This window comes from Sylvia atricapilla, chromosome 7 (assembly GCF_009819655.1).
Source record: "Sylvia atricapilla isolate bSylAtr1 chromosome 7, bSylAtr1.pri, whole genome shotgun sequence".
Taxonomy (NCBI): Eukaryota; Metazoa; Chordata; class Aves; order Passeriformes; family Sylviidae; genus Sylvia; species Sylvia atricapilla.
Window position 1 is genome coordinate 4785707 of NC_089146.1, and position 115849 is coordinate 4901555.

At 44.5% G+C, this 115849-nt stretch overlaps 1 protein-coding gene across 13 annotated transcripts; it reads right to left on the minus strand.

Annotated features, from left to right (window-relative positions):
• Positions 1-2687: 2687 nt before the first annotated feature.
• LRRFIP1 (LRR binding FLII interacting protein 1) lies at positions 2688-103609 on the minus strand. 13 transcript variants are annotated; one of them, XM_066322463.1, is made up of 26 exons: positions 103424-103609; positions 59824-59910; positions 53130-53147; positions 49826-49873; positions 48501-48545; positions 47937-47987; positions 44582-44614; positions 43496-43543; positions 40351-40407; positions 37458-37538; positions 36264-36308; positions 35281-35346; positions 32249-32326; positions 25351-25383; positions 24470-24595; positions 23893-23964; positions 21681-21851; positions 20688-20780; positions 20133-20225; positions 18888-18980; positions 18271-18412; positions 8680-8726; positions 7732-7849; positions 7221-7300; positions 6491-6595; positions 2688-5515 (listed from the first exon to the last, which is right to left on the minus strand). In XM_066322463.1, the coding sequence occupies exons 1-26, from the start codon at positions 103511-103513 to the stop codon at positions 5405-5407; spliced, it is 2031 nt and encodes a 676-aa protein (XP_066178560.1). In that variant the 5' UTR covers positions 103514-103609; the 3' UTR covers positions 2688-5404. The 13 variants fall into 13 exon arrangements, with proteins under 13 accessions (XP_066178560.1, XP_066178561.1, XP_066178562.1 ...); XM_066322464.1 differs by lacking the exon at positions 36264-36308; XM_066322465.1 differs by lacking the exon at positions 37458-37538 and having other exon boundaries at positions 103424-103608.
• Between the last annotated feature and the right edge of the window lie 12240 nt (positions 103610-115849).

Sequence of the window (115849 nt, forward strand, 5' to 3'; positions counted from 1 at the left end):
TGGAAGGTGCTCTATGTGAAGCTTGTTTCTTAGGAATATTGTCAGTTCTTCTCTGCCTTCCCTCAGAAGCTTCTAACAAAGAAAGGAATAAATAAAAACATTAGCTATAATTCTCAATTATGTCTGCTTTCCAAACTACTTAAATGACACCTCCCAATTTTAGTCACTGTCTCTGACAGCCCTTCCCCGGGGGGAGTGCACTAAGGATTAATATTCCAATGTTCAAGCCTTCCCCTATCCCGGGTTGCTCCAAGCCCCATCCAACCTGGTCTTGAACACTTCCATGGTTTAATTATACACTTCTACAGTTATTTTTGCCTCAAAAACGTCGTCCTTTTTTACTACATTAACTTTACCTTCACTCTCTAAGCGAAGCTTTGAGCAACTCCGAAGAATTAAAAATCCGAAAGCCGCCACAGCACATCCCAGCCGCTTGTATACAGAAATCACAATATTCTTATCACAGAGAAGTGACTTTCCCGCCTTGAGAACAAGAACCAAAACACCTCCACGCCCCAGATAAGGTACAAACCCCCTCGTGTCCGTGTTAGCGACACAACCCAACGCTGAAGCACAGCCGAGCCCGTCCCCGCCGCAGAGCTGCCTGAGAGCGGGGGTGGCCTGAGGGCAGCCCGGTGCTGCCGCTCGCCCCGGGGGGACCCTCAGGTGGGAGAACGGCGGCTCCCCGCAGCTCCAGGGCGGGCAGAGGCGCGGGCCCCCCGCCGCACGGCCCCGCCGGGCCCCGGCCGCTCCCGCTCCCGCCTCACGGCCCCGCCGGGCCCCGGCCGCTCCCGCTCCCGCCGCACGGCCCCGCCGGGCCCCGGCCGCTCCCGCTCCCGCCGCACGGCCCCGCCGGGCCCCGGCCGCTCCCGCTCCCGCCGCACGGCCCCGCCGGGCCCCGGCCTCTCCCGCTCCCGCTCCCGCTCCCGCCGCACGGCCCCGGCCGCTCCCGCTCCCGCCGCACGCGCCTCACGGCCCCGCCACACGCGCGCAGCGCCCCGACGCCTGATTGGCCGGCGCGCAGCCCGCTCCCGCCGCGTGCGCCTCCTCCCGCCTGAGGCGGAGCCCCGCCGGGTCTCCTCCGGGTCTCCTCCGGGCCGGTGTTGCCATTTCCAGCTGGAATCGGCGCTGCTCTGTCGTCCCAGAGACAGGACCGCTGTATCCCCTCAAAGGCGGAGCCGCCGTGTCCCGTCGGTGTTGCCATATCCCCTCACGGCTCTTTCCTCACGGTCCCTTCTCTGCCCTCATGGATCTTTACGTCCTCTCACGGTTCCTTCTCTGCCCTCACGGACCTCTGTGTCCCCTCACGGTCCCTTCTCTGCCCTGATAGACCTTTGTGTCCCCTCACGGTCCCTTCTCTGCCCTGATAGACCTTTGCGTCCCCTCACGGTCCCTTCTCTGCCCTGATAGACCTTTGTGTCCCCTCACGGTCCCTCCTCTGCCCTCACGGACCTTTGTGTTCCCCTCACGGTCCCTTCTCTGCCCTGATAGACCTTTGTGCCCCCTCGCGGTCCCCTCTCTGCCCTGAGGGACTTTTATTTCCCCTCACGGTCTTTTCTCTGCCGTGACGAACCTTTGTGTCCCCTCACGGTCCCTTCCCTCGCGGCTCTCCCGCCGCCGAGCAGTGGCAGACCAGAGCGCAGCGGGCCCGGAGGGAGCGCAGCAGCTCTCGTACGGCGACTACAGAATCACAGAATATCCTGTGCTGCGAAGGACCCGTAAGGATCATGAAGTCCAGTCCTCGGCCCTGCACAGACACCCCAGCAATCCCACCCCGCGCCTGAGAGCATCGTCCAAACCCTGGCAGCTCCCCGAGCTCTGCTTTGGGGCTGTGACCATTCGCTGGGGAACCTGTTCCGTGCACAGCCACCCTTTGGGGGAAGAACTTTTCCTAATACCTATCTCAAATTTCCCCTGGCACATATCAAAACTTACCTGAAAGTTTTCAGCTTGAAGGAGAGCGTTCCAGGAGCGGAGACAAACCTACCTGCCCACACAGGTACGCATTACTTCTGCAAGGGGCTCTGCTTCTTCCTTTCAACACGTATGTGTAAAGGTCATAATTCAAGTGTGTAAAACATCACCCAGTTAACTAAAATTAACCTTCAGAGACATACAATGGTTTAGAGCATCTAAAGCAAAGACAAGCATTACCCTCCTGCTTAGTCTCTTTCATGTAAGGGACCACTCTGACAACACATCAGGGCAAGAGGACATTTAATACTAAAACCCTGTATTTTTGGTGAACCAAGCTGCCTCTGTTGTGAAGGAGTCTTCATGATGTGAAGGATTCTTCCAGGGAAAGCTACTGTGTGGGTTACCCCTGTTAACCATAAATAAAAGTGGAGAATGAATCCAGTTAGCAACACCATCCAAATTTCTCCTGATGGGGGACTGTCCCTGTCCCCCGTCTCCCCAAATGCACCTGGCCATTAAAACGTCAAAATTTGGAGGTGTATGTGCACTAAAAACGTTGATATTTGGAGGTATATCTCACACCAGTGCCCTAAGTCACACAAACCCTTGAATTTGTACATTTTCCAGGCAGTGTTGCTCAAGTTTTGTGTGATCCTGCAGCAAAGTGTTGAAAAGGAAAATGAGCTCTTACACCCACATCCCCCTGGAAGTCTGTATTTTCCAAGAGAACTTGTAACATCAGCATGGACAGACCACTCCATAAAAGAAACTACCCAAACAAGTGACATTTTATTGGCGAGTTCTGCTCAATAACGAATTTCCTTTTCCACGGTCACATCTCCTAACAGAGCGATCGGGGCGGGGGGGAAAAAAACAACAAGAAAACAAAACCAAAACCATTTTGGGTAACATTCTGTTTGCAAACGATAAAAATCATTTAACATTTAAAAATAAAATAGAGGATAAGAGATTGAAACAGAAGTTCTAGGACAACCCATCCTGCACCCCCTAGGGAGCTTTTCCTCGCCCGGCTGCCGCCACCTCGGCCCCACTCGCAGGGTACTGAGGTGCTCTCGTTTGGAGCTCAAATTAAAGGACTGGGACATGTGCTATTGTCACCATTCAAAGCCCTGTTGTTGTACATTCTTCACAGAAAAACATAGAACAGTTTGCAGTAAACCAACCAGTTCTTTTTTCTTCCCTTATTCTAATGCTAAGTCATACTGAAAGTTAGGGGAGGGGGGGGAAATGTGGCTTCAACATTCACCTACTTTATCACACACAAAGGTTTCTACTAAGAGCATATCCAGGTTGAAATACACATCTGATTTCTGTCATGAGGTTAATGCTTATGGGGTGCGAGATGAAATCTACTTCGAAATGATAAACACATCCCTTTTTGATGAACAAAGTGTTATTTTTTTGCCTTTTGGACCAATGCTTGGTTGCTGGGTTGTTTCTCCTGAACCTTGCCAGGAGAGGCAGCTTTCAGCACTGCCACAAATGAAATGATGACTGGTGGCAATCACACACCTTACCATTGGTAAGATGTTGTAATTTAGCACGTTTGTTTGCGTTCTGAAAACCTCATAGCTCGTTTTTTAGGCCCCCAAGGCTTTGTACACCAGAAATTACACAAGTCAAGCACAGAAAATTGTAAATTGGTATCCACAGCCATTCTGAGGTATTCCACAAGAAACCTGGCTCTGCACCTGAATGTTCCTCTCAAAAACGATTTAAAAAAAAAAAAAAAAAAAGAACCCAAAGCCCTAACTGGAGTGGAAATTTAATTTAAAAAGACTTCTTCCATCCCCCACGTTTCACCACATTTCATCAACAAGAACATACTTAATTTCCCAGGGACACAAAAAAACCCTTCTTCATCCTTTTGCTGGAACAGTAATTGCAGTACTTCACTCCTAAATTTCCTTGTGCACTTGGAGGAGATAAGACGAGGATGTTGTTTTCTAGCCAAAGCAGAGAAACACATCCGGACAGTGGTTTTGGTTTATTTAATTGGTGAAGGTGCTGGAGGAAGACACCAGCGATCCCCTTGCATTGAAAACAGCAGCGGCTCCTACTCTAACCTCCCGCTTGCCAGGAGGAGGCTGGGGAGAGACCTGGATCGCAGGCTCTGAAGACCAAGTTAGTAAGAAATGTGATCTCCTGGGTGTGGATTTGGCTTGGTAGAACCTCTGGAGGCAGTCACTGTGGCTCCCGTGGGACAGGAGGCGCTGCTTCACCGTGAGCAGATCCCGGAGGGACTGGCTTTCCTGTTAGGGCCGAGGTGTCACAGGCAGCTTTATTCCTGGCGTAGCTGCTGCTCTCCTTTGAGTAGTACATTCAGAACGAGTTCTGGTAAACCAGAGCTGTAGTGCCAGTCGTGTGCCATTTTTGCACACGCAAGAATCGCCTGTAACATCTCAACTGGTTACGCTGTTTCTGCGTGAGAAGTGGAAAACCTTCGCAGCGATCTTAGGAGGAAATAACTCGCCACTTCTGCAGCTGTAGAAAACCCATAGGCAGTAATATTTTCTAAAGTGCTTCTTTACTTATCAGTTATTCTGTTAAAAATCAGACTTGTATTTTGTAGCGGCATCATTTCCTAGTAGGCCATGGACCAGTAGATAGTTTCTGATGTAAAAAACCCATTACGTATTTTGCTTAAGCAAATGACACTTGCTTTGATAAATGCACCAAAGAGAGTGATCTAAGTGCAAACCCCACCATTTCTGAAAACACGGCCTTATGCTGGTTTATTAATGCAACCTTACATCCTTTAAAAGTCATTTACTTCAACTCCAAGAACAGGGATTAAATAATACAAATAAAAATTGAAAATTCAATGAAGCTATTGCCTATTTACCCTGAAATAAAAGAGTCTCGCGATCCTACTGGTGCAAAAATCCCTCCAAACACATTTGTTTTATTGGCAAAGTCATTTAAGGTCACTTTTGCTTCCAAGACCATCTTTTTCCACGGTTTCCACTGAAGGAGTTTTGCTTTGTAATGGCTTGTGGTTCCACAGTGATTTGTAAATGAAAAACCTACTATGAATAACTCTACTGTAGTCACTAAATTACAGATACTGCCATGAGAAAAGTCCCAAACTTACAGTGTTTGTTTTAAAATTTTCAGCAAGACACAAAATTCCAGTCAAAGTATTTTCTTTGAGTGCCATTTTAAATGGCAATAAATGGCTGCTGTGCCCTCTGGATGGAGTATTCCATGTGCTTCCTAATGTGTTGTGTACTTCGAATGTCCCCAGAGCTCGGCGTGGAAGGGCTCCCGCGGGCACAGCCACTTGGATCAGCTCCTCCTATGGATGTAGTGCAGCAGGCTTGGATCTGCGCAGGGAGACCCCGGCGGGGAGGCACGGAGCGGGTGTGGGGTGGCCTGGTCTCAGAAGGCAATGACACGAAGCGTCCCGGGCAGCAGGACACACAAGCGGCTGCGGCAGCGTTCCGGTTCCCGTGGGAGGGGGCGGCTATTGCTGGGACAGCAGAGCGCTCCGGTTGGCCTTCATCTTCTCCAGCCGCTTCACCAGGTGCCCATTGCTGACCTCCAGCTCCTCGGTTTTATCCAGTGCTGAACGGAGCTGAAGGAAGGAAGGAAATCACCATTACTTTCACCCTTTCCAAAGGCAAAGCAAGGTTTGTAGTTACCAACTGACCGTATTAACTTGGAACATAAAGCAGTTTAAAATTCCTTTAGCGGAGTTAAACTGCTTTGCAGGCCACACACACAGGTGTTTCAGCACACTGCCAAGAACACAGGGTATTTACAGAATGCTGAACAAAAGAAGGCCAAGTTAAGAAGAAATGCTGTGTCCCAAGTTTGGATTTGGCTTGATAGAAGCGTGTGTCTTGAGGCAGTCAGCATGGGCAGAAGGTTACTCCTGTGGAACAGGATATTCCTAGGCAATCACAAAATTTCCCTCAATCCAGAGGCACAAGGCTCTGGGTGATGTACACCTGTCTCACTGCTCAGCTTTTCCCTTTTGGTTCCTAGAACTGTATCCACAGCTGTGACTCGGAGCCTGAGTTTCCTGTAAAACTCACCACAGGATTGGGGCAGGGAGAGAGAGGTGGACTGCACAGAACAGTATTTATAGACAGCAAAGCAGGAGTATTTAGAACAAGCAAGGAGCTGTACTGAAAAAAAAAATCCAAGAAGCACCTCAGGAGGCAATGAGAGAGAAGCTGATAAAGGTATTCAGGCTCTAAAGTGGCACGGTCAGAGTTTGTGGACAGCCCCACTACCCCAAACAGGCCTGAACAGATTGGAAGAGCAAGGTAAACAGGCTCACAAAGAAAACTCACACCCCTTTGGCAAGTCAGGTTAGGAAGGAACGGTGAAAAGGCAGTGGGAGCTCACAGCCGTGACTGTTACTCCAGTCTGAGGGCTGAAAATTTGGTTGTACATTTAGAAGGAGTAACTAAAGCAATAAAGAAATTGGATGCTTATCCCTTGCTGTGCCAAGAAGGGTGGTTCCTCCCCTCAGGCACCCCAGGGAGGCAAGCTTCCCCCACATGGAGCAGGCTGACCTGGGACAGCTTGCAGGTGGAGTTACCTCTCTCTGCAGTTTGCGTTTCTCTGCCTTCAGTTCATCTTCTACTCGCTCAGCATTTTCAGCAGCAGTTTTGTACCGGGCCACCTGGCCTTCCAGTCGTATTACCTGAGGTGAAGCCAAAGGCTGGGAATTAGAAGCTGCACCAAGAAATCACTCTGAGGCTTCACTCTTCCATCAGTACTTAAGGAATTTCCAGAGAGATGCTAACTCCTCTTTGATAAAATAAAGGCATATTTTCAGGGAAAACAGCAACACCAAGGAAGCCTGGCAACAGTAACTTACTCCTGACCTTTTATACATATCCATATTTAATATGCTTCCAGCAAAAAAACATACAGTCCGTTGACTAAATTTCTCTTAGCAAGAGCATTGCTGATGTACCCTGGACAAGAGCAAACAATCAAAATGGAACAGCTGTGAATAAAATCCATCTTTACCAGATCACATGCTGGGAGCCATTTAAAGCCTGTTGACAGCTAGGCATAAAGAAGTGTTCAGCAGAGTTCATCAGGTACTTTTGTCTTTGACCATCCTTCTTTCAGTACAGAGGAATAATATATTCCTTCTTCCCCATAAATGTCATAAATGTCAAAAGTAGCCCTCGTGCTCCAACATTCCCATTTCTTTTATTAAGGGAAAATCCGAATAAACATAATTTCATTTATCATTTATCAAAATACACTTTGTACTGTCACCATGCCTGAACAAACAGAACAAGCCAAAAACTTACATTCTGCTCCAATGCTGTTATCTCTTGCTCAGACTTTGCTAGTTTAAATTTGAGATCACTGATCTGTCTGTTGGCATCTCCTAAAAGAATTGCAGATTTATCAGGGATGTCAGAACAAGTGTGAACAGTTTCTAACAAGTCTGTTGTGAAATTTCCATGCATCAGGGATCTACGTGGGGCAGCAGGAGAGTAGTTCTCTCAGTAAGTGCCCAGCAGAGAGACACCATTCCCAGTCCTGCCTGATTCCCTGTCAACCACTCTGAAGGCCAAATTAATCTGAACTCACCCCAACTCTGCTGAGGAGCAATAATAGAGATTTCCACCCGCAATCTTAAACAAAGGCTCCTAATTCCCTCGCCTCTGTAGAGGTGTAATGGCTGCTCCCAGGCCAAAGCTCCCTTGGAACTGGAGGCTCATTCTTACTCAGAGCCATGTGCTTATTATTGTACTGATACATTTTCTCACTCACATGCAGGACACAGAATTCTCTTAAAATCAAAATACAGCTCACTTTGGAGGTCAATCATGTGCATATCTGTCCCATTTTCCAGAACTTCATCTTCGGACTGTGCATTTTCCATCTTGCTATTCCTTTGCTTATCTTCCAGTTGTCCCTTTAATTTTTTAATCTGAAGGACAGAAAATAGTTACTAAAATCACTAAGGGAAATTGTGGCTCAAATTCACTCCAGTATTATAAAACAAATTACGTATTTTTAAACCTAAATTCCAAAAGATCTTTTGTTACAAATTAACATCCTAGAAACTCTTGTGGCAAATGACTCATGGTATTTTACATATCAGTGCTTTTGTACAAGTTCAGGACCAAAACAATGAGTGAAACTGGTTTATTAGAAAGGCCATAAATCTTCTGCAGGCACATTCATGTAAAACATTCTTAGAAACTCCCAAAGCTGTGTTTGGTAGCATGCATAGAGGCCAAGGTCACTGAGCACAAATGAAAGCACAGACTGTCCTGCAGGGCAACAGATCAGCTGAAGTTTTTTGAATAAGCTTTATAGACACTATGGAATACCAGGGTACCAGCAATAATTCCTTTAATTGCTCTTTACCCACCTGCAATTCCTCCAACAAACCTTTCCAAATGGCCCATTTACCCACAGACCCAGCAGAGGGGCGGGCTTACTCTCGGAAAGAAAATTTGCTTCCACAATTTCTGAGGCATGCCTGTTTTCCCCTTGGGCTTGGCGATCTGAAGGATTATTATTCAGAAATAAGAGGCACGCCGGGTCATATCTTCCATGTGCCCTGAGTTAACACATAGGAGGGATGTTTTGGAGGAAGAACAGAGTGGCTAGCAAGGCAGCAAGTCCTCAGCAAGAACAACCAGACCACAGCACTGCTGCTCCACACCTTGTGTTTGGTGTTTTCATTTCCTTCATCATTTACTGTTTTCATTTCCTAAATCATTCCCTGTTCTCCCTTTGCCCTGTGATTACCTGGTCGAGCAAGGACTCCCGTTCATCGATGAGCCTTTTCAGCCTGTCTGGAAGAGAAAAGGGAGAGTTCAGCGGTGGCGGATCAGGCGGCGCGTGGGGAGCGCATCTGAGACACGAGCCTGACCCGTTCAGGTTAGTGACTACTGGAGGGGGGAGTGAGGGCACGTACCACAGGACACGAGGCCCAGGCGGGGCTGGGAGGGGGCTGCAGCCAGGGCAGTTATGGCATTCTCACAGAACATGCTTGTCCCGCCAGTAGCAGCAGCCAGCTGCATGCAAAGAGGCTAATCTTCTACGTTAGGTTAGCATGCAAGAACTCTAGGGTCAAGCACAACTGCAACACAAAATCTCACAAATCTTGACAGTTTAACACAATGACAGTACTGTAAACACCTATAATCACAGCTAAGCACATTCTCAGCACTTTAACTCTTCCCTTCTTTAAAATGGCAGTGACATTTTAGTCCAACATTATGACCAGAAAAACATTTGCCCCTCAAATTATTTGTGTTTTGAATGCAGCAGTCTGGTAAAACTCTATTTTCTCTTCAGAGTCAATTCTCCAGGTCAAACATCAAGAGGCTAATGGACAGCCTGCACCCAACTGCTGTGCTACATTTGGACTTGGAAGTGTTACAGATCAGCACATGGGTATGTGCAGCCTTCATTAATAAAGTGCACTCTATAGAATGAGACAGCTGGAAAAAAGAGCTACGAAGTAAGCAACAGAATCACTTCTTTTTTTCCTGCCCCATTATGGGCTGCAATATGTGAAAGTACATTTTCTTACCACCCAAATGATCTCATTAATTAACAAGCTCAGTTTGTTCAGTTACACCTCAGGCAGGAGTACACTGCAACATCACATTCAAATACACTCATTAGGAGAGATCTGTTGACCTCAGCTGGTCTCACTGCAGGTTTGTTCAGCTGGCCTCCTCTGCCAGCAGTGCAGAGCCCAGGCTGTTCAGAGCTCAATTCCACAGCTGAGGTCTGGCCTGCTGATCAAATGATTAAAATCCAAAGGTCACTCAAGAAAAAGATCTTTTTGAAAACTTTAAGAAAGCAAGGTAAATTGCACGTAAGAGCGTGGTGGACTTTTACTGGTAAATTCTGTTGATAGACTCAGATATTTTTAAAAAGCTTTAAAAACATCATTTCTTCTTTGTTGACAACTTTTAAACAGGTCAAAGTCTTGTGGTTCTCCCTTTTGTCTTGTTAGCACATGCACTTGAAGTGAATCAAGAGTCTGTATTGAATCAAACCATGGTGGAAATTGGTTTTCCAATGGAAGTCCCTCTGTACAGCAGACATGTAGACTCCATTAATACAGTATGTCATTCCCCTCCTGGAAATCACCCCCCATATAGTCCCAGAGCATGGAATAAAACCTTTACCTTGGCTTCTGCTGCAATACGCAAATACAGATCTTAGCACCAGTTCAGCACCCCAGTTCAGCAGATCTATGCATTAATTTTGAACCTCCTGAAGTCATATTCTTTTTTATTCTTTTTCATCACTTTGTAACACACCCAACACATGGTTACACCTGAGCACTGATATGAAAAGAAAACAAAAAACATCCAAACCCACTTTTTTGGTAAACACCACCCACAACCAAAATTTCTGAGTATAAACCCCTTCAAAATAACCAAACAATTTCACACATCTATATGGGAAGGAAAGAAAACTTCAAATAGAAATTCTGCAAAAGACAGAAGAAAAACAAAGGCCAATGAAGAAAGCAAGAACAGCAACCAGGTTGGAGATACTCGGACTCAAGAGATTGTGTTGGGATTTACGGGCCAGCAAAGATTGAGGAACAGAGTTCCAAGGATTGGAAAGAGAATGAGGACTGTACAGCAGGAAACCTTCAGGCCACTACAAAATTATCCCAAACTTACTGACTCCAAAAGGGCCAAGTAATGAACTTTGATCCTGAAAATAGTTTAGTTGTGACTTTCATTAACACAACCACTACTGTGAGGTGAAACCTGCCTGCCTGAAGGAAGGACACCTCTTCCAGCTTCCAGTGAGGAAGCACAGAAGCACACTGGCTTCTCCAAAGCCCTTTTTCCTGCAAAAAGGATGCATTTTGGGGTGAACCTTCAAGTTTGGTCTCACCCTCAGTTCTCTCTGCCCTCATTACAGACATCTGTGCACACCATTGGGACATGCAGACAGGAGGGTTTACCAGAGCAGGGAAAAAATTAGTTTGCTCAAATTGCCATTCACATAGAAAAGTTTTCTGCCTGTAGAGATAAAGGTCTCTTGGCTTTCACTTATCTTAAACCCCTACATTAACATAGAAAACTTACTCTGCAGGGTCACCTTAATTTTGCATTTAGGAGAGATTTTTCCACCAAATCTGAGGACCTTGAGATGAGGTGAGCAGGAAAGAACAGTCTATTGAATCAGGACAGGAAGCAGCTAATTAAAATTCTCATCTGTAACAGTCATTATCCTTATTCCACATACAAAGATGCTATAGAGAATAATTAGAGTGCGACATTCACCTCACTTAACTTTGGAAAGGTGATTCCCAGGGTACTCACTGCACCAGTTCATGGCCTTCACACGCCACAGAGTTTAACAGAGGACTGAGGAGGAGATGGGGCCTGTGAGGGAGCAGGACACAGAGGGGTGAGCGTGGTGCTGACACAGCTCCTAAGCCCAGTGCCTGATCTGATCTCATTGCCTTGGCATGGCAGGTGACTCGAGGCACTGCTGACTCAGGTGCTGCTCCAGTGGCACCAAACATTCACAAACCAGCCACAGATCCTCCATGTCTCTTTCCACTTGGAGGGGAGCATGGGATGGGAAGCAGCTGGTTTTACCTGCATCATTTTTACATTATGTGTGGCCCCAGGAAGTAACTAACCCTGACGAAAATGAAAGGGGTAAACTGCTCTTTGAGGATGCAAAGACGTGCCATGAAATCCCAGCCTCAAGCAGCTATTTAGAACAGCCTGCAAGAATCCAGCTGTCAGAAGAAGGTTGGGCAATACTTCTCCAGATCTGTCCATTTATTTTGGATGATGAGAAAGGATGATTTCCTGTCTTCCTCAGAAGAGGAGCACTGCCAGGGACAGTCCACGTTTTGGAAGACACTGTCTTGCAGTACTGATTTTGAGGGGCACAGGGGGATTGTTCTTCTCTATAGTAAAGAAGGTATTGACCAAGACCTTTTCACTATTTATTCCCCTTTTTTATCAAGTAAGTTTCTTGAGATACTGCTTTTGAAAGCATTTCAGGCTAGCTCTGATATGCACAAACCTGGGCTACAGCATTTATGTACCACTAGGTGATGACCAGAAAACCCAGCGAGCATTTGGGGTTATTCTGGAAGAAAAAAGTTTCATCCTTGGGTCACATATTCATTTTCAACATTCCAAGATGGATTTCTGGCACACCAGCTACTCTGCACTGCCTCTCCATGTTCTTGCTCCCAGTTACACTGGGATCAAAGCTGGTAGTGGGACAGGTAAGATTGGAGGTGTTTCTGCTCCTGTGACTTGGCTTTAAAAAGGAATTCTCTTAAAGATGCTGGGTTTTCTGAAGAGAAAAAACTAATTAAAATCAGAAATGAACTCATAAGAAATACAGGATATAATGGCACGTTGCCTAATTTAACTCAGATAGATCCATCCACAGTACAGGTGAAGCCTGGTAAGAACATTTAGTGATCTGTTTAAGTGTATTTAACAATTAAAACCCGTTTCCAACATTAAACCATATATTACTGTTGCGAGTACAGCAGAGCCAAATCTTTAAATAAACACTGCTACGTGCTAATAAGAAATGCTTTTAAGATCTATGACTTTTTGGATTAGCATCTAGTGTAAACCCTTAGGAACAACCGCCAATACTTACAGAAACCATGGTGGATGTGCTGTAAGTTGGAGAGAAGCCACATTAAAGGAGTTACAAGGTTACAGACCTGCTAGAACTCTACAGTTAAGGTGCCATCACATATTCAAGGTGCTCAAACCCCGAGGCTGCCCAGTCCTAGGGAGATGGCTCTTGTAGCTACGTAGCACAAGGCAATACATTGAACAAAAGCTGCAGAAAAACGGTGTTGAGATGATACAGGTTTAAATAACTCCTTGTGCAGGTTTAGAAACAGTGCTCTGGACAGGTATTTTAAAGTATAAAATATGTTTATTTAAATTACATACAGCAGTACATTTTGATACACATCTCCAAATTTTGCAGTCTGTCTGCGCTCTGACAACTTTGTAACATCAACACAAATTCAGCCTTCCATAGCCCACACCCCCCCTCGATCTGCATTCCCTTGGGACATTCACTGCTTAACACTTTAAATGAATATTTATATATGCAAAACATGCCCTCTTCCCAAGCACTAGCAGAGATGCAAAGGAAACACAGCAAGGGAGCCCAAGAGCCTAATTTATGCCAGCAATTCAAAGCAATCCAGCTTTTCCAAAAGACACAGTGGGACTAGTACACAAAACAACAGTCATCTTTGGTCTGATATCCAGCAAGAGTTAAGACATGCAAAGTTATCTTCTTTTCAGAAGGGAAGAGATAAGATTTGTTTCAGAGATAAAAACATTCTTTCAGAATAAGAGTTTGCAAAAAAAATATATATAATGCAGTAAGCAAATGCAATTTTAAACAAAAATCTTCTTGGAAAAATAGATATTTTATATATTCATATCTGGACAGTACTTGATAGCAAACCTAAGCACACATTACAGTGTGTATTGACACTTTCTCTGGAAAAAACAAAAACCCCCATGTGAGACATGGTGTAAAAGGCCTATTGTGGTGCAAAGTGCCTAGATGAAGTAAACATGTATATATTTATTCCTTTCAGCAAACTAAGACCTGCATGTTGCACTTTCTGCAAACTGTGTATTGCTCTTCCAAAGTGCTCAGACTAAGCAGACTCACAGTGATATAACTATATTTTGGAATATGACCATATAAGAAATACACACAAAGTGGAATGAAAAGATGTTTTTTCTTCATATTAAAAAAAAGAAGAGATTGGTTCATAGGCTTTAATCATTCTGAAGGTAGTTTCACCATCAGTGTGGCTGATCTGCTGAGTTCCTTCATGAAGAGTTAATGTAATTGCTGTAGATCGAAGTGCAAGTAAGCATAATGTGCATAAGTTCACAAAGGCCCAACGTACATTCGAGATATTGATCAACTAGGCTAGAATAAAAAAATCCTATAGAAATTCCCCAGGAGCAGCTATCCACACTAGAGGTACTTTAATTGAGTAATAGTTTGAATAGTCAAGCTGTGAAGCTTCCTCATCAGGTGATAACCTTTCAACCTGAGACACACTCATGATGTCTTGTGGCTGGGTACAACAGTGAATAACTTAATACTTGCATCATTACAATATCCAGGCTTTATGCTGAGTTGCCTACAGAGACAAAGCTCCAAAGCTGATGTCTTGTGCAAAGTGCATGTTTGTGTTCTGGGACTGGTCACAGGGAATGGGACTCATGTAGGTTTGAGATTCTGAACTCAGGAGATTGTACAGTCATCTCTGGATCTACCCTTACTCCTTCTACCACCCTGCAGATCCTCCCTGCTTTCAGCCCTCTTAATGAAAGCACTTTCCAAATCCTGTTCCAAAACATCCTGGCCCTGTAATTTTCCCACTTTACTAGAACCTGATACTTTGATTTCATCTTCCTCTGCATCAGCCTCCCCATCAGTTTTCCCTGATGCTCCCCCTTGCAAGCACCCTGTTTCTTCAGGCTCATCTTTTTTATGCTGCAGGACTTCACCTTTGATCAAGGCATCTTTGGTTTCCATTTTGTCTGTTCCCTCTCCAACTTTGTCCCTGTGGGCAGTTTTTCCAACAGCACCATTTGCTCCATCACCCTCCTCTCCCTGTGTATCAGCTTTCTCTCCATCACATTTTTCATTAGATTCTAGTATTTGATTTGACTCTTCATCAAAATCAAATGCATCACCATCATCTTCCAGGCTTTCCTCTGCTTGGTCCTCCAATTTCACTTGTTCACTAATGTTGTCTTCCTGCACAGGTTTCTGTGCCAGGGAATTATTTACACCTTCCTCCAGTTTAACTTGCTCACTAATATTGTCATCCTGCACTGACTTCTGTGCCAGGGAATTATTTCCACCTTCCTCCAATTTAACTTGCACACTAATGTTTTCATCCTGCACAGGTTCCTGTACCAGGGAATTATTTCCACCTTCCTCCAGTTTAACTGGTTCACTAATGTTTTCATCCTGCACAGGTTTCTGTACCAGGGAATTATTTACACCTTCCTCCAATTTAACTTCCACACTAATGTTTTCATCCTGCACAGGTTTCTGTGCCGGGAAATTATTTCCACCTTCCTCCAGTTTAACTTGTCCGCTAATGTCATTCTGCAGAGACTTCTGTGCCAGGGCATTATTTGCACCTTCCTCAGAAGCAAATTTCCCACCAGGGTGGTCTGCAAGCTCTACCTCTTGCTCATTTTCTTTCAGTGTTTCTTTACTGGCTTTGTTTCCAGTAGTTACAGCCACACCTACACTTGACTCCTCTTTAGACTGACCTTCTACTTGTTCAACCACCTTCTGCACTTCACCCTCTTCTAAAGGAACATTTTCCTCTCCTTCTGTACCACCTGCTGTGTCTTCACTGCACTGACTTGTTTGAGCCTCTACTTTTGGATTCAAATCTTCTACCCATTCTGTCCTACTTTCCTGGCTTTCCCCAGCCTCATCCCCTGTTTCCAATTCTGACTCCTTAATTTCATCATCTAAAAGGCTCGGGTCTACATGGGTTTCCTGAGTGGTCGCCTCTCTCACAACCTCTGTTCCTGGCTGTGCGTCCTGCAGCTCACTTCCCTTTCCCTCGGGGATGCAGTCTCCTGCCTCCACAGACACCACACCTTGCTCGCCTGTTTCAGCAGAACCCGGACACTTCTCCAGCTCTTCCATCAATTCTTCCTTCTGTCCATCATTCTCAGCTCTAGCTGTTTCATCTTCAGTTTTACCTTGATTACTTGGTTCTTCTGGGGATGCTGAAGGACTGTCCTCTGAAGAAGCTGGTTGGAGGGATGCCTGGTGTTCTCCACCTTCCTTTTCAAGTGGCTCTCCTGGGACATCCCTTTCACGTGGCTCTGTCCCCTCCAAACCCACACACTCAGTTTCCTTAGGCTGACCCTGAACTGTGTTCCCACCCTCATCTTCTTCTCCAGCTCTGTCACCTGCTGTTTTATCACTTCTTCCATCAGTGCAGTCAACAAACTTTTCCTCCAAGATATTTGCAACCTTGTTTTCAGCACTTTCTTCTGAGTGCTGGAGTTCCTCTGGAGTGGAACTCTCCACATTTCCCTCCTCCCTAAGCAAGCTTACCACTTCTCCCTCGGGTAGCCCTCCCTGGCTAGAAACCAGCTCACTGCTCTCACTCGCACTGTCAGATCCTTCATCCATTTCATTATCACTCAGGGCATGGCTGGTTTTAAGATCCTCTTGTTCCTCCTGGCTGGGTGCAGCTTCTCCCAGCTCCTGCTCTGTACCTGAGTCACAAAAGATTTCCTGAGGAGTCTCAAGAATCTGGTGGCCTTGCAGAGAGCCCAGCTCCAAGTTCTCATTTGTCCTTACACTCAGGTCACGGAGTTCAGCCTCTGTACTCTCAGGCTGCTGGACTGCTGTGCCCCTGGACTCTGTGACCTTTCTCAAGCCACCTGTGTCACTGTCACTGTTGGAAGAAGTGCTCCCTGACACAGGTTCTGTGAGGCTTTGGGCTTGCTCTGCAAACCTACTCTCTGGTACCATCACCGTCCGCAGGGCGTCCCGTTCTTCAACCATTTGTTCTGCCTTTACATTTTCAGCAGCATGCAATGTCTCTACTTCCTCCTCCTCAGACTCCTCTTTGTGTTCCTCACGCTCAGTATTCTGCAAGATTTCTCTTTTCCCCACATCCTCCAAAATCTCATTTTTCATCTCCACTTCATTGGCTTTGCCTAAAAGACCATTGAGAAAGTTGAGGGGGCCACACCACAGCACTTACCTCCCCACTTAAAACCCGAAAGACAGAATAAGAAGAACAGGTTAATAAAAGATCAGCTTTTGCCAATTTTGTGAAGCAAATCAGCGATTGAATTAGTAAGGATCCAGGGGGGTTGATCAGTGAAACTCACCACCACCCTCTCAAAGCAAGAAGTTTCTGGTGCTGGCTTGTGTTTTTGGAAAGGAGGAGATTTATGCTCTTGGCTGTGGGAATGACAGCTTTCACAGAGGAGAACAACTGGTTGAAGCAGTGCAATTTAACAGCAATACTTGCAGATGGACCTCTAAGGACTGTTTTTCCTCAGCAATTTTCTCTACAACTTTAACCCTGAGGCCCCTCTATCCATGCAGGAGTCTGATGCTGTTACAATGGAATCACGAAGGATTATTCAGTGGTATTTTGCTTTTAAAATCTCAGACAAGTATCATCAGTGCACATGACAGACACTGAATGTAAAATCTGATTGGCAAGCAAATGGTTTGGCTGTTGAGCCCTCCCAACACAGATCAAAACTCAGGTAATCTGTGTCCCTTATTTCAGCCACCCAAAGGGGTGGGGACTTCTGTGGTTCTTTGAAAGTTATTTTTGTTGTAACAGTTTTCCTTCAATTTATATTTAAAAGCAACAGATATTAAAACAATAGTGTCTGTTGATAGTTTTGGGGTCTATGCTGTACCTATTCTGAAAAAAAACCCACCAGCATAAGGAGATGTAGAAAACATGTTACATTTAAAAATACACCCTTACCTTGTTTTTTGGTGTTCCACATTGTTTTCACACAGAAACTGAGTGAGGAAAAAGCAGCCAAAAGCTCAAAGCAAGAGAACCTGCACTTGCAACAATGGGCTGCCTGCAGCTATTTATTAATATGTTAATTTTGAACAAAAAAAATCAACAAACCAAAACCATTACTTTCTTTCCTTAGACTAGTACAATAGTTCTCTAATGGCCATTACCACATAAAAGCATAAAGTGGTTTTGCCAACCAGATTTCTCCTTCCTAACACTGTCCACGTCAATTATATCCTTTGAATTTACGTGTCAGTGTAAGAAGTAAAAACACAGAAGTGTAAATTTGAAGTGTTCAGTAGCACAGGAAGAAAGAATTTATCCTTTGGTGTGCTTTGGCAGAGCCCAGCACTGTTGTTCAAGCAGACACAGTTCTCAGAAATATCAATGAACCAACATACAAACTCTTTATAGAAAACTAAAATGCTTTTTGTTTTTTCTGATTATTTAAGGTATATGTGCTGAGAAATACTGAGCAGCAGTAGGATTATCCTGGGATAATATTCCAATTCAGGGTTTAAATGGCAATGTGAACGACTGCTACTTATCTGTAATGTCCTATCTGTGTTCCCATCCTTTGTCACCTTGCAGGGGAAGTGAAGTCTGCCCTGCAGACACACTGGGAGTGATAATCAACACGAAGCAGAGAAATGCACAGGGAGTGACTGGACAAGGAGCATGCTGCGTGGTGTTAATTGTCCCACTAACAACTGCCCGATCCAAGCAAAGGTGGATGAATGAAGGACAGACAGGCAGGAGGGGCTGAGAGGACACACAGCACTTACCTAGCATCCCCTCCCCTCCTGTCTTTAATGCCTGAGTGGTGCCTGGAACAGTTCGGGAAGAATCCAAGTGTCCTTCGTTATCCAGAATGTCTGTTGTCTCCCCGTTGGTGGCTATATCAGAGTCTGGGATTATTCCATGTTTCTGTGGGAAGCAAAGGCAATGCTTTAGAGCCTGCTGCTCGGAAAGGGAAGGACTGTCAAAGTGCTCTTGTCCGAGATACTCTGAATAAACAATTGCTTCAATCATTCCATTAAATACGGCTGGGAGTCAGGAAGGAGAACAGATATTGCAGTTCTCAGTTCAGCCATTCTGACAGAAAGCATGTGATGCTAGCTCTTTTTTTTTTTTTTTTTTTTTTTAAACATAAATCTGCTGCATAAGATGTTCCTCAGAGAAGTGTCTCCTACAAAAACAACTTCTTTATACTCCAGTCTACACTAAGAACTGACAATCAATAGTAGGCAAAAGAACTTTATATAGAAAATCCCTGAAATGGCAATTTATAGGCAACATGAAAATTGAGTTATTGCTACTGAGCTAGACATAAATTTCTGCCTAAACATAGAGGGAAAGGGTCAGCAAATGAATATAAATTTCTTTTATTCCTCTTGCATACCTTCAGTTGCTCCTTCAGCACAACCACTTCGTCTCTAAGGTCATCCCGCTCACTCCTTATGGAATCAAAGAAATCTTTCTGCCTCTCTAGTGCCTGAATTCCCAACACAGACAGAGGGCCAGGAGATGTGAAGAAAGGAAGGGAGACAAGTAAAGGCAGTGAAAAGCAAATGTAGACAAGAATGAGCAGATTTCAGATATTCAGGGGATGGAAGAGGCACAGATGAAAAAGGTCAAGTTTACAGATTTAAGGACTGAGTTTGAATACAGAGAGAGAAATTTCAAATCCAAGAAAGGCACAGCTTCTGCAATAACCAAGAATTCCTGCCAAAGGCATTCAGAGCCAAATTCTTCATTAGGGATCCTTCAAATGAGGGTCCACTTTTTATTCTCATCTGCTAGACAAGCTAATCCATACCCAGAGATTGCTTTAGCATGCACACTGAAGATATCATGCCATTCCCATGTGTTAATGGGAGGGCATGGAAGTAGCCCCGCTGGATTTCAGGAGGCTTTTTAGTTTACATTTTAATTAATTTGAAGGCTCCCATTAAGTCATCCTTAGTCTGGGATGCACCATGTGCAAATGCATATTTTGCTACTGAACTTCCCCCTCCCAGTATTTCTATAAAAGTACCAAGAGAACAATTCAAAAAAATTAGACAATTTTCAGTTTCAGGCTGCTGCAAATTATTGGATATCACAAACATGGGCAAGCTGCCAGATTTCTTTCTTCTACTCTATTCAGGAAGCCTTTCTTCAGTGTTCAGCTGGAAAAGAAAACTAGAGTGGCTTTCCATGTGGCTTTGATAAGAGGTGGTGGAAAGGGATGAGAGGCAAGGGAGGCTTCCATCCCAACAGCCTGTAAATAGCTCCATTACCTCTCTATCCCACTCCAGTTTCTGCTCAGTCTGCAGATTAAATCTGAATAAGCAAAAACTCACTGCTGATGGAATTGCATTATAAATAGCACTTCCTTTCCCCATATGGCAAATGCAAATGGTGCAGCACAGCAAATCAATTACCCTTGGTTTGAAAGCACACCAGCTGCTAGGTTTTCCTTGGATTTTAAGGTACTGGCCACAGACAACACTTGCTATTTGCTACTTCACTGGCATAATCATAGGACAGCCACACCAAGCAAAGGCACGAGGGAGGGTTTTATCCATAGGGTTTTACACAAGCAGGAGCAGGTGGACAATGACAGTGTCACTTTGAACACATGGCAGGAGCTGACAAGTCCTACCCCTATTTTTTTGTCTTTCCACTCTATTGTCTCCTGAAGATCGGAAATTTCCCTGACATAGCTCTGCTGTTTCTGTTGCAGCTGTTGGATTTCCTGAGGGGCAGGAGCAAAACAAGAAGACAGAAAGCAGGTAACAGGTTAACAAGGAAGGCCAAGAACGCAGTGATGTCAAAGAATGAAAAAAAGTAGGTGCCAAAGTAAATGAGTATCCACAATGCACAGTTTCTGACATCCCATCTGAACCTGATCTCCTGAAGGCAATCCTATTATCCACAAGATGACTTAGAACAAGTTACACAGTTCTGTTATCTTCCTCTGCATCTCCACCAACAGCTGTCCAAAATGCAATACTTAGGAAGAATAAGATAATACTTAGGAAAGTACTATTTGCATTAGTCAGCTCTGAACCTGTCTGGCCTGAAACACTTAACATTTCTTCTGGTGAGAAACTTGAATAGGGAATAAAATTCTCCATGCCTCACATTCTCCACTCTACTGCTACTTGGGAATGTACCAATCAAAGAAGCCATTAAAAAAACCCCAAAAGTTACTTACTGCAAGCATTTCTTCTCTCTGCTTCAAAGCCTCTTTGATTTCCATGAACTGAAACTGCAATATGCTATGAGCATGCTTCTCCCTCTCAAATTCCTGTGAATAATGAAATATTCACAAGATTATTATTAATCAAAAATAGCATCCCATCAAAAAGAGGAAAATAAGCCCAAACACAAAGAAAATGCTTACTGCAATGTAATTCTTGAATATCCCTCTAATCACAATCCCACAAGAGTGCAGTTTTTATGGAGTTTGTCCTTTTTCCAAGATGCTATTATTGTACCAAATACAGAAGTGACAGACATCATTTAGCCCATTTCATAAGCTGAGCAGCAGGCTGAAGAGCTTTTACACTCCAGTCCTTCAGATTGCACAGATGAATAGATGGGAATTTAACCCACTCTTCCCACATGGCCATGTACTGAAAGGTAGCTGAGCTTTTAAATAAAAAGAAAAAACCAAACTGTATCTTTCAGGTACTGTGTTTTGAAGTGGGGTGTAGTCAAATGCCCCAAGCTGCAAGAAGGCAGTTCTGAAAACGTAAGCCCCAGTTTTATTATTTAACACCAAATCACTGTCAGCTGCTTAAATTAATGTAAAACTTAATTCAATATTTAACCATGGAACTGCCTGAACTGTCTAAACTTCTTAACTCTCCCACAGGGTTCCTGGAGACACCTTTGTGTGTAAAACTGGTCCAGAAGTCCCTGTGGACAAACCCTATGAATTTACTTTAGAGATGGAATATAAAAGGAGAACTGATAATATCAATATAGCCTTTACCAGCTAGAACATTTCTTCCCTTCTTCAGAGATGGCTTAGGGAAAATTCTCATTTGTATGATCACAAGTACACAACAAATTGGTATTCCACTTAATTAAAACAGCAACTTATTCAAAATATTGAGTCATAATTTAACTGCCTCCTCCCAAAGATCTCTACCCTCCTCCAGATCTCTCCCTGTTATTTCCCATGCCAGAGCTATTTACATACTTTGCTTTTCTCTTCATATTGCCTCCTGGATTCTGCCAGCTGTTCCTCTAACTCTAAGAGTGCATCCTTCAAGGTGTCCACTTGGTACATGAAATTGGTTTTCTCATTGTCCAGCTGAGCATTTGACACCATAGCCTTCTTGTATTTCTCCTCAACTTCAGCCAGAGAGTCCTGCAGAGAATAAAAAACCCCAGTCAAAGTCAGAAATAAAGGAGGATGCTTTGCCAACCATGATCTTTGGGGAGAAAATAAAGCACCGAACCACAAGCTCACTCAGGCTGCCTATGGAAAGCAGCAGGAATCCTGTGCTGGAGGCTTCCCAGCTGTCCCAATGAGGAAAACCTCCCCTGTCCTCACCAGGCTTGTGCTTCCAAGCAATCAGCCTTACCTCAGCACGGATAAAACGCTTCCTGTCCTCTGCTGCTTCAGCTTCTGCCTTCCCAGTTTTGTTCCTTCTCCCTCCTCCCCCTGCCCCTGCACACTGGCAGCTCAAAGCAGCTGCTGAAGATGACAAGCTGGGATTTTTTTTTTAAAGGTAAACTGGCCTTGATTTAAGATCGCTTTGGATGATCTGAGGCCTGAAATTAAGGCAGTTTGACAGTTTCACACTAATTTCTGAGACCCTTGCAGAGTGGGAACCCTTAAATACTGACTCAGGAATTAGAATTCACTGTGAAAGAGAAAGCTGCAGCTTTTGTGACCTGATGTGTGATTTCCCATTAGGTTTCCCGTATCACATCCCTTCTTCACAAATTTACTCTCTAAGATACAGTTCCCAGTATCTTGAAAACCCCTTCTGTCAGCTTGACCTGAATATAAGATATCGAGATATTTATAATAACAAATGATGGTAAAGATTAGCATAATTTTTCATTTATGCAGACAAACTTCACACTACTTGATTTTAATAAAGAAATAAAAGAGTTATATAAACAAAGCAGTGTAAATGTGCAAACAAGAAAGACACACGTGTCAATATTTTAGTTTACAGATCAAACAATTTCTCTTGGAACTTGTGTAATTTTAATTATTTCAACTGAAGTATGGATGAGTTTCATATACTTCCTTTTTCAGCTGTTAACAGAACTAAGGATGATAGTGACAAAGTCTATATTGCTTTAATTGACCTTTCTATTAACAAATGAGATAATTTATCTTTTAGGACCCAAATCTGTCCAGTTCCAAATGCTTAACTATGTTTAGGGGCACTTTCCAGGTCCAGATGAGAAATACCAAGCACAGGAAAGCCACCAGGTTTTGGAAAGCTCAGAAAGGAGCTGGAAAGGAAGTATATGCAAGGAAGAAGTTAAGGAAGTTCTGCTCCACTCTTTCAACATGCCACGTTTTGGTTTCTTAGCATCAAACAGTGCAGCTTAGGTCCAAATCACCCCAAAAGGCACTCTAAGGGACAGGGATTGAAAAAAAAAATGTAGCGTGATTATTTTGCTCTATTTGCTATTCAGTGACCAGGAAAAAACCCAAAAATTTTACCAAAAGAGGGCCTAACTACTCTTTCCATTGAAAATTCACTCAAGATGGCAACACCTTCATCTGTCAGCACTGAGCTGATGATACAATCAGCAATTAATACTGGCAAATGTTGAATTTATCTATTTGCCTTTTCCAAAAAGCCACAGCTCATGTCACTGCTCACTTAGGAGTGGGTGGTACACGGATGTGGAAGTTGGTTGATGCCCCAAAATGTATTTATGGCTTCATGGAAGCTGTAAGAGCTTCAGCATTCCTTCTTTGTGTATCAGGCTTTGATACATGGAGTTTTGTTGCAAGAATTGTTTAAGGGTATCCTCTGTCGTCTGAAGACGAAACCAAAATGACACCTCACATGGCCTTATAAAAACAAAAACATACAAGGTTCTAAACTCATATTTGTTTTTAGTACTTTATGAGATGAGTTCTAGTTCATCTCCCAGTACTGGAAGGTTTCCTGGATTAGGAAATGATATAAAAAAAAACCAAAACAAAACCAAAATCATTTTAATTTGCTAGCAAAACAATGACCTCCTCAAACCAGCAAAGACAACGTGCAGTAGCAACCAGCAGCCTCTCAGTGAACACTTGGAAACATTTATCACCACAACCCACCCAGTCAGAACAGTTCATGGGACAGCTCCCAGCCTCTGCAGGAGAACAGCATGCAAGGGCAGCCCTGGGGCACACACTGGGGCCAGGGTTAATGCTCACACACCAGTACCTTCAGTTCTTTCAGCCCCTGCATGTATTTGCCTTCTACATCCTGAATCTGGTCCTTTAACTCATAGATGTCCTGAGGGAGATGGCGAGAAAGGTCAGTGATGCCACGGACACTGATGGGCAGAATGCAGCTGGGAGGGACAAGCAGTGCTCAAAGTGCTCCTTCCAACACAGGTTAAGGGCTCTGGCCCTAAGCTGAGGCCTTGCCAGATTTCTTAGTCAGGAGTTTGTGCTAATTCTGCTTTTCTTGGCTGGAGAAAATAGAATCTTCATTGTTAAGGATGAGGTGCACACCTAGGTTCAAAGGCCTGACAATCCCAGCCCTCCTCTGTCCCTTTCACTGATGATCACCTTCTGTCCCAGGCTCTCTCCTCTGCTCTCCAGGAGTGCTCTGTGTTATCCTCACCCTCCTGGCATTCCCTGTTCCAGCATGGGAGGTGCCTTTTGCAACCAGTCCCATCTGAGAGACATCTCTAGCACAGCTTCTCCTCCACAGCACCCAAATCACTGCCACGACTGCCAGCTCCTTCCTGGGAAAGACTACTCTGTCATTTACGCTGGGTTTAAGTGTTCCTCACCTTGATTTCCCTGATGGAGGCCTCTGTGTCAGCTGAGATGGACGTGTCCCCACTGCCTCTCCGTGAGGAAGTCCCACCCAGAGAAGCCAAGGTAGCTGCTGATAAACTTGAGACAGTTCGTGCTCCCTACAAACACACACAGAAATACTGCTGAGAACTTTCTTCTCCAGATAAATTATGGGTTTGTGGCTTTCTTCTCTTTTTTTATTTTTTAATACACACATCACACCAATCCTCGCATTCCCTAAATTATGCACATTTGGTTAAAATCAAACTAAGAAGCAAAAAATCAAAATCAAGGTTTAACAAGGGAAACTAATAAGAAAAGTCTGATCAGAAGTATTAAATAATACTGCAATAGGAGCTTGGGTAATTTAGCTTCTAACCACTAATTCTTGTTTGGAGAAAAGTCTTTAGGGGCTAGTATCAGCCTGCATTTTTAAAACTTGTGATGATACATTCTGTGGAAGCTTTGGAAGCTCCTCTCCTTTATGGATATTTATTTACTCTGCAGCAGTAAGAGCTGTTTGACTGTACTCAGGGTTAATGTAGTAGACTCCTCTTTTATTATGATGATTTATTTATTTTTACATAAATAACTTAGGTCTTATAACTAAGATCTAATAAACATACAGAGTTTGTGTGGCTTAACCTAAAGCAGCCTCAGCCAACTGCTGTTGAAGGTCAGCTACTTAACATCGAGTAAGCAGGGGCTGAAAAGCTCATCTGCAAAAATGCTGCAGCAGAAAGCACCAGAAATTCAAATTTTTGCCTCACAATGGATTTTATAGGAGATTTCTGTACACTCATGGCAAGCTCTACCCATCAAAAAGAATGAACAAAAGCACTGTTGTCAGAATAATTGATAAAATTCTTCTTACCTTCTCAAAGTCTTTTTCTGGCCTTTCCTCAATCTGTGAAAGAGAGATTGAGAAGGAATTATTAATAGAATCAATAAAGGGTTAGAGAAAGCAGTAATACACCAGAAATGCCACCACATCCTCCCCATCCCAAAAAGCAAGGTACCAAGTTAGACTTGAAATCTAAAGCTTCAAACCTGGGGTTAATACTCCCCTCTCAAGACAAACAGGGACTGCAACTTCAAGCAAAGATCCTAGACTACAAAACTGACCCTCAAGTCAAATATCAGTCCAAAGTCTAAATAAATGGCTCTTTTAGGGTTTCAGTACTTCATTGCAATTTACTAATTTACAAGAGAGATCCTGTACTAAAGCTAGCTTAGAAGAACCCGAACAGTGAGAAAGCAGCATTTAGGAGGACAGAAAATTACCATGGATGCAGCTGAAGGGTTTAAAAGTTAACAGAAGTTCTCCATCTAAAATGGAATTAAGTATAAAAAGGATTGAATGAAATGAAAAACTCAGGAGAGCGCAACAAAACCTGAATTCTTCTTGGAACACTCAGCACAGTCAAGATGGTTTCCCAAAAGACTCCTAGAAAATTAATGTCTTCCCCAGACCAAGAAGAGCCTAATTGCCAAAGGGAATAGTGTTTTTAAAACTACTGGGAAAACAATCAGGATAGACCTGATTCAGGAATCATAATTGAGATTAACTGATGATTTCCATTGAAAACACACTCAAAATCTACATCTCTTTCTAATCAGTACACATTTGACACAGTTGTTTGGAGGTTTTTTGGGGGGATAATCTCACTCATTATTCTTCATATTACCCATGTTACCCTATTTTAAAAAAATCTCAGAACTGTGAGGTACCAGTTACAAATCAGCTTTTCACACTGACATCTCATAGCTAAAATTGCCTATGAATTAGCCTTAAGAAAACTGAAGTCTGAGGCTTCAAAGTAAAATAAGCCAGACTTAAAGCACTAGATCTAAACATGCAAAGACACTGAATACATAAAACATTTAGGGAAAAAACCCCTCAAATCTCTGAATCTGGAGGCAACAAGAGACAGTCATAAATGAAAGCAGACAGTTTAGCTCAGACCAAATGAACAAGATGGACTGAACTGTGCAAACAGCTTTTTATTTTCATGCCAGACAGCTCCAAGTGCTGGATTTGGCAGCCTTCTAGCTCAACCAAACACTGTGTTGTTGTTTATCAAGACAGCTGTGGCAGTGTCAATAATGGCATGTGACAAAAGATTTGTGTGTCCACACACATCTACCTCTAGAAATCTGTGTACAGCCTTTGCAAAATCTATCTGACAGGGCACAACTCAAAATATTTCTTTTCCTTCAGCCATTTGCACAATGGCCTCTGTTTTCTGGAACAAAAGGCAATCTCAGTTTTTAGCAAAATAAAGAAGGGAGCAAATACTGATATTGTTTTAATGATGCACCACATGAGTCAAATAAAAGCTTCCCTTTACAAAGGGGAATGTTGAAGACAATGTGAGAGACGTGACTACAGTGAGTGTTTCTACCCAGAGCACTCATAACCACACCTGTGAAGCCTGCTACACCTTTATTGCAAAACTGTCTTAAATAATAACTCTGATGGGGCATAATCTCTAATAATGAAAGCGATTAAGTAACATTTAAAATTGAGCTGGTTAAGGAAACAAACCAGATTTCATCTTCCCTAGTGATGCCCTTGCACACATCCACTTGATGCCATGAATGCCACAGTCAGAGCAGTTTCTCCTCAAAACCAATCCCTAGCAATTTATTTAAATATTAACACTTAAAAACTCAATTAACTTCAAGAAAAGCCTGTTCCTCATACCAAAATAACATCCTTACATTACATAGATGCCTCCTGCTACACGACACTTTTCTAAGCAAAAAGCCAGTCTGAAACAAGCAGCATTTAATTTCATGGTTACACAGCAGTGATACACCAAAATCTGTCCAGTAGAAAGAGAGAAACCTATTTTAGATTAATATTTTTTACAGCTTTCATCGTGCTCATGTTCAGATTAATGTATTCACAGTATCCTTTAAAAAGATAAATTTTTCCTAAAGGAATCAGCCACCAGAGGGACCTCCAGGTTTCCAGCTTTTCCCTCCCAAGCCCTCTGGCAGTTGATTCAGCAATAAATGAAACAAAGGTCAGGAGAGAAATGTTTATCATTATTCGAAGTTGTACAGAATTCTTGCCCAAAACACTTAGCTTCTGTATTAGCATTCAATCAAGAACACTGCAATTATTAAATAGGTTAAAAAAAAACTTCTCCACCTTCACAAGTACTCAGCACAGCCCTTCATAAAAATATCCTGGCTTTGGGACTTTTCCACACACAAACATGAAGGACTGACACAACACTTGCCAGAAAAAGAGATTTAAAGAGAGATTCACCTAATGGCACCTTTAATTTATACAACACTACCATTTTTCATTTGCACAAGGCTATGGGTCTGTTTCTAATCACAGATTATCTTCCTCTTCACCAACAACTGGGGCAATTTGTACTTTAGTGCATAAAAAAAGGCAGGAAAAGGAAGTAATTTTCCGAGGAACTCCAGCACGCACATCTTTGTTTTGGCTGCTCTCTGCAAAATAAGTGCAGTGGGATCAGAGTTCAGCCTCTTCTGACAGCAATTTCAGAATAAATCCAGAGCCACATTACAAAAATGTCAGCAATTATCAGAGCTCACCACAGCCGGAGACATAACTGCATGCGAGCAAAATCACCCCACAAGCCTTTATATGGACAAAGTGCCTGTTTTCCCTGGATTAAAAGGGTTAACCCTGTTAGGGTGAAGCTCCTTGCCACCAGTGGAGTGTCCAGGTCAAAATAAGTCCTTGCAGCACTACCACAGAGCATCCAACCAACCAAACACCTACTGCAAGTACTGAAAATCAGTGAAAGACCAGGAAAGTGAGGCACAGTTTCCAGCTTCCAGGCTCCTGAACAAGGCCAGGGAAGGGAAGGCTGGAACTCTCCTGTCTGTGCCACATCCCATGCTGGGGTACCAGAACTTCAGTGTTTAGTACATGGCTGTCATTGCTCAGCTCCAGATCTTGCATTTAGCTCAACTTCCTCATGAAAGCAAGGAGGGGTTTTTTTTTTGTGACAAATCAAATTAAGATCATTTCCTGCCCTTAAAGTAGCACAGTGCAGCTTGAAATGGAAATACGGCCCACAGCACAGAAAAGTTGTTAGGCTAGAGCTAAACACAGGACAGTATCTACCAAATCTGGAATTAAAAAGAAGAAAAGAGGTACTGCAGTCAGTACAATCCCTCCTACAGCCCCCATCTTACCAGTCTGATCAGCAGGGCTGCGGCAGGCAGTAACAGAGCTCCTGCTGCTTCTCCAAGGAGAGCCACCTTAACTCCAGCAATTAGCAACAAGCCTTTGAAAGTCAGCAGGGGAAAACCGCTGCTGAAGTTTGTCAGGTCTGGAGAGGGTTTGTGAGAAGAATCCTCTCTCAGGAATGAGTGCTATGCCAAACGTCACTGCCTAAACAAACTTATCAGTCCCAGAAATGTAAGTTAGCACTGTAGCAAATCCTCACTCCAGAGGGGCCCAAAGCACATCCAGATTTCCAGAGGCAGGGCTAGGATACAACCTACCCTAAACCTGCAGATAGAGAGAAGGCACAGCTTCATAAGTGCCTCCACCAAAATTAAGTCTGGCGGTGTCTTCATTTTATTTCTGGTGAGAGCACAATAAGCTTCTGCTAGTGATCAAAGGTGTTCACAACTGGCCATTGACCAGGATGCATGGACACACTGGGGAATGAGAGGCTGGAGGTCAGCAGGGATGTGGATCCTGGTCGATGGCCAGCTGGATCTGAGTCAGCAGTGCCCTGGAGCCAGGAGGGACATCCCTGTCCTGAGGGATCAGGCCAGCACAGCCAGCCAGGCCAGGGAGGGGATTGTCCTGCTCTGCTCTGGGCTGGGGCAGCCTCACCTCCAGTGCTGGGGGCAGTTTGGGGTTCCTCAATATAAAAATGATATAAAGCTGTTAGAGAGTGTCCAAAGGAGGGACAGGAAGATGGGGAAGGGTCTGGAGAGGCCACACAAGGAGCAGCTGAGGGCATTTGGTTTGTTCAGCTGCTGCAGAGGAGAGACTGAGGGCAGAGCTCAGGAGAGTCTGAGGGCAGAGCTCCCATCTCTGCTCTCTGTGACAGGGACAGCACCCAGGGAATGGCTGGGGCTGTGTCAGAGCAGGGGTCAGGCTGCAGATCAGGAAAAGGTTCTTTGCCCAGAGGGTGCTGGGCACTGCCCAGGCTCCCCAGGGAATGGACACAGCCCCAAGGCTGCCAGAGCTCCAGTGGGGTTTGGACAGTGCTGCCAGGGATGCCCAGGGTGGGATTGCTGGGCTGTCTGTGCAGGGCCAGGGGCTGGATTCAATAATACCTGTGGGTCCCTTCCAGCTCAGGATGCTCTACAGCTCTGTGTGTGCTTGGGCTGAACTCTGGCTGCTTGTGCTGCTGCCTGAGCCTCTACAAGAAGGGAGAGAACCAGGATGAACCATCCTCAGCGTAGCAAAACCTGCCCTCTCCTCTTGTTTTGCCTGCCTTGCCTTAGAGAGCCTTCAGACAAGCACTACTGCATCCTGAGTCTGTTTCAGATTTAGAAATAATTGCTTTTCACTAGTAGTTTCTAAATTTAGAAAGAAAAATATCAAAACTCCTGCAATAATAAAACTCCTGCATATTAAAAGTCCAGCTCTGCCAAAACATGCTGAGAGCTCAGGCCTATCTGTACAGAATTATCTGATGTTTGCTCTCAGTAGTCTTAAGATCTGTAATTTATGTGAGGTTGGGTTAATATTAAACAACATATTTGCATATCTGCAGTAACTGCAAGGACAGCAGATAATTACCAGTGGGGATAACATGAAAAATGTTAAAGAAAAATAAACAGCAAACTTTATTCAGATATAGTAAATTTTTAAAATAACTACAAAGATATATTATATATACATATATACATATATGTATATATACATATATACATATATATATATATATATATAAAGATTTAATATTCACACATTGTGTTTAAGTATCTTCCTGCCTTTGACTGTATTACCAACATGGTAACACAAGTGAGAACACAAGCTGGCAAAGCTGTGCACAGCAGGAAAACCACTGCAGGAAAACTACTGCTGCTTTTTGCTCACTGTTCAGTGAACAGTGATAGAAGGGGGAAACATAACTCTGAGAAAATAATTTCAGAGCTGCAGTGACAAGCTGTTGTATACTTTAATTTAGAAAGTACCATGGAATCATCCTCCACTCTCAAGTATCCGATTGAAAACACTACCAGAACACTTTGAAGCATGTCAGTAAAAGTGATCCCTCACTCTGAGCTACAGGAAAAGCAACGTCTGGTTAATACAGGAAAAAGTGTTATAATCACAAGGTGCTGCTGGATTGACCCTGTGCAGCAATAAGAACTTTAAAGATCAGCTGGACTCACTATGACATTAACTCTCTGCTCTTCTTCCAGGGGACAGAGATAAGGGAAGCTCTTCACACCAGGTAATACCCCACTAATTAAACTAAAGAAAGATAATTTAAGGAGTGTCTGCTGTTTCTCTGCAGAGCAGATTCAGCCTGGTGCTGACACAGCAAACCATCTCCAGCCACTTGCGTACCAAGAGGCCAAAGTGTAAGCAGGGAATTTAAAATCAAAAACCTCCCTTGCACCTCCCAGCATCCCGTGATTCCATAAAGCAACTTGCAGGAATGACTCAGTTGGCACACAGAAAACACCTACTGGAAACCCACTGCAGTGTGTGGGTACCCAGTTCTTATTACCCTGACAGAATTGTAATGGAATCCCTGTTTATTCTGGTTAATTTTTGCTTTGGGGGTAATTAAAAATCAGTTTGCAAAGCCATTTAAGATGTATTACTAAGTTATATTCTGCAAGAACTCATAGCTCAGGGACTCAGGTTCCGAGGCTAATTAAAACACTAATTTATTTATAGCTCACCGGCTGCCATACATTACCTGATGAAAATCTCCCTGTTTTTTAATAATTTTAAAAAGTGAGTGTACCCTTGGAACACCAAAACTTCAGGGCATGCAGTTTTCAAACAGCAGACTACAAAACACACTGTGGCAAATTCATGTTGCTTTATTTCAGTTTACTGTAAGCTGCACGTTTCCTCTACAGGACATCCTACTGCACTCAGCAGCTGTCCCCATGCTTGGAAATAAATCAGAAAGATAACCACAGCTGTACACAGCTGCAGAGAGGAACAGCCACAAGGAGAAAGCAAAACGTGCTATTTAAAAAATGAAAGCCAGAAATCTCCTAAAAGCAGGAGATGGACAAACCTTTAGGCTGAAACTTAAGCCTTGTTTCAGCCATAGTTTGTACTGGGTGCTCCTTACCCTTCTAGCACTTTGCCACACTAGAGACTGCAGTGCCTGGCACTCTACAGTCCCACAAAGATGTTCAAATCAACCTCTGGAGAGCCCTGCAGCTTTGCACCAAAATGCTGCTCACTGGAGAGAAACCAAACTGCTTGAATGCTGCAATAAGATTTAGGGTTTCCTGCTCCCCCAAAGGAGACACGGCACTTCCATCAACAACCCAGTCTTTTCCATAATAAACTTGATGTGCTTTACTCTCCATTTAAAGTAAATATAGGATTGTCATGAGAGCCCAAAAAGTGTACTTTCTGTTGTTAAAACATGCATCTGCACAGAAATCACGTCAGTTCTGCAATTTCTCCTCTGGTTTGTCTTAAGCACTGCCCAGAAGGTCAATTAATACCCTGAGGAACTGCCTCACAAGGGACAGTGACCTCTCTGTACGAAAAAGACCTTGAAGAAGAGAGGAATGAAAACAGTGGAGGGGCAAAGAGAAATAGAGGAGCTCACCACTGGACTGGCCCGAGCAGAGCTGGCTCTGGAGGATGCCCGAGATCCCGAACCAAGGTAGCAGCTGTACTCGGAAGGCTGCAGCAGGAAAACCAGGAACAGCAGGCAGAAAAAAGAGAAAGACGTTAGAACTGGGAAGGGAAGCAGAAGAGGATGTAGAACATCACATCTGAAATTAGTTAAAGAGATGGTTACATGCAGCTAGACAAGGGAACAGCAGCAAAAGTCAGAGAATTGTTAATCTGAAAATTAAGGCAAGCAGTAATTCCGCTGGCAGTTCAAGTAGAGTTTTGATTCAATTCTTAGAATACTAATCATTTATTTATATCTCTTCAGGTACCAGTGACAAGTAAACAATTCAGTTTCTCTACAAAAGGCTCCATCCTACTACTTTTCAAGAGCTCTGAGGCTCTGCAGTGAATCACTTGCCCACGTTCCCAACGTTGTGCACATATAAAATGAATTTGTGCTCTGCAGGCCCAAGGAAGGAACACCTTTCTCTGTGGGGATTAAAGCAAAAACTGAGCCCAGCTCAGAGACTGAGTCTCTCTCCTGGTTTTCCAAGACCTGCAGTCCTCATCTCTTGCCAAAGGATGTATTTTAGCTTTTTTTAAAAGGAAACATCTAAGCAGAGATGCAGGACAGGGCTGCCTGGTTGCTGACAAGGACAAAGAACATGTCTATGCTGTTTTATTTCCAGAGGTTTTAATGCAGTGGAAATGGAGCTGAGAAATGGAAGTTTAAAGCATCAGGGAAATAGAACTAGAACTTACTCTGGAAATAATGAGTTTATTTCAGAGGGGACTGGGACTGTTTCTCAGACACAAACACACAGAAATCCGAAGAACTCTCATACTTCGGAGATGCTGTGGGGTATTTTCAAGGTGTTGGGGTGTTTTTAAAGTCACCTGGCCACTACAGGAATTGCTGGACTCTTTAGCTTTACAGAAACAGCCAAGCCTTCACCAAGCCACTTGCAGGGCTGCTCCATCGTCATTAGTCACAGTAACAAAGCAGCACAGCATCACCTGCAAATTAAGCTTGCAGCACTAATAAATGGTGAGAGGGTGAGCTGGAAATAACCCCAGCTAGAGCACAAGCACAGGGTCAGCCACTGACCACAAAACATTCCGTGCAGGGTGCACAGCCCTCAGCAAGCCCAGGGGCAAAGGCAGTGTCCTTGGATGCACCTGCAGGGAGGCGCTGGCACAGGGTGTCCAGAGGAGCTGGGGCTGCCCCATCCCTGGAATGCTCAGGGTTGGACAGGGCTTGGAGCAACCTGGGATAGTGGAAGGTGTCCCTGCCCAGGGCACGGGGTGGGAACAAGGTGGCCTTTAACGTCCCTTCCAGTCCCAGCCATTCTGGGACTTTGTGTCCTACACCAACTTTGTGCACCTGATCTTCATTTTAGAGGTGAAATTATGTGAAATATAAAACTCTGTTGCACACTGTTTACAACGATTGCCAATCACACCATAATTCCTAAATTACAGACAAAAAGCACTGAAGTAAACATACAGATTTTGTTTGGTCACCACAGTGTTTTATGTTTAACAAAATGTCACACATTTCAAATTTAGGATAAATTTGAAATGTGTGACAAGGAAAAAGTTTTAATTACTGATGAGTCCCATATTAATGTTTCCAGGCCCTAATTATTCCACAGTGGCTCCCTGTGCATTGCAGGGATGACTATGGAAGTAAGTGGCTGTGACCAACCAAGGCCACTTTCAGCCTCACTCCCTGCGTTCACCTGCTCTTCCAAAACCATTTTTTTGGGAACAGCCAGCCAAGGTGACACTGTCCCTCCACGTTAAAAGAGCTGCAAGGTTCAGAGGCATTAAAACAACCACAGTTATTGTGACGAGGTTGCTCCTCTGAGGCAAACCCCTCCTGTTTCATGGCTGCAGGAAGCAGGAACTGGAAAGGCTGGGTTACACACAAATACCTGTGGCTCAGGGTGGGATGGAGGGAGGAGGAAGCACCAGTGTTTTAGTGTTCCCTCCACATGCCACTGACAGCCCATAAAAGACTGGCAAACAGGTTTTGGGCTGACAGGTCTGCTGTAAATGATTTCTCACAGCTGTGAATCAGTGGGATGGCAAGATGGCACAGCCCTTGGAGGACTAACAAGTGCTTAGAAAGCATTCTTGAAAGTGCTTCCTCCTCCAAGCTAATAGAAATATTATGTTTAAAGTTAACATCAGTCATCTCTTTTGAGGCTTTTCACTCTTACAGCCTTGGATGGTGGTTATTTGTTTGCTGGGTTTTTTTGGTTGGTTAGGTTTTGCTGTCATCAGTGAAGGGGATGAGAGGCAGAATAAGCAGTGGGCCCACAGAGGAGTACTCAAAACTCTAAAGAGGTTGGCTTTTTTTATTTTTACCCCAGGTGGACACAAGAGCAGCAGATGGACTGCCTGGCCCAAATACCCACAGAGGAGAAGAGGTGAAGGCATTTTCTGTCTTTTAAGCTGTAAAGCGACTCCTGGAGTTTCTCTTTTTTGAAAGGAAACAATTTACACAGTCTTTGCTTATACTGTTGCTCCCCATCCATGACAGAGTCCCCAGGAACATACATTTTGGAAGCACTGTCACATATATGAATGTAAAATACATTTGAATATAACTCCAAGAAACAAAACCAAGCAAGCCATATATTCACAAAAATCATTTACTTCACACTGCTTATGTGGAAGTGATTTTTAAATTCTTGGCTGGTTATTTTTTAAACTTGTATTTTCCTCAGTTTTGACAAGAAGAATTAAGTCTCAGGGAGAGAAAGGACTTCATGCATGGCCTTTCCAAGGTGTTTTATCTGAGAACTGAGCGCGAGGCAGAACTGGATTCCCCATCCCACAGAGGAGTGAGTTCCCATTGATCACTGCTCGTTACTTCATGGAAGCTGGTGGGAATGGTGCTCCCACTCCTGCTGCCTACAGCAGCAGGCCCTGGATGTCACACAGCCCATGTGAAAGGTTCCTCAGCCCGGCAAAGGACAGACACAGAGCAGGGAAATGCAGAAAACCTCTTACAGCACGGGAACTGGGGGCACTATAGCGCCGGCTCCCGCTGTAAACGCTCTCCTCGTACACAGACGCCTACAATTAAAACACAGAGTCAGCACAGGAGTGGCAGCTCAGGCTGCACAGTCACAAATCCACCCGGGACACGTGGCAGCGAGCAGGATGGGCAAGGACAGGGACAGCTCCTGTGAGCAACCAGAAGCAGCATGCAAGGGAAGAGGCAACGCGGCGTGGGGAGCGCCACGGGAGACGTGCAAGGTCTGACACAGCCCCGAGGCCATCACACCCCATCCCATGCATCTCTAACCCTCCTCCCAGGGCTTCACTTCAGCTTTAATTCAACACTTGGACTGCCTTACCCACGGAATGGCTACATCAATTCTTACACTGATCCCCTCTGTTTCACCTTCATTGCTGGTGCTGGCAGTGAGAGGAGGAATTCCCACCTGATGAGCTTCACTTTCCAGGCAGTTCAGTAAATTAATAAAATAGGAGGAAAATGCATGTTTTAAGACTGACTCCAGTTTAGATCAGAGATGTATGGCTCAGGAAGCACATGGAGAGTAGGAAACTCTACCTTTAAGCTTTGAGAAAAAAATTCTGAGAAGCCCATTTTGAACAAGAAGGCAGGAATTTGTCAAAAAAAAATTGTGAACAGAATTTTTGTTGTTAAGCAACCAGCAAGAATTGATGTTGCCTCTCTGTCCTGCTCCTGGAAATACACCAAAGAAGACAACTCTCTCCACATGGACACGACACCCGTGGCAGCATTACAACCCCATGAATACAGTCTCAACAGGAATTAAAGGAAGGATCAGCAAATCCAGGTCTGCACAAACAGCATCACACAAGTGGCATTCAGATGGATGGGACACCGGGGTGTGAGACAAATGCACCCAACAGGAATTACAGACAGAGGGCAGGAGACAACATGTGCATGGCTGGGGGTGAGTGGCTCTGGTGTTGGTGTTCAGAGCATCAGCACAACAAACCCTGTAACTCCTGGCTGGCAGGGCATCGCTGTACAGCAGGGAGGGCTGGGGGAGACAAGCACAACACTTTTTGGTTCAGCAGAGTAAATGAAACAAACAAAAAAAAGGTGCCTACAGCAGAATTAACCCTCTTGGTGAGAGATTAGGATCACTACATGACAACAGAAGGAAAGCCAGTACAGAGAATATTAGTCATCTGCATCATGAAAGCATTAGATCTCAGCTCCCAAAGACTAAGAATACCAAGCAGGCACGTGCATTTCCTACAGGAAGGGAGGACACGACAGTATGCAAAAGCATAATTTAATTTTAGGTTGTTAAGCTGTTATTGTCTCCCACACATTTGTGTACAGGAGCCAGGAAGGGGGTTTCTCCTCACTTCAACCAAAGCCAGAAAAAGAGCTACACAGAAGTGCTTCCATGTACACACTCTAAGTGTTTCACACAGCTGTAAGACCATCTCCTGTGTGTGTTATTATTCACAAATGCACAGAAAACCCGACTAATTCAGGAAAAAGTTAGAAGCGCTTCAGTCAGAGCAGCCTGAAACAAGTGTTAGTAACCCTCCCCTCTGAGACTCAGCAGTTAAACACACCCAGAGCACTCTCTGTGCTGGCAGAACTGGGCGCAAGAGAGGCTCCAGCAGTGACCCCCAGCCCAGGGCTTGAGGCCAGGTCCTGCTGCCAGTGCCCCATCCACACCCCAGGCAGGACCTGGAGCACTGCTGGAGCTCTGCTGGCCCAGCTCTGCCACACACAGGGGACAATCCAACCTCCCAGGGGGGTTTTACAACTTCACTGATGTTCTTCCAGCACTCTGGGAATTGCTTCCCTATAATTTCATGTTGTGCAGACTGGATTGTCTCAAGCTCACCAGACTGGCACGCAGAGGAGTTGCCTCGAACAGAGAACTTCAGGTCATTAAGATTTCCCTTATCTCTCCAGACCAATTGAGGCCAATGGCAGACAAGGAAAGGGAGGAGCAGCAAAGGAAAACGGAGCCTGTGTTCATTTGAAAACAGTTTTCCATTACTCATGCCAATCTTAAAAGGTCTGATTTGTTTTGGCCTTTTTTTAAATTTCACTAAAAAGAGCTACAGAGACTCTTGACAATTGGTCCAAATTGATTCCTAAGTACAAGAGGTTGAATTATCCAAACAAAGTCCAGGCTAGGTGAAGCCAGAGGGCAACAGACCCAATTTCCATTTTGGGAAGAAAGCTGAGATGTGGAAGCATAGCTGTTGCTGGGGAGTCCCAGGTCAGAGTAATATGAAGCCTGCATTGACAAACAGAGCAAAAAAAAAAAAAAAATAAAACCAAAACAACTCCTTGGGAACTCGGCTTCATTCTTTGTTTCTTTTAAATGGGAAGCAAAAAGTCAATTAGGTGATTACAAACTGCAAAGCAGTCAAAGCATCACAGATGCAGAAAAAAGGAGAGAACCCCATTAAAGCTGTGAGGATGTGTGAAAATTATATGACCTTCCAAGCACTGTAAAAATGCACTGGTCAGAGAGCTGGTCAGCTTCCTCCTGAGATGCTGAGGAGTTTGTGTCCTGTTAAGCTGCACCCCCAGGAGAAGGTGAGATCCTGGGAGAAGGAGAGCAAAGCCAGGGACCAAAACTGCTGCTGGCTGTGCCAGATACTGCAGGACTCAGGGGGAGAAAAGTCTTCTCTAAGAAGTGAGAATTTAAATACCTTCTTTAAATGAAATACCTTCTTTCCCTGCTTTCTGCCTTGCATCCAGTCATCCCTGCACTTTTGGTCCACTTAGGGGATGTTAATGAGGAATGGTTGCTCTGAAAGATCTCACACCTTCACCTCCTTTGCTACTCTCCAGAGGTCTCCTTTTACACCTATTCCCTGACGCCTTTCCTCTCCAAACATTTCTCATAAAGGTCTAGAGAAATTCCCTACTTTCAGCAGCCAGCTCCTCACAAACCCTAACTCACCCTTGCTTCACCACTGTGATCCATGGAGGTACTAATTTCCTCACAAAGGAGGGAGATCAGTGGCAAATTAAAGAAATCTGTCTGCTTCCTTCTGCCACTGCAAGCAAACAGATGTTCAGACACAATACCCACAGGTACAGGCTGAGGGCAAATCACTGTCCAACCTCGGAAAAACCCTAACCCTAGAAACAGCCAACCACAAACCAAAACCCCCACAGACAATACCTGTGCAGTAAGACTTTTACTGAAAGGACACCTGAGCTGAACCTTGAGAAATTACTTTCATTCCTGCTTAGGAGTTTGCAATCTGCACATGGACTGTTTAAGCACATGGCATCAATCATATTTCAGGGATCCATCCACCCATGAGACTGCAAGTGCAGTGTCCACGAGGAGATCAGTCCATCCTGTGACTTAAAACTGGACACCTGTTTTGGGAACAGCCATTGCCAGCAGGTCCATTCATCATTCCCCTACCGTCCTGGAGAATTTTCCTCTTTTTCATTTTTCCTTTGTCACTTTGACAATCTTTATGATTCAGCTTGGGCTTTTTGGAGAGAACATTCCTGAAAAGTGAATGTCAGCCAGGCTGGCAACAATTTGGATTGAAGTTTCAGCTATTCTGGGTTGCCCCCAAACTTTCCTCCCCCTCCTAATTAATGATTAATCCAAACAGCAGTGCAACTACAAGGAACTAACGATGTTGCTGTAATCAAGCCTTACTCAGACTAAACCCCCATGCTGCAAATGCTAATTTCAAGATGATTTTGAATTATTTAAATGGAAACCAAACAACCTCTTCTCCCTGGATGACTTTCTTGCAGATATTTTGCTCTCCCTGTGGTCCTCAGAGCACTGGAGTATGTCAGTAAAGAGTAAGAACATCATTTGTCACCAGTGCTACAGAATAAAACTCCTTGAACTCGTCAAAGGGGCCAGCAAGAGTGCCAGCAACAGGACAGGCTGTTTTCTTAGCAGTTCAAGCAACAGTATTTCATTGTCTCTTATCCACATAATGCCAGCCAAATTATATGGCAGCAGCAATTTTAAATGGAAATGTGAAATATCAGGCCCTGTTTCACTGTTTATCCAGGCGCCTGCTTAACTTCATGCCTACAAAGTAACCCCCTGAACTCCCTCTCACGTTCAGCGTGTTATTGCTCAAACACTTGGCTAAATGGAGGCTTTAAAGGAGTTTATTTTTGGCCTAAACACTGAGCTTTAGGCTGCATACCAATAAATTTCTTTAGAAGCCTTGATAGCACAAAAGATAACAGGCTCTGAGCTTTGGTCTGGCTTTGTTAAAATAAAGGGAAAAATAAAAACCAAAGAGCTCCCCCTCTGCCCCCAGGCTGTGCTTGGACAGAGCCTTTAAATCATGTGCACAGTCCCCAGTATTTAACAAAGCAGGGCCAGGAGTTGCCATCATTGACATCATTGACACACAACACTTCTTGTGCTGGAACAGGAGGGAGGGAACACTGTGACCTGCATCCTCACAATGGAGTTAATAATTAAGCTTTTCTGGACTAGAAATAAAAGTCCATCGATGTTAAGTAGTTAAGTGGGAACACTTGCACTGGCTCTTCAGCTCTGCAGGTGTTTCCAGGATATAGTTTATAAAAGAAAAAAAAAAAAGAAAGTCAAAACCCAAAGGCATTTAGTTAAGCAAACTTCAAATAAACAATGTGCATTTGGGGCAATTTCAAAATTCAAAGTCCATTTTAACTATGCAAATGTCAAGGCATGGACTAAATTAGGAGATTCAATACTAAAGCATGGCATGAACACCTTGCAGAGGTTGACAAGCACCTATTCTGTTTCCAACATGTGGAAATCCTCCCTGCCAGTGCTGTCACAATGTAATTTTTACCCAATTTTGTTTACGAGTTAAAGCAGTTCTGGCTTCCGAGACCTTTCTGTACCAATTTCTGAGATTGCTCACTCATGGCCTGATTTTTGATTTTTTATTTCCCAGAGAGCTTCTTGCTGCACCTCCAATGTCTGACAAACTCCAAACCCCACAACATGCAAGACGGGAAAAACCTGCTTCACCGCCAAAAAGAATTTGCTAATTAGCTTTAATCCCATTAAATGGAGTAATAGAATTTTGTAACAATAGAAATAATCTACTAACCCTGCTAGATTTTCTACTCTGGGATGATCCATACACGTCTTCCTCATAACCATTGGTCTGTTACGGAAGGAAAGCAAGAAAAAAAAAAAAAAAAAGGAAAAGACAAAAAAAGGAGAGAAGAAAAATTGATGTAGACCCCGAAGGGAATGTTTAAGCAAATGTTATCACTTATGAAAAGCAAAGGCAGAGACAGAACTTTTCAAAGATACACCAGGAACAGGAGCAGTGCAGGATTAGGTCATGATTTCAAACATGAGGACACGAACATTTGTGCCACTACCTCTGTAACAGCCCAAAATGTCAAGGATACTCCTACTTGCCCTTTTTGATCCCTCCTTTTTTTTTCCCCTCCCCTATTATTACTGGTCTATATTCAAACACTCTGTGAAGAGAATAGGGGACAAAATAGGGACAAAAAGGAGATCACAGACTACAATAAAGGGCATATATCACTATAGCTATTTACACCTCAGGCAGCTAAAAACCTAAAAAGCAGCAAATTGCAATAGGAGAATTAATTCTATTTGAGAAATCCAGCTTAGCAAACATGCAGTGCTGTATAAATTATCTTCTTTTTGATTCTGAGCATCAAAATTAAACCCAGACAGCGGCCATCTGCCACACCCCAGGATTCTGCAGCAGTCTGAGGGTTAGGAAGAGATTTGGGTGGGCTCAGCTGTCCTCCCTGGTGTCAGCAAGAGATTTTTCCTCAAAGGAGGAAAAACAAACAGGCCCAGAAGGACTGTTCCACAAACAAGGTGAGGTGCTTGTAATCCCTATGGTAGCAGGGCTGGGAATAAAACAAAACAATCACAGTGACTCAGTCCTGAGTCTGGGAATGTGGTGGTGAAGAAGAGAGGACAGACCCAAAAGTCTCCTCAATTGATAGCATTAAAAGCTCAGGTTTCCCCAGCGATTCACTGCTCTGGTATCACCTCACAACGAGCCCTGGTTTAACACTGAAAACAAGGAAGCACTCTGTGCATTTGGGGTGGGAATTTAGTGGAAATTTAATTTGAATTTCTATTAAAATTAAGTTTTGAAGTCCACGTTTTAATGGGTTCCCAAAATGAAAATGCACTCAAATCAATCTGAGTCAATTTCCAAGAGAAATATTTATCATCTACTTTACAGCAGCTTCCATGAAAAATTAAACAAATTAACTTAGAAACCAGTTCAGAGCCAAGCTAGGAAAGCTACTTCTGGGAAAAGCTTAGATTCTCTATTGAAATGCAATATTATCACCCCAAATGGAAGGCAAACATCCAAGTTTCTTTTATTCAAGAACTCATTCGAAATACTGCTTTCTCTTGTAGCCTTCTCACACAGCTTGGCTTCTTTCCAGTTTTGCCCGATTGTTTTTGGTTTTTTTTTTTTTTTCCAGGCTCCTTGAATTTCTCCAACACTTCCCTGAAGAATGGTTAAAATGGATCTCCAGCAGCTCGGCCTCGGCATTCCATGCAGACCAATTACCTCCACCACCCCTTTTATTGCTACACTGAGGACCTGTTTGCCTTTTTCAGCTGTGTAATATTGACTAAATGTAACCTCAGATCACTATCTGAACCATCCTATTACTTTGCAATAGCACCTTCATTTTTCCCAGATGCGGTATTCCTCATTTGTTTTTTACTGTTATTCCGTTTTGACAAGCTGCCTCCTGTTTATCATCAGTATTTTCACTAATCCTGTATGAAACTGCCTTCACTCCCTGCACTTAGCCAGCCAGGCAGTACTGATTCCTGGGGAACTGCTTTTCCCTCCTTAAAATACCCAGATGATGCTGTCTTAGATGGGAACAGACCAGCTGAGATCCTTCCCAGCTGTCTTGTTTTCTAACACAGTTATTTTCCAACTGTACATTCCTTTTACAAGAACAAGATCTGGCCCATGGTTTCACTTAATGTCACGTAGAAACACGCCAAGAGCCTTGCAGTCAATTTACAGTAACATCTTTTATGTCCTTAAATAATTACCCTGCTTAGGAGCTCCAGCTGAATCGGCATGATGAATTTGCCACAAGCCCAGGTTAATTGGTTATCACTTTACAGTTCAGTTCCCTTCCAAAGGAATCTGCCTCATTTGCCCTGTGTCCTTCAGATTTCAGCCTGAAGCCCCAGAGCTGGGGCCATTTCCCCTGCCTCTCTGACCCAGCCTCTCCAGAAACCTCTCCAGTGCGTATTTTTGAAGGCAAATGCTCCAGGCAGCTCTCGGGGAGCAGGGTCAGTTTTATCAGACCTCACTGACCTTTGTTCTAGGCTACGTTTACGTGCAAAGCATCTGACCCTCATGAAAACTGGAACAAATAAAACTGCATACTAGAGAGGCTAAAATTACCCAATTTTACTTGTTCTCCCTTCAGTGACCCTGTTTCTCTCTGTATTTTCTTCTTGCTTTTGACAGACAAAGGAAACCATTTCACTGCCATTGTGTCCATTTCTGCTTGTAATGTTTTTTACCTCAGGCTTTCTCTATCCCACATCCAGCTTCCAGCCCTCAGGAAAATTCTCTGCTCATTTCCAGTGTAACAAAGAACCCCAACCCAGCCTCCACCTGCAAAGTGGAGCCTTCCCTCCACAGAAATGTTCCCACTTCGCCCTCTTTTGTGTCCTCTTTGCCTGCCTGGAATTGCTCCTGGTAAGATTCACCTCTGACAGGGGGGTGGAATGAGATGGGCTTTAAATGTATAAATTTATTTGTTTATCTTTAAGTTCGTTTATCTGCTTTGCTTCTCCTGATCCTATCTCACAGAGGGAAAAAGAGAGTCAACACTTAAACCACTACACTAAATCTGGCAAACAGAAACAGGTGAACATGAAACCACTACAGGGCCCTTCTAACCCAAACCATTTGGGATTCTATGATTTTCTCTCAATACTGCCTACTTCTGTGTCACGTTACAGCTCAAGTCAGGTAGCTCCAGTCAGGTTTTGAGTTTTTCCACATGCTCTCAGCGTACAGCACTGAAATAAGAGTTTGGATTATCCCACGTTTTGGAGATGAACTCATTATTCCCTAGCAGGTGCTGATAGTTGCGGTGTATCCTTGACACTGGGCTGGCAGCTCTCACACTTGCACACACTCCTTGTCCTGCCAGGGTGGGTTTGTAGGCAGACCCCTCCCTGAGACAGAGAAAAATACATACTGCTTTGGAGTAGTTCTTCTTTTTGGTCCTCTCACTCTCTAATCCAGCCTGCAGTGGGATTAAGAACGCAGGGTGAGAAGATCAGTGAGTGTGTGCACACCCATCTGGGGCCAGGCATGCACATCCCCATGCAGGAACAGGAGCAGAGCACGGCTCAGGGAGCGCCCAGCAGCGAATCCACCCTCAGAGTCAAGCGCCCAGTTATTAGGGAATATTGTTAAAATGATGTTAAATTTAGCAGCCGTGGTTCCAATCAGTCACACTGGCTGGGTTCTGTCAATTAACAGAGCTCCCAGCTGTCCATCCTGTATCAATACAGCCACGCAAACCCCAATGCGTTTGAACTATTCCGGGATGTAGGTCACGCACAAACAGATGCGCTGCATTCCTAATTGGAAATAGCGCCGGGAATGAAGGAGAGGGAAAAGCAGGAGAATCTATAGAGCTGCACTCCCCAGTTTGCTTCCTGCAGACCACCAGGACACCTCCAGTCCAACACAAGGCAGCAGGAAATGTTTTAAACTGAGCTTTAATCATTATTGCCCCTTTCTGTTCTTTCAGGAGCCAGTTTTATCTCAGTGCTCGTGACAGCAAACACTCGCTATCAAAGCGTTATTATTCATCTGATTCTATATCCTCTAAAGTGAAGGTAACACAAGCTGCAGCTTTGGTAGGTGGTGTGTTTGTCCTGTCACCTTTGCTAGATCTATTTACAGTGAGTTTATGAGAGTTTTATTCCTCTCCAGATTGGTGCTGAAATAAATCCAGACGCATCTGGTCCAACAATGGACAAGCTTTAACACAGAGAGCCGTTTTAGGGGAAATCCAAACCACTCTGCTCTGCCTGTGGTAACTACTGAGCTAAACCTAGCTCAGATCTCTCTAATCATTTGTCACTTCTCATCTGAACTGCGTCAGAGCAGGAGGAGAGGGAAGTGGCACCCTGACTTCACAGACCGCAGACTGCCTCAGGGTCCTTCCAGATCACCCTGATCTCAGAGCAGTTACCACAACTGTGTTAGCTTCTTCTCCATGATTAGTTTTTCAACACACACACACTCTCTGCAACTTGCAGACTATTCTCACCACTGGGTAGGTGCTGGCATATTCCAAATGAGACTGTAAAGGCATGAGAGGAGAGGAAAATCAGAATAAAAAGAAAAATACAAGTTATGTCAATCAAAGGAAATCCACAAAACAAAGAACAAACAAACACAAAAATAGGCAGGGAGATGTAAATCTCAACTAAAGAACTTTGACAATGCAAGATTTCTTGTACAAAGGCACAAGTTTGGAAGGTGGGAGGATACAAAACAAGGATGCACAAATTAATCACAAGTGATTGATAACACAACAATATTTCATGCTGATGGTGTTGGATTAGAGACAGCCAGCTGGGAAGTGGGAGAACCAGGACGAATGAAATAGAAAAGGGACTGAAGAGAAGCTAGAGAGTCTCAACAAACACAGGCTGATGTCATGAGCCTCCCTAGAAAAATCTGCATGATACAAAATTGAGCTTGCAGAACTCCTGAAACAGGAGTGGCAGGAGCTGTTGATGGGTTCAGGATCATCACATCACTGAAGAAGCCTCTCCATGGCAGCTGAGGAGCCACAGATACAGCTCCAGGATCCATACAAACCAGGATTCCCTGGACCCTGTTTGCAGCACAATCACCGCTGTGCAGCTTCAGTCAATTTGTAGCCTGGTCTAATGAATATCTCTGGAGGTTCTGCAGCGTGTAGTGCTGCCTGCTCCGCCAGAAGCATCCAGAAGCTTTCTAAAAGCCGCCTCAGCACATCTCTGGTGCCTGCAGTCCAGGCATCCGCTTCAAAAATATTCCAGGAGAAAAGTCCAGAGTGAAGCCCACACAGATCAGTGGCATGGTGAAGCCCTAGGGAGAAGTGAATGTCTGATATTGCCTCAATTCAGTGAAAACTTCCTGTCCAGAAGCTACAAAAAGAAAGCCCTGGCACCACCAGCCCCTCACAGTGCAAGGAGCCGAGTGCCAAAGACGGAAGATGAATTTTCCAAAAATGGCATCCTGCAACGATGGAAGGACAGGCTTCAAATATCCAAAAAGACAACATCATTCAGAATTCTCCAAGTCATTTCAGAAACCCTTTGTGGACACAAGACAGGTGTTTTTGATGCTGTCTTCAGGCTAAAATAGCTCCAAAGCCAAACTGGACACTAGAACTCAGATAATTTTTTAAGGTTGGTAAAAATTTAGAGGGCTTTTGGCTTTGTTATTTTGAAGACAGATGCAGCAAGAGCCAAACCTTTACAGATTAGCCAGAGATATGGTTGAATTACTAAAAGCATCTCCTGTAAATCCACACTGAGAAAGTGATCAGAGAGGCTGTTTACAAGGGCCTGGAGTGACAAGGAAGGAAAGAATGGCTTCAAGCTGACAAAAAATACGTTTTAATTGGGTATTAGGAAAAAATTCTTCCCTGTGATGGAGGTGAGGCCCTGGCACAGGCTGCCCTGGGAAGCTGTGGCTGCCCCACCCCTGGAAGTGTTCCAGGCCAGGTTGGACAGGGCTTGGAGCAGCCTGGGATAGCGGAAGGTGTCCACATCCCTGGCAGGGGGTGGAACAAGACGAGTTTTAAGATCTTTTCCAACACAACCCATTCTGTGATTCTGTCAATTAACTGTAAATAAAACAACTGGAAGATGCAGAAGGGTAAATTTCAGTTCAGACTCCAAGTATTTACAGGCTTCTACAATCCCAGCGACACAAGAACGAGGGAAGGAAGCTCTGTCAAAACTTTTCCTGTTTTTGTCAAAATGTCAGCGCAATCCACCAAATGCTGTTTTATGGGGACAGGGCCTGTGTAACGTCACTGAGAAACACCAGTGTGGAAGATTTCAGCCAGATCCTTCTGCATTCCTTGCAGGAGTGTGAGGAATTTGGGGCCATCCCACAGAGCAGCTGGATGCTGCTGTTCACCAGGCCAACGCTGGTTATCGCAGCCTGAGACCACTCGGGGAAAAAGGGCAAGAGAAGCTTCTGCAAGGGATAGTGAGGAGGCAGAATGGGGGGCTTCTGCTCTTTAAATCCGTATAAACCGGGGGACTGTGTTGCAAAAACACCTCAGAAAGAATCAGTGGTGGATATCCATGAAGAGAAGATGTTTCAGATGAAGATGTACTGTAAACACAGAGCCGGTGTGTTTGCATCGTGCCATGTTACAGCCAGGGATAAACAACCTATTTCTGTTGTCATCACCTTCTAAATAGATAAAATTGATATTTCAACAGAACTAGAGATTTTTTTTCCCCCCTCCAAGAAACACTTCCATATGTCAACATCTAACCCTAAGTAAAATAAATACTGCTTTTCCCATTCAGCTGTGCAGAGAGGCTTTTCTTCACTGGACCTTTGAGACACCTCCTAGCTCTGAAAAGCACTCAAGTTTGTCAGCTTGAGGAAAAAAGGTTTTAAGAGCATTTTATAAGTAGCAATAAGGATTCCACTAATAAGGGAACAAGGCAGCACTTCATATTTTTAAGCATATTTTGTGCAATTTTACAGTGGTATCGCTGAGCAGGCTCTGCAGCAGCAATTTTTGTTTTAATGGGTCTCTAGATTCTATGTTATAACAGAGTTAAGGTTTATATAAATATGTGTTATCTGGGAAAATACTGTCTCAACATTTTGAGGAAAAACTTGTTTGAATTTTTCCTACAGATGAGTATTCAGTGCTTTGCTAATCTCACTCTCCACAAAACTCAGGCCTGCAGATGGTTTTCAAGTATTTCTAAAGCATTTTTAAGGCGAGTAACCAGTGGTAGGACCTAAGGGAACGGCTGGAGCTGTGTCAGAGGGATTTGGGGTTAGGTATCAGGAACAGGTTCTTCTCCAGAGGGTGCTGGGCACTGCCCACGCTCCCCAGGCAATCGGCACAGCCCTGAGGCTGCCAGAGCTCCAGGAGCCTTTGGACAATTCTGCCATGGATGCACAGGGCGGGACTGTTGGGGTGTCTGTGCAGGGCCAGGGGCTGGATCAGTGATCCTTGTGGGTCCTTCTAGCTCAGGCTGTTCTGTTATTTTATGAGTATTCACCTGCAATTCCAAAGCGCTCAACACTTATTTGCACTGATCAATCACTTCTGGTTTCCTGACCTAATAAACACTGACCCCACTAGCACTTCCCCTTCCCATATTTCCAGTATCAGGAGTGAAAGAGGGGAGCTTACAAGGGGTGCATGCAGATACCAATGTCTTGGCTAAGTCCCTCCTGCAAGAGTGAATAACAGTGACTACAAAGCATCCTGCACAGGGCACACACTGGACAGAACCAGTGATCCACATGTACTTGAAAAAACCCAACATGGAACACGTCAGGGACGATCCCCCCCGGAGTGTGGGGACACAGGGGGACAGTGACACTCGTACACAGACATGCACACAGAGATTGCACAGTTTACCAACCCTCAGGCTTCCACGGCTACCCACTGACATGCGCTCATCTTCATCCGAAGCCTAGCGAGAGAGAGCGTAGAGACAAAAGAACAGTGAAAAGAACACAGGTAACAGGCACTGAGGCAAATGCTGATGGCTTTGATGGGACAGGAGTAAAGGAGAGATGCACAAGCTCAATGTTTTTAAAAAAGAATTGCATTGAAAGTGTAAGCAGAAAGCAAATTAAATCATAACACGCCCAAGAAAACGTCAAGTGTTTTACTGTAGGGTGAAGGAGGAGCTTGCTCAGGTGTTCCCTGCTCTATGCTCTTGGCCCTTTAATGAACATTAAACACTCCAGACAGGTTATTTCCCCATTTTCCACCCCCTTTATTCTTGCATATTTGCAAAAGCTCCCTGGAGTGACTGGGGAGAGGGCAGAGAAGTCAGGAAGTGGCTTTGGGGTTTCCACTTGCCGGGGGTGGCAGGAGCTTGTTTTGGTTCTTTTCTTTTGAGAAGGAAGTGTCTAATACACATCTGTTTTCTTAATCTGAAATATCTGGCTAAAGAAAAAAAACAAAAGTAGGTACTGACCGAGGCATTTCTTCGGGCTCTACGGGAATAACGCTCACTGTCTTCCTACCAAGGCAGCAGAGAGAAAACAGAGGGAGATGTTGAGAGGACAGGCACAGCAACAGAACTTGCCAGAAACACACAGTGAACTCCTGCCACGCTTAGGAGCCAGTAAAGTTAAACCAAACAATGGGAGATGACACCCTGTCAAAGCAGAAGAACCCTTCCTCCCACCTCTGTGACCCCAAGTTTCTTCCCTTCTGCTACACAAATACTGGAAACGCCACTGGATGTTTTACATTTCAACAAGCTGATTTTAACAGATTGATTTGCCAGTGAATCTGGAAACAGCGGTAGAAAACAGAAAAAAAAAAAAAAAAAAAAAAAAAAAAAAAAAAAAAAAAAAGGGTTTCAACATTGTAGTCAACAGATTCTCACAGGTGAGCTGATTTCCAAGCAAGGGAACTGCCAGTAAGGTGGAGGAATGCTCATCCAGCAAGGATCTGAGGAGACTCAGTGTGAGTCTGGGGTGGGTGGGTGGGTGGTCCATGCAAACCAGTATTTACTGATTAATTATCAAAGACCAAGGAATTTGGGGAGTTTGGGAAGTTACCTTCCACACTGGGAGTCGGCTGTTCAGTTTTGCCTTTTCCAGTGTGCACTACTCAGCTCTGCAGGGCAAGGCCACAGCTTTCCTCTGGCATTGCTGGTAACTGGTTTCATAAACTTAGGGTTGAAAGACACTCAAAGCCAGTGACTTTCAGCCCATTATCAACTTCTTTATCTCATATCATGGGTGCTAAAACGGTCAGATGTTGCTAGTGGCCAAGTCTGTAGCTGGTATTCACTGGTTTTAGCCAATTTTATAATCTAGGGCATTGCATTATTGGAAAAAAGTGAGGATTGCCACCACAGCAGTAATAACTCCTCTGAGGGATTCCCCTGGGCCACTAAGTGCTAAGAGAAATGAAACAGCACGAATGAAACCTGCCCACAATTTACCTGAAGGCAGATTTAAGAAGACTCAAATGGTGATGAAACCCGCAAAAAGTAAAATGAGCACAAATACTCCCTGTATCCCAAGGGGCTTTAACAGGTTTTCATCCTAACCTAATCTTCCAGTGATAGTGTGGACAGAGGTCTGTAAAAAGAAACGGCTCTAACCCAGTCCTTGCCAGTTTTACGCTGATCAAAACTCACATTTCAGCTGGAAAAGCAGGACTGTGGGATTGTTTGGAGCAGAATTCACACTCCCAATGCGTGAAAATACCTACTTTGAGGGATCCCAAACTCTAGCAACTACACAGAACTTCAAAAGTTGTTGAGCTATGTTGATCAAGTCCTACCATCCATTGCTCGATGTCTCCCCACTTAGTATCCAGCCCATAATATTTCTACAGACAGAAAAGGGGGAAAAAACAGAATTTAGATGAGAAAAGCAAACACAGAACATTGAGACATGCACTGCCAGGCCTTGGCCAAGCCACACAGCTCCACACGAACGTGCCAGGGAGAGCTTGGCACCGGAGCCCTCTGTAGCACGTGCCTGGGAAGAGCTGCCTGGAAAGGGGAAAAAGGGGAGTTTGGGGATGACCAGGGTGCTTCTTCTCCCTCAGCAGTGCAAAAGCCCCCATGCTGGGGGACAGGAGCAAGGAGAGTAATGAGTCTTGAATTCCTGACCCAGTTAAGTCAAGACTCATTACAAGGGAGGCGAGTGCAGGACACTTCCAGGATGAAAATTGCTGTCAAATCATGTTTCCCGTAAAGGTTTGTCAAACTGGGCAGACAAGTTGGGTACACCTCATCTCTGGGCACCCTGACTTGCTGGATTAGAGCTCCACAGAGCTCCTTTCAGAGCAACAGCCTTTTTGCCTATGTTTGACCCACCTGACAGCAGTGGCAGCACCAACAAGGGTCCAAGAGGATAAGATCCACCAGTGCAGGCCAAGACAACACTGGGAACTTCCCAATGAACTTGTGTTTCCTCCAGGCAGCAAGTTGTTTAAAGATCCACAGGTTTAATAGGACTTTTCTTCCCCCCCCTCCAAACAAGCCTGTCAAATCTGGTCTCAAGAATTTCACATTTATAATGGTGCCCAATAAAATTATTCCAGTGTGAATTAAAATCACTGGCCTAAAGCGCAGCAATAGCCAAATGGAAATCCTGCTTAATTAAGGAAGAATAACACATATTTTAGAGCTTTCTTACAGGCTTGAGGAGGCAAGAGTATCAACAGCCAAAACCTTAGGAAATGATTAAAAGAAAATTCAGAAACCTGTTCTGTATTGCACTCTGGTTTTAGCACTCGCTCAATGGTATTAATGTAATTTTATTTTCACCCTTAAAACCTCATTCACTGTTTATTGATAAACCAAAACAAACAGCTGCACATTCTTCAGTGCTGTATTACTTTATACCCACTTCAGATTCATAACCCATGCACCAGCTTGTTATAAAATTACCTGTTATGCACACCTCAGCCTGAGAATGGCCCCTGAAAATTCCATGAACTCCCAGAGCTGTGTACACGATGGGAACCTACAGATTATATGCTTTGCAGTAAAGCAGGTCAGGTAAAGCCTTATTAGAGGCTTTTTAGCCATTAACAGACTGAGAACATTTTCTAACACTAGACATCAATTTAGAAAACAGAAGCACACTATTAAAATGGAGAATCCTTTTTCACACATAGGAAGGATCCATAAACACACTTGTAATTTTTTCAGGGCTTGCTGCTTCCTTTTCATGCCCTATGTTCTCATCACTGTCTGACACTGGCTTATGAATTCAGCCTTGCAAAAGGCAGATAAGGGAACAGCCCTTACAAGACTTGCTATACCACAGTTTAAGTTCCACTTAGAGGATTTTCCTTCTCCATTTCAAGTTACTCAGCTACGTGCTTAACATCCCCTGAAGAAAAACCTTAATGAATGAGACTGCCCAGAGACTATCTTTAATTTATAATCTTTTAAAGAGCACATGTCATACTGGACTGAACTGGCAGCTTTTGAGGTCTCAAGTATTTTAGCCCCTCACAGCCACTTTTCTCAGTTCTTTCTCTACACTGACTCTTCTGTTCTGCCCCCAGGGGCCTGATTCCAATGGGTTAAAGGAGGAAATGGTGCTTTTCCATTCATTTAGGTTTCAGTTAGAGGCCCTTGCTGGACTCAGGTTCCCTTCTGCCTTGAAAAGTGATATTACAATTAAATAATTAATGACATTAATACCATTGATAGAGAATTCCAGATGCTATTTGCTCACTGCGCGACAGTCAAACTGCCACACTCGCAAACACACCTCGGGATGTTGGGAGGATAACCCACTTATCTCCTCATCCATGTCAGGACACCAACAGTAAACAACCTCCTGGGCTCCCACGGGGCTGCTTTTGCACCAGAAGGTTAAATTAGTCCCCATAAAGAAGATTAATAACGAGCCTGTCGATCCATGGGCAGACGTTGAGTCACTCAGCATGTAGTCAACTCCAGAAATAAAACCAGGAGTGAGAGGGATTTGTTGTCAAATTGATGGGGTCAGGATTAAATACCAGAGCACATGATGTGAGCAGCTCTCTTCATATACATACACACTCAAAAGAGGAGAACAGCACTCCCAAGAAGCACATGCAGGGCTGGGTCATGAAACATGCAGTTAGGGCAGCTGGAGTGCCACAACAAAACCAAGCACACTGTGGTTTAGGAAGACATTCATCACACAGCAAGCAGTAAAAATATCTCAGGAAAAAAAAGAGAAATATTCAAATTTGTATAGCAAATGGCAGGCTTGAAGAAAAATGTACTTTCTCCCTCCCTGTAAATATTCTTTGAAGAGCTATTTCTGTTTCTAGGTGCCACACAGTTCACATGCTGAAAGTGTAGAACGGCCAGACATCACAACACAACCCCCAAAATCTCTGTGGCTACATAGCAAGTGACCTCAGTTAGAGCTACTGTTATCATCCTCTTTGCCATCATCATGGAAAGGGAAATTGGGAGGAGGGAAGAGATCACGACTTTAAACTGAGATGAGAGAGGATTAAACAATATAAAAGCACATTTAATGCTTGGGTGCTGTTGGAAGGAAGGCCATACAGTTTATTTACCCAAGGATTATGAATTCAAACACAGCATCCCCAATGTCCTTCAGTGACTTTGTGCAAATAAAGTCATCTAAAAGTTGTTCTTCCTGCTGGCACCTGTTAAATGCTTGCCCAGCCTGAAACACTTCCAGTGATTTTCCTGGCCTTCAGTATAGGAGCAGAGGTGACACACAGGTGACACAGGGAGCCACCGTACCCTCCTCTGACCCTGCTTTGCCAAGTCACTTTTCTGTTACTGCTTAATCTTTGCCAAACAGGCTGTAGAAAAAAAAAAAAAATCACATTAAGTGCCTGAGCAGATATCTTACATGGGTCATCTTCCCCCACTCCCCTTGACTGTCCACCCCACAAGATTATGGGTGAGGAGGGCAGAATTATATGGAAATTTACAGCCTGCTGAGCGCCTCCCACTCTTCAGAGGATTTCCGAGGTTGGACTTGAGGATCTTGGAGCTCTTTTGCAACCTAAAAGGCTCTGTGATTCTGAAACTGTAGCAAGACTCACAAGGTGTGTAGGCATGCAAACAAGAATGAAAGCGAGCAAGCCCTACCTTCTGGACCTGATAGATCTGGGGGGAAAGGGAGAGGAAAGAAACAAGGAACAAAGCTAGCGTGAATGAGGGATACAAAGCAACGCTCCACAGCTCGTTCTGGAGGGAAAAAAACAGCGTTTATAGAGAAAATACAGCAGAACATGAATACAGAGAAGAGCACAGTGAAGCCCTGTGGATTTAGGCAGGACAAAAGCAGTATGGGCATCATCCACATGCCCGGCTAGACCACAGCATCCCTGTTCCCATTCCCACCAGGCTCTGGGATGCACATGGGACATTTTATCCCTGGGCTTTGTACCAGGCCAGGGCTCAGCCCAGCTGTGAGCCAGGACCTCTCAATTTTCCAGCCTCCCCCCACAACAGGAATGAACGCCCAAATATTCAACCAGGACAAGTCGTGTATCCACCATCACAATAAAAGCAAACAGCATTAACTCCAGACCAACTGTTCCTCTTGGAAGGACAGAATTTGTCCTTGAGAGATGAGGCACAGTTACAAAAGCACCAACCCCACACACCTCTCACCTGTGCACAGCACAGTGCCAGAGTGTGAAAATTCCTTGCACGTATATGGCTGGCCTTAAAGGATCCCTGCAGGTTGCTCTGTCAATTTTTAATGCTTCTGTGGAGCCTCACACTGTTTTCAGGCTTTAATAAATGCCCTGCTGACACTGTTGTTCCATAGTCTTGGAGCACTTTGATAATACACAAAACCCTTACAGCCACTCTACTGCATCTGAATTTTGTGTTCTTGGAGAAGTTGACTGACGAGCTTTGTGCATCCATGTGAAAACAGAAAACAGGGTTTTTCTCACATCTTTCCTGAAACCAGAAATGTTTCTGGGCTCAAAGAAAAATAACCCCAAGGAACCCTTCTCGTTCAAAAACACCTGGCTGGCTGCACAACGCTCTGGTGGCAAGGTAGCCAAGTCTCCCAGATTGTGGGGTATTTGGAGGATCCCTGCCATTCACTGCTCTCAGGGATACCTCATGCGAATCCGGCTCCCAGTGCTGGGAAGCAAAGCTTTTGTCTCTCAATCCCTGCCCTCCTGATCAGGTTCCCCTTCATGAAGGACAACTGCACAACCCAGATTAATGCCTCAGCAGCTTTAATTCCCATTCCAGCAAGCGCAGGAGGGAAAAGTAGGACTCATTTAAACATCAGCATTCCCACAACAAGTGACCACCCTCCTTCCCTTTCCCTAAGAAAGCCACGAAGAGGAAAATGAACCTCACACAATTCCAGTCTCTGGCTTCTCCATGGCACACTCGGCGTGCCTTTCATCCACACACAGGAGCCAAACACCGCAGGTTCAAACGTGGCAATTACCACACAGCTGATTAACCTCAAAGCTTCAACTTTTCCATGCTGCCTTTTTTCACCCGTGCCTCGAGGCAGCTCCATGGAAGCTTTATTTCTCAAAGCCCAGGGCTCCAGGCTTGGCACAGCAGGTATTCCCTGCTGAGTCCAAAGCAAGGCACGCAAGGAGCCTTGTGCCCAGGACCCAAATTGCCAAATGGACAAGACAACAACGGGGCCCTTGTTCAGGCCAGGCACCATGTAGGGAGGTGGGGAGGCCTCGGAGATAAAGCCAAGTGCATCATCTAACTATTCCAGCTTTCTATAAAACCTGGAGTTTTGGAGGAACCCATCAGCCTACAAGCATTACAACAGCTCTGCTCCAAAGCGACTGATCCCTCAGCAGTGCACGAGGGAAAGGTGTCCCTGTCCGTGGCAGGGGGGTTGGAATTAGGGGATTTTTAAGGCCCTTTCCAAAGCCATTTCCACCCCAAGTCATTTTAGGATTCTGTGATGATATTGTCCTCTTTGGAAAGTGTGGTACAAGTGAAAACATACACTTTTAAACAATCACCTCTGTTGCAGATGTGTCCCCCCAAAAAGAGTCAGTACACATCTAGGCAGCCAAATACTTTAAAGAGCAGTTGCTTATATTAGGGAATGACCAAAAAAACCCAAATGTGTTTTGTCCACAGTATGAGCAGCAGACAGCTTTCCTGGTTTCCTCATCAAAGGAGGTTGCCCACAAAAACAAAGATTTTCATAGAAGTAGTTTTAAAACAGGACAAAACAAGCCAGTGCTGCATGGTTAGATGGTGGCAGAAGAACAGTCTGCTAAAAACATCATCCACATCATCCCTCTCCAAATTTTCCTGGGCATCCTCACACTGAGTGTATATGACACAGATTAACCACCACAAACCTTCATTTCTTCCCTGCTTATGTAAGCACCACGTTTCATAGTCACTTTCACCCCTCCCCATTTAAGCCACAAGAATCTGCTTTTCCCTTTTTTTTTTTTTTACTAGAAAGTATTGGTAGCATATTTTATTCCAAAGAAATACAAATCCAGAGGGGTAAAAGCATGTGCAAGTGAAATGAGGAAGCAACTGACGAAACAGCCAAGGCAAGTTTTATGCTGTGCCCTTAAAGCAAGTGCTGCAAGTGAAGGCAGGAGACCAGCACAGTCCACTTGCCTTGAACTAGAAATACAGGCTCATCTGCTGTGTGAACTGGCAGGGAAGAGCCTTATCCCACTGATTAAGGAGTGGGAGGAGATCAGTCTCTTTTCACTTCAGGCACTAATATCAGCTTACACTGTGGTCTCCAAGTGTCAGCCCCTGAAGAGACATTTAAAGCCTTGCCAGCAGAACACACAGAAGGCACTCCTACAGAAAGCATTCTCCACGATTAGCCCAACTGCTGCAGCTTTTACTTGTCTCCAAACTGCTGCTGTTAGATACTGCTAGGGAAAAAAGGCTTTAATGCATTTCAGGTCAAGCTTCTGAGAGAAAAAAATGTACAGAAAAAAAATTCTTCTTCCAATTTCACCTTGTAGCCCCATGAGAATTAACAAATTATTATTCAGAAAAACTGGGCTGCCCACTCCTGACTTGCTCTTCTGCATAAATTAACAATAAATACCTGAGTGCACACAGGAATTTGTCTCAGGATCAAGCACATCTCAACAGTACAAGCAAAAGGGACTGGCCTCAGACCCTGCAGCTGGAAACCAAATGTTTCAAAAGCATGGCAGCATGGTATGGGGTAAACCAGGACTCATCATTGCTCTGATTCCCACCAACAGTGGGAAAACAGAGAAGGAAGAAAATACCACGTATTTCAATTGTCCTTCCAGCTGAGAACAGGCCCTGGCAATGAGAGCTGTCCTGAACTCACAGATGTGTGGAAGCAAACCAGAGAATTTAACCAGACCTCCAGATTAATTATTTACATCTTTGGTGGGTAACAATGACAAAGGAGCTCTGAATGAGAAGTCAGAAGAATTCGAGCTGTTACACTTGTTAGACCTGTGCCTTTCCTAAAGCCTCATCACCAGGAACATATTCTCTAATAAATACATAAACTGATTCACATCTATGTGATTCAAGAGTGATCAACATCCTTATCTTCAGTGGAACTCTCCAGGTCCTGGGCTGATCCCACAGTGTGGGCAGCAGGAAAGGGGGGAATTCTGCCCCTCTGCCCTGCTCAGGTGAGACCCTACCTGCAGAGCTGCCCCAGCCCTGGGGCCCAGCACAGGAAGGACCTGGAGCTGCTGGATAGAGTCCAGAGGAGGCACCAGGATGATCCCAGGGATTGGGCAGCTCTGCTATGGGGAAAGGCTGGGAGAATTGGGAATGTTCCGACAGGAGCCCCATCAAACAGGAAAGATGGTGCAAGACTATTTACAAGCGACTGGAAAGACAGGACAAGGGGGAATGGCTTCCCACTGCCAGAGAGCAGGTTGACACTGGGTATTGGGAAGGAATTTTTCCCTGTGAGGGTGGAGAGGCCTTGGCACAGGTTGCCCAGAGAAGCTGTGGCTGCCCCCTGGATCCCTGCAAGTGTTCAAGACCTGGTTGGACAGAACAACCTTGGCTAGTGGAAGGTGTCCCTGCCCATGGCACGGGGTGGAACAAGTTAAGTTTTAAGGCCCTTTCAACTCAACACATTTTGGGATTCTGTGATCAGGTCACGATTCTTGTGCTCACTTTCTTCTTCAGCTTCAGAAAACACTTTTCATGTACTCAGCTTGTATTTTCCTATGAAACTTGTGCTCATCTTGACCTCCTTAGCTTCCCCTCCCCGGAGAAAAAAAACCCAGTGAAGAAACCAAACCAAAACACCCAAACCACTGGCACAGTTACCCTTCTTTGTGCTGCCTGGCATGAGGTGGTGCCAGGTGATGAGACGTGCCAGGCGATGAGTGCTCTGGAGCACACCTGCAATCCTGCCCCACCGCAGTGCAGTCTTCCACAGGAACATTCCCACATCTCACCCTGCAACTGAGAGCTCTCTGCCAAAACCCCATCTATGCCTGCTGTGCAATTTCTCAATTGTATGCATAGACTCTTCGTGCAAAAGTCACCCAATTACTTTAAAATGAGGGAAATGAAGTGCAAGATTGAGAAATGTCATAAATATGAGGTGGTGGGCAGGAGAGGAGCCAGTTTCCAAATCCAAATCATTAAAACACCCTCTTTCACTGCCATAGTTATAGCCTGTAATGGTAGCACCTGGAAACTTTTAACTCAGACCAACAGTGTAAATATATTTTCAAGTAATCCATGCTCCACAAGAAGCCTGCCAGGGCATGCACACAGCTTAAAGCATGAAAAACTACATGCACACGCAATAAATTCATTTATTGCTTTTTAACTCTCAGAAGGGAGTTAGGGCTCTAAAAAGCCTTCTGAAGTAGTAAAGCAAGCGCTTTAACTTCTGGTTATTTAACATGGCAGCAGTGGAAAAGCGGTGTTCATGTTTCTGAAAAGTTTGCAAAGGGAAATGAAGATGGCAGAGAACCAGGTGTACAGACCCCTGTGTCTGTACCCCAGTGTCACAGCAGGTTCCCCTCCAAGGAAGGGGTATGTGCCAAATATCTTGTGTTGATTGCTGCTTGGGAAATTTCTGTATTTATGTTTTATAATACCTGCAAGACGCTTGTGGCAATGAAAAACTTCCTGCAGCTATCCTTAATATCTCTACCTGGCATCTGGGGGCTAAGATTAATCTATTTCAAAAAGTTACAGAATATCTAAACATGCAAAATATTAAATAAATGTGTCATTTATGCCAGTGAGTTACAAAGCAGATTGTGATGGGTATCTGGCTGAGCTTTCAAGGACTCTGGTATTTCAGAGGGGCATCCTGCCCTACTCAGTTTCTATCCATATAAAGTTTTCACAGGTTTTCGGATGACAAGCTCTTAATTGCAGGAGCTTTAGTTTTCACACCTAAATTTCAGTTTACCGAGACACCCTTTGCAGCATCAGCTTTTAATCTGCAAAGGGGTCATCAGCTCCATTAAGTCACCTGTAAATTAGATGGTGTCAGCTGCCAGGACACCCCTATTTACTCTGCTGCCCAAACAAAACACGTGGGGCCTGTTTAGCAGAGCCCTCCCACGGCTGCTCCCAAGTCCCCCGGCCAGCTGCCAGCACAGCAGTGACAACGCTTCCCACTGTGGGCCAGGTTGCAAGAAACATCCTTCAGAAAGCAGCAACTGCAGCAGGAAACAGCTCCCACCTTCCTCAAGCTCTGTTTTTGCAGCGGGGGAGCTGAGACACATCCAGACCTGCCTCGCCAAAATTTGGGCGTGGGCAAGCTGCCCAAGAGCTTCTCTGCGGGCTGGCTGCTGCAGCCTGCACTGGCACTGCTCTGCTGTCACCTCCTGATCCACATCCTGCTGTCACCTCCTGATTCACTGCTACAAAGCTCAACCAGATCCTGCTCTGAAACCTAAAGCAAATGTAGAACCACTGAATTACAGAATGGCCTGGGTTGGAGAGGACCTTAAGACCATTCCATTCCACCCCCTGACAGGGACACCTTCCACTATCCCAGGCTGCTCCAAGCCCCATCCAGCTCGGCCTTGGACACTTCAGGGATCCGGGGGCAGCCACGGCTTCTATGGACAACCTGTGCCAGGGCATGACCAGTCTCTCAGGGAAGATGTTTTTCCTAATATCCAGTCCAACTCTGCCCTCTGTCAGTGTGAAGCCATTTCCCTTTTTTCCTGCCTCACACTTATTCTTACTGCGTATTCCCAGATCCTGCCCCCAGACTCCCTACTACTTCCTTCTCCTTCAAAACTCTACTGAAAAAACTAAATGTGATTACTGTTGTCCCTCTTGCAGCTGATCTGCTGTTTCACTGAATACACATCACCAAGCACAAGTTTGGAGCACTTCTGGTTCAGTTCACCAGGTAATGCATTGCCAAATGCAGTTTCTACCTTTGCTCCTGCCAGCAGCAGCCCACCCTTCTTACAAACTTGGGGAGAGCACAGCATCAGCCTCATAGCAGGAAGCAGAACAACTTCACAGTGGAGTTATACAAGGGCCAGGAGTCTTCCATATTCATTGGATTCCTAACGAAGTGATAAGAATCCACCACCTCCGACAGACACACAAAGAAGCTGCATACTTCGAAGTTTAACATTAAACAAGAATTACTAACCACCAGGATTTTCTGTGAATAATTATACCGGCTTCACCAAGACAAAATCCTTTCCACGTTCCGTGTTTTTTCCAGGTTTTTCTCTGATCAACATTACTTCCAGGCAGACTACTTCAACAAAATACAAAAGAGCCCTCTGTTCCAGGATCTCTGAACATCTTCCTCCCTGGATACAACCCAGGCACCCCCCTAAAGCCCCGGCCTTACCTCCTTCTGCTGCCTCTCCAGCTCTTTCATCCGGATCTCCCGCGCCTCCGCCCGCGCCGCTCGCTTCGCCGCGAGTCTCGCTTCAGCCTGGGAACGGGAACACAGGGATGGGATGAGATGAAAGCTGGGCAACCCAACGGGGAACACACTCCAGAAGCAGGGCACGGAATGGGGAGGCTTGACTCGGCAAGGCTGTAAACACATCTGTAGGAGTTAATTCCCTATTGCAGGTAATGGCCCTGCCTTCCCTAACTCGTTATCTTAACAGTCAGGTAAAACACCCCCGTGCAGGCACTACCCTCCCTGAGCACTTGTGTTTAAAAGAGCTCTTTAATTATTATTTGTGTGGCTGGAGAGGAAGCAGGGAGATTTACCTAAGAAAGGCAGGTTTTGCTCTTTTTGTTTTGGGTTCTTGGGGTGTTTTTTTTTTTCCTCTTCCCTGCAGCGCGGATTGTTTTTTATTGACAAATTAATTTGACCAACACCAAACACATTATGTGCCATTTTTCCTAACCACTGACACTGTGCACACATACCTGGGCACAGGATTTGGGTAAACACTGGAGTTCAATATGCACAGCTAAGGCTGAAATTATGGAGAGAAAATGCATTAGCTCTGTTATAAATCTCCAAAATTCCATATTCCAGTCCAAACCTCGCTGGCGTGGAATTCAGCCAAGAACGGACCTCTCGAGAGATCTACAGTGCTTCCTCACTTCAGCCCAGATGGAAGTGATGGACTACAGAGTAACATTTTTAATATTCTGCTTCAAATCCCAGGCAAAGCCAGTAGGTCTTACAGAAGAAAGAGTAAAATTAGCTCGGGCTTGGTACAGTACAACCATGAGCAGCTGGTGGGGAAGAATTCAGAACAGCTCAGCAGGGAGCCAAAGGGACCACTCACAGCCAGTCACCCTGGTGTTACACCCAACTCCTCTGCTACTGAAACCTTTTACTGTAAGTACAGCATCCAAATTGACAGGAAAAACTGCCGTAAGATCAAGGTCAAGCACACAGAGGAAACAAAACATCGGTGTTTCCAGTAGCGCTTCTAAACAGAAGGGAAACCACAGAAAAAAAAGAAAGGTGCCATTTGTTTTCCCTTCTCTAAGTGCATTCACCACTCAAGCCCAGGGAAAAGGGTCACAGCCTTCAAAAACACACCAAAAAAAAAACCCCAAACCTCTCCCCCTCCACACATACAAAAAAAAAAAAAAAAAAAAAAGTCCCTTAAAAGGAGTAGGATGGTTGAAACTTGCAGCTAACAGAAAAGGGCCGATGAAAATTAAGCATGAGCTGATGTATGGGAGGCCCAGGAGCCTTCTGATGATGTAGATCTTAAAACCTCAGACTGGAAAAGACCAAGAGGGGATCTCATCAATCCATACAAATATCCCAAAGACAGGTACCAAGAGGGTGGTGCCAGACTCTTCTTAGTGGTGCCCAGAGGCAGGATGAAGAGCAATGGCCCTAAACTAAACCACAAGAAGTTCCACCTCAACATGAGAGAGAACTTCTGTTCATTGAGTGTGGCAGAGCACTGGAACAGCTGCCCAGGGAGGCTGTGGAGTCTCCTCTCTGGAGACATCCCAAACCCAACTGGACATGTTTCAGTGTCACCCGCTCGAGGTGACTGTGACTCCAGAGGTCCTGTCCAACCCCAAATGTTCTGTGATTCTGTGAAGTCTGAAAAATTACTTGTAACAAGAAAACAAGCCTTCTCAGAGAATAAAATTAAAAAAAAGCCTATGGCAGAAAGAGCAAAGGGCTGGTTTTGCACAGAGCTGCTCTTCCTTGAGTTTTTTGCCTGAATTCTGAGATAAGTGGCTCTGCCATGGACAGAAACTCATAGCAGGAGCAGACCCTCCACACCTGCACCCAAACCCATCCCCTCTCATAACCTGAGAGCCAGGTGACAGCAGGCTCCAGGTGCAGGCACCAATCCCCAAACGTGTTTTCAACAACCTGAAGCAGTCAGTCCAAGAAAAGAAAGCCGCAGCCCTGCTGCTGCTGGGCAAAGCCTGGGTGGAATCCCTGGCAGGCAGTGCCGTGATCCACCTGCAGTGTTTGAAATTGCTCATGACACCCACTATCCAAACATGCCCTCAAATGTGTGCTAAAGGCACAAAATCATGGCTCTGGAAACAAGCCTGATATTGACTCGATGTGATCGCTTCGGTTTATTTAACTGAGGTGAGGAATAACACCAGCACAAACTGTTTTTTCCCCTGTGTTAAACAAAGGGCCCTAAAGCCTCCATAAGCAAAACACAGCAAACAGCACAGGCTGTGTGTCCCCAACTTCCCTCCTGACAAAAAAAGGCAGAAACAAGGTTGTTCGGATGTTAACGTGATTGTAGCTTTCATCCTCATGAATTTCAATAAATTTCACATCAGAACTAGATGCCTAGATGTAAAATTCAGATGTAATTCAAATTATACATATTTCCCCTTGTTTTCCTTGTATGATAAGGGCCAAACGATTCACACACTTGATAGCTATGTTGCAAAATTATCTACTCTCCCAGAAGCAAGCACAATGTAATATGAAATGAACCAACTTGAAAAATTAAAAGAAATTAAAATTTAGCCATTTTTTCTCAAGCCTTCCTGAGAACGAGGCTCGCCAGTTTCTAAATTACAGATACCAACTGCAGGAAGTTAAATGAATTTCACTTCGTGCAAAACCACAAGTTTTGTGTGTCATTTCTGGTTTCAGTGCCAATCCATGGTACATCTCCATGTCATTGTATTTCATCTTTGCAGCCCTCCAGCTGCCCATTTAAAGCCAACCTGCAAATCTTGTAAGAATAAAAAACACATTTTCACTCAGCAGGTTTGACTAACAACGGCTTACATCTTAGAACAAGAATACTGTTTATTTATGAACCTTTTCTTTCCATGACCACGTCAACCTTAAGTATCTTTGAATACAAACAACAGAAACGGTATCCTGGGTTCTTGAACTTTAGGCTAAAAACCTGTGGTTAGCATATACTGCTACCCTTGTAAGAAGTCATCAAGCGTTATTCCATCCTGAACACTCATATTTTAAAGGAACTCATTTTTATCACACAGAAACAAATAATTACAGAATTGTTCAGGCTGGCAGGGACCTCATGAGGTCCCTCCAGTTCACCCTCCTGCTCAAAGCTGGGGCAGCACCACATTGCTTAGGACTTGGTCCAGATGACTTTTGAAAACCCCTGAGCTGGGTGGCTCCACAGCCTCTCCAGGCTCCTGTTTCACTGCCTGAGTGTCCTCATGGAAGAAGACTCCACCAAATCATGCCAGAACCTGCTCTTGGCTCCTTAGTGACCCCAACTTCTCTGTCAGAAGGCTGCTGTACCTTAAGGGCTGCATCAAGCACTAAGGAATATTTTCAAACATGTTCTCAAGGATGTCTGAGTGCCATTTAGATGATTACAGTTATTTTCACCATGGTTCCTGACCAAACACCAGCTCGTTTGTGCTGGACAAAGAGGGGTTTGTAAGAAACAAGCCATCCCTCCCTAAGGGGTTTTCAAGCCCACAGCAAAATGAGAGAATGGGGGACAGGAAATATGCAAGGAGGAAAAAAAGCCTTCAGTATGTGAGGCTATCCATGAGTCTTTGGAGGGTGCTCTTCAGCTCAACAAAAATATACCATGCTAGAGTCAGGCCAGCCATCAGATGGTCAACCTGTGGCCTTCATAATCCCATCTCTAGCATGCTTTGGTGGATGGAATTACTTAACTCAGAATGAATTTTCTTTTATATACTCTGTAGGTGGCATTGGTGACCAAGCTGGGCCTGTGAGCCCAGAGGATGTAAATCTACCAGGACAGGGATGAGTCCACACCTCACTGGTACGACATTACCAAAGCCAAAGCAAAGCCTGGTAGCAACTCCAACACCCAACGAATTCTGCAGGAGCGTGGGAGCCAAACAGAGCCTGTTGCACGCAGGTTCTCCTGCGCCAAAGCCCAGCTCAGGTACAGTGGGTGTCCCCCAGCACAGGGCAAGGACACCCAGAACAGCCCCACTGCCACCCTCACCTGCTCAAGCTGCGAACCTTTAGGACACGTGAGAATAAAACCAGGCCAGACGTTCAGACAAACACAGAGGAGTGTCAGATTTACTGTGGGCCTCTTCCTCAGAAGCACGGGTGTGACTGAACTCATGGGAGTTTGTCAGACCACACTCTCTGAGACTCTTGGACTCTGCTCTGTGCTATAAATACCTTGATTTCTTGCACAGCCTGCAAGCAGCAACGCTAACTTTACATTTCTCTCTGTGTGCTGACTAAACCAAAACAGGCTTTGCCTGGCTGACTTTGGTCTTCATCCAGCCCAAGCACTTGGCAGGGCCCAGAGTCGAGTCACCTCTAAGGGTACTAGCAGAGACTGACACTGCAGCCTGCAAGAGACACTGCTGAACATTAGAAAACCACTAAAAAATTCACACACTTCTGAAATTCAGCTTACTAAAAGCTGTTCTTTAGGCTGCCTAAGGCATAAATAACTATTCAAGGGATTAAAGATACAAAAAAAGAAATTAGAAATCACTAAGACAGAAGGAAGTGATCTTAAAATCATCTAAAATTCACTAGTGACTCAGCAAGCAATACAGCCCTCAATCAAAAGTGACAGATCACTGTCAAAAACAGAAGACTAAAATTATGAAGCCTAATTGCATTCATTACAAAGCTTTTGCAACTTCCCTTTTATGAAATATTGCTCATCTGACAAGAAGAACTGGCAGCTTCAGCCTTACTGAGCATGTCATACCAAAAAAACCCAAACCTCAAAAGAGGCTTCTGTGAAGGCCCATTGGCAAAATGAGAGGAGATGGCAACCAGACTGCTGAGATGAACATGGAACTGGGCACCAGCTGAAAAATCATCGCCTTGATTTATAGGACTCACTCAAATACTACAAATATACACACTGGATTCTTGTCCTCTTACTGCAGCTGCTCAGAATGATTTACAGTCACCAAGCCCTGAAACAAATGCACTGGAGAACTGCAAAATGCTCGTTGTTTTTGCCGGCCTTCTTGCTCAGCACTTGACACTCGTGCTTAAGGGTCACTCAGCCTGAAAATAAAAACCCAGCCCTGTGCAGCAGCAAATCTTTACCCTGGCTTAAGGAGTTCAGTATATTTAGATCCAAAGAGGGAAAAATTAAGCAGGTTGTAACTGGAGCACAACTACCTCTGAGGAAAAAAAAAAACCCAAACCAGGTATTGGGTATCAGCTGGAAAGGGTGAGAAGCATCTCCTGCCGCCTGCGGAGTGGGGAGAAGCGGGAGCATGGGACATGCAGCTGCTGTGGAGTGAGCCCTGCACAGCCCCTTCTGAAGCACCACTGGCGGGGACGAGGCCTGGCTGTGCCCATGGCCAGGGGATAAAGCACAATGGTGACGGAAGCCACGGCTTCCTGGCTCCGCGCGCCGCACTGGGGAAGCTGCGCTGTCATTATCGCGGCGATGAGAGAATTATTTAGGTGAGTTGCTAAGGTAGACGCCAGAGAAACACACACACACACACATCCTGAAGGTGTGCACCCTCAGAGCCTGGCCCTCCTGAAATGGCCAGGGCTTCATTGTTCGCCTGGAAGCCGCAAGAAACAGCCAACAAAGACAGGAAGTTATGCTGCTTTTCTGAGCGGTGAAAAATGACTATGTTGACTTGCCACATAGTTACATGTGTAAGAGTTTTCCAGCTATACAAAGCACCCCTCAATTCTAGCTCACTCAAAATTACCTGCTTCTAAGGCTAGTAATCAAAGTCAGTGTCGTTATTTTTTGTGGAGGATTGAAGTGTTAGCTTGCCAGCACCAAACCATACCCGGAAAAGCTCTCTGATCCCACTGCCAGAGAAACCTTAAAACACAACTCTGCCTGACTAAATTACACCTGCTCCCTGTAAGCAACCACTGCTGTGCATTGCTGCAATACTATTCTCAGGCTGATTTAAACCTCCTGCCAACATGCTTAAGACACAGCCAGCCAGTCATTTCTGGGGCCAACATAATTTTTCGTGACGGATGCTGTCCCACTTCAGTATTCTGTATCCCCTTCCTCAAATAATATAGGACTGTTCATTCTGTTGAGCCAAGTCACATTTCATCAGTCAAAAGTCTGATAAGGTTTCTTGCACTCCTACATAATTTAAAGTCGATTTGGACACGCAACACCTGATTTGCAATATTCCTGTAACGCAGCTGACCGACACAGCTACCGGCTAGAACCAGTGCTAACCCATGGCAATGTTTTTCCCATCTCCATTTGAGCAACATGTGACCTACCCCAGGAGCTCACCTGTGAGTGGTGACTGCTTAGCCTCAAAACTAGAGCACCTATAATGACTTCTATGTTTAAGAGGTCAAACCAGCATATTTATCTGACATTTTTTTGCATATGAGTTATAAACACAAACAACACTTTGCACCACTTACTCATATGGCAATGAGCCCGTGAATCACACAGGGTTCGGTCAGTCCACATCCTGCTTTACTCCTCACCTTTCTCTTCAATGCAAATTACTTATCCAGAGGCAGCAGGCTGGTGAACCTTAGCCTACACGTAAACACAAGGATTCCCTTCTAATACCCCCAGCGCCGCGACAGCCTATCCTGAGCTGGTCTGACAGCTCCTCTCTCTCCCCCTCGCAGTGACAGCGCTGAGCCCGAGTGACAGCTCGTGTCGAGGGATGCCCGACCCGCCCGCGGCCATCCGATGGTCCCTCGGGGCTGCCGTGACACTTTACTCAGCAGCCATTCAACAGGTCCCTCTGGCTCCCCCGGAGCAGCTCACAGCTCACGTTTAGGTCGGCGACGGTGCAAAGCCAGCCCGGCGCAAGCCCCCGGGCTGGGCTCACACAGCCACCGCGCGGAGTCGCGGCCGCGCTGCCCGAGCCCCCCGCAGCCCCCCGCAGCCCCCCGGCCTTACCTCCCGCTGGGCAGCCGGGCTGAGGCAGTCGGCGGCCGCGTCCATGGCTCCCGCTGCCGCCGTGTGTCCCGGCGGGGCCCGCCCGGCACGGCACGGCACGGCACGGCCCGGCCCGGGGGCGGAGCGGGGAGCGGGCGGGGAGCGGGAGCTGCGAGCGCGCCGGCTGACAGCACACACCTGCCGCCGCCGGGCATCGCTGCCAAACCCGCACGGCAGCCTCCCGGGAAAGGGCAGCCTCCCAGGAAAGGGCAGCCTCGCCTGCTTTTTGTCCCCGAGGAAGATAACCAGCCCCAGAACATCCCAACGACTCGGCCCGCCTTCCCTCCCTCCGGGCTGCGCATCCACCAGATTAACGCCCAGGGCAGCTGCTTATAAATATATATTCCTGTTCACGCCAAGTGGCCTTTGCATGGCAGAAACAAACCGCCCCAAATTGCTGTTAATTGCTGCAATTATATCGGTGCTGCGGATTGCGTTGTGTAGAGCCGAGCTTAAGACGAGCCGTCCACGCTGGATGGGCTGGTGTTGGTTTTATTCTTTCTGAAATGGCATTACACGCTATGGAATAATGAAAAAAAAAACAACAACAACAACAAAAAAAAAAAAAAAAAAAAAAAAAAAAAAAACCAAAACACCAACCCCTCCTCTCTCCCTCCTACCAAAACAAACAAACAAACAAAAACAAAAAAACCCCACCACGTGTAATTGAAGCCTGACAGTGCTGCAAAAGAGCAATCGGGAATAGTGGCTGGCCAAAAAATAAGGCCATCCTGCGTTTCAAAAGGTGATGAGCTGGATGAGCCGAAGGCACAGAAGGATTAGAGGGCACAAGTGGGTTAAAGTGACACTAAACGGAACGATAGCCCAAGAACAATTGAAGGCATGGTCAGAGCAGGTATCCTGGCTCCACGGAAATCAGTGCCATCTGTTGATTCCACCAGATTTCCCCGAAAGCACCTCTGGATTCCCCTTGACTTCACCCCGACCTCGCACACCCATCTCCTCACAAAAGGCCAGGGAGGAGCCGCGAGGGCCGGCAGAGCTGCGAAGCTTCAAGAGCTCATTTTACCCGCTGCCATTCTCCAGCAGCAGAGCCCTGGGAGAGTCATCCCTTCCTGGCACGGGATTTTCCACGGCAAGCCAGACAGGTCGCTCCTTAGCAACTCAGCCTGCGCCCTCCTTCCCGGTCAGCGAGCCCAGCGAAGCCTCCACCCAGCCACTGAGCTCAGTTTTTCCATGAGCTGCCTGCCCAGGACCAGGAATCTGGTTGCTCAGGCTGGCAGAGCACACGCTGCCATGCTGCTGACAGTATTTCAGCTAATTTGGAAGCGCTGGCACTGTTTTTACATTTGGGGGCAATACTTCAGCCGGGTTCACTGGCAGTGCCTGGACCCAAGCCATGTCCCACTGTCCCTGGGAAGGCCTGTCATGCTTCCTTTAAGTAAGAGGGATTAGGGATGTCTTAACTTGCACCCTGCCCCTGGAAAAAAAACCCTGCTTAAGTCAGGTGGAGCTTTACAATTGTAAAACAGACTGTTTTTTTGTAAATCATAGAATTACAGAATGGTTTGGGTTGGGTCATTCTCTACCCCCTGCCATGGGCCGGGACACCTTCCACCAGACCTGATAGCTCCAAGCCCCATCCAGCCTGGCCTTGGACACTTCCAGGGATCCAGGGGCAGCCACAGCTTCTCTGGGCACCTTGTGCCAGGGCCTCCCCACCCTCACAGGGAAGAATTCCTTCAAAATATCCCATCCAACCCTGAAGACATTCCTCTATGTCCTGTCACTCGCATACACCTTGTCAAAAGTCTCTGTCATTCCTATAACAATTTAAGTACTGAATGGCTGCAATAAAGTCTCCAAAGTCACATCTTTAATTAAACTCCAAAGCCACCAGCTGGGCCTACAAGTTATTTTTAAGCTCTTCACCGGGTAAATGACCCAACTTTGCTTTAACAAAATAAATCTGAAGTGTCTCAAATGCACTCCAGCATCTGCATAAGGAAATTAATAAATACTGTATGCTCCTGTGAAGCATCTATAATTTACACCTTCATTTAACAGACACTCACTTCATCCTCCAGCAGGTCTCTCTTTTGTGAACAGCCCCAAGTCCAAGAGGAGTTATGCCCTAATTCCCAGAAGCTGCTCAGCACTCATTTTTGGGGCAGGTAACAGCATGATTTGGGGCTTCCAGCAATGTTTGGTGCTCAGCTGTGAAGAAGGCACTTCTGGACTATGGCAGCTCACCCCAAGGCAGCCAGGACCAGGCACTGGAGGTAATTCTTCAGGAAAAATACATATTGCCTTGTATGTAGAAGTTTTAACAGAGAAGGGGAGTGATGTTAACTGTGTAAATCTGAAGGATCAGAACAACTCAGCGTGACAAATATCTTCATCTTAGCTTGAAACAGACAGTTTGTTCTGGTTCTTGGTTGACAAGAATTAACCTCCCCTCACATTCACTGGCAAATCTCTACAGGTTTTGCACTGTCACTTGGAAAATACACTGAAAATGTAAGTATTTCCTACACCAGGCATAAATTACCCCCTCACACACACACCTTTTCCTATTTACTTTCCAAGCCAAGATGTTTGGGTTTATTTGGTTTACTTGAGGAAGCACTTCATGCATACCCCGGGATAAATTCAAACAAACAACTGTACTACAGACCTGCTGGGTCGGAACTGAAGGATCAAGAGGTCTTTTTAATGCTAGCAAACTTCCATTTTCCAGCAATGCAGACCTGACAGTGCTCTGAACACACACTTCAGCACTCTATAATTGATTTTATGTAAAAAGAGGCTCGGAATTCCAATCAGGTCCTGACAAATCCCCTCAAAACTGCAGTGCCTATCTCGTCATAGCTCTCTCCTATTCAGAAAAACAGCATCGTCTTCTAAAACTGATATTTATTTGCTTATTCAGCACACAGTTCTTGTGTCCATGCATTTCCCATCTGAAATAGGATGCTGTGGAAGAGTGACATTAATTACAGGACATTTCTAAGCAGGAAGGATGTCCCCAGTGGAAATATGCATTGCACGTACTACAGTGCTAAACTGAGCCTAAGAAAAACAGGTAATGGGAGATTTAGAAGAGGGGAAAAAAGAGCGAGGTGACACTTCCAGATTGGATGACTCTGAGTTGGATATGTCAAAGCAGAAAATAAAAAGGAAGTTTAAAAAGGAATAAAAAGGCACTTAGGACAACAGCTCTGATTCCAATGACACACACTCCTTATCTCCCCGTGGGGAACACACACCTCTCCTTTGCAAACACACACATATAAAATGCATGCCTGCACTCAGAACAATGTAATCCTCAAAAAATGCTGGCCCAAATCCTAAAAATCAGCTTTCCAGAACAGCAATTTACCCATAATAACCAACAACTGAGGAGCTGCGTCAAAAGCAGGAGGGAAAGATCACCCGGTCAGCCTCCAGGTATGTTAATATCACTGATAACTCAAATTCCAAGGAAGCCTGGCCCCCAGCACAGCTCAAACTCAGCTGCTTTTTATTTTGTCTTTCAGGCATGTTGTAGGTAGGTTAAGAGGTATGCAAGTAGGAATAAAGTAGTCAAAACCTTTAGAGACAGGTTTAAAAACTGAAAAAACCTGCACCTCGGAGTACTCTGGCACCAGCTTGGCCCACCTCAATATTAATTCTTCATCAAGGGAGCAGCCACTTCCCAACACTATCCACCACCAACATATATAACTCAGATTATATAATGTATATCTATAAAAATAAAATTCTGTCGGGCATTTCCTGCATTCTCTTCAAGTGCTATCACTTTTGGTGGATTTGCCAGTGTTGGTTTATTGGTTGGACTTGATCTTTCCCAACCTAAATGATTCTGTGATTCTTAGAATTTCGGTAATGTCCATCAGTGTCTTATTCAGTCCTGGCCTTCCAAACAATGGGAACAGATAGAGTCTCGTTTTATGGAAAAAAAACCTTAAAATTACTTTATATTAGAAGAAATATTTGGTTACTCCAGCTTTGATTTTTTTTTTTTTTAATCAGGTTCATAGTGTTGTTCTTTGAATGTTGAAGAAAGCCAATAAAAACCTCTGGAGTGTCGCCCACCCAAAGTCAGAGAGACAAGCAAAGTGATGTCTGTGCCTCATCACTCCATCATCCCTGCCCTCTGAGCCATGCTGGCACGCCTGGAGCCCAGCTGGCCAAGGGAACAAAACCTCCTTGTAGCCCGTCACCAAGGCACTGAGGCAGCCAAGTGCTCCTTAGGAAAACAATGTCCGGTTTTCAGCACCAAAATCCCCTGCCAGGATCAACAGATTATCTTCTGCCCAGCCTGCACAGAGGGGCAGGAGGAGGAAGGAAACTGCTGGATCAGGGACAAGTCAGACTGAGTCATGCTCCAGCAGGGAAGCTGGGAGGCTCTTGGGAAGCCTATGGCACATTTGTCATTCAGCTTCAAAACAGTGATGCCATCAACACTTGGATATTGAATATATTTCAAAGCCTGACTACTTCAGAATTTTGAAATATGGGTGGATGAAAAGTTACGTGATCTTCCTGTTTTAGAAGCTACAGATTCAAGACTGGTTCCCATAATAAAAACTCCTGACCTAGTCTTAAGTTTTTCCATTCCTTTGCTTAATAATGCAAAAAAAGAAAAGATCAAACCAAAGGAAAAAAGGAGTTTTGGTTTGGATCATCTCACAGTGAGACGTATTTGTACAACTCTGAGTGTACAGGTATCTGTGTAAAAACCCACAAAAATGATCCAGCAAGAGCCTTTCACTTGTAGAAAAGAACTTATCTGCTGCTGTATTCACAGCACGAGGCTTTGCCATCTCCCAGGTTCTACTTCCAACCTAATGAGATTAAAGAGTTGGAATTAACCATTTCCACCATGACTGTAAATTTTGTGATTTGGAAGCCCAACAGTAATTTCAGAAAGTAGCGCACAAAAGGGCAGAGGTTCTGCACTTCATCCTACACCCATCAGGCACGTTAGATGGGAAAACACCACCAGTATTTGCAAGCTCTGGGAGTACCATAGGTAAGTCACCAAGCTCTCCCATTCAAATAACAGACAAATCAAATTCACAGTAAAAATCAAGTCCAAAAAGTCAGACTTACAGCTAAACATCATTAGGGCTTCAACTCAAACATTTGACTGCATTCACTAGAGAGAATGAACTAGGTTGGCACCTTAAATGAACAGGGATCACATCCTCTGCACACCAAAGAACCTCATTATCAAACATTTTAGCAAAAAATTGACAGTTCCCTTTGAGGAGTGTCCAATTTTCCCATACAGAGAGGATAATAAAGTATACCTACAGTGGAATTTTGGCCAAAAGAACTATTATGGTGTTCTCATGATCACCCTGACTGCAGCCTGAACCTATTTTCCTGGGTCAGGAAATCCTATCCTGCAATCCTACAAGACTGAAGTTTGGTAGGAGATTAAACGATGTATTTTTTTTTTACGGCAAGTTTTTCTTGCAAGGGCATTCCAAGAATGATTTCCAATTTTGTTTTTAGGGTTTCTCAGAACCCTAAACCAGAGCTCTGTTTTTCTGTTTTCCTTAAATTCCCAAGCACCAGGAGTGGGAACAGGCAGACACTCTGCTCTGACATGCTGAGGGTGCTGCTCTGAGTTATCTGTGTTTAAGGGCTCAGCATTCTCGGTCCTCTTGCTTAACATTTTGAGCCAAAGACTGGGAAGGGGAGGAGGGAATGAGACCCACGACTAATGAAGGAATTTATACATCAGCACTGTCCACTTTGGAGAAACATTTGCTGATGTGCTTGCCAGGAAATCCATCTTGGAGATAGAACTTAGGCATGTGAGCAGAGGCTGGAAAGCCTTGTTGACACAGACCTCTTCCCCCCCACGAAGGAGGAGAATATTTATTCTGCAATGAACAGCCTGTACAGCTCCACAATGCAAGAGACAATTAGGGACTTGCCTCCTACCTCGTAAATTGTTGGAGTCCCAAGGAGCTGCTGCTAAAAATACAACAATAAACAATATTTAGCCTAAACAAAAACTGAGCTCCACCAGGAGCTTGCACGGATTACCAAAGCAAATCCTGCCACGAGGAATCAATCTTAAAGCACCTCTTAAAACTGAAGTGTCTTGTTATCATTTCCATCTTGGCAGTGGCTTAGAGGCATTTATTATCTCAGCAAATGTTTTTGTTGGTAGGGTTTTGTTTTGGTTTGGGTTTTGGGTAGTTTTTTTTTTTTTCATAAGCATTGTAGCTCCGTTCTCCAGCACCACTCTATATATAGAGTGCACCACTTCCACTGCTATTTAGCAATCAATCACTCGTCCTGTTTCAAGTCCAAAAAAGCAAAACAGGGATGAAAGAGCAACTCCAGGATAGGATGTTGGCTTGCAGCTCCTCGGTTAGTATCAACTGACCACATTTACGTCACTTCTTCAATTGGCATTTTCTCCCTAAATAGCTCTCTGGTCAGTAAGTGGTTGGTCCCACCAGAGAATTTGGATACTCCTCGACAGCTGTTACCTCTGAGAACAAATCCATGTGTTTTCTACACCCTGGATAATACTGCAGTCATGTATTTCACATCAAGACTGTTAACTCATGGAAGTAGTTTCGGGGGAGTCCAGTTGACTTTGGAAACAGCTAGATCACTCATACAAATAAATTAATCAATCAGAAATGATGACTAGAAGGAAAAAAAAACCCACCAGAACCCACTGGCAGCATCAGCAAATATGGGCTGGAATTTCACAAGGAAAGGATAAAAATCCTCCCACTGTTGTCTCCTGGAATAGTTATTTGCATGAAGCTGCAGCCAGTGGTTTCTTCTACTTGTTTTACCCAACTTCTTCATAAAAAGAGAGAAGTTTCTCTTTCGCAGTGACCACTTGTAGCTCTCTCTCTGTCTCTTATGGCACCAGCAGCGTGTTGCAGCAACTGTTGTCCTCATTTAAAATTTAAATAAAACTGAACTTCAGAACACCCAAGTAGAATGACTGTATTGCAGAGTGCTGCTAAAAGACCGTATTTCTGTTTGATGGCAGAACTGCCTCTGCAATTAAAGTCACTCAGAGTTCACAAATAAAAGAGTTGAGTTGTATTTCAGACTTTTAGTGTTTGACTTCTCATCAGAAGCAAAGCTCTAACCCGTGTTTCCCACTGGGAACTCGTCCTCAGGCACCAAGCACACAGCAGAAAGTCTCCTAATGAGGGAGCACACGTGCAAAATTAATTCAGCCACTGGTATACATTACTGAAGAGCAAACACATTTGTCTTGACCATAAAGTAAAGCACAACAATCCCATGTGGAACTTGCAATAAAGTGCAATTTCTCATCTGCTTCATTCGCAGCATAAACACAGGTTGGGGAGGGCTCTGGGGCTGGGTGGATGCCAACATCTTTTTGATGCACGGACACAAACAGAGGTGGTAAAAATATTTGAAGTATAAATAAGAAGTGAAATTCAGGAACTGCTACAAGCAATGTAATCTGTGGGCATCACCCTCTGGTCCCCACTGAACTGTAAATTTCATCTGAATAAAAGCTGGCAAATCCTGAACACAGCTCTGCACTTAAAGCACATTAAAATGTAGATACAAACCCCAGCAGCTGCTTAATGCTCACACTGCCAGTCAAAAGAAACCACAAATTCTGAAGTAAAGGTTACTGATGCTGTTCTAGGGATTACCCAGTCTGTGACACAAAGCTTTAAGAAAAGGTATAAATAGAACACTAAATTCTGCTTTTTTTCCTTTTTTTTTTTTTTTTTTTTTTTCTCTCAAATCAAGTGCGCCTGCTTCCAGGTTTAATCTCAGCCAAAATCCCACCTTTGCCTGCATCATAGAAAGAAAAAATACAGTTACAGGGAATTCATTATGTCAAACAACAGCACTGGGTCTCCACAGAAGCACAGACTTTGCATGCATTTAAAATTGATTAATTCTTTTAAAGCCAAGTAAAATGAAGATCAAAACTTTCAGGTAATCCACTGAATACTCTCCAAGGCTGAGATTTAATACCCATAATTGCAGTTCCTGGACAGAAACAGTTCAACATGAGTTAAGTGATGGAAACTGCAGCGCTGAGACAAATCCTATGATTATTGTGAAATGGTGTAATATTAGAAATTAGATCATGTGAACTGCTCTTGTTTCAGTGTCACACTGATGTGGCCCCCTTCCCATTTTGCAAGAGGTCAGGACAATTTGTCTTTTAAACTTCAGTGGGAAATTCCTGGAAGAGTTTCACGCCAAAAACTGGTCAGTGAAGTTGCACAGGTCTTTGTCATCAATTAGGAGCAATGAAGAAATCCACAGCACTTCAGTTTCTTGTCCAGAGAACAGAGATCATATGTCCAGAGCTCATCTGTCTCTCTGGAGGAAAACAAGCATAAGCAGTATTTTGACATCTTCAGGCACAACACATTAGATGTGGAAGGTTTAGGCCAGCAGAACAACTGAGAAATCACAAGGGGGAAGAAAAAGAAAATCTTTCCCCCAGCTATGGCATTTGCATTTATTTGGGATACAGGAGAACACATGGGAGGGGGTTTGGGAGGTTTAATTTTCAGGAGGAAAATTTTAATTAATTTTTACTTTGATTAAATTAATTTAATTTAAATTTTAAACTCACTTAAGAAGGGCAACAATCAGAGGAGTGCAAGTCAGGGGTGCTGACTTCAGGAGAGGAGGTGTAAGTGGTTTCACTGCTGCCAGTACAGCAAGACTTGCCAAGTGTGCTACAGCTGTGGAACTGCCTCATCTCTGCCCTGACAGAAATGTAAACCCTGCTATATATTTACAGCACAACAGGATGAGTTCTTGGAAAAAAAAATTAATTAAATTTAAGAAGTGGATTAAATGCTTTTACAGATTTAGTCCCCTTGACATAAAAGAATGTTCTGGTTTGGAGAGGTACACAGAGTTAAGGTCATTACCCCACCCAGTGTATCAGAGGAGAAGCACTGATTAATGACTCCATCTAAACAGGCCAAAAATGAACTCCAAGCTTGTTCGAACTGGCCTGAACCCCACAAGAGGGAGCAGCAATCAAGCAAATCAAGTAAATCAAGCAAAGCACACTTTTCTGTGCTCCCAAGGGGACATTACTTCCACACACAAAGCTGCACCCATGAATTCTCAATATAAATGTTTAATGATATGGTTATTCAGTCACTGAGGATGTGGATGAAAACTATCACTAGAGGATAAGAGACCACAGCAGAAGGGACAGTCCTCTGTATTCCTACTGAGGAGCTGGGAATTCAGCCTTAAATGATGACCATTACCAGATACATTTCAACCATTTCTGTGAAGAAGCAAACCAACAAAGCTGGCAGAGGAGTTTCGTGTTTAGAAATTTGGAAATTTTAATTAATTTTACTTTTGTGGTTCTTAAATTATTTATAATTTATAATAAATATCTATTATAATATACAGTATATGCTATTGTTAGTAAATATTTAATAATAAATTATACATAATAACTTATTGGTAAATGTTTTTATTTATTAATTTATTGGATTTTAGCATTTTTTAGAATGTTTAGAATTTGTATTAAGTCCTCAGATCCCCCAGATTCTCAAAAATAACCCACAAATCCTAACCAGTTTTATTTTGTAAGTAATTCCTGTTCTGCATCCTCATTCTCTGCTCCATCTCTAATACTTTTGAAGTACCCAAACAAAACTTACAGGGGTTTTTATTTAAATAAAAAAAATATTTAAATAAAATTTAAATTTTATTTTAATTTTTTAATTCTACTTTTACTTTTATTGGTATTTTTTTATTTAAATACCAAGCAGCCTGTCAGAAGGCAATAGATTCCACTTTCAGCATCATTTCAACAGCAGAAAAAAAACCCAGACATGAAGAGGTTTGAAAAGGTTCACAGTATTATTCCTGCAGGCTCCCACAACCTTTTGGCTAAGTGGAAGAACCAGCAGCAATGTGCTGTGCTGACAGATAGTTTTTAAGTAGAAGCACCTCACAGCCCAAAGCAGAAGCTGAGGATTCAACTAAATGCTGTTTTTAAGGGCAGAACCTTAAGTTGTGTCTCCTACCTCCCAGGCTCAGTATTTTGGGATTTATTAAGAATTTATTGCCTTTTCTTAGTTAAGAGTGGGAATTATAAAGAGAGGCCATTTAACTATAAATTACAACAGAGAGAGGAGATTGGTGGGAACTTTTTGACGGAGCAATAGATTGAGACAGAATTTCTTCTTTTTGTACCTCAGGGCAATGTAGGGCTACCAGAGCACAGCTGAGCTTGGTCACTGACACAGGATCCACAGCAGAAACCCATCATTAGTTCTTCTGGCAGCTCCTGGAGGGTGTGCTCGGTTCTCTCCTCATCCCTCTGGTATTTTTTGTTACTGCTCTCCTTTCCCAGGTTGCTCCCTCTGGGACTACCCACAGTGACCTCAACAGCTATTTCATTATATGCACATCCTACTGACTGACAAAGGGAGGAAAGAAGGGATCTGAATTGCAGCCGTGCCTTTGATCATTAAAAAAATGAGGATTTTACATTCATCTGTAAAATCCAACACAGTGCCAGTATCACAGACACAAAAAAACCCCCAAACCACACGTGGCATTTTCGCATGTTCTGGGTTCCTTTGGCAATAGACTTTGCACCCATCAGTTATCCCAAAACAGATTTTAATGAAAGCTCTGACTGCTCCCCTGATTTTTTAAAGCTGTCTGTTATGGATGTAGAAATACTTGGAGCTACAGACAAAACAAAAGGTTTTAGAGGCATGTCTGCCAGAGAACAGAAGATTTATTGTAAATTATTCCAGAATATTAATGTCAAACATTAATCACAACCCAGTATACTTACTAAAGCTAAAGTAGGGTTTTAGGTTATATTAAAAAAACAACCCATAATACATAAGGAACTTAAACAAAGAACTATTTCCATTATCTTCTCAGCCCTGAAAACAATTTCAAGGAGAGCAGCATTTCTGAGAAGACTCACTGCAACTTCTCCCAAGCTTTATTGATGCTCACAGCCATTTCACCTGGCAGTCAGAGAGCACAAAAGTTTAAACCAACTAAAATTTGGAGAGAAGACCTCAAAGCCTTCCACTCAGTGACGCCTTAATAGGTAGCAAATCCCCATGGCTCAACAGCACCAATTAAGCAGGGAAGCAACAGAGCTCCTTGAAACTTGAGATGCTGCCTGAAAGGAAAAAAAAAAAGTCTCCTCGAGGTCACTGAGAATTCCTGGTGACCTTTTGCAAACGCAGATAAACCCATGGGTTTGTCCTCGGTGAACTCCACCTGTGCTTCCCTGGGAGTTCCAGGAGGATCCGGTGCCAGGGCACTTTATACAGTTGAGAAATTCTCCTGTGGTACAAGCAGTGAGCCGAGAAAAATGTACCCTTGCCAAGCCAATTCCAAAAAAATCAATCAGTGCAGGCTCAAGGGCAGGAATGACAAGCTTATTCAGCTGCTCACAGCAAACACCAGGGAGGGAAGCAGCACTACCTGACCGCCTTAAATGACCCTTCAGGAGATGTAAGAATTGTTGCTGATCAAAATGTTACCTAAAAAAAAATCGCGTGAATAAATTGAGGTGGAGCTGCTGACAGCATGCAGCTACAAACTGATGTAACGAAACTGCTTTCCCTGTCTTTTAAATCCTTTTAAATCTTTTGTTAGGAGTGCATTTTAAATACACCACCCCAAATCAGCACATATTACTTAGGGAATAAAATCTGCTAGGGAACCCAAGTGTGTAAATATAGCACGCAGCTTGGATTTGCTCCATCCACATGGAACTGAGGAAGCCTACTTTCACCTCCCAAAAGCATTTAACACTACTTTACATCTAGCCAATGCCGAGGAAGAGACTTGGGAGCTATTTATATACGGAGATAAAGGTGCCAAAAAAAAAGTTTTTAAAAAACCCCTTGAGGTCATCAAGCCTCATTCTATCTAGGAGATGCAATTTTCTGCTATCCAGCCACTTCTTCATACAGTTTCTAGCAGAGAATAAGGTAAAAAAGGGAACTCTTTCTCTGAAAAAACATGTTTAAGTGTAGCCAGAAGCTCAAAGTGCTGAGGATGGGGCAAGCACATAAAAATACATCCAGCTTACACCATGCATTAGCTACCAGCGGGTTTAAGGTGTCCTCTGAATAAAACATGTGGGGCTGCAGATTTCACACCATTACTCAATTAATGAAACTGTCACTTGGATGGGCAGCAATACCACAAAATCAGTCACTGCTCCTCCCATACAGCCGGGGAAAAGGCTGTGGAGCTCTACTGTTGTTAACCTGACAGGGCTTTTGAAATCCTGGCAATGCCAAGGTTATCTGGAAACCACCTTCAGCATTCAGGGGACACTCCCCAGCTGAGTTACTGGCTGGACAAGAGCTGCAGTCAGCAAAGTCTGCTTCACTGAAAGCCTGTTGTAAGGAGCCTGGAAAAGCCATTGGAGTGTGTAACTGCAGCTTATGCAAATCCATGGTGCAGGCCTGGGAAAAGCAAGGCTAAATCCCTTCAAACGGGAGAAGCTCTGCCACAAATCCAGCTGTATACTAGGAATAAACATGATAAACAGCCCAGGTTTTGATAAAAATGCCCTTGTAACTGTTTTGCTGCAAAAACTGCTTGGAAATGCTCATGTTTAAAAAGAGTGCCTATCACATCACACTACACCTGCTAAGATGCTACATCTCATATCCCAGCACGAGGAAAAGTTATACACAAGAACAGGACACAGTGCAATCCATATCAAAGGCCCACTTCGTATCTAGAAATTAGGATGTGAGAGAATATTGCCAAGTGTTATTATTTAAAAAAAAAAAAAAATCCCACTGTATTATTTTTCATCTGAAGAGCAGGATAAAAACTGATCTGCAGGATATTTAAGGGACAGGTAAGTGTAGAGTATCATCTCAAAAAAACTTCACATACAAAGAAACACCTAAAACAGCTCTTTAGCTACGCAAGAAAAACTTCATTTGCCTATTTTTTTGAAGAACTTAGACAATGTACAATTCAGGAGGAACAAGTCACTTCACATTAGGCACATATCAACTTTTGCTTTATAGCAGACTGAAAGCTGAGAGCTGATATTGAAAACTGGGGAAGCAGCAGCCAGGACAGGGCCCCAGCCCAGCCTCTACTCCTCACTGGCCAGTTCTCCCACTCCAGTCTAGGGATAAAAAAATCCCACTGCCTTGAGGGGTGGGAGGGAAGGATGCCCTTGCTCTGACATTTCCAGCAGGAGCAGAGATGTGCAGCAGTGAACACCCCAAAACTCCATCATTAAGGAATGCCTCGGGGATGGATGCAAGCCTTCCATGGCCACTGCAGCTTCTCTGCAGGGCCTGGCAGCCAGCCCAGCCCAGCCCAGCCCAGCCCAGCCCAGCCCAGCCCAGCCCAGCCCAGCCCAGCCCAGCCCAGCCCAGCCCAGCCGCTCTCTCAGCCACTATCCCTCTTTCCAACCCCAGGCACCGAATCCCAGCCTGGAGTCTCCCCGTGAGCACTGATGGGATTTCATTCCCGCATCAGACACAGAACCTGCTGAGCTTATCTTGGGCAGCAGAACAAACCCTGGCTCTGCAGAGTCCTGTCCCAGGCTGGCTTGGGAGGTGCCACTTCCCAGTTCAGAGGAGAGCCTGGCTGCCCAGTGCAAAGGACACAGTGCACACACACTGATTTTACAAGTCCACCTCTCCACTGGCCACTTTTTAACCACTTCTGATCTCTTCTGACTGCTCCTACCAATAAAAACACAACCAGGATGATCAGTTTGAAGAGACTGATACAAAATTGCCCTCAGTTTGTTTTCACCAGGTATCGCCTTTGGAGATAAATTATACACTTGACTGTAACAGAACGTGGTTGCAGCTAGGTTGCAATATTTACTCTTAGCAAATAAAGATTTTTCATCTCTTATTTATAAAATATCCTCTTAAATGTTGATGCTTTGGTGACATTTAGCTGAGATCACAACTTCCCTGTCTAAATATTTGACTATATAAGGATTCTAGCTGTGATGGGCAACACAGGTATACCACTGATACCATCCCAGGGTCAGCAGTACCTGATTTGTCTGCCCAATACCATCACCCACATAAAATAAACCACATAGTTGATCAGGATTAAACACGGAGTTTGCTCTGTATTAGATGTTTCACATGGTTTAGCCTTTGTTCTCAAAATGGCACAGAATTAGCAAAGTAGTTGACAGGTTTAGTGTGCTACTCCTAGAATACATTCCTCATTTTCATGCAGATTCCCGTGGCTTAAATATACTCTGGAAAAGGAAAGCTTTATCACAGTCACCGTAAAGTCATACACTCCCACCTCCTTATAGCAAAACATTGTGCAGCTTTCATTCCAGCCATCTCTTTTATGAGGAAATTTAAGTGTTTATCGTATTTCCCTCTTTGTGCAGTTTTTTATTAGTCCTGTCAATTCCATGGAACTGTACTGCTGGGAGTATTGACCACTCTCCCTGGATCTGTTTGAGCTTTCAAATCTTGCTGTGATATTACACCAGTTGCAATAACAACCACCTCTCACCACCACCAGTCCACGATGAAGGGTTTGTTTTCCTCTGATGATGTTCAGGATTGAGCCTCTGCCACGTTTTTCCACCAATTCCCCTAAGAAGAACACTAAATAGGCCGATTATCAACCAACCCCTTAAACCTCTGTCCAGAGGGTGCCCACAGAGGCAGCTGCACAACCTGAATATTCCCTTTGGCATTTACAGAAGGAATTCACACGTTTCTCCCGTGCTGAACCCGTAGCTCCTGCGCTATTCCCATTCTGCAGGCACGGCTTGATCCGATCCCCTTAAGGAATTAATGCCCGGAGCAGGCACGGCAGCTGCCACCCATCCCGTTTGTCCCTGGAGCAGGCACACGGATCCAAGCGACAGGGGACAGATGGCAGCGCTTCCTGCGGGAGCCACGCTGCTCCACAAATCTGCTGCTCCAAGGAATCAGCCTGGCCGAGGGATCAGAACCGCCGAGGGATGGATGCCAAGGGATACTCCAAGAGATTTCCCTTTGTCCAGCCCAACGGCACCGCTGAACCAATCATCCCCACTGCTCCTTGTCCAGCCACAGGCTGCCTCTGGAAAAATCACAGAAAATCAGTGACTTCCCTGCTCATCACCCGGTGGTGTCTCAAAAGAAAAAAAAAAAAGGGGAAAAAAAAAAAAAGAAAACTGGCCATTTTTCATCACGTTCCCGCTGTGAAGCCTCCCCATGACAACGCCGCTGATTTGCGCAACCGCTATTTCAGGCGCTGACAAAAGAAATAAAGGGTCGGGAACAAAGGGAAAATTGAGTAAGTAAGGGGGGAAAGCACCACCCTAGTGCTGGAAATATGATTCATGCGTTAAAAAAATGGGATCTGACTTATAAAGGGCACAAAACTGGCGACAACTGTGTTCTTTCGCTTGTGTGAAAGCTCTGGCACAAGGAGAAGAAATGAGACCTGGAAGTCCTGTTATAAAATTTAAGGCCTGATCTAGCTGTGAGACTAGCAAGGAGAAAACAAATTTAAGTGCTGACCTGTAGTTCTAAAATTAGTTTCATTTAATGCATTTACTACGAGCAAATGCCTTTCTGATGACAGGAAAGCCAGGAAAGGACTCTGGAAAGCTGCGTGTTCCTCACAGCACACATCACCCTCCAAAACTAGATTCCTGCCTGTCTGGTAGGTAGCGATGCTCTTTATAAATATAATTATTAGTGGGTTTTTATGGGCTTTTCTCTGCTGCCTTAACATGAACAGTACTTAAGACGCCACCTTTGCAGCCCCTCAGTGTCAAAAAGCACCAGCAGTGTTCTGAATCCCACAGAGCTGCCCATAGCCTTTACAAAAAGAACAAATGTTCAAGTGTTCACACAGAGCCATAGTTCTGCTAAATATAAGTGGAATACTATATTCCTGATCTTAAAGAAGCATCAGAATTGACAGTATGTGACCACGTTTTTTCTAGAACACAAGCGGTATAAAAATAGTCTTTTCTCCTCAAACCAAGACTTTTATGTCTCACAGTGACATTTAAACCCTTTGTGCTATAGGGGCGTTTCATCGTGAATTCAACACAGTTCTTGTGCTTTTTTTTCTCTTCAAAATGTGTTCACTAAAGCACTCAAAGATCACTCCGTTAGATTCACACTGCACTTCCCCCAGGCATTCTCAGTCCCAGCTTCCCAAGCAATGGCCCATCTACTCATCACTGGGCTTTCCAGGAAACCATTTCCAAGCGAAACTGGGATACAAAAATTTATTTAGAAATTCTTCGTTTTCATTACTTGAAAATGTACTTAAAAATTACTTTTTCCCCTCTTCTTGTCACCACCATTACCAACCACTGCTCGGACCGGAAATTATGAGAATCAACCTTTTAAATCTGAATGCAAGTATGTTTTGTTCCTCAGATATTCATAAACAAGTTTTCAGTTCCATGGATGCAAACCTGCAGGAGTCATTTCCTCCAAGCCTTCAGAGAACACAAGATCAGGATCTGTGCAATGTTCACATCAGCCCTGATGTGACGAAGCCACAGTGGAGGGACACCACTCCAAAGTCTCTGAGCTGACCATTAACTGCACGACCATGATGTTCAAAAAACGCAGACAACTACAGAAATGGGATTTTTATGTCACTGAGAACTAGATAGTCAAGGAAATATTTTCACAGATCTGAGCCTTAGGCTTTTGATTTCAAATTCACTGGTCACTGATAGGGTTCAAAGTGTTCATGCTGCTCCAGAGGACTCAGGGATGAAGTGGTAAAAAGTTACTAAGCTTTGTTAACACACAAGTATTTACAGAATACTGCATTCAAAAATGGACAGTGTCTTGAGTTTTCCAGACATAAACTTAATCCGACATCAACAACAGTCTATATAAAAATCTGAAATACCCATCAGCTACACCATTAGTAAAGCAAGGTCTATCACTGTTTTAGTTTCACAATTTTTAAAATTCAACATTTCAGCAAATTCAACCAGATGGGAACCTTGGCACATGATACAGTGAATTTCTAACCCAGTTCTCCAGCAAAATCCTGGTTAATCCAGTCACAATCCCTTTATTCTCACCCCTTGTTTAGCACTAGTTTTTGTTTTTGCCAACTGACAGTTTGTTCATATACCTAAGCAAGAGTGTTTATTACAAACAGAAAAAGGACAAGTTCATGAAAACAACCAACTAAAGTCACCCCCACTGTCTACGCATCCACAACCCTGGGAGGAGCAATGGAAGTTCAGTCCTATAGAGCAGAATCTATACAGGCTAAATTCTTCATGAACACTTGATTTCACCTGAAAGAATGTTTTTATTCCCAACTTCAGGGCTGGAAGCGATGAAAGCCACACATGCTGTAAAAAGCTGCCCGGAGACACAGCAATGAATTCTTGCTTCCACCAGAAGAACAAGAGCATCCATCTAAACTTTACTTCCTTTGAACAGAAATGAGACTCAGCCACACCAGACACCAAACAGCTCAGCGGAACACAAGGGGTTTGTGGCTAAAGTCAAGGAATGAACATCCTGCATTCTGATGATTAAGATATTAAAGTCACGTTTAACCTTTAACTGAAGAAATGCCTCAGGAACAGGACCAAGAAGCTACAATATCCTGAATTTTAGCACCTTCTTAGCTATGCCAATCAGAGGAAGTCGTAAAATACTCTCCCTTTCTTGCTTCCACAGGATTTGTGGGGACTAGGTGGAATTAACTTTTCATTCACAGGAAAAGCACTGAGAGTGCTCCCAAATCTGCCTGAGAGACTGAGATTACTGAGTGCAGAGATTACTGTTTGCAGTTTTGGGCACCACAATATGAGGAGGATAGAAAGTTATTAGAAAGTGTCCAAAAGGAGGCACCAAGAAGTCTCCACCAGCAAACCCATCCCCAGATTTAACAGCTGAGTTTCTTTTCTGCATCTCTTCCATCCTAATTGTTATCACAGGCATCCAACTGCAATGGCAATTCCTTATCAATACAGACCTGACAGCTGCAGGTGAGAATTCACAGATCCCACCAGCGACAGCCTAAGGCACTAACTCCCTTCCACAGTGTCATTTTAAGATTATTACAAGTGCTCAGGTGACTAATTCATGCTTTCAGGAAGACACAGATTAAGTCAGGAATTCTCCGTGTCAATGCTGCGATCTAAGGAGAAGCAAGTGGAGCACAAAGAGTGAAAATGCAACGTAAATTACCTAATTTGGCACACTTTTGGTTGCAAAATGTCAGCCGCTGGAAATTGTTCAAGCTCTCAGACAAACACTTCCTCTGAAATACTACTTAGGAACTGTCATCCCAGTGCCAGCACTGCCTTGCTCATTTCCAGCAATCTGCCTAAAACCTGGATGTTTGTGTTCAGAGAATTGTTACTAATTTAAGAGGTCCCCGCCTAGTGCCTCAAACGGTCCAATTCTTTTAATTTCTAATGTGCTAGCAACAGGAGAGGTATTTTTCCATGTGCTCAGATATTTATACAGCCTTATTTTTGGTGTGGTGAGCTGTTTGAGGATTTATGTGCAACCTGTGGCAGAAGAAAAGGAAAACATGCTGCACCATATATTCCCAGTAAGCTTTGGATGCCATCCCTCATATATTTCGATTCAGACAGAAGCAACTTCACCTGAGTAAGCCGAGGCTAAAAATTAGTTTTCATTAACAAACCTAAGTTATTTTTCTTATTTCTGTTTTGATTCTGCTGCCTTGTTTCTGTTTTAAAAGAAGTTCTTTGATTTCAGACGGAATTTGCCTTAAAATAATCCCATTCTGTACTTCTTTTGTCATATTTGTCTTGGCAAGAGGTTGAAGGAGAGGACGTCGAGAGTAAAACCAGAGATTCCAGAAAGAAAATTTCCACAGCAGGAAAATCCCAAATGGTAAGCCACTATCATCATGACTTTTGGAGGGGAGGAAAAATAAGAAAAAATTAAAACCAAATGACAACAACCCCCCAGAGAGTTAACTACAAAATAAATTGCACAGATTATGAGCTCGTTTTCATATCCAGCTTTCATGTGCAACCTGATAGACTGGACAACTCATGGCATCCATAGTGCATCCACAGGGATCACGAGCTGCTCTCTGTGATGGACTGAGCTCTGTGCAGATGGAGTTCATTAAAATAAGCACTGTGACAAAAAGGAAACCATTCACACGAGAGCACAGGGCTGCAGCTGTCGACCAACTCCAAATAACTCTCATAACTCCCTCGTGTAACACAGCCCTTCCTTATTTGTGCCTCCCTGCCTGGGAATGACTCTGGGGAAGGGTCTCTCGCTCTCCCCATCCAGTGGGAAAAAAGCTAAGGGGAGGAGATCAGGTTCAAGCTGAACTTACCTCATAAAACTTCAAAAATCCAAGCAGACACTGGCGATATTAGTGTTGACCACTCGTAAATTATCCAATATAATTATTAATTTTGATGCACAAGGTGTTTAAACAATACTGTCTCCTCAAATTAGAAGTATCAAGGAAATCCTTGCCAGACAGATGCCACTTTCTCTGTGAGGTCTTGTTTGTAAATCACAGCTCTGCTAGGGCCTATTAGTCCTCACCAACACAGACACTTAATCTTTATTTCCCTAACATATAATTTCCCTTAATTATATTTGGAGAATATTTATGAGGTTATTAAAGTTAATTGTAAGACTCAGAGAGGTCTTTAGCTATAATTACCAGTACAAATCAAAGCTCTGAGTAATTTTTGAGGAGATTTTTTTGTGGGGGGGTTTGGTTTTTTGGGTTTTTTTCATAAGAATCCATTTGATCATCTGTCATCCTGAACTGCTCAGAACTGCTTCACTCAGTACAATGAGCAGCTGAAACTGGTAAACACGAATATCTCTGTGGACAAGCTTTAGCATCCAACTATGAGTCTGCAACAGCCCTTTCAAAATTCACTTGGAGATACGAAATGGGCTTTTGAGGAAGTGCTGGAAAGAACTGATGCTCTTCTCTCAAGCTTTTATAGAAATCTTTACTTCCATACCTGTTTGGAATGCCGTGCTTCATAAATTTAAAATCAGGGATATATTTAGGCTCAGACCTCGACTGGTGCTTTGCAGCAATTAGAAAATCTAGTTTTTAGGTAAGGAGTGACACCTGAATGACTGCAAGCATCAGGGGGAAGTGTCACAATGGGAAAAGCAGACACAGCCGCCTTTGAGGAGGAGAAATGGGGGGAACTTGGGGCTGCCAAGTTGGGGCACCACAGGGAGGTCTCCAACAGAGGCTGGTTCAATTGTAGTTGTCAGGCACAGATTTCCTGCCCCTCAGACTCCACTCTCACAGCCCATATGGGAACGTTAATATTGCATCTGCAGTGTCTTCAGAGAATCTGAACAGCAACAAGTGTGACAAGTCCCCCTCCCCTTTTAGGTGTGCCAGTGCTTCATCTCTCAGCTGTCATCTTCAATGTCTTCTTTGACAAAGCTCTGGCTTCAGATGGCAAGTGATTGCAACATAATCTTGTAAAAGAAATGAGCTAAGCTTTTCCTGTATGGGAGAAAACCTCAGCTACAGCCAGAATGCAAAGCTCTCTGTATGAGGTTTTTTTTTCACTGTTTCACCACAATTTTTTTACCTGAAGTAAGTGAACATGAGCATTCCCAGCCCATTCGGAGCTGTCATGTGTTGCCCCCTTTTGCTTTGCACACAGTTCACATGTCCAGCTTGGTGGCTCTGAGGGTGGGAGGAACAGATGAAGGGATATAGCTCTACTCCTGAATTTCACCAGGATACTTTTCCAGCTCTTCTTCTCAAAAAGTTCTTTGAGGTTATTGCTAAGCAATCATGGTTTAACGCTTCTGCAGCTAGATTAAAGGGAAGAGCCAGAATGCCAAAAATCTTGGATGTGAAGAAGTGCCTTCAGTCCAAACACAGTGATGAAAGGTGTACTACGTACAAAAGCAGCCAGAACTATTAAGAATCTCTTGGCTTGTCCTGTCTATGCTTTCACCTCATTCATAAGTCCTACTGATTCTCTTCTCCATAATTAAATATTTAAAGTTACATAGTTTGAACTTGCCAAACTTTGGGGCAGGGGGACACACAAAATCTCGATTTTGCACTGGAAAAAAGATGTATTAGAGGAGGAAAAGAACTGCCAAGCACAAAAGCTCATTTTCTCTAGATTTTACTAATAAATCAGTACTGCTTTTGAATACATCCTTGTCTTCTAGAAGTATCCTAAGACAACATCCATTGCCCCAGGGAGATTATACTCACAGAAAGAAGGTCCAGTGCAATTTCTGCTAAACTCAGGCTGTGGTTTCTGAAGTGCAATTCCACCCAGTGTAATCACTTCATAATAGATTTCAGATGCTAGAGACCAACACTAGATTAAAACCATCCGGACACGGAGATAGTGAAGGACTATCAACAGCAAGGTTACCCTTCCAGTCAATCCATCTCAATAATCCTTCAATTCTGGCTTCCTTTCTTGCCAAATCCAGGCAGGAAAAGATAAGGTCTTCCTCAAAAAACAAACAACAAAAAAAGGCATTTCCTCCAATGGTTTCACTAATACCCAAGATGCTGAATCCAAAAAAAGCTGCCAACAACCTCTAATCTCTTTCAGAATGGAATTGAAAGTTAGCCAGCAAGCAGAAAAGCTCTGTGACACCTGAACCAGAGAGACTGAGACAGTTCACACTCTGACCTACTTCAGCCTGGATAACTGCTCAGTACATTTCCACTGCTGAGGCAAAATCCAAACTCCAAAGGAAAAAAGAAAAGGGAAGGAGAGCAGTTTTCCTGCACTGTGCATTCCCACAAGAGTTATTCTTTTTCCTCTTCTAAGGGGTTAACTTTGCCATTTGTGTGCAAATGTGAGTCAGGAGCTGGAAGGAGAAGAAGATGGAACCTTAGGAGGACACCATTCCAGAGCCAGCATTGCTTCACCTCTCCAACAACAGGAAAAGTGAGGGGAGCAACTGCTTGGGAATTAAGAAAGGGGGATAAAGATGCACCATAACTGTGTTCTGCTCTCCTTCTTTACTGGTTTACAGGATCATGTCCTCTCCCTCAATTATGACGTAACTTCCAAGCAGCTGGTAAAATCAACATTAATACTCGCTTTCAAAAGTATTTTAAGGTATAAGAACACCTCTCTCCTTTTTCTCCTCCCCTTTATGCCCCCACAATCAATTAATTTTCCCTTTTTTTCCTCTTTTGAATAAGTGTTTCAGTTGCACAACACAGCATTTGACAGATTTTCCCAGAGTTCTCTGCCAAGCTCACTCTGCTCTGGGTTTGAATCCATGTCCAAGTGAGGGAAGTTCATTCTCCATTTCCATTCTAGCCATAACCCTTTCCCCTGGAATTTCCAGCTATGGTAGAAAAAGCCACCAGACAACAAGACAAACCAGGCTCTTGTTTTCTGCACTTCACTTAAGAGTAACCAAAAAGTAGACTGAAACTTCTGGATTTGATGAGCTTGGAACATTCCATAACGGAGACTGCTGATGCCAGCATGGGACGTATGAAAGTGAGAAAGCAGAACATTATCTTCTAAAAGCAACAGCAATTAAATGGCATTCAAGCAAAACAAATGCAGAGTGCCTTGACATCTGACTACTGAAGCATTCAGTGGCATTACCATAATTTTCTCTCATGCCCCTGAACTAGTCCATTTCTAAAATAAGCACTGACTGACAAACTTCTAAGAAGCTGTAAGTGTGGGGATATTTTTTTGGTTGGCTTAATTTTTTGTTGGTTTTTTTTTTTTGTCTTGGGATTTCATTTTTATGCAGCATAAACAGCATAAGCAACCAAGCAGGATGAGGAGATAAACCAACACAGTGAAAATTCCTTTCTGTGTTCAGATCCAGCCCCCACTTCGGGTATCTTTTATTTAAGAGAGACCTTTACGCTGTAAGTTTGATTTAATTTATTTTTTATGGGGAAAAAAATGTATCGTACCGAGCGCTGTCAGCCATATAATCTTCCAAGGGACTCCATCTTCAATAAAACTCAAGAAAAAACAAGGACACTTTGAAGCCAACATCTCTATTGATTGAGTTGCACGGTGTCACACAGGGCAGTGGCACAGCCAGGCCCCTGAACAAACTCCTTTCAAGAACCACGGAATAGCAGCATCTCATTAATGAAACAACACTCAGGAGCAAGAATCATGCATAAATAATTACTCCTGCTTCTCAGAGATTAAAATTAAGGAAAAAAAAAAAGTTTGAGTTCAGCAGAATTAAGACCAGCAGTTGATCAGTAAGAGCACAAGAAGTTGGCCAAGAGCCACCACTTTAGGGAACAAAAATATTTAATTGCTGACTCCCACTCTGCCTAAGTATTTTCATGTACTATAAAAATAGGACTGGTCTTAAAACTATCGTGCAAGAAAAGCTGTCTCAAATAAATAACTAAGCACAGAAGACTGTCAACTAGGGCCATTATGTTAGATTAAAAAAACCTTATTTCTGAACTTTCCAAGGTGTTCCCTCCACAATCAGGTCACACTTCACAGAAAACTCCTGAAACACTACAGAATTGGAAATTAAATCGATTTATACACTTGCCCTGGTCTGGCAGCACTGGGATGAATATTTCATCTCACTGCATCCCATGCCTGCTTTCCTGTTGTACAACTGAGGCAAAAGCAAAGTGAAGAGCATGACAATAAATAAATCAATCAATAAATCACATAACTACTTTTGAAGGCATGTATAATATTTCGAAGGAAACAATTCAGTGTATGATGTGAATTACCTACATTTCCCTTATTTGCCAGGGTACACTTTCCCTCTTTTCCCCAGTCTTCATTAGCTAGCAAATCCAGCCAGAGCAACCACTTACTGCATCTCAGATGGAATTCTGTCAAGCTTAGCACATTAAAGAGAGTACTAGAAGTGTGTTGCTTCTATATATAAACTGCCTGTCTGGTGCACAGTATGTCTGAATTGTACAGTCCGCCTGACGCCAAATCCAAGTTCTCCTGGATGAGGAGGGGGGGAAAAAAAGTCCCCCTTTGGAGTTATTTTCAAAGCACCCCATAATATTCTCAAGGAGCAGAAGTGCACAGAGTCTTTGAAAGAAAGCCATCACACCTACCATCTACACTTCATTACTGAGTTTAAGTTAGCAAAGCCTTTCCTTGAAACAAGACTGGAGCCCAGGAGTAGACAAAATCCTACCGGGCTGACAAAGCTGTACCACTGCTACCATCAGACCTTATATCAGCTGCTCCTTTGCTCCCTACCACATCACACCTTTCCCCCCCTCTGTTTTCTCCCCCTCTGCCTCCCCATCCTTTCTTTTTTAAATACTGAAAATGCATCCAAGAAACCATCGTGCATTTACTTGTGGAAGAGTGCGTGTTTTATCCCACACAGAAATAAAAACACCTGAGGTTTTCAGCAGGAACGTAACACAGGTATAACACACAGGCATAACAGTTACCCTTGATCAAATTTATAAAACTCTGAAGGCCTTCCCAAGGTGACACTCAGATTTTTGGCTGCTAGGCAGGATTTCCTGATATGGTGTCAGCTCTTGGAACTTCCTGAAGTCTAATCCTCAATTTTGATCCCAAATCCCACAGCTCATTGACAGCAGGAGAAAAATCAGCGTGTCTTGGAACACTCTCATGGTAAGGCAGATGTCCAGAGCCTACTTCCAAAATTTAATATAAAAATGTCCAAACAAGGGATAATGCTGTAGAAGCCACTCAGAAATGTGGACACTCAATACTGTTTGAGCACCCTTTAAAAAAAATAAGTCCAAGACAACTTCTAAGGAGTGAAACATGTTTCATTTGCACTCAGTGACATATTCCTTTCCTAGCCATGTATCTGAAAATATTCTCCTTTTTCCTCATGCCCTGGAAAGGATTGAATTCAAATTAAAATTCAAGATATTTAAAAAACAAATTACTATTTACAGTTAAGTACTTTAACCAGTGGCAGTTCAAACCAGAAACACTGAAGTATCAGAGCAAAGGGTTCCATCCCCTTCACACAGCGCTTTCATTCCAAAAAGTGTTAAATACCTGCAACTACCTATATCTAATAGACAAAGCTTTTCCTCATGCCTTATAGGTATATTTCTGATTTCTCTCACAAAAAGGCAGGGAGACAAAACCTCTTCAAATAATTAATAATAAAACCTCTTTAAAGCCACATTCCTACCTGACCTCAAGCAAATGAAAGACAAAACAAACTTTTACATGCAAACATTAAGATTCAAAACAGGGGATGACCTTTAGTGCACCCTTCCAGGAGTGGAATGTTCTCATCCACAAGCAGATTTAATTAAATTTAGCTCTTTAGACTGATTAGAGTTAATAAAGCAATTCATTAATAGACCATTTTATTATGTTTACAATGCGCTGTTTTGTTGGATATTGTGCAATGGTTACAAGCTGCAAAGTACTGGTTTTTCACCCTCTCCAACTGCACTGATTTTATATGAAATCTAAAAGAAGGGCCCAGAGTCATAATAAGCAGTGGAGAAGATCAGAAATGCAGTATATAAAATATATTGCACAAGGGATCCTTCAAGAGATGTCACCAGGAGCAACTGTTTTCATTTTATATATAAAACAATCCATGTTTCAAACTCACCATATGAGAGAAACTCCTATTAAAAAAATAATCACAATTCCCAAGGGAATTATTGTAAAAATAGTGGTTTTTCGTGCCCCCTCACTGCCATACATTTGTGTTAAGCTCTGGACCACTTCTTTGTGTAACAAGTGTTTGGAGAGATCCAGGTGGGAAAGAGTTGCACAGCATTCTTCAAACTGTACCACCTTACTGCAGAGGGACTGTGCATCTGGTTAATTGAGATTTTCTGCTACAGGAAATAGCCCATGGCTCTCCCTCAGGCTACTATATCCTCAAGGGAAAGCCAGAACATTTCAACTACAGGCTGAAATTCTCCATTTGTAACATCCACCAAGGGAATGCCACAACCTGCTTGGGCAAATCCGATATAAGGGAAAGTGGCGAAACCCAGAGAAACCACCTTAAAAAAGCCAGATTTTTCCTGTTAGTACAGCTGGATGCTGCAGAGGATGGATAACAGCTTCCACTACACCATGCTGTACTGGATTTTCTGTCCTTCAAGCACAAATGTCAAACTTCAAACATTTAGCAACGGTGCTGAAACCACGGCTCTCCAGGAGAGGAGCCAAGTCCTACGCTCGGTTTGCAGAAAAAGCACAGAGAGGATATTTCACAGGGAACAAGGTTTTTTTCAAAAAATCACACTTTTCCAGCAATTTTAAGAGACCTGTTAAAAATAAATTTACAAAAAAAAAAATTTAAAACTGCAGTGTCCTCCATATCTCACCGCTATAACCAGTTGAAAAATTTTTGAGATGGTCTTACCTGGCCGGCGGACAGGAGTTACCCTCTCATGCTGCTATCATTCCACAACCCTCTCCCTCCTGGGAAGAGGAATTCCCCGAGAGAGAGCCAGGACATGTCAAGAGAACTTGCCCAGAGTTCAGCGATGGCGCTGAACCACCTTTCAACTGGGATTAGGGCTAAAAAAGCAGCATTGTTTGAGAAACGATTGGACAGCTTTTGTGTGGGGGTGGGACGGGATTACTGCCTCCAAACTGGGTCTGAGCAGTAATGGATTACCTGGAGAATCTGTGTCCTAACCCTCACTAACAAATTAATTCAGTTTGAAATGTGCTACTGGGCTACACACACCTTTGTTAGAGGTACAGCAGGAGTGACCTGCACAGCTATTTCAGTGGAATTCTGGAAATCACAGAATCCCACTTGCAATGCGCCAACAGCACAAGGCAGCTCGCCCTTGGGCACCTCCTTCCTTTGCCCGCTCCATTTTTTCCTAACAGCTCTTACCACCCAGCAGATACAATTATAAATTGTATCTTCAGTCACACAACCTATTTAACACTCAAATTGTGTCGACCTGTAAGTTTAAAGTCAGGAGTAGCTGTGTTTGAAAAATGGCAAAGTGACAACAAGTGGTGAGAGAACAGGATAGGCCAGCAGCAAAAGCTTAGCCCTTGGAGAATCACATCCTATTAGGGAAAATTACAATGAAACCCCAATTCCCTCAAGGGAATTTTCTACCAGTTCCTGAGGCGCAGCAAGGAATCTTAGAAAGGTTTATTCCTAAGGGGTTTATACCTGATTGCTGTAAATCACTGAGCATCCAAGACTTTTTTGGGTGCACTGTAATGATTTTATAGTGGGAAGACTGGAAGAGGAGCCTTGTGCAGCCAGCAGCACAGATAGCGCACCCCAGAGAAGCATCTCTAGATAATTCAGATCTCTAAAAAGCTTGTTTCTGTTTTAACAGGTTCAATCTCCCCTAAAAAAACCCCACTGGTCTTTATGTTCTAATGCTAAAATTGTAGATTGGTTGGAAAGTTCTGGGTTACCTCTTGACTGAAAATTATTGCAGAGTTTGACAGGATGTGCTTACTCCACCAGTGATACAAAAGCATTTCACCAGCACATACAGAGAACCTTTCTTCACTTGCTCCAGCTCACCAAATAATGACTTTTTTTTCCCCCAGGGTAATTAAAGAAGAATGCACAAATATTCCTAAAAACACTGTGTAACCCTCTATAAATAACACAGTGACATCCTCTACATATACCAAGATTATCTCTTGTATCCACACTATCTCCCAGAGCCCCTGGATTCCTCCACAGTTCATGTAAAGGTTAGGTCACATCACTGTTCCAACACACTCATTTCACATCAGGGCAGATTTCAATTTCATATGGAAGAGACAATGGAGCAGCCTGACCTTTGGGTATCACAAAACATGTCCCAAAAGCCCACTTTCATTTTCAACAGATGTTGCTTCAACATATTTGTCAGTGTAAATCCTCTTAGAGTCCAGCAGCACATGCAGCAAAGGAAGCAAACCAAGACCAACACACATATTTTTCATATGGGAGAATGGACATTTTAAGGAAAACAGCTTATGGGAAATGCACAGTTGCACAGCAAAGAAAAAGGGGTTGTAGACCATCAAAAAATTTACTTGTTTCCTGAGAACACATAAAGTTGTATCTACTATTTTCCTGGCAAGTCTGTTGAAAGAACTTCAAGTTTGCAATCAGAGAGAAATAAAATGCAAATACAGATTAAAAAAAAAAAAAAAAAAAAAAAAAAAAAAAAAAAAAAAAAAGCCATAGGCTGTTTCCTCTGATTGTAGTCAGCAGCAGAAGCAGACACAATTTCAAGAGTTTGTGTGAAGACTGCAGCACTTTGGCACTGATAAAAAAAGACATATCTCAACTATCGGACCCTGAAGGAACGTGTGTTTTAAAAGGGAAAAAATGTGAAGCTACAAGAGTCCGATAGGAGACCAGAGCCCAGGGGTTTTTCTGCATGTGAAGCAGACCAAGAGCCTTTCCTTGCTCTCCTGTCATGCCAGCATGTTAGCTGATAAATGCTCCATAATTAGAAGACCCAAGTGGGGATGCCTGAAATCCATCTGACCTGAGGGAATGAGTTTCAAAACCTGACCCAGCTTTTAGCGTGCCAGATCCTCCTGTATTCCATTTCTGCCTACTGGAAAGGGCTGGCAAAGGCAGACACAAGAGACACACTCAACTAAACATGGTATTCACTGGGATTAGAGAAAGGTTATTTTGGGACGTAGGAAGTACTCAAAAGAGGAGGGCAAAGGGGAAAAAAAGTAATATTAAATTTAAATCAGATGCTGGCAAAGGGAAAGGTCACAAGATACGCACAAGCAGAAACCAGGAGGGAAGAAATATTACTGCTTTACATTCCCTGTCTGAGCAGAGCATCTGTTGGACTGGGGGAATGGTTTGCAAGGAATCACCAGTGGGACAGAGGCATCTCCACTTCACTGCAGGCAATATTAACACACAAGTCACTGCCCAAACAGCAACACCAGCAAACACACAAATAAACTCCTTTTGTGGAACTCTCTTCCAGTAAACTCGGCCGGTCTGGAGAGATAAATCAATCTGACACTGATTACATCCAAAAACTGCAAGTAATGACATCATGGTAGGAAAAGCCCAGCTCTGAGAGATCTATTTTTGGGGAAGCCATTTGGAGATAGCATTTTGCGATTTCTTGGACAGAAGGTTTGGATACAAATTGAATATTCCAGTCTCGTTCACAAAAACCTTCCAACAGCTATAAGGAAAGGAAACTGCAGCCCTGAGACCCAGCTACAGTCTTCGCATTTCTTCACCTGCCAAAGATAACAAGCACTAATTATCATACCTAATTAGCAGGTGTTAAAAATAGGAACATGGCTACGGTGGTGCACCTGGCAATTATGGTTTACCAAAGCCTCCGATTTCTTGTACAGCAGCACATAACACAAAAATAAAATCTAAATATTGTCTCCAGGAGGGCAGAAGCTTGGGAAGCATTGGAGAAGAAGGCACACAGTGTTTTTGCAAGCCTAATATGAGGATTAAGCTGTATGACAGAAGAAACTCTGCTCTTGTAGAGAAAAGCAGCGTGCAGGAAGGAGGAAAGAGGTGATAAACCAGCGAGGAGTAGAAGCAATAAGAAGTGAAGAGGCTTCCTCATTCCACACCACATCTGAGACAGGAACACCGCTCGGATTTGGCACTTCCAGACCACTTTCCTTGTCTCCAGCTCAACTCTGAGAAGCTGCAGGAGTGTTTAGGTGGATAAACCCACAGCCCATGCCAAGCTGGCTCACAGGCACACAGAAGGGCAAAGCAGATGCCACTGAGCAAATCCATCTCTCCTCTGATCACACCCAGGCTATTTCCTACTGAAAGCGCACCTCAAAGCAATCAACTTCCCAGTTCTAGGTCAGACATTTTTAATGAGCAATTAGCTCAGACAGTCATTTTTCTTGGCAACGAGCAGGATCTTAAGTCCTTAAACTAACAAATGTTATTCCAATGTATTTAGTGAAACTTTCAAGTCAGAACTAGTCACTTGAAGTCTCAGCTCAGAGCTGTGCCCTTTATTATTCAAGTCTATCCAAACCCCAAAACATCCAACCTTTCCCAACCCAGAAACGGATAGTTCTGTTAAAACTTGCACAATTTTATGTCTGAGATTAAAACCAACATCTTTTCAAACGACTGAAAGACAAACATCTCTCCTTTCAGAACTCCACACCCTGAAGTAGCACACAGTGTATCAGAACTTCACTTGCAGGAAAACATGAAACACTGAGGGGATGGAGGAACAGAGCACAGAATTGCAGGCTGGATGCTCAAGTGCAAGTCAAATCATTTCTGAGGAGGACACAGCTTCATTTAGCCAGGGATCCACCCATTTCTGCCTAGTTTTTTGGTTTAGGCACACATCCACATCCCAAAACAAGCAACGCTCAGTTTTGGAAACGGCATTAGTCAGAGTTTGTTTGCATCTTTTCCCCTCTCAACGCCCAAAATTCTCAGCTGGTTAGGCCAAAACAGTGCTCCTAGCCCTGCTCCTTGGGAAATGCTTCCCAAGCCTTGCCCTTCACACCTCATGCCACTTAGCTAAGTTTGTTTAAAGGCAGAATGAGAAACCATCCAAATATTCATCAGAAATGCCTTTGGTGCTGAGGTCCAGGTGAGTACACTTGTCAAACTCTCCCAATGGGCAGAGTTCTGGCACATTCCAGCCAACATCAAAGTGGTACTTCTGTGTTTTCCCAGACTTTTGTACCCTCTCTGCAGACCCTCAACACCGTGAGCTCAACAGCTAAATTTTCTACAGCCAAGCCTTTGAGAGCTGCCTGACATTTCTTGTAACCTACTACTTCCACACCAAGCCTGTCCATAAGGATGTTTTTGAAATACATATTTTGCCTGATGTAATGTTCTCGTTTCACTGCACACACCAGTTTATTTTCTCAGCATTAGGCAGGAAAAGTTCTTCAGTCTATCTCTTGTTCCGTAACTAAAATAAGGTGAAGGAAAGGAAAGTGTCTTGGGAGTTAAAGGCTACAAATGTCTTCTGACAAGAAGCCCTTAAGCACTTTCCTCATCTTTACTGTGTGATAAAGCCAAAAAATCAGCTATTTTTCTACTGCATGCAAGGCCAGCTCTGTCACTGGTGGTCTCAGAGGTGCAAGACCCTCTGCTCCTGGTACTGAAGTGACCATGCACCTTCCTTTCCCTGGGGTTTAATACAAACCCTCAAAGCCACCTTTCTGAAGGAAAATTTGATTTACTGCAGCTCCCTTACCCCCTCCCTCCCAAACACCATTCCAATGGCCAGCTTCTCCCCAAAAAGTATTTCAGCACCAGTGAGACAACAGCTGATATTTTAGAGCTGCTATTTTAAGGATTGCCTACGAGTGCTCCAGTCCAGCTAGACACATTCACTGCTCTTGGCAACCTGCTGACTTGACAGGAGGGACAAATACCTTGCTTCACAAGCCCAAAATACTACGTGGATTATGCTCCTTGCAAGCAAAGAATGAAAAAAAAATTTAAAAAATAATCCCAGTGTTGAAAGCCTTGCAAGTACATCTGAGCTCCAACTTTATCCAGCAACAGGCCTGGAAAAACATCCTTCTAGATGAGGTAATGATTAGTGTTACATCCTGCAGCCAAGCTCAGCATCTGGGCTTACAAAGACAGAGGCTGGGCTTCCCATGCTGTTAATCCTACCAGTAGTCCCTTGCCTGACTGAAACAGGAACCACAGTTCCTAAACAGCTGCTTCCTCAGACAGCAAGAGAACAGCTGAAGGGGACTCAGGCCAGGCACGGACACACAAAAAAAGGCAACTAATTATTTCAAGTTGAGAGGCAGATTGTAAAACAGGCTCCAGTCACCCATTTAGCCAACATGAGACGGGTCTTCAGATTTTTATCTCACTCCTTTAAGCTGCTCCTTCACACATTTGCTTTGGGAGAGATGGTAAGTGATGCCAACGCCATTTGTTGGATATATGTAGGATGCAAAGCATTAGGGAGAAAGGAGCGTTTGATGAAGAACATATTTGCCACATAAAATCATCTCAAATTTGGAACAATTCCCCACGCCCTACTGGCAAGCATCGCCTACAAAGTCCTCCTTCCTTCCTATATTTAGGTCAGCCGGGCTGAGTCAAGCCCTCCTAAAGCATCCCTTGCTTTCGTAACTTTCTGTTCTAGAACAGAAAAGCCAGACATGCTTTTTTCAGCTCATTTGTTTGGATCATACATTAACACTCATAAAGGCAGAAAGTAACGCAATAAAAAAAAATAAGTCAAGTACTGGTGCTACATAAGTCAGGCTGTTTCTAAGGGCTTTTCTTGGAACATTCACCCAGCTTACAAAAGCCTTCACACATCTGCAATGCCAAATATTGCTCCAAAAAGTTCCACCCTACCCTAACGAGGCACCCAGATCTCACACATAGGGAATATATCCTAAGGGAGTATATCCTTAGGGAACACACTGCTTTAAATGCTCTGGTTTGCGTAACAGTTCAATAAAGCCTGTGTGGCTTGTGTTCCCATACACAAATAGCCACTCTGCTTGCTTTAGCTTCAATTTGTACCAAATTGTTTCCATCTCTATTTATGAAAGTCATCCAAACTGCTGTATAAAACAGAGTTTTCTCCCTCAAATTAACCCCTCAATTTAACAGATTCCACATTCAACCATCATGGCACCTCTTCACTAGTCCCTAAACTCCGATTTAGCCTGTTGAAGTTACTTAATGCCTTCTTACTGTAACCATTAAACCTGGCTGGCTGGTTTCATCTGCATTTTGAGCTTTTTCTAATTAGCAACACTTTCTGCTCCTTCATAGCAGTGTAACATCCCAATTTTTGAATCACTAAGAATACAGGTCAATGCCCAAACTGATTACTTCGGTGAAATAATCAAATGTATGGTCCATAAACGGATCACGATAGTTTTTTTAAAAGTAATAATTATGTAAGTACAAAGATGTAGGTGACAGTTCTTGAAAGAGACATAAAGTGTACGAAGAGTGAAGGCACAACCCTTGCAACATTACTTTCTTTAACAATAAAAAGAAATTACGCTGCTTGAATTACTAACTTCAAATTAATTACTACCTAAAGAGCTCTGCTCTGTAAAATGGTGGATGAAGATTTCAAGCACGGAGAGGACACACGGCAGGATCATTTTTCTGAGCAGTGTAACACACATCTGTCTGCAAAACTGCGGCAAAACAAGGTGTCAATTACTTTCCTAATACAAAAAAAAAAAAAAAAAGTTGACTGTGTCCTTTCTCATTCAAGAAAATAAAAAAAGAGTAACTAATATTATCTGCCTACAAGAGAAATATCTCATTTACACAGCTCCTTGCTGGATTTGCAAAACTCCTGCTCACCTAACAATTATTACTGCAGCTAGCGGAGTGGAAGTTAGTAAAAAAAAAAAATAATAAAAAAAAATCCCCTAGAAACAATGTCTCAAGTAATCACATCAAAGCCATCTAATCCAAGCAGGAAGGCAGCTCCTGGAAGGTTCAGCTGGGCAGCACTGTGCTTTCCTGAGCCACGCGTGCTCTGTCCGGACAGACGAGCGCGCAGCACGCGGCCGCGGCTCCCGCTGCCTCTGCTGGCACAGGCCTTGAGCAGTATCAAACTGCTCGCTTTTGCAAACACTGCTGGCATGTGCTCACCGAGGGGAAGGAAAGAGCCCAAAAGTTTCCATTGAGCTAAAGGCAGAATAACCTACTGGCGTCAAGGCGAGCCTGAAAGCGGAGAAGCCGATCATTGATCGCCGCCGCCTGCGCGCGCTGACGCCCGGGAAAAAAACAAGCTCAGCAGCACAAGGCAGGTGTGTGAACAGCAAATCCTGAGGGGCAGTCTGCAAGTCTGTCAGAAACTCAGAACACCGTGTTTCGTGTTAATTATATTTACGTATTTGCCATCCACCTAATTAGCGTGCCTGTCAAACTCCGCAGCCAGACCTGGCAGTAGAGCACTACCCTTCCCTGATGGAAGTGATCTGCACCTTCTACCTCTGCTCTCAATAGGTCTAGACAAGCTGATAAACTACTTCAGAAACTGCCCCAAACATCGAAACCACTACTGATTAATGCGACTAATACTGCTACTAAACTCCTGTGACTACAAGATAGTCACTCTCACGATTTCCTTCCTCTTGCTTAGTTACTTCCCCTCACGATCACTCTCACTGCCTTCTTCAGCACACCAGGCTCTCTCCTGGTCTGTGCAAGACACACAGCAAAACATCTCAGCTGCAAATCCAAACAAATTTTCAAATAGTCAAATGGCAGGGATTTCAGAAAGTCCTTGCAAGTCTTGCTGTCTTCTTACAGGAGCACATGGTAGAGTGAGAACGGTGGGTTTGCCAAAATACTCGGACAACCACAAAATAAAAGGCACCTCTGTGAATCAGTCTCGTTTGGATGCTCTCTTGGGCTCCCATATGGACATAGGGAAAATGAGACTCTAGGATCTGCAAATAACTTGCCAGCACCTCTGGCTTCTGGATAACAAAGGACCAAAGCAAAGGCAGGAGTGAAAATCTATGTGCAAAAGCAACATGTCTGTGTCCCGGATTTGCCTAAACACCTGTGAGGAAGGCTGGAAGAGCCAAAATATCAGTGACCCTCCCACCTTCTAAACATGGAGGCTCTCAACATCCTTGCTAAGCAGAGACAAAAGGCTTGGTTGATATATTTTAAGACTGGATCATACAGAAGGATTCATCTGGGATCCTTTGTGTGGAGAACAGGCAGTTAAACAACAAAACAATTAAAGTGCTCCAAGACAAGAGTAATGCAAATAGATAAAATAATATGGGAAAATGCTGAACCTTGAACTTGGCAGTTCACAGTTTTAGCACTCAAGGGAAAAGATAAAAGACATGCTTGTGTTGGGCTTTTTGAGCAAATGGAGTTGTCCTTTAAACAAACCCCAGGAGAAGGAAGGGAAAAAAAACCCAAACCATAAACCACCACAATATTCGAGTCCTCAAACCACTACACAACGCAAGGAAAAGCAGATCTAAGATTAAAAAAAAAAGAGAAAGCGGGAGAAAAACGTGCAACAGAAAAGAGCAGCTGGGTTCCTTGTTAGAGACTGATGTCTTCCATGATCAAATGACAGCACAGCCAGGACACAGCTATGGAATTCAAACCCTCATCCCAGAACAAATCTTAGGATATTATCATGACTTTAACAAACAGCACAGTGACTCTTACTTGCTATCTCATGTCCAGGACATGAGACATTCCTGTCCTCCTACCTCAAACTCCATCCTTAGGAACCTTTTCATTACCCTGCCACAAAAATCTGCCTTCAGAGAACACAGTGATTCACTCACACAAAACTCAGCCTATGGAATGCATTTCAAAGATGCTACAAACCACCTGAAAATGGTGCACAATGATTGGAAAGTCATTGGTGGTAATAAGGAGCACAATGTCACAGCTAACTCAACATACCAGCCAGCGCCATCAAAAATAAGCCATGCATTAGCATTCACCTGATCCTGCTGCAACTCTAAAACAGGAAAGGACACCAAGAGAGACCTAAAACTCCTCCAGAAGAGCAATTTCTCTTGTAACCCATCTTGGGGTCACAGTAACACCAGGTGGGCTGACACATGTAACCCACGCTAGGGGAAGAGGGTGGCCACCTTCAGCAGCAGCACTGGAGCAGTTTAGACACCGAATCACAGAATGGTTTGGGTTGGAAGGGACCTCAGATCAACCCCACGCCATAGGCAGGGACACCTTCCACCAGATGAAGTTCTTCAAAGCAACCTGACCTTGGACACTTCCAGAGATGGGGCAGACACAGCTTCTCTGGGCAACCTGTACCAGGGACTCTCCACTGCTCAGAGAGAGAATTTCTCCCTAATATCCCATCTAACCCTGCTCTTTTTTAGTCTGAATCCATTCCCCCTTGTCCTGTCACTACATTCTCCTGTAAATCATCCCTCTCCATTTTTCTCGTAGGCTTCCTACTGGAGAAGAGTCCCAGGGCTGCTTATCCCCCTTTCCCACACTGGAGGACTGCCACAGAAAGGATGGAGAACAGACTTTGTCAGATTTACTAAACATAAAAAACAAATTCACATTATCTTGGTTACCACTGAACCAATTTAAGCGTGCATAAGAAGAATAAGGAGGCAGGAAGCATCAGCATTCAGCTGGTTTAGAAGGTTAAAGTCACATTGAGCACAATGCAGCATCTGGTGGGCAGCAATATAAAATTCAGTTTCCAAGTTGGAGGATTCACTTGTGCCCACACCCAGCATCACCTTGCAGCATTCTGCTTTTCATTTCTCACTCCCATCCCTGGAAGTGTTCCAGCCAGCTTGGACGGGGCTTGGAGCAACCCGGTCCAGTGGAAGGTGTTTCACGGCAGGGAGCTTGGAACGAGATGATCTTTGGGATCCCTTCCAACCCAAACCACGCTGCGATTCTATGATTTATCCGTATCCATAACACACCCGAGCGGCCTATTTCCAGCGGTTAGCATCAATCCCAGCAGCAGCGGCTGGTGACGGACGTCCCCTCCGGAGGGGCTGGAGCGGGGGTGTCCGGCACCGCACGCCCTTCCCGGAGCGGTGCCCGGGGGATGGCGGCACAGGCGGGGGTGAAGGAGGCTTTCCACCTCGCCCTTGAGCCGCCGCGGTGCCGGTGGCCGGGGGCGCCTGCGCGGCGCTCGGGGGAGCCCGGGGGGAAAGGCGAGGGGAGGAGGATGGAGAAGGGAGAAGGGGGGATGCCGCCTCCCGCCGCTCACCTCGCGGGCGATCTGGTTGAGCGCATCGTCCTCCGCCGTCAGGCGCTCCCGGTTCGGCAGCCGCTTGCGCCCGGCGCCCGGCGTCCCCATGGCGGGGCGGTCCCGACCGGCCCGGCCCGGAGCGGAGCGGAGCGGAGCCGAACCCGGACCCGCTGCCCGCCGGCCCCGAGCGACCCTCCCGCTCCCTCCGCCGCCTCCGCCGGCGCGGCCGTCACCGCCCCCCGCCCCGCGCATGCGCCGCCGCCCCCCGCCCTGAGGGGACGGGCCGCCTCACACCCGCCCGAAACCGGCCTGGGGGTGCGCTGGCTGCCTTCGCGCCCGAGCCCGGGTTTGGGGCTCGCTGCCCTCACACCCAGAACCGGGCTGTGTTTGGGGCTCTCTGCCCGCTGCTCTCACACCCAGAACCGGGCTGTGTTTAGGGCTCTCTGTCTGCTGCCCTCATACCCAAAACCGGGCTGTGTTTGGGGCTCTCTGTCCGCTGTCCCTACACCCAAAACCGGGCTGTGTTTGGGGCTCTCTGTCTGCTGCCCTCATACCCAAAACCGGGCTGTGTTTGGGGCTCACTGTGCGCTGCCCTCACACCCAAAACCGGGCTGTGTTTGGGGCTCCCTGTGCGCTGTCCCTACATCCAAACCCGGGCTATGTTTGGGCTCCCTGGTCCCTGCCCTCACACCCAAACCGGGCTGTGTTTGGGGCTCCCTGCCCTCACACCCAAAACCGGGCTGTGTTTGGGGCTCTCTGCCCACTGCCTTCACACCCAAACCGGGCTGTGTTTGGGGCTCCCTGCCCTCACCGCCCGAGATCACGCTGTGTGACCCTGCTCGCTGCCAACACCACCCAAAATTGGCGGGTTTTGAGGGACCCTGCTCGGTGCCATCTCATCCGAAATCAGAGTGTGTATGGGATTTCTCCTCGCTCCCTTCACCACCCAAAATCGGGGTGTGTCGGGGGTCTCTGCTCACTGCTCTCACCGTCTGAAATGTGGACGAAGGGGGTGTTTGAGGGACCCTCCTCGCTGTCCTCGCCATCCGAAACTGATGTGTGTGTGTGGGATGGTCCCTGCTGACTCTCCTCACCACCCAAAACTGGGGTGTGCGGGGTCCCTGATGCTCCCCTCATGCCCCTTCCTGCTCCCTCAGCCTCACTGTGGACCAACCCCCTTCCCGCTGGGGTGCCTGGGCTCCCTGTCAAGCCGTAGGAAATTGTAGAGTCACAGAATGGGTCAAGTTGGACGGGACCACAAAGGATCATCTGGTCCAACCTCCCTGCTCCAGCAGGGTCATCCTAGAGCACAGGGCACAGAACTGTGTCCTGATGGCTCTGGAATATCCCCAGTGAGGGAGACTCCACACGCTCTCTGGACACGGTTCACTGCTTGGTCACTGCACAGGACAGAATTTCTGCCTCCTGTTCAGGTGGAACTCCTGGGCATCAGCATCTGCCTGTTCCTTGTGTCCCATTGCTGGGCTTCATGGAGCAGAACCTGGTCCATGCTCTGGCACCCACCTTTTGGATATTTATACACATCACAGAGGTCCCCTCTCAGCTGTGTCTCCTCTTGAGGAGCTCCAGCTCCTTCAGCCTTTCCTGCTCAGAGGTGCTCCAATCCCTTCATCACCTCAGCAGCCTCTGCTGGACCCCCTCCAGGAGCTTCTTGTCCTGAGGAGCCCAGAACTGGACACAGTAAATTTACCAGAAATCATGGAAATGGGCATCAAAACCTCACCAGCTGTAAAGCTGAGGGGTTCCTCTGCCACAAATAGAGGGGGAACGGGACAGAAACATGGCTCTTCGTGCCCTGCCACCTCACACAGCTTCTTAGCCCTGTGGGGTCTCTTCAGCAATGAATTTTCCTATTAAGTGTAAGTGGACATGATTAATTTTAGTGTCAAGTACATCAGTGTTTAATTAATTCATATTGACAAGGAACATGTCTTTTCTGGGATTCCTGTCACAGCCCTTACACCTCAATTTGCACACTAATTCCCTAAATATGAATTAAAGTCTCTCAAGCTCGCATTATTACATAGACAGAGAAAAGGGCTTCAAAAAGGGCTACAAACCCCACCCAATCCCTTCTGACCAGAAAGCTGTGTTTAATCTTTATGATTTAATTTTACCATCGATTTAAACTTGATTGAAGTACAAGGCAACACCTGCCTGCTCAATATGTATTGGCAGTTTTCATGTACAACACCTGAGATATGAGTCATCCTCAGACTGACTGGGTAGTGATACTACATCGATGCTGCTCCTCGCACCTGGGACTGTTTGTCTTTGTAAGAATCAAAGGATTATTTTGTCAGCAGAAGCAGATGGATGAGTCCCCCACCTTGCTTGGGCAGCAGAACGTGCGTCACACCCTCAAATTTGGTGTCGGGTTTACTCTGACCCCACACAAGTGGATATGGAAGGACCTGCTTTGCAAGGCAGCACAGAGGCTTTAAACTGAGCTTTCACCCTGGAGGCAAAGCTTCCCTGGGTCTGGTTTTCCTAGAGATACCTCAGGCTTCCCTTTTTCACCTCCCCAAGCCCTGGCTTAGCACTACCACCCTTTCAGGCTCTGCATAACGCATTCCCTGAGCCCTTACCCTCGCATTTGCCCCTGCCCTTTGAGGAATTCTGGCTAAAGAGGCGGGGCAGTGCCTTATTTTTAGGTCCCTGTTACCCAGGGATTTTGGCCACCTGTGCAGCTGCATCACCGTATTCATGCAAGGAATTTCCCCGTTCAGGGGTGCAGTAGGATTTGCATCAGTGCTGTTTGCCTGCCTGGCTGAAAGCCTTGCAGAGCCTTGGGCTAGGTGGGCTTTTTTTTTCCAAAAAACCGACTATTGAGGGGACAAAGGAAATGGAGAAGGGAAGGGGAGGAAGAAATAGAGGGGAAATAGAAATCTGGGAGGGAAAAGGGGAAAGAGAAGGGAAGAGAAATACAGGGGAAGGAGGAAAGAAATGGGTGGGAGAAAGGGAGAGGGAAGAAACAGAGAGGAAAAAAGAAATCCGGGGGAAAGATGGGAAAGGGGAAGAGGAAAAAAATAGAGCAGGGGAGAAAGGAAGAAAGGGGAAGAAACAGAGAAAGGAAATACAGGGGAAGGGGGAAAGAAAGATGGAGGAGGGAAGGAAGAATTAAAAGGATAAAGCAGAGAATTGGAAGAGAGCACGCTGGTGGGTGACTGCAGTCAGATTTCAGATCAGTCACTGAATGTGCTCTGCAGTGTAAGAAATCCTTCTCTTTTCCTGCATTCCAGACATGCACAGTAATTTTTTTTTCTTTGAATACAGACAAAATAAGCTATCTTGTTATAAAAATACTATACATAGATAATTTGTCCAGATAAATTTGAAATAATGGTTCAAACCACATTGGTTTTGGCTGCGCTGTGGAGCGCAGTGAGTGAAAATGAAACGCTGAATTCCTTATTTTAACAAGCAACACGAAGGCGAGGCTCGTTTTGTCTGAAATTCATGACTGTGATGAATGGTAGTCGAACAACACTGAGTATCCCATGCCAGTTTTAAAGGGCTCTATTTTAAGTGCATAATACACCCCTCATTCTCCAGTATCCTGTGTGCAAGGAGACTGCTTTGTGCTGAGCACACCTTAAAAAGATACAACTTTCCCCCTGTGCTGCTCTTAAACCAAACCCTCTTGTAAAAACCTCACTGCTGAGAATCAGAACAAGCAATCAGCTGTTAAAACTGGTGGTGGTATACTTGACAAACCTCTTTTACATAATAAAATGGATGGTTTTGTGTCCTGTGCAGGAAAATGTGATAACATTTCTATTAGAGGCAAGCAAGCACGGGATAGGGGAATCCAGTGGGTGAGTGAGGGTGTTAAAAGGAAACACAAGGGCACCTCTCCAACCCACTGTAAGGTCACGGCATCTGCCAAACCAGAAATGAAGCCTGACAGCTTTAACAAGATGTCCATTAGTCCAAGGAGAGTGGAGTGCTTTAAAGACCTTGGAAAATCCACACTGAGGAGACCAGTATTTGAGATTTTCAGGATACGTGAGATGAGCAGGGCTCCATTAGCATTTGCAATATTTTGCAAACATAACAGCAGTGGTAATCAGCAGGGTCTGCAGATTTATTAATGGAAAAAAATGACATCACAGACAAGTATGTGCTGGCACTGAATTCTGCAGGAAAATAAAAAAACAGTGGTGCAACTACAGGGCTTGTACTTTACTAGACTTCCTAGGGAGCCCAAGGTGATCCTCTCCAGCAAATGAGACCTCCTAGGAAAAGCTTTCAGGTGTGTTGCCACATCTGAGCAGTGTCAAGACGGGGCTCAGGAGACTGGTGGTGTCCGTGTGTATTTTGCCTGGATGAAATTCCTTCTTGTTATTCTGTCTCTTCAAATCAGCAGGGTCATTATTTGCATCAGCAGAGCTCTGGCCCTTTGGGAGCCTTGCTTAGCTTTGTCATGTCTAGCCTGGAGTTTGTAGTCACACAGCAAAGCCAGAACTGATTAGTGTCTTTCCAGTAGGTCCAAAAAAGAGATCCATGGGCTTGGGTTGGCCAAGAAGAATAATGTGGACTTCCAAGCCAAGCTTTAGGAGGACTGGAGAAAAAAACATCCCACGAGAGCAGCAGATTTTATCACTTTTACCAACAGCAATGTGATGTGGGGTTTTTTTCTGAAGAAAGCTTATTGCTTGGCTTTATCTTGCCAGAATCCCTCAATGAGTTATTGGCCTCCTCTAATCACCTTGGCATGCCATGAGAGAGAGTTTTTCATTTGTAAATTTTTCACAGGCCACTAAGGATGCCACTTTGGGGAGCTCGATGTCTCAGTGTTTGATCTCTTTTAGGGTTGAGGAAGAATCTTCCCTTTGAGGGAGTTTTTCAAAGGTTAACCTTGGGGTTGATTTCATTTAGTATTTTCATCTGCACCCTGGCACAAGTAGGACAGAGCTAATGAAATGAGCTGATGACACAGTGTTAAAGTGTCACCAAAAAAGGAGGGTAAAGTCATACAAGAGGTTAAGGACTTGAGAAACAAGTGGAGTGAAATCAAGTAGACAACCAAGACCATGCCAAAGGCTAAATTCATGATCTCACCAACTGTTAGTAAGGGAAAAGTAGGGAGTTCCAGGGTCATAAACTGGCCATGGGTTGGTTGCATGCCACCATCACAACAGAAACACCAAAACATTGCCTTTAATGAGGAGAGCACTTCATGAAAGGGTCATTGCACAACCATCTTCAAGACCTTACCTAAAATGGTGCCTGGAAGTCTGCTTTTCCATATTGAAAAGAAATCAAACTTGAATAGCTGTGGAGAGAAAAGCTCCTAGGATAAGCAGCAGGAGGACTTTACTGAGATGAGAAAGGGTTGGCTTGTCTGTTCAAACTGCATGTCTCTTCTATTAAGTCCTTTGGAGATAAGTGGGATGGGGATGATGCTATGTTAAGCTTAAAGCCAAGTCAGCACAAAAGCATACAGCTAAACAGACCAGATATAATCTTAGTCTGGATACCGGAGATTTCTAAATTTACATCCCAAAAGAGGTTGTAAGTAGCTGGATATGTCAAGTCTGTGGTGAGCACTACCCTGAGAATCTGTCTGCCTTAGCAAGCACTAGTCCAAACACTGCAGGCTTTACACCCTGCCAGGACATCTGGGACGTGGGTGTCCATCCCAGCTGACACTCAGTGGTCCCGGAGAGGTTGTTCTTGTCCCATTGATGCTCCTGCTTGGAGGGCACAAGGCAGCCTTCACCCAGCTCTGTGTGACTGTGCCAGGCAGGGAGCTTACCTGCAATGTGCTAACCACGACTGAGCTCAGTGAGAACAGCCCAGCTGGGGCAAAAATGGGAACCCACTCAAGGCAGCCTCTGTGGACCTAATCTAATTAGCAGCAGACACGCCATGGCTGAGTGTTTCAGCAGAGCAAAGTGAAGCCAGCTCCACAGCAGCTGGGGCTGTGGGGAGCCAAACCCATCCCAGGCTGTTTCCCAAAGCCGGATTCATGGTCTGTTGTTTGCTCTCACTGCTCCTATCTGCTATTCCCAGCCTGCCACAGCACTGCTGCGCTCCAAATTTGGCTGCTTCTCCTGTGGCTTCCCCTCCTGATGTGTAAAAAAAGCTACATTTTAAGAGAGCCTCATGCTATTTTCAGAAGAAAAGACATCCTAGTCTCTTCCACCTAGTCTAAAAACACTCCTTGTTCCCTATCTCGTGCGCTGTGGGCATAAAACCTGTTCCAGGCTTGTGGGATGCCTTGCGTCCCCTCTGCCTGCACTCCAGGCAGAATGCAGGCGAGAGATCAATGTACATATTTAATTTGGGAATACAGCCCCTACATCTGTCCAAAAACCTAGTCTGAACTAGTAAATCCTTCAGCCACACGAAATCGGCCTGGCTTCGGTGCAAACAATGTATTACATCAGCTGAAGCAGCTGAGGAACTAACTCTGCATCACTTTGGGATTAATATATCAAAGCATTCCTGCTGCCGTGGTGCCGGTGTCCTCACCCCACTGACAGCCCGGAGACACGGGAGTGAGGAATCACGTGGCCTTGATACAAGTTTCCCTATATTTTTCCTGCTCCATGCTGTGTGGCCTCATCCACTCCCATCCCGAATGTTGCAGTGTTAAGCTGAGCCACATTTTCCAATCAGGCCCTCCAGATTTTCTTAAACGCCAGTTGTTTTGGACTGGAGTGAAACACAGCCGCAACACATGGCCTAAAAACAACCAATTGTTTGCAAAAGCCCAAGTACTTGCACTAATTAGTCATAGTGTTCTGTAAAATGCCATATGAACATGCTTTTGGAAGAGCTTTTGGGAAACCACATCACAGTTAACACTCCCTCAGCTGGAGCAGAAGAGGGGAAGGAGGTGCCGTTTATTGTCCCCATGAAAATCTATCCAGATTCATCCAAGGCACAAATCAGAGGCAAACCACCCCTCTTCTCAAGCACAGAAAGCTGTGCTCTGCTTTGAAGCATCTTTCATTCTTGTCAGGGAAGAGATACTTTCAGCTCACCTATTCTACAGCAAAGTGAAAAATCACCAGGCCTGTGCTCAGGGAATTGTTCCAACCACTTGACATCAGACAGAAGAGCACCTGTGTGATGTCTCGTGGTTCTGCTTCATGATCTGAAGCCGTGCATCCCTACCCCACCTCCTGTCACCTCTCCAGTGGCCCACCCACACAGAACTGCAGCAAACCAGCCGTGGGAGCTAACAGTTCCTGGCTTACCTAAAACCATGCTGGTGCTAAGGGATTTCACATTCCAGCTGGGATAATCACCAGCAGGGCAGGAAGGCAGGTCATTATAGTTTCCTGAAATGAAGGACTTCGCCTAAACTGGGAAGTGAAAGATGATACTGGTAACAAAACATTAGAGGAAGATGAGACAAAACATCTGAGATGATACAGCGTGATAGAGCTGGTGCATCTGATTTTACATCATAACACATTTTTCTGACACCCAGAGCATTCCTGGTTTTCCATGCAGAGTGACTGATGAATGGCATATGGGGCTGACTCACCTGCCCAGCATGGTCTCCCTGCCCTCTGCCTTGCTGGGAATCCCAACCCAATCCATCCATCCCAGCCCTGCAGCAGGTTCTGTGCTCTGCCATTTTCCTATGAGCTTTTCCTCAGCGTTAATTATTACGGCACTAAAATCCATCTGATCCTTCCCAGTAGGAATGTGAAGGAGTCAGCTCCGCTTTTCTCCATCAACAAAGAGCCAAAACAGTCAGGCAAGCATTGTCAAAGTCTCCAGTGTTTAGTTTTCCCTCCCATTGCAGCAACAATTAGAAGAATAATTTTTCCCTCTCCAAACACAGTGAGTTCCTGCAGAACCCTTTTGTTTCAGCTGCTGTAAAATCAGTAAATAAATAAATAAATAGGTAGATAAAGCACAGAATACCCCAAACTGGACAGAAAGCAAAATATTTTGCATCTAGAAACTACCGATTTCCACAGCCAGCTGAACAACTTGTCAAGGACCATGCTGGAAAAAGATGCCACAGACAGGAGTAGAATGGCCTCTGCCACCAAGTCTCTGCTTTTCCTTCCTCTTGCCTTCTGCCTTTCCTATATGTGCCTTTCCCAGCTGTGCCTTTCCCTAAGGACAGCTACTTAGTATGTTGCAGAGTTTCCAGCTTTAAGCCGTGGATGTCTGGGCACTGTCAGGAGGATGCACCTCCCCAGGGGCTGACAGGCAAGACCCTTGTTGCTCAACTTCAGTTTCTGCCGAGGTTTTCATCCTCTCTGACCTTGGAGCTGTGGTGGCAGAGGGGAGAGGCAGGAAAGACGCTTCTCTGCGTGGCCTCTTTTGGGGAAGTTACTAGGTTAAAGTTCTTAAACATCCGGAGCGCATTAGTGGTTCAACTCAACTAATTAAAAATTCCCAAAATAATTTTTAATACCTTTTTCAATTAGAAAAGGAGTTGCTCGAGGTAACAGCAGATAATGGTGTCCCCCCCATCCCCGAGGCATCTCTGTTCCTTCCAAGTTTATTGGCAGCAGATGACTCATTTCACCTCTGCCCAAGATGACTGCTTTACAACTCTTCCAGCAGCATCTGGCCTTAAACGAGGTTACTCAGGCTCAAACTGATGAAATAATTTCTATTCTTGTGCCTATAACAGACCATGCCTCTGCAACACCCAGTGCCTGAGACTAAAAACCAGCTGAAAACCAGCCAGGCATTTAGACGTGACCTGAAAAGGCAAAACTGTGCTGTGGCCACAGGCCTGGCTGCCATGGAGAGGCAAAACCTGTCATAAAATGCCTTGTGAAGTTTCCTGGGCTAGGCATCCCCAAAGCTGGGTGGGGACTTCAGGGAAACTAAGCTCATATTCACACCCACATGAGCTTTTCAAGTCTGTGCTAGACAGCATTGCTTAAATACTTCCCTTTCCGTGCACAGGCAAACCATTTTCAGTTGCATTGGATACAACCGCCTCGTAAGCACAGAGAGATGAAGTGCTTCTGGGGATGATTATTGAGCAACTTTTGGCTCACAGGGAGCTCCTCTCTAGCCCTTTGCTTGGAAAGGTACCACCTATGGCCATTTTTAGCCTGGTTTCCTAACGGAACATGTGTGATCACTCTGTCAGTCCCACACTAAATGCAGAAGCCAGCTGGCCAGCTGCCACCAAGTTTTCCTCAGAGGTCAAGGTCCATCCCAAATGTGATATCCCCACTGGCAAAAAAGCAGCACATGGAGCTCAGGGTAGACACCAGACCCTGCACGTGGAAGAGAGTGCTTAAATGCTTTAATCATGTAAAATGCTGCCAAACCTGCACCTTTTTAGATAACGATGTCTCTTGTTTCACAGAACCATTTCCTCCATTTCCAGGGCCCTCGGGAGCCGGCTTTTCCTTTGAAGTCAGGTACCCAGCTTAGAGCCAAAGGTCTCTTCGTGGCAGCTCTCCTGGCAAGGTGGGCTGGACTCGTGGAGGGGGATCCTGCTGACCAAGATCTAGAGAAAGGAGAAGGTGAAGTTTGAAATAAGCAAACTGTTCAATGCAGACATCTTTCCTCAAGCAAGCCACATACATTTACTTTTCACCCAAGCTGTACTTTATTTACTGGACATATGGCAAGAACCTCAGCACATAGCTCAGGGCTATTTACTGTGACCTGTCTAGTGTAATTTCAGAGGCGAAAACAATCTCACCTGTCTCTTCTGCTGTAAGAAAGCCTTTCTTGTGGTTCACACTTGTATTCTTTTTGTAATTTAATGTCACCAAACTTCAAATGTTTATTGTAGTCAGTAGTTATTTTCCCTCCTCGGTCTTTAACACATGCTAATGTTCACCATCACTTATCATCTGGGAGCTATTAATATTAAGCTTGTTTAATGTTTCCAGGCCAATCTCTGGAGTGTTTTAGCAATGTTAATAATTAATACAGGAAGACGAGCATTTCAGAGGCCTGAAGCAGTTCTGGGCACGCTCATAGTTTTGAGCCGCAGCGTAAATGATCTCTTCACCATTACAACTGCACCGATCCTTAAAATAGGTCTTAACTTTTTATCACTGTAACAGTGAGGACCTCAGTCTTTTTTTTTATTTTTTCATTAGCAAAGGCACAACCCTTGCCCCTCTTGGAACAAAATGATCCTTTAATGCTCCATGGCAGTGGTGAGAGGCCTTGCCTGTGTGATCACCGATGGAACACCTTGGGTTTTTGTTACTTTGTCACACACTGAAGAGGAGAAACAGCAAAGACTGGGATACTTCAAGCATTTCCATCCTGTGATTTAACTCCTTCGCCATGTTTTGTATGAAAACCTGCACGTAAACAAGGGATGGAATGTTTAACAGCACAGGTATGGCAAACAGTTTTGAGAACATCATTTGTTGTGACCTCTGGATGGGTCGATTATTTTGAATTTATTTTGCTGACCATGGTTTCAGGTGTTTGTTCTTGAAAGAATAAGAAATTAGCGTGTTTTTTGATACAAAGTGACTCATCAGGAACAATTTTGTGCTATTCAGGGATCTTGGAGGACAAAAAATGCTGAAGATGAGCATAATTTCAGAGCAACACAAGGTCTAAGCCTCATTTCAACAGCGTGGTAGCCTTGACAGTGATCAGACCTCCTGAGCTGGGCTGCCTGCACAGGGCACACCAGGGACCACATGGAATCCATGTGGATGAGCCCAGGGAGAGGGGGGAAAAACAAGTCAGGGGGAAAAAAAGAACTCTTCCCACAGGCAGACAGCAAACAAGTGGGAAGCCTGAGGTTTCAGTCTTTGTTTTCAGCTCAGGATTGTGCCTTTATTGCCAAACTCTGCTGCCTTTCCCACACAACATCTCTTCCTTAAGCAAGGGAGGATTTACAGTGCCCATATCGATGCTTCCTCACAGCAGTCACAGTCAGGGAGAACTAAGTGCTACACAATCACTGAAAAAGATCCCTCCGAGAGTTTCTAAACTGCCCCACAAAGATCTCTGTGCTTGTGCCTCCTTTAACTCAGAGAAAGGAGGAAGGAGAGGCATCCTGCTCAAAGTAAGGCAGCAGGCAGAGCCAGAAATACAAGATTATTGGAATTATTCTTGCATGCTTAGCCTAGAAGTTTTTATTTTGACCTCCTCTGGAATTCTTGTGCACCCCTGACATGCCAGCCTTTCCTTCACAGTTAAAAATCAAATTAAAAGGCTGAGGTGGAGCAGTAGGGAAAGGTCTACAAGGGGGCTCCAGGTTCTCTTTATCTTTGATCCACACCACTCCTGTGGCCAGACCCATCCTCTGAGTTCTCATGACATAATTACATCAGGCGACCCTAAAATGAAATGGAGTCCCTAAACCTCAAAAAAATAACCCATGCCCAGTTTTTATCAGTAAAATTTATTTCAAGTGAGGAATCTTTCACTGCACAAGCACAGCAAGGTGCATCCCTAGGTGGGTGCACAAAGCTCCAGGTGCTGTACCCACCCAGTATCAATGCAGCCACAGTCTCCATTTGCAAACCACTCACCACTGAAGGAGGTCTGATCCTCAGCATCCTGGATGTTTTCCCTCACAAGAAGCAGGCAAGGAGACAGAGATACATGGGAAAAACCTCTAGCTCCCTGGCACTGCAACAGTGCTTATCAAAAAAACCTTCCAGTTGTTTGGTGAACAAAGAACAAGAGAAGCTTGGCTGTCTATCCACACTTCTGGCAGGAGACCTCAGTCCATCTCTCATGGGCTGGTGTCTGGCTGCCAAGTTCAGAAATGAGATTGGGCAGCAGCATCCTCGCTGTCTTAAATGGTAGATGAGCTGTGCCCTCTAGTGGGGTCTGGCTCACCAGGAGCTGCAAAGGAGCCTTCCAGGGAAGGCTGTGCCAGCTCACACAAGGAACACGCTTCCCCGGGCTCTGGAGACCTCCAGGGCATTTACACAACCCAGGCCATGGCACTTTGTTTGTGCACCTCATCCTCACCACCTTCTTTTATAAAAGCCCTTCACAAAATGGCTGAGAGGCTTTGAAGCCTTATGAAAGGATGGCTTTGTCACTGCTAGGAGAAACTTCATTTGAGATGTGACATCTGCTCAGGCAGAGGAGACTGGTATGAAAATAACAGAGCAGCACAAACTGGAAATGAAGTTTCTCCTAGCAGTGACAAAGCCATCCTTTCATAAGGCTTCAAAGCCTCCCGGCCATTTTTTCTACCAAAAATTAGATGCTTAGTCTAGGTGTATGATGCTACCAGAGCCTGTAGGTCCAAACCAGTGGCTAAAATCATTGCTGTGGGCAAGGATTCCTGCTGCAGCAACCCCAGCCCAAGGTATCCACACTTAGCCCTTCCAAAACCCTGAAACATCTTCCTACCCCTTTGCTGTACCAGTGCAGCTGTGCACAGGATCACAGAGACTCACACTGAAGAACTGACTAATCCAAAAGCCTAGGGAGAAAAAAAACAGGATTTAAGGCAGCTCCTTTGGGGAACAAGTTATAAGA

What these genes read in the sequence shown, in the direction of transcription:
- LRRFIP1 (XM_066322455.1), bottom strand. Translation starts at nt 103,513, where the DNA reads ATGGGGACGCCGGGCGCCGGGCGCAAGCGGCTGCCGAACCGGGAGCGC. An exon ending in TGCCAGCCAGGAGTTACAGG is followed by an intron (nt 35,347 to 36,263) that starts GTTTGTTGTGCT and finishes TTTTAATTGTAG; the next exon opens with GCGTCTGTGTACGAGGAGAG. An exon ending in CCTCCATCAGGGAAATCAAG is followed by an intron (nt 23,965 to 24,469) that starts GTGAGGAACACT and finishes CATCTCCCTCAG; the next exon opens with GACATCTATGAGTTAAAGGA.